The following is a 101,962-nucleotide window of genomic DNA, read 5'->3' as shown; positions in this document are numbered from 1 at the left end:
CAGATCCCTAAACTCTATTAAAATGTATTTCACACCTGAGTTCCTGACTTGGCCTGATGTTTATTTCTAGTTACCAGTGTTGGGGAAGTGGGGACGTTTTGCCACCAGTGCAGGAGATGCTCACAAGGAAAGGTAACAAAAAAAAAGGCAGAGAGGACTGGCAAGGGGAAGAAAAGGCCCAGCCACTCTCACCTGCTTTCACAGCTTTGTCCCACAGCCAGGCTGCTCTGTTGGCCACCAGCTGGGAAACACCAAAGGGAAGGCATGTGTGATGACTTGCCCCCGTCATCTTCACCAAACCGTGTTGCATGAAGATCTGCTGTGCAGGGACTTTAATCGTGCCTTCCACTGATGTACAGGCCTCAGGGTGGGCCCCCAGCCGTCTGTCTGCTGGACTCAGATGCTGGACAGAAATGGCAAGTCTTTGAGAGAGAAAACGCTGGTTGTCCTCCCCCAAAAGGGGTGTGTAGGGCAGTGACTGGAGGTGTAGGTGGGATGGGTAGTCTCAGCTCCATCTTTTTTCACAGGGGCAACTCAGCAGTACTTGGGGAAAGCTGCCTGTGCTCCAGCCAGTGCCCCAGCAGGCTGGGTGCCAGCAAATCCCAGCGCTTGCTCAACAAACAGCTTTGTTCTGGACTGACTCAAAGGAAGGCGGGGGGTTGGGGGTGCTACTGTGAGAAATACAACTGGAGAATAAATGGTAAAACCCATTATACGTGCCCACCATTATATTCACGTCAGTAACCCTACTACGTTCTTGGGCATACTCAGCTCCTGCCCCACCTCCCTACAGAAAGTTTCCAGACCCTTGCTTAACTCTTGTCTGAGTTTGTTTCTGAGGTTGCTCAGTAAGTCCCAATCCCCCTTGACAGTGTCCTGACACAGACTTAAAAATCCAAAGACAGAACTTTAAACCACTGGCATTTCACTGCTGATCCTTTACTAAACAGCACAGATTAAGCACTAAGTCCAAGAAGGGAAGACAAAGACTTTGGCACACATGCCCAGAACCGAGAAGAGGGTGGGAGGGGGAATGCGAGGGCAGAGACAGGACTGGTTTCCAGGGCATCAGCAGTGCCCATCTCCCGGCAGGGCATGCCTTGTGCCCCGGCCGCAGCCGGGTGCCGCGGGGGAAGGCTCCGCTCCATCTCCCCCCGCCCCGCGTCCCCCCGGACCCCGCGGGCTCCTGCGGCCCCCAGAGCCTCCCCGCGGTCACGGCTCCCGCAAAAGCGGCTGTGTGCGTGACAGCGCTGTTTGCCTGAAGGAACGCGCGTTTTGGGTACAGCCAGTGGGCTGTCTTTTCCCGTTGTACACCTCACTGCTCCTTTGTTTTAGATACTGGGATTTTGTGAACAGTATGGCTACTGCTTAGCAATCAGGGCAGTTTTCTTTTTGGGGAAAAAAAAACAAAACAAAACAACTTTGTTACGTTTCATATTCCCAAGAGCATCTCCCCTTCCACCCCACCCCTCCCATTCGTCCTTTTCTGTGCAAGGAAGGCAATGAAGTGCCCAAGGTAGCCGGCGTTGCCCATTTAAATGCAGCCAGGCTGCGACAGCAGGGAAGTGGTGTACGTGTCCCTACAGTGCGGGAAGAATTTGTTAGTCAAGAGTTTCTGCCAGGGAGGCATCACCACGTCCCTGTGTCAGGGAAGGTGTGTGAAAGCCAGAGGGGATGGGAACACATCCCTCTATAGCAGTACCTCACCTTGGTGCCTTTTCTAAATCAAAAGAGTTCGTCACTGCTGGCACAATGTACAGAAGGAATACGTGATGCTGGTATGTTTGTTTGGGTCACTGCAAATATTTCTCCTCGTCCCGTTCATCCGAAGATGCATATGCTCAGCGGCAGAGATTTGGTTACAGTTCCTTTGCGGTAGGAATGTCCAAGGCTGATCCCGCACGTGAGGACTCCTGTTGTATGAGCTGATGTCTCCATCAGATTGCTGTGTTGTAATGTGAATGCAGTCGGAGTAGAGTAACAGCACGGGGATGGGCTGGCAATGTGACGCTATCTGTGAATGGAAACATTTGTTGGATTTGCTGTCTTTTACCTCTCAAATCGTACTCTGTTTAAATTACATTTGCAGAGCAATGTACAGCTGTTAAAGGGATAATTTAACATTAGCTGCTGCCTCTTCCCCCCTGCCCCCCCAACGCCTGCAGAATTTTTCTTTTTTTTTTTCTAAACACGTGTGTGCACCCATAAATGAGCTGGAGGGGAGGTGTCACTGAACTAGGCTTGTTGTAGAGCGCAGAGAAAAGCCTTAATGATGAAGAGCTACCGAATTTCTCTAGTATGCTCTTGCCTGTCTCAAGAACAGCGGCACGTTGTCCAACCTTGAGAAACCAATACCTTTCATACAGGAGGCTGTCAGGGACACTGTCTTGATGAACATCTGACAAGAAGGCAAAAAATTTGGGTGCTGGGTAATTCCTATGGGGTGCTGGGCAGCTTAATCAAAAGGAGAGCATTTGTCTCTGCTGCTGGAAGACTAAATACAGGCAGCTTGGACAGGTTGGCAGGAGGACATTATGAGGCTCTCTAGGCAAAAATCAGCATACTAGAGCATTGTGTATCTCGGTGTGGAAGCAGCTATAACTTGCTTCCTTATTCCTTCTGTCAAGGAGACTACTATATGCTGTGTGTCAAAAGGGAAGTGGGGCTCCATGTGTTTTTAGAGTAAGAGTTTCACAGGAAGATCCAGATGAGACTTTGGAGGTCTAGACTTCAAACCCCTGCTAACAGCAGGGCCTGCTCCAGACCTAGATGAGGCTGCTTGGGGCCTTGGCCAGGCAGTTTCTAACCATCTGAAGGTGAGGAGATTCCCCAGCCCCTCCTGAAACCTCTGTCAGTGCTGAACTACCTTTAGGGACAAGGTTTTCCCTTTAGTCACAATTTCCCTTCTTGCAAATTTCATGGGCATTTCACTGTGTATCTGTCAGAAGAATCTGGCTCTCACTTCTCTGTAGCCCTCCATACCAAAGGGGAAAAAAAAGCCAAAGAGTAATTGGTTACCTCCTAACTTTTCTTTACTCCAGGCTGAAAGAAACAACCCTTTCTTTCAACCTCCCCTTGTACGCCATGAGCTCTGGCACCTACCTTATCTCATTCCCTCCCCCACAGGACTATCAGCACCTCTCTTGTGCTGTATTTCCTTAAGAAGGATACATCCCAGCCAGGGCCTCTCCTTTTGCAGGCTGTTGTTTGTCCCCTGGTAGAACTGGAAAGCAGTGGGATGGTGTGGCTGGAGAGGTGGCATGTCCTATCTCCCTAATCCGAGGGAGGACCAGCTACAACCCAGGAAGTTTGGCTCCTGGCTGGCTCACAAACTACCCATCCTGAAGAGACACAGCTATAATGCTCTTGGTTTGCCAGGGCCTTCAATCTGTTGATTTCAAAGGTGAGATAATTTTATTTCCCACGTTCTGCAGCCAGCCCACCTTGGTCTTGCTGCACGAGCACACACAAACACTCGTGGTTCTCTTGTCTATTTTCCACCTGTGCTTACCACCCTGAAACAGAGCAGAGTGTGGCTTGACCTAGCAGCAATTTGGCTGTGAGCATTTGTAAGTGGGGAAAAGGAATGGTTGCCCTGATCCTGCTTCTCTTTTGAATCACCTCTGATGTCTCTTCATAAACTAAGAGTGCAGGCCATCCTTGGCTGCCTTCTGGGAGTAAACCAAAGCCTAGTATGATTTTCACAAGGTGTTGGAGTCTCTGCCTCTTCACTTATTGAAATAACAAATGACACTAAAAATCTTGATAATAAATTTAATATTTAAGTCAAGCTTTTGAACTGAAGCAAGTGACCTGGTTATGGAAGATGATGACATGAAAACCATTTGGGGCTTGACACTGTGGTTATATAAACTTGGTGTCACACATTCCTCATCCAGAAGATCTCAGCAATACCAACCACTGCAGCTGCCACAGACAGAGGCTTCTCCTCAAACCACGAACCTTGGGGATCTGGGTATTTTGTTCAGCATCCAGAGAACAAGGATCTTGACAAGATCTTCCTCCTTCATGAATCATCACTTTGGCCTCTAAGGGTCACACACACTGTGAGCGCGGGACGCAAGGCTGTCAGCTCCTAAAGGCGACACTTTGAAGCAGCTGTGACAACTGCAAACGCCACCACCTCAACAGCAATAATAATATTCTGTCTTCTTGTCTGGGGCTCAGCTTGGTGAGGCACTTTGTGAAGCAGATAACGCTTACCCCTGTGCTTGGGATTCCACAGGGTGCTCTATTCCACAGAGCACCTCTCCAAATCGGTGTGGTGAAATGTTTTGGACTGACCACACAAAAGCCAGTAAGCATTTTTGCAAACGTTAGCCATGGCTTTTTCAATCTCCCATGCCAGGTGTGGGAACCAGAGAGTCCTAGGGAGCCACAGCACTTCAGGATTACTGCTGGCAGGGCAGAGGCTCCCTGTGAGGGGCAGGACAAAGAGGCAGGCTGGGGAGAAGGGTGGATGTGAGAATGAATGAGAGCTAGAGACACGAAGCACGCTGATGTTGTGCAACAGGGTGCTGCATGCCAGTGGGGCTGGCTTGGGATTGAGAGGCACTGAGAGCAACTCTGCATCCAGGATAAATAGCGAGGCCCCAAAATGGCATGGTACCCCTGGGAAGTGGGTGTGGAACACTTGCAATGGGAGCCATCAGCTTAGAAGGGACATTGCTCTTAATGATTTTTAAAGCCTTGGAGTGAATAGTGCTGCTGAAACCCCCACGAGGAGAGGACCACATCTGTATTCAGTGCCGAGTTTGGACGCCGTACAGTAAATAGTGCTCGGAGCCATGTAACGGACAATGAGAATTGCTGAATAAAAGCCCGTGGAGAGCACGCCATCCAGCCTGCTCACTGAGAGGTCCTGCTGAGGAAATATTTTGGGATTATGCTTGAAGGCCATCAGAGTGAAACTTGCCCATCTGCCCACTAAGGCTCCCTTATTTAAACATACAGCCGTGTTCATGTGTGTGAGACACAGCTCCAGGCCTGCCCCCATGATTGCCGTGCCTTCTGCAGCTAAAGGGGGCAGGAAGGGCAGCACTTGAGGCATCTCCTCGGGCCCCAGCCCCGCGCTCCGCCGGCCGTGCTCCCGCAGCAGGCAGCGGCTGGAGCTGGATCAGCCCCAGGGCGGGCTGGCCGGGTGACAGAGCCGGCGGGCTCCCCCTTCCCTCCCAAAGCCCTTCCTCCGACAGCAGCTTTTCCAAAATGGCCATCGACGCCATGAACTTGGCCAGCGAGGGGAGCCAGCCGCGTTTCTGAGCGGCCGTGGGGGGATGTTTCACGTTTCTGTGGCTGAGCCCCGCCGCTCCCCCGCACCGTGCGGCCGCGGGAGGCGGCGGGGGGGGCGATGTGGCGCCGCTCGGGCGAGGCCCGCGCCAGCCGGATCCCGCATCCCGCCGCTGCCGCGGCCGCGCCGTNGGGGGGCCCCGCACGCCGCCGCCGCCGCCGCGCGTGTGTGCGTGTGCCGGGGGGGCCGCAGCCCGGTGCGGGCAGCGCGGAGCGGCCCCCGCACGGGGCTCGCGCTCCCTTTGTGCCGTTGCCTGGCAACCGGGCGGGGGATGGGAAGTGGGATCGGGGGGGATGGATGCGCGCGCGGCCGCACGCCGATGAGCGCCCGTCGGGCGGCCGCCGCCCCCGCCCCCCGGGAGGCCCCGCTGCAGCCCCGGCCGGCCGCCACCCCCCCGCAGCCCTCGGCCGCCCCGGGCCCGTCCTGCCAAAAACGCCCCGCCGGGCTCTCCCCCGCTCTGCCCGGCCTTTGTGCCGGCGCCGGGGGCCCAGCGGTGCGAGGCGCGGCCGGGGCGGGGGCCGGGCCGGTTGCTCGCCCCGCGCCCGCGTCTCCTCCTCCCCCGTCCCACGCCGCCCACGGGTGGGTTGGGGGGGTGCGGGGTGTGTGGGGTGTTTCGCGGGGAGGGGCGGCGGCGAGCGCGGAGCAGAGGGGCGGGGGAGGGGGCTCGTTCTGGGCCCTTCGGAAATGGGAGGTGGCTAAGGCGGGCAGCGGTGGGAGCGATGGGAGGGCGGCGGGGCGCAGGCGGAGGCGCCTGAGCGCGGCGGGAGAGGGGGCGACACAGCCGCGGGGCGGGGGGGCCCCGCTCCCCGCCGCACCCCCCTCCCGGAGCCGCGGTCCCTGCCACCGACCGGTTATTCCGGAGCCGCGAGAGGAAAGGGAGCGCGGAAAAGGAGGAGGGAGGAAAGGGGAAAAAAAAAAAAAAAAAAAAAAAAAAAAGAAGGGGGGGCAGCGTTTAAATCCCTGCCCCCCGCTCCTCGCCGCCTCCATTCCTCCCTTCATTCGACCTCCCCTCAGGAGCCGCCGGTGAGTCCCTCGCCCGCTCCCAGCCGCTCCCGCCCCGCTTGTCATTGTCGCCCACTCGCTGCATTCTTTCGCGGCTGGATTTTAGCCCTCCGGTCCGTCTGTCGGGATGGGGAGCGGGGCGGCGCGGGGGGGGGAAACACCAAAGTTGGGGGGGGCAGGAGGGGCGAGAGTGCGATTAACCCCCGCGGCGCTGGGCGAGGGGCCCCGGCGGTCCCTGCCCCGGCGTGGATGCGGCGAGGGGCGGGGCAGGGGCGCGCGGGGCCCGGGGGGCGCGGGCGGGCGGGAGTTGCGAGTTCGCGGCCCGGGGCCGTGCGGGGAGGAGGGCGGCACAGCGCCGGAGGGCACCGACTCCCGCCCTGCCTGCGTTCGCGGTGGGGGCTCGTATTGTCCCCGCTTCCCCAGGTGCGGCCGGGGAGCGGGCAGGACGAGCTGGGAATAACGTTTCCATCGGGGGGCCGGGAAGAGTGTCGGCTCCCCTCGTCGTGGCTGCAGCGGGCACGGGTGGGATTCGCCCCTTGCCGCTGCCCCCTCCTCTGGCACGCCAGGGTGCCGCCTGGGGACCGGGGCGCTGGCGAGATCCCGCACGGCTGGGTGGCATCGGGGTGGCGGCTGCGCTCCTCTGGAACCGGCCGAGATCCCTCGGCGTGTCCGGCTGGTCGTCCATTTGTTATTCAGGATTCCTGAAGAAGCGGCATCTGGGTTGCCCACGTTGCCCTTTTGGCCGTGCCATGGAGCCGGTGGCTGTTCTGTCTTGCTGGCTTGTGCTGGCCTCTGGCCGGCTCGGCTGCTGTTGCCCAGCGAATTGCCGGCTGTATTTTGCCGAGTGGCCGCTGTGCTGTTGAAGTGGCAGCCATTTGGTCACCGTGGCATTACTTTGCACGCCGCCTTTGCTGGCCGTGGAGTTGTGCCTTGATAGCTATTGTACGTTCCCGAAGTTGCTTTCCAGATGGGCAGTGCCTTTCCCTGCGTTTGCCTCAGTGCCGTGGCTGCCTTGAGCTCCGCAGACGATTCCTCATTTGCCAGGATGGCTACTGTAAGAATTTGTAGGGCTTTTGTCTGCAGGGTCTGTTTTTTGCTGGGCTGTGCCTTGAGAAGCAGCATGTCCTTACCGAGCTCGGCACGCAAATCTGTTACCATTATTTCTGGTTGTACTGGGTGGATTGCACAGGAACCGCTATGCTTTCCAGCCTTGAAAAAGTGAGGAGAAAGTAGTGGGCCATTACCCTAAGATGTGTAGCAGGAGAGCGAAGGAGGAGTTGGAAATGCCATTCATTTTGTGTCCACCTGAGTGCTGGAGCATGGTTACACACCCTTCAGGTGTGTGCTGCCTAAAGCTGCCGAGTTCAGCCTTGACCTCCCACTAGAGAATCCCACAGCTGACTGAGTTGGGAGCTGGACTCTCTTTTCTTCTGAGCCCGAGGGTGTTGTGAATCACTGCTGTGCTGCACACACATTCCCAAGGGGCTGGAGCTCCACGGTCATTACCCATGGATGGGACACTTGTAAATGTGAATGATCAATTTGTTAATTTCGAATTATTCTCTTTTGTCCTGTTTCTTGGCCAAGTTGTTAATGTTATTTTGTGTCTGTCATTAGTGATGGCACAACCAATCATTTGTGTATTTCCCCAACTTCTTAGGAATGACCTGATCTTTCAAACCAGGCTTTTCCAGTTATGATTCATGATGGAGCTTTTCAAGCATGGACAAAAAGTGAACTTATGGTACCATGGTTCTTGCTGGAAATTATTAGAAACCTCCAAACATTTGAAAATTAAGTGTGCAGTGAATCTTAATGAACAAGATGAACAGGTTTAACCTGCTGCAGTGACCTGCCTTTACCTCTCTTCATATGCATTTGCCTCCTCCCCTGGGTTTTGTACCCCTTGGATACCTTTGAAAGGTTCTTGCATTCTCACCTTTAGGTTTGCCCGAACAAGGAATTACGGTGACGTTTCTTGTGGGTGTACTTGTATTCCAAAATGGTAATGGTCATGCAAGGAACTATGATTCTATAGCATGGTGTACGAAAAGCAGCCTGATCTGTATTGTTCTTCAAGAGGAGGAGGAGCATCTAGGCCAGTCAGACTAGGTGATCATTGTAGGTCCCTTCCAACTGAAATACTCCATCCCGATTTTATTTGTGGGTGAAATGCATCAGGCAGGTTTTTCTCTTCCCAAAATTCAGCCCCTGCCACTCCTTCTACACCTTCCCGGTTTGTCCTGGAGCTCTCTCACGTTCATCAGTGGTTTTCTTGGGGATGGAGGTGGAGTTGAGAGGAGCAGTCCATGTGGAATACAGAGCTGTGTAGGGAAGGTTTATTTATTTACCAGGTCTGGGGTGTAATACGTTTGCAAATGCAATTTCTGGAATTGGTCTGTGCATATGTTCAGCTGTGCCCCTTCTTAAATACCTACCCGAATGTTTGTCCATCCTCTATTATTCCTCCTCATGTAATGCCTTTTCTTCTGAGAACCTGGTTTTCTCTTCTGTTCGACTTTACCTTCCCCAATTAATTTCTTTCTCCCAATCTCTTTTGGACAAATAAACTGTTTTCTTGCCTTCATTGGATTTTCTGGTCTCATTCTTCCTCCATTAGGAGATGCTTTGGAAGTATGACATATATTTCTAAAAGTTAATCACTTTATCTCTTCCATCTGTACTTCTTGAAGACTGTGTCTGGTGAAGTACAAAATAGCAGTGCTTTACAAACTTCTTAGAGGCTGAAGGAGAAGGCAGCACAAGTTCTGACTGTTCAAAAGTGAAGGCATCTCTGGAAAAGTCGTGTCCTTAACCAAGTGAGCATGCCTAGGGTAGGTATTCTCCGCAGAACTAATTCCTGCGATCCCTGCTGGAGTCTGGTCACAGTGGATGGTTTAACACGAGCATGAGATGCTCCCTCTCAGTGCCTTCCCTGACCTGCTGAGGCTCAGCAGTGCCCAAGGCATGTGTTGCCAGGCTGGCCAGGTGCATGTCCCACTGCTCTTTGTCATGTTGAGATGAGCACTGGAGAATCTTTCTGTCCTTCCAGTCCTGTTGGGCACTCGTGGGCCCACAGCCCATGTTGTCAGTGAGGTGTGTATGGAGAATGGTGAAACAGAAGGAGATGTTTCCAGTTCGAGTGGCTTGAGCTTCACCTCCCTACCAGTCTGGTTGGCTGTTTGGCCTTCGAATATTTGGGGATAAGGATTTGGCCATGTTTTAAGTTTAGCAGAAGCCAGCTTTGTGAGGAAGCGATCCCTTCAGAAGCAGTGCCAAGCTTCCAGCTCTGATAATCCTCCTGCAGAAGTTTCTGACCGTCTGTTTTCTCTGTGTGTTGTGGCAGCAAACACTGATTTGTTGTTGTCTCCTCCTGTAAAAATATCAATGTTTGATTGATCGTTGTGGCAGTATTTTCACCTACAAACCAAAGGCTAACTGCAATATCTTCTCCAGGCAATTTCAGCCAATGATGGTCTGTCTGGGCTTTGCTGAAGAAGAGGAGCTGGTTGCTCTCAATCTTACTTCATGTCTCTTGCCCTGGTAACATTCTTCATCACAGAGAGTTTAGCTGGGAAATTTTAGTCTTGTACTTCCCTGCTGCACAATGCACTTGGTGATAGCCTGTTTCTTCCACAAGGTCTCTCTGCACTATAGATCACTTAAGTGAAGGTTGCATTTGAGCAACCTTCTTCTGTTTGGGCAGTGAATTGGATTTACTATATGTGTGTATATATATATATTTATGTGTGTGTGTAAATCACAATATATATGGTAGTTTGTATAATATAATATATCTCGTATAAAATATAATGTTATATAGTTATTAAATTTTATATTGATATATATAGCAGAGTGTATTGGATATAAAGTGTATCTATAGCACAGTATTTTGGATATACTGCTGTTTTTTTGTTTTAACAGTGCAACAGATGAAGTGATTTACTTCCGAATTATTCAGAGTTTGCCAGACACATAAAGAGGGCCCACCCTCCATGAAGAATGGTTTATCCAGGCATGGTTATCCATCAGGCTTTCCTCATACATTGCTAGACCATCGCTTTCAAAGTCCATTTTCACCCAGAGCTAGCTAGACCCTATCACCTTTTGGCCAAATTCTATGACTACTAATGAGTTTAGCATTGAAAAACCCGTTCTCATCAACTGGCTGGTCTGCACAAAGTATTAAGAGCAAAATTTTTCAATAAAATAAAAGAAAACCCTTAAAAATTTCAGATACACACTAGATTCCTATGCAAATTTTTCAAGTGATTGTTTTTTCCTGCTTTTCAAATTTTGCACTAATTCTGTGTTGGATTTGTCTGGCTTTAGCTAGATCCATTGGATTTGGGGGTCTTTGTTGTGTAGGTTAAAGAGCTGTCAGAAATCTTCCTTTGTAGTGCTCATAGGCCATCTTCAAGTCTTCTTTTAACATTTTCTCAGGTAAGCTATTTTATTCAGCTTAAGGTCATAAGGGGGAGGAGTTAATCACATTTCTCAATTTGTCAGCATCCTTTTTGGAGTACACAGGTAAAAATGTGTGCACTACTCCCATGATTGCCTTACCAATCCTGTGTATAGTCAGGTGAAAATCACCTCTTTTCCTGCTCCTGAAGGATATTCCTTTCTCTGTGCACTGGTGGATTTCACTTATTCAAGAAAAGCCTTTTTAGAAGTCTTTCAGACTTCTGGGATGAGAGATGAGGGATGAGGGCAGGATCATCCCACTTGGCCAGTCCTTGGCCAGTAGACCAAGGAGGAGCTGTGGGATCCCAAGCCTAGGAGTGGCTCAAAGTTTACCAGTGACTCATATCTGCTGTACTATTGTTCCTCTGCCCATTTCCCTGGCCCTAGTTCACTTCTTTCGTTCTGGATGTGTCTGTCCATCTTTATCCTGTTCACGTGCTCACCCTTGGCACACATGGCTCTCGTGTTGTCTTTGCTGTCAGTCATGAATCCCTGGAAACAGAGAATCTGAAGGGTGTCCTTTGGGTCATTGGCTGCAAAGTCATAGAATCATTTAGTTTGGAAGAGGCCTCCAGGATCACGGAGTCCAACCATTAATCTAATAATATAATTTTCTAATCTTATCTAATATGATGAAATCCAGTCCAATCCAATCCAATCCTATGCCATTTTCCTCTGATAGTCCTACAGCTTCCAGGTGTTTTCAGTGGAGGACCTCCATAGCCAGATATGGTTTCTAGCTATCCAGAAAGTGCCAGTGATTCTCTCTTGAATTAAATTCTCCAGTCTCCCGTCAAACACATAGAACCTTCTGGCACCCATGGTGTCCTTTAATTGGAAATTCTGCAGCCACCTGTTTCAAGAACTACTTTTTAGTTGTTTTTGAACGTGTTTCTTCATCTTCTTGATGGTCATCAAATTTGTACTGGAAAAGACAGTAAAAAATTTATTTCCTACCTAACCTCTAATTTTTGTATATGGCTTTATGGTCCCCAGTCACATCCTCACTTCAATAACCTTTTCTCTGGACAGAGATGTCTAACCTACTCAGTCGTGCCTCTCCATTGCCCCTCCTGGTTCCTATGGAAGAAGCAGAATTGCACACACATTTCGAGATGTAGGAAAGCCATAGGTTTGTGTGGGGGCATAATGATGTTCTCCTCAAGAAATTCTAGCATACTTTCTCGATGGCTGCTGGATGCCAAGGTGCCATTTTCATGGATCTGCCTCTTATATCCAAAGGGTATCACTTGTGAGTTGCACCAGTCAGCCCAGAGTCCAGATGTCCCTTCCAGCTCTAACATCGTCCTTGGAGTCTCTGGGCAGCCATCCTGTGATGTCTCTTGAGTAATTTGCTTTGCATGCTTAGCAAAGGGACATCTGTGTGTCAAAAGAGGGCTGTGAGGTGTTACAGTAGACCCTTGGCCCCTAACAGCTCCACAGGTAAGGTGTGCTCAGGTGTTCCAAATATAGAAGATGCTGCACTTCATAAAATTGAGTGTGGGGAATGTGATGTGTCCTTCCTCTGGATCATGCATCTGTAGGCTCCATCCCACTTGCAGAAGGTAGAGCCCAGTGTGGCTTTTTTTCCCAATCCACCACTGGGCTCTGCCAGCCTGTATCTCCAAGAGATCTGGAAGCCCTCCTCTGGGGAGACAGAATGATTCTTCTGGGATTTTTAAGTAAATCTGTTACATACTTAACAGTCATTTTACTGTGCCCTCAGGAATTGTTTTACGATTAACATAACCTTCTTTAGTACATCTAACCTTCATTTAGTGAATCAAACTTTATTTTCAGTTGCTTTTGCAAAAATTAATATCTTCTTCTACGCTGTAAATTAAGCTATTGTTAAATGCCTGAATATTTTTATTATTTATTACCTTGCTTTAGCTCTGTTATTTCACTCTGTTAATCATAATTTTTTTTTTAACAGATACATTTTTATTTGAATGGAGGTTCCAGAATTAGAGTTTTCATTCTCAAAACAACATTCTTGTTCCTCATGGTTGTGCAAAATTAAGAAAACAAAACATTAATATAGGCTTAATAAAATGTAAACTAGCTTTATCTCCTAAGACTGCCAGTGCTCTGCAGTTATTTTTAGTATTCTTATTTGGCACCCTTTCCTGAAGCATGAGCATTTTAATTTTTATTTATTATTTTACTGAAGGAGCACATAGCTAGCCTGACAAGTGAATTTGTCAACAAGTACATATAAGAAGGATTGAAGCTGTTGCCTCAAGATGAGTCTCTTTTTCACATGGGAGGTGTTATTTTAGAATAATTTTAGGATATTTTATACTGGTGTGGATTGAAAGGGGCCTTAAACATCAGCCAGTTCCATCCCCCCTGCCATGGGCAAGGACACCTTCCACTAGACCACGTTGTTCCTGGTCCCTTGCATCTTGGCCTTAAACACTTCCAGGGTTGGGGCATCCACAACTTCTCTAGGAAACCTGTTCCTGTGTCTCACTACTCTCACGGAAAATAATTTCTTCCTTATATTAAATTTAAACCTGCCCTCTTTCAGTTCAAAACCACTGCCCCTTGTCCTGTCACTGCAGGCCCTGGTAAAATATGTCTCTCTACCTTTCTTATAAGCCATTTTTACATGCTTAGAATGTCAGAATCACAGAATCATTAAGGTTGGAAAAGACTTCCAAGATCATCGAGTCCAGCTGTTGACCAAACATCACCTTGTGAGCTCAGCCCTAGCGCTGAGTGCCATGTCCGGTCATTTCTCAAACACTTCCCGGGATGGCGATTCCACTGTCGCCCTGGGCAGCCCATTACAAGGCTCAACCACCCTTTCAGTGAAGAAATTTTTCCTGATGTCCAGCCTGAATCTCCCCTGGCACAACTTGAGGCCATTTCCTCTCGTCCCATTACTTTTTGCCTGGGAGAAGAGGCCGACCCCCCCCTGGCTACACCCTCCTTTTGGGGAATTGTAACAGGTCCCTGTCCTTGCTCTGCTGGGGATCCCAGAGCTGGATGCAGCACTCCAGGTGGGGTCTTGCCAGAGCAGAGCAAAGGGGCAGAATTCCCTCCCTCACCCTGCTGCCAGTGCTGTTTTTGATGCAGCTCAGGACATGTTTGGCCTTTGGGCTGCAAGTGCGCATTGTTAGCTCATGCTCAATTTTTTGTCCGTGTGTATCCCAAGATTTTTGCCACGGGGCTGCTCCCAGACTCTTCATTCCCCAGCCTATACTGATCCTGGTGATTGCTTTGACCCGTGTGCAGGACCCGCACTTCACCTTGTTGAATTTCACCAGTGTCACGTGGTTCCACTCCTCAATCCTCTCAAGGTCCCTCTGGATGGCATCTCTTCCCTTTAGCCTATCAACCACTTGACTTGGTGTCGTCTGCAAGCCTGCAGAGAGTGCACTCAATCCCACCATCTGTGTCATTGATGAAGATATTAAATAGTATTGGTCCCAGATCCTTGGGAGACGCCACTGGTTCAGTGTTTCCAGTTTGACTTTGAACTGTGAATTGTAACTCTTTGGATAGAGCCATCCATCCACTTATCAAATATCATGGAGACTGGCTTGGCCACTATGTCAGCTGACTCCCTTAAGGTCCTGGGATGCATCTCATCAGGAGTTGTTCATGTTCAGTTCAGGTTTGAGACCTCAGGTGGTCTCAAACCTGTCTTCTTATGGTGGGATTGTGATTCAGTTCTTACATACATAGATAGATCTAAATTGAGAGTCTACATAGATAGATCTAAATTGTGTATTAAAAGTGTGTGTGATTCACCCTCTGGCACAGAGTGGACTTTCTGAAAGCATAATAAATTAATATTAAATAATATTTAGTAAATAATAGTAAGTTTCCATTTATTGTTAAAATTTATTTTAACACATCACATAGTGACCCATTCTATGCCATTATATTTTGAAGACAGAAGAATACAGTGAAATTCCACTACACTGCCAGTATGAAATCGGTGTCTTTATGGAAAATAACAACAATTGACAGCTGTCACTATGTTCATACTGGATTTATATTGTGACCTCTTGAGCAGCAGTCACAGTTTGCACTTGTGTTGTAGGTGTTTCTGTCTGAGTTTGCCACATAACACTGTGCTGCCAAGACTCCCTGGCAGGGCAGGTCTCAGCCTTTCCTGCCCGTGTCCGATGGCTGCTGGTGGTTGGATGTGCCTGTCCCAGCCCTTGTGGAGGGGTCTGCAGAGGCCTGGGAGGTGTGTGCTCTGGTCCTGCAGTGACCTGCATGAGAGTGACCTGCAGGAGTCTTGTTCCTTGATTAATTCACTTCCCAACCTGAGTTCACAGCCCCTGCATCCACCCAGTGTTGTAGTTACTTGTAGGAGACAGAAAAATGCCTTTGTTTGAAAACTGCCTTTCATTTGTATACCTTCATGTATTTGTTCTTAACAAGATTTACTGAATATAGTCATGGCAATATTCACACCCAGGATAATATCAGCCACAAATGTTTGCCATCTTGGTATTCAACCATTTTGGCATCCTAATCCCTCTGCTCGCAGAGTTGTTTTCCCTTTTACAGTAATGTCACGCTCCAGGTATGTATCAAAGGACCGGGACGTGCGACCTGAACCCTGACCTGTTTTCTCATTGCTGTCCAACACTGAGCACGGTGCCCTTCCCCTTCCTTCCCTCTCTTTCTCTGTCATGCCCTGTAGTGAAATGCCAGGGTTCAAGCATGAAATCAGGTAATTAGCCATTGGGAAATACTGTACTTCAGGTTGTCTGATTGCAGTGTTTGGGACAAAGCTTAATATTTTCAAGGTCCTACACAGTCGTTAAAACCAATTACATTTTTGGAAATTTCCCCTTCATTTTACAAAATGAGGGATATTGAGACAGGAGTTAAAAATATTTGGGACCATCAGTCATGGGCAGTCATATATATATACACATACTGCTCTTCTTCTTAGTGATCTTTACCCATCAAGAGGGATCCATCAGTTAACATTCCAACTTATGTTCAGGACACTTTTCAGCATCTGCAATGTGTTAAAAAGCAGCTGTGTTCATTTTGCCACCCTAGTTCCTCCCTCCAGTGCTAGTCCATCTCTTTGTAGAAGTGGGAGGAGAAAAAACAGAATGGGAACAGAGAGCTATTGAATTGCAGAGAAGTAAACTCAGTTTAATTCTCACATCTGACTTCTGAATCCCTGCCTTTGCATGCCAGTTCTTTGGATTTCATGTAGGATTTTGGATGTGATTCCTACATTTCAGAAAAGGACTTAAAGAGTAGTCACTGTGTATTTAAACAGTTCCCAAATGAAGAAGACAAGAGGTTTGCACTTCAGAACATCTGTACTTAGGCTAAAGCAGTCATTCCAGTGACTCCTTACTCCAGACTTCCATGGACTAGCATTTATTTGCTTGGACTAGCATCTAGCAGAAGCTGGCTTTGTCTATAATAAATAAACAAAAAAGGGGATAATGTTAGCTCTTCTTCTTAAATGACACCGATGGTGGGAGCCTTCATCTCTCCCTTCTGCTGGCACTGGCCCAGAGGGGGCTAGCTGGACCTTAGCTGGACCATCTGACCTTCTCAAGCAGGCTGAAGCCCTGGACTTGGGCTGCCCATCCTGGGGCTTGCTCTGCCATGGAGCGCCTGCTGAAGTGTCAAAACCCTCCATGGCTCTGGCAGCATCTCCCTGTCTTCCTGGTCTCAGTGGAAACGGGCTCCTGGCTGCTGGACCCGTGCTGGGTGTAGCCCTGCCCGCAGCCCCAGCGCGTGCAGTGCTTTGGTTCGTCATTTACACTTCTGGCCAGCCCTCAAACACCACCCCAGAAACTCGGTTCCCATTTCCTCTGCTTCTGTCGCCATCCAGGAAAGTTTATTTCCTCAAAGCCGCAGCCTAATGTGTAAACGCTCTCCTGAGCCAAGGACAAACATTCAGCCTGCTTTCAAAGAGGTAAAACCTGAGTGCTTCTCATTTGAGATGGACTTGTTTCCAGTTTGGTTACCTGGGAGAATTGCTCCACACGACAGCCTGGGAAGGAGAGAACCCATCTGTGTCCTTCAACAAAAGAGGAGCTGGACCTTGTAAGCTTCTGGCTGTGGCAGGACAGTCCAGGCTTTGGGAAGGAGAATTACTTGGAGCTGAGGAGGAGGAGGAGGAGTGGGATCCATTTTGAATGCCACGTGGGGGATGCCTGTTGAGTGTGTGCTGCTCGCAGGAGACTTCACCAGGGCTTACGGGAGAATATGGAGGGGTTTGGGCAATAAGCCAAGCCAAGCTGGGTTGTGTGAAACGCAAACAGAAAATTGCAATTTGCAATGCCTCATAACTCAGTTGGGCCTGTAAAGGGCTTCACAGGGCCAGGGAAAGGTTAACCCTTCCACAGCAGGCCTGTCACGTCTCACCTCCTAACCAAAACCATGGAGCCCTAAGAACCCTTCAGAGACATTTGCAGGGATCTTCAGCGATGGGAAGGGTTAGGTATAACTTGCTAATTGTAAAGGCTCACTTAAATTGCAAGCTTTTATTTCATAGATGTTAAAATTATAAGATGGATTTGTGATCCTCTCATCTGGCCATAACAGTTGCTATACTGCTATACTAAATAATGTGTGTGTCTATTCTCGTACATATTTTAGTAAAGCCTTCAGTCTAAGTGACAGAAACTTCTGCCTCAGTCAGTGGTTGATTATGTCTCTTGAAATACCACTGTTTTTTCTGGGCTTTCTTTGTTACTGCATAGTCAGTGGTTGGGATAAGTACGGAGTGGATATCCCTTTGAAAAAGGGAAGTTTCAGTTTGTGGCTGGCTGCATGTTATTTCCCTGATGACTGACTTCTCTGGGAAGAGGATGGTAATTGTCATTCCAGGGTTGCTGGAAAGCTGAATGGAGACCTGTGTGCTGCGTTATCACTCTGGCTTCTTTGGTGTGGGAGGCGTGGGTGGCATCCCTGTGGAATGCAGGGAGCAGTGACATGGGTAGCCTGCTGCTGCTGCTGCTGCTGCTGCTGTGCCTTCAGAGCTGAGCTAATACGTGCAGGTTGCCACCATGGCGTGAGTCAAAGCTGAGTTAAATTAGGATCACCTTAGGGATTACAATCTTTTGTTTCACCTAAGAAATGTTGATTCTGGATGCTTATCTAGAATAGCATCAGTGTAACTGGCTGAATTAGCAACCAAAGGCCAAAGCATGACAGAAATATGAGCCTGTAAAACAAGTCAGCGGGTGGGGATTGGGAGTGGGCTGTGCCTCCATTAGGTCAGTTATAAACCATCATCAGCTATTTTCCTATTAAAGAAGAGGTCTCAGTTAATTAATTGATGTGTGTGGGAATTAATGCTGGATGAGTCCCCTTGGGGCTTTCGTGATGAAGGTCAAATAAAATATTAATGGAATTAAAACAAACAGTCCCCTGATTTTCCTAAGTACCTTCCGGATGGGTTTCTGTAAGCATTGGTCAGGGAAGATGTGGAGCCCCAGGAGAGACAGGCCAGTGTCATTTCATGATCAGGCAGAAGAAGACAGTGGGAAGCAGTGACCCTGGGGCCACACAGTCCAGCAACAGGAGGTCTGAGAGTTCTCCTGTCGGATGCATTTGCTCTGATCCCTGTTTTCAGCTCCCTTCTCAGAAAAATGGAAGTCATCCAGATTGCTTCTGCACTGCTTGGCTGGAAGCTGATTTTTCCAGGTGTAGGATGGTCTTCAGGAGCCCCAAATCCATAGGCTTCTTATTCACAAAATTCCTCTGTGCTTCCAGATGAAAGAATAAAAACCCATTAGTTGTGGCTTTTTTTCTGCTGGTGCCTCTTCCATGGGACACATTCCCTTGTCTTTCAGATTGTCCATTCCAGAAACTGAGTATAGCAACTCAGATGACAGGCTTGGGAAGGATAAAGTCTTTTTGGTTATGTGTGTGCAGCGCAGAGCAGTGGTCTAAAGTGGTCTAAAAGGTCTTTAGCTTGCTGGATTCAAGCAAGCTAACTTCAGGGGCAGTATCCCTGAATAATTTCCTCCAGTTCCCAGGCTAACACAAACACGGTACTTTCATACTCCAGAGTAGGAACTGTGTGATACAACAGTGTGTTAAATATCCACAGTAAAATGCTTTTGGACATGGCACAAAGCTGTAAATTGTTCCGGAGGGATCTCAGAAATCTTCCCGCTGCTGCAGAGTGTAAGGATGTGCTCTGCATCCCTGGGTATGACTTGCTCTGGAACACTGAGGAACATCCTGCATGTTGAGGAGGAGGAGACCCCAGCAGGCACGCCAGGCTAAACAGAGCTGGTGATGGGGTCGTGCAAAAGCAGAGCTAAATGTGTTTTTTTGCACCTATTTGTGCACCTTGGGCATGGAACAGCCCAAGCAAGACTTGTCACATTTTCTGCATAGCGTGGTGGTGCGTGAGTGCACGTGGATGTGCTCTGGGGAGGGCAGGGCTGTACAGAGCCCTTCAGCAAAGGCCACTTTGCTGAATGACCAGTGACACAGGGCTAGCAAATGGCAGCACGTGGCCAGGTAAGGCTGGTGTAACTTTCTGCACTGACAGCAAGTGCGAAGATGAACTAACAAAGCCAGAAAAATTGTAATTGGGAATATCTTAAAACACTTTCCTGTTATTTTTTTTCCCAAGAAAATAAAAATACTAAAATTATTCCAGAGGACAGATAACATTCTGATAACCATTCCTTCTTGCATCCTCCAAAGCAGCGCTATTGGGCCCCAAATAATAGAATTACATAATCACAGAATGGCTTGGATTAAAAGAAGCCTTAAAGATCATCTACTCCTAATACTCCTGCCATGGACAGGGACATCTTCCACAAGACTAGGTTATTCAAAACCCCATCCAGCCTGGCCTTGAACATTGACAGGGTTGGGGGATCTATGAGGCAACCTGATCCAGTGCTTCATCACCCTCAGAGTAAAAGAGTTTCTTCCTAATATCTAATTTAAATCTGCCCTCTTTCAGTTTGAAGCCATTAAAAATGTATACCTCACCTCATGCACATATCACTCCTAGAAATTGGAAATTAGATATGGCAGTGGGCAAATCTTTTCCCACACTGATGGGAGAGTTTATTGCATTCTTGGTAAACAGACTCAAGTCTCTAAATAAGGAAGGAATAATAATTTTGTCATATTTCTATAGCAAACCACGAATGGGTGTTCTATGGTTCACTCAGTCTTTCTCCCCCCTCACCTGCTTGTCTGCCTTTCAGGATTCAGCGGGATCTCACTGCGTGGCTGGTGTAATCCCCACTTCCAGAAGAGCTGCCCATCTCCATCTCCTCGGAAACAGCCGAAGGGGGTTGCGGAGTCATAAAAATTTATGTTTTCATCAAACCGGGCCAAGGAGAATGGGGGTCCCACACCCAAAAGAATGAAGACACGACAGAACAAGGATTCAGTACGTGGGGTGGGAGAGGGGGGTGGGACACGAGAGCCAGGCTGGAGGTGTGGGTTGGAACTGAGGCTCCCTGCAAAGGTAGCGGGCATGAGTTGGGCACAGTGGAGTGCAGGGGGTTCAGGGGCCTAGGGAGGCTGGGCACAGAGCAGGAGAGGTGGGAGATGCAAAGCAGGACTGACACAGTGATCCCTCTCTTAGATGTCAATGCGGAGTGGACGGAAGAAAGAGACTCCGGGGCCCCGAGAGGAGCTCAGGTCACGGGGTCGAGCTTCCCCTGGTGGTGTCAGCACCTCCAGCAGTGATGGCAAAGCTGAGAAATCCCGACAAGCGACAAAGGTAATTTCAGCTGGAACACAGGTGTGGGGTGGCCAAGGACTGCCCAGATTGGGTGGGACCCATTTGAGGATCCAGGGACACAGACCAGAAGAGATCCACTAAGTAGCCCCTGCTGGGTTAGCTTTCTGAAATGGGCAGAATCCCTCTTTGCTCTCATCCTCACTGTCTTGCACTTTCCCAATAACTGGTGTCCAGTCTCACCAGACCCTTGTAGTGCTCATTTTTGCCACATGCTGTGTCCGTGTTGGTCTGCTAGTGTCATCGACACACGTGCCATGGTGGCTGTGTCTCACCTGCTGCAGCCTGTGAAGACCCGTCGGGTTGGAGGATTTCCCGTGACTCTCCACCTCTGTGTTCTCCTTGTCTCCTTGCAGAAAGGCCGGTTGGAGGAATCCTGCACCCCCAAGAGCAGCAAGCAGGGCCGTACAGAAGAGATCTCAGAGAGTGAAGGGGAGGACACCAATGCTCCCAAAAAAACCAAAACTGAGGTGAGCTCTTCCTGCTGTGATTGCTGGCATGTGCCAGTCCAGAGCAAAGGAGTCTCCAGTTCCCTGTCTATGCTGCTCAATCCTGCCCAGCTTGAGGTTCCGGCTGCTTGGGAGCCCTGACACCTTGGGTTTTGCACTGCATCTCTTCCAACCTAAATGGCATCTACAAAGATGGCACCAGGAGTGATGACTGAGCAGATGGAGGCTCTCTGTCTCATTTGCCTTGTGTTCAGGGGGCTGCTGTGCTGTCGGAGCTGGGGATGTGCCCTGCCTTTTCCACCTGAGTGGCAAGAGCCTGGCTCCATGTGCAGCTGCAAGTTGGGCTGGAGTCAGTCCCTTCTGATCCCCAGCACAGTGTGACATGGAGGGGCTTAAGCCATGGTGGGTTCCAGGTGACTGTCATGCAAAACCTGCTCATGCACACACAGAGGCGTGGCAGGGCTTTTCCAAAACACTGACAGCACCAGGCTGGATTGGTGGTTGGGTGGTTGGAAGACTCAGCTCTTGTGCTTCTCCATTCCCTGTTAGCCTGTTCAGGGAACTGGCCTTAAAGGCCTGTGAACATGGGGATGCTTGCTCATGTTAAGAGGTCCTTATAACTCAGCCACCTTGGTTCCACTTCTGTAATTTCTCCACATGGACAGTCTGTTCAGTGCAACAGTGGTGTTTTTTCAGCTTAGCCTCCCTTGCTTAGAGTGGCACTTGTTAGTTACCCTTACCCATGATGGCTGCTAATCACCAATGCACATTGTCTGAGGCAGCAGGTGGTGGGGAGGAGCAGGGGTTGGGAAGCACAGGAGGAGCTCCTGGAAGTCAGGAGCGGAACAGTGAGAGGGGTCTGGGTGGGAGCTGGTCTCCTTGACCAGGGAGAACTCTGCAGGGACAAGAAGAGCAATTCTGGGCCTGGGGCCGGTGGCCTGTGCTGGGACCACTGCTGTGTGTGCTGCTCCATGCCGCCTGTGATACCATGTCCTGGCCAAGAGCCCACCACCGGTGTAGTGTCTGTTCCTTCTCAGCCTTGTGTGTGACAGTTCCCTGCCCTCTCTCACTGCCTCTTTGCACAAGGTAACCCTTGTTACCTTCCTGAACACAATGCTCATGAAGGACCTGAGAGCCCTGGAAAGGAGGCAGGAGGACTGGTGTTATGTATACCTTGCCAGACAATGTCTCCTTCCCTCTGTGAGGTTTTCCAGTGCTGGGGCTGGCAGAGAAAGGTCAGAAAACAAGTTCTCTGGGAGCTTGAAGTGTGTCACATGTGGTCTGGGAGGCCTCATAATGCCCCTTTCCTCCTCCTTCCTACTTCAGGAGTTGCCCTGTCCTCCATCCCCATCCGATGTTGACAGCCTCGACGGCCACAGCTTCAATGATGAGATGAGCAGCGACCCACGGGACATTGACCAGGATAACAGGAGCACCTCGCCCAGCGTCTACAGCCCTGGGAGTGTGGAGAACGACTCCGACTCCTCTTCTGTGCTGTCCCAGGGGCCGTCTCACTCCTACCACCACCCCCCGCTCTTCCCCGAGAGCCCGCCGGTAGCTCCCCCTCCCGACAGCCTGGCCCGTCCCCCAGAGCCCAGCTTTGGGCTCCCGGGCGAGGTGCACCCCCAGGGACCCCCTGCAGGAAGTTACCATTCCCAGCTGGAGGGCCAGGCCTCACGAATTTTCCAGGCTCAAGCCCCACAGACACCTGCCTCCTCCTCCTCCTCTTCCTCCTCCTCTGCTGTTGCTGCCCCTTCCGCTCCCCCTTCTTCCTCCTCATCGTCTTCCTCTTCCTCCTCCTCTTCCTCCCACACTCCCCTTTATCCTACGGCCAATGTGGTCCAGGTGGGGGCCAAAATTGCCAGTGGAGTGGGGGGGCTCCCAGCACCAGGGGCTCGTGAGCAGACGCTCAGCGCCAAGCACAATCCACCCCCTACCACCCCAATCTCTCTGGCGTCGGTAGGAGGAGGGCTCCCCCCTCAAAAGACACCCCCAGCCAACCCCCCGGCTGCCCCCCCGGCCTCGGCCCCTTCCTTCCCCCACGTCTCCTCCAACCTGCCTCCTCCGCCGGCCCTGCGCCCCCTCAACAACGCGGTGGCCGCCTCCAGCTCCCCAGGGATGGTGGGGCAGGCCCTGAGCGCCCACCTGCCCTCGCCCCACAGCATGGGGCAGGACAAGGCGCCGGCCCTGGCTCCCTCCCGCTACCCCTACGCCCCGCCACCGCTGCCGCCGTCCAGCTCGTCTGCCCAGTACCCGCAGCCGTCCCCGGGCCAGCCCCTGCCCAGCTACAGTGCTTCCTACGGGCACTCCTTCCCCCCGCCCAGCGGCCTCTCTGTCTCCAGCCAGCCCCCCAAGTACACCCAGCCCTCCCTGCCCTCGCAGCCCGTCTGGAGCCAGGGCCCACCCCCTTACAGCCGCCCGCTGGGCAATGCTGGCTCCCACCCCGCTGCCCCTTTCCCTGGCCAGTCCCCCCATCACCAGCAGCCTCCCCAGCAGCACCACCACGGTCACGGGAGCAGCGGGGGCGTCTCCCCAGCAGCCACAGCTCCGCCCCAGCCCCCCGGGGGCTATCCCCACGGCCTGGAGTCCAGCAGCCATCACCCTTCCCATCCCACCTACGGGCTGCGCCTCTACCCTCCGCACAGCCAGGCCGCCTACAGCCAGGCTCCCTCCGCCACTGCGGCCGCTGCGCCCTCTTCCTCCTCCTCGTCCTCGTCCTCATCCTCTTCCTCGTCCTCCTCTGCTGCCTCTTCCCAGGGAAGCTACCCCAGCATGTGCACGCACCCACCGGGGCAGAGTCCTGCCACCTACACCTTCCCCCCGCCGCCACCCCCGTCCCCTGCTCACGGGGCTGGCCCTCCAGTCACCTCTGCTGCCACCACCCTCTCCACCGTCATTGCCACCATGGCCTCCCCCTCTGCAGCCCCCTACAAGACGGTGTCACCCCCGGTACCCCCGTCAGCTGTGGCCCCCTATGGGAAGCGGGCGGCCTCCCCTGTCCCCACCTTCCAGCCCCCGGCCCCCTACAAGCCGGGCTCGCCCCCCACTTCCTCGGCTGCCCCTTTCCGTGCAGCCACCCCTCCTGGCTACCGGGTGGCCTCTTCCCCTGTGGCGGGGAGCTACAAAGCCCCCTCACCAGCCCCCTCTGCCCCACCACCCTTGCCAGGGAGCATGGCTGCCCCGGCGCCGCCGCCACCCCCGCTGCCCCTCAGCGCTGCTCAGATCAAGCAGGAGCCGTCGGAGGAGTACGAGCCCCCGGAGAGCCCCGTGCCACCTGCTCGCAGCCCCTCGCCACCCCCCAAGGTGGTGGATGTGCCGAGCCATGCCAGCCAGTCAGCCAGGTGAGGGGAGACTGGTTTCTCCAAAGGATGGGGAGGGGCAGGGAGGAGGAAATCACCCCAAGGCTGAGGTGCAGCTACGCCCTTTTCCCTTTTTCATGATGCTCTTTACATTCCCACAGTGCCTCTCCCACAGTAGCTGTCCCTGTCCCCATCCCTGCTCACCAGCCCTGTCAGCACTGACAGGCTACCCCTCTCATCCCCAGATTCAACAAACACCTGGACCGTGGCTTCAACTCCTGCTCCCGCACAGACCTGTACTTTGTGCCCCTTGATGGCTCCAAGCTGGCCAAGAAAAGAGCAGACTTGGTGGAGAAAGTGCGTCGAGAGGCTGAGCAGAAGGCCCGTGAAGAGAAGGAGCGCGAACGGGAACGGGAGCGGGAGAAGGAGCGGGAGCGGGAGAAGGAGCGGGAGCTGGAGCGGAGTGTGGTAGGTCTGGGAGTCCCACTGCCGCAGCGCAGCCGGGGCGGATGCTCAAGGGCCCCTTCGGCCGCTCCCCGCTGGGACCCTGAAGCCGGTCTCTCTGCTCTTTTGCAGAAGATGGCCCAGGAGGGCCGTCCGGTCGAGTGCTCGTCCCTCGGGCCGGTTCCCCACCGCCCCTCCTTCGAGCAGGGCAGTGCTGTAGCGACTGTTCCCCCATACCTGGGCCCTGACACACCGGCTCTGCGCACCCTTAGCGAGTACGCCCGGCCCCACGTCATGTCCCCCAGCAACCGCAACCACCCTTTCTACGTGCCCCTGGGCGCCGTCGACCCGGGCCTGCTGGGCTACAACGTGCCAGCCATCTACAGCAGCGATCCAGCCACGCGGGAGCGGGAGCTGCGGGAGCGGGAGGCCCGCGAACGAGACCTGAGGGACCGGGACCTGCGCGAGCGTCTCAAGCCTGGCTTTGAAGTCAAACCGGCCGAGCTGGAGCAGCTCCATGCCGTGCCCGCTGCTGCCATGGATCCGTTCCCACGCCACGGCGGGCTCAGTCTGCAGACGGCCCCCGGCCTTCATCCCGCTTTTCCCTTCCACCCAGGGCTGGGCCACTTGGAGCGGGAGAGGCTGGCGCTGGCAGCTGGCCCGACCCTTCGTCCCGACATGTCCTACGCCGAGCGCTTGGCGGCTGAACGCCAGCACGCCGAGCGGGTGGCCGCTCTCAGCAATGACCCTCTGGCCCGGCTGCAGATGCTCAATGTGACACCTCATCATCATCAGCATTCCCACATCCACTCCCACCTCCATCTCCACCAGCAGGATGCCATACACGCAGGTAAGGGCCGCATGGTGGTGGTGCCCTGCACAAAGCCCTGATTTCTGTCCTACTGTGTCTTCCTTGAACTCCCTCCCTCCGGCCCTGCGGGACCCTAAAAGCTGACAGGATTAAACTTGGAGGCTATACATCTTCAGCCAGAAGAGCCCAACATCATGGTCATTCTTCCTTTTCCCCACTCCCATCCCACCAAAGGCACTGACGCTGCTGATCAGTGGCCAGCAAAACTGTTTGCACTGTGTCCTTTTGTTCTGGATCTGTGGGGCCACAGTACAAGTGCTGGAGTCCCACTGACTGCCTGGGTGGTGCTGCTGTGAACTGCGTTCCTTAGACTGGAGTCTGCAGAGGGAGCGGGAGCCCTGCTAGAACAGTTTTGGCAGTGTCCTTAGGACTAATAAAATGCTGGTTCTCAGTGGCTGCAGACAGTGAGATGGGATAGGATAGGAGGTGGGGTGATCATAAGGAACCGGAGGCTGCTGTTCTTCAGAATTGAATGGTGGTCCCTTCCATTTCCTCATCCTGCAGGAAAGCAAAGTAAAATCTTTGGGGATGAAAATCTTAGGGAAGCAAAGCCCAAGCTACAGTGCAATAGGAAAAAAGCCTTGTGCCTGCTCAGATGCTGTGAGCGGTCAGTGGGGTCTGGTGTCAGTCACAGATGCTGGCTCTGAGCAGCTGCAACTGCTCAGAGATGGCATGAGGTACAAGTGAATGTTCATTTTCCCTGCCATCCATGGCTGGGCACCTTATTCTGGCTGGGAGTCCAAACCACTAGAAAGAGAATCTGTCGTGGATAGGACCTGGAAAAGAAAGCATCCAGCACAAATATGCACGTGAATGGCTGTCGGGGTGACATATGGGCATGATAAGGGGTGCAGACCTGATTGCAGAGCAGGTCCTTGCAGAACCCTGCTGAACTTTTAAGGAGCTGTATTTCTAAGGAGCAGTATTTCTTCCTGAGGAGCGTAAGGACAGAGCTCTGCCAGACTGGTTCACATGAAGTTCGATGCAGGCACAAAGAGTTAACACTTGGAAGGAGATGACACTCTGTTATTTAGCTGTGAAATCATCCCATCCCTAACACACTCTGACCCTCTCTCCGTATCTGTTTTGTGAGACCTTGTGCCTGTCTCTGTGTTACCTGCTGCAAAGCCCAGGACAATTATCTTGTGGCATCTTTTCTTCCCAGCCTCAGCCTCCGTTCACCCTCTAATCGACCCCCTCGCCTCGGGATCACACCTCACCCGGATACCATACCCGGCTGGAACCATCCCCAACCCTCTCCTGCCTCACCCTCTCCATGAGAATGAAGTGCTGCGCCACCAGCTCTTTGGTAAGGAACTTCACAGGGACTGCTGTTCTCCTCCAAAGAGCATCAGCAGAGTTCCAGGGGGGCAGGGGCGTCCTGGGGTGTCACAGGACCAGATGAGTTCCGTTAAGCAGAGCGTAGGACAGGCCCACGCTGTCGGGATGAGCAGGTCCAGCACGTGGGCAGGGATGGGAATGGGGGTGCAGCAGGGTCTTGGCTGAGCTCTGGGGCCGTGGATGGAGCGTTAACTGGGCTCTTCTCTGTGTCACCTTTGGCTGCAGCCGCACCCTACAGGGACCTGCCGGGCTCCCTGTCGGCGCCCATGTCGGCGGCGCACCAGCTGCAGGCCATGCACGCGCAGTCGGCTGAGCTGCAGCGCCTGGCTCTGGAGCAGCAGCAGTGGCTGCACGCCCACCACCCTCTGCACGGCGTGCCGCTGCCCACGCAGGAGGACTACTACAGGTGCGTGCAGCTGCTCTCTCCTCACCAGAACGCCTCCAGGCCCAGCCCTGGCGTGGGGCTGGCACAGGCAGTGGGAGCAGGGAAGCGTTGCCCCTGGAGGGGGTGCCTGTGGCCAAGCCCACGTGGGGCACAGCTGTGGCTGGCCACCAGGAAGGTCGTACTTGGCAAGTGGCTACCGAGTGGCTGATCCCTTGTGAGATCTCAGCTCCTCCCCTCTCAGGGGGGAGGTAACTTTTATGTGTTTCATACATGTTAATGCAGTTATGACTAACTGTTAGCCCTGCCAAAGTACAATACATTTTTAAGGGTTTGATGGTTTTGCCAAGATAAGGAATTCACAAGTGAATGGGGAGGTACACTGGGAAAGAGAGAAGTGGAATGTTGTACCTTTCCAATAGTATCTCCTACTTCAAGGATCTACAAAACCTCCTAAGCCAGCAGTGTTGTGTGGGTCCAGATGAACAAAGGCAGGGGAATGGTGTAAATTGCCTTTTTCCCTTTCACTATTGAGTTGTTCCTCTTTTTTATCCTAGCCACCTGAAGAAGGAAAGTGACAAACCCCTTTAAATGGACTTCTGCTGTCAGTGTGACATCATCATGTCTTTCTCTCAAGAGGAGCAATCAGTCAACCAAATCCTGGGGGAGGGGAAGCTGCAAAGTGACACATCCCGATCCCACCATGCAGTAGAGTACCAGAGAAGATGACAAAAAGTATGGGATGGCATCCTGGGAAAAGTGGAGGAGAGAAAATGGGGAGGGACTGAGACACCACTAATGGACCTGAAGCGATTGGTACGTGATTTCAGCCGAGCTCTGAAGAGAAGAGAATCAGCATTGCACAGAGCTCAGAAGGACAAAGACTGACATGAATTCAGGGTGGCAGGAGCTCCATCCTTTCTTTTGGGGGAACAGTTGCATTAAATAAAAAGCGCAGAGCATTGCAGGACTTCGTGTACAGGATGCTCCTGCCTTTTCTGCTTCTGCAAGGAGGAGGTGCAGCCAAGGAATACCTGCAAACACAAAAGAGCCTTTTTTCCAGATGCCTCCTCGACACCCCGCCCCCCTTTAATTGTAAGATACTGCTTAGCGATACAGAAAAGCAACGTGGAACTTTTTCAGATTAGCCAGAGCAGCTTCCCGTTCTCCCAACATCCCTTCAGATGCAAACAAAGCGTTCCAGGTCCCTTCCTGAGCGGCCTCTCCTGCCGGCGGAGGGTCCGGTCCCAGCCATCGGGGTGCAAAGCACCGCAGGACTGTTTGCAGGACGGTGGCTGTGCTTTCCCCAGCTGAGGGAACGGGCACGGCCACGAGGTGCGAAGCACCAGCAGACTGTTTTGGAGACTGCCATCAGCACCGTGAGCCCCGTGGGGAGAGCTGGCGTGGCCCAGCGGTACCACTGCGTCCTGGGACTGTCTGTAAGATGGTGGCTGCCCCTTTCCCCTCACCCACCCTAATTGATGTACTTTAACTCATGCACATCCTATTAGACGTGGCAGTTTTATGTAGCAACTTGTGACTCCCTTGCCCCCGCGTGCGTGTTCTGATTTCACAGTTGTATCTCTCGATTGGTCCCCCATATATATATATATTTACTTAACCATTAAAGGAAAAAACAACCAACAACCCAGCTATGGAAAAGAAAAAAAAAAAACCAACCACCTAAATGATGTTCCCCACGCACTCCCAAGCCCTGACACACATTCTAATAATTTATATATATAAATATATATATGAAGCTCTTAAAAAAGGAAAAAAAAAAGACAAAAAAACCCTTTCAGAAATGGGACTCTGGTGTGTTTATTTCTTTTCAGTGGGGCCCGGAGGGGAAGGGCAGAAACACTCCCGGTGAAAAGTGGGAGAGGCTGGAAGTGGGCACCGCCTCGGGAAAGGCGCGGGGGAGCCGCTGGGCAGGAGCCCTGCCACTGCGGGAGGGGCGGGGCGTGCGCGCCGCGGACCAATGAGAAGCGAGAAATTTGCATAGGGCCCGGGTGGCTCGGCCGGGCCGGTTCGGCGGCGGCGGAGCCGCCGGTATCGGCCTGGAGAGGGGCGGGTGGACGGCACCGGGCCGGGAGCCCACGGAGGAGGCCGCACGAGTGAAAAGCGGCTCTCACCCTCACCTAGGGTGGATCGGCCCGGAGGGGCTCCCCGCCGCGGCGCGCTTCCCGGCAGTGATTTCAGCTCTTTTAGAATTTGTCCAGCAGGTTTCCCGCGCTCGCGGGAAGCCGCTCCCACAGCCGGTGCAATGGCAGAACGGGGCGGGGAGGCGCAGGCGCGTTCGGGGCGGGCCGGGCTGCAGCCGCTGCCGCTCGGTCCGGGACCGGAGCCGCGGTGCCGCCGCGCCCCATGGCGGCCTCCGCGCAGCCCTCGGTGCCGCCGGCGCTGAGCGCGGAGCAGGCGAAGGGTGAGTGCGGGCGGTCCCGTGTCCCGGGCGGGCCGGCGGCGGAGTGCCCGTGTCGCGCAGCTGGATGCGGGAGGCCGGCGGGCGGCTGAGTGCCCGTGTCCCGCAGCGGTGCTGGCGGAGGTGATCAAGGCGTTCGGGGCGCCCGAGAACGCGCAGCGCATGGAGGAGGCTCGGGACAACGCCTGCAACGACATGGGCAAGATGCTGCAGTTCCTGCTGCCCGTGGCCACCCAGATCCAGCAGGACGTGATCAAGGCCTACGGGTTCAGCAGCGACGGCGAAGGTGGGTTGTTCCCCCGCCGGGCGGGATGCTCCGGGGCAGCGGGGCGTCCCGCCCACCCCCTTTCCTTGCAGGCGTCCTGAAGTTCGCCCGGCTGATCAAGTCCTACGAGTCGCAGGACCCGGAGATCGCCAGCATGTCCGGCAAGCTCAAGGCCATGTTCCTGCCGCCCATGACGCTGCCGCCGCACGGGGCCGGCACCGGCGGAGTTGCTGCCTCCTGAGCCCGCGGAGTTCTCCCGGTGCCCTCCTTCCAAGGTGCAGGTCCTGTCAGCCCTGGGAATGGGGCACTTGAACAAGGGAGACGCGGTCCTGGAAGGAATGGGGTGCTTTGTGTCTGCTCGTGAATAAAACGTGTGTTGAAAACGCCCGTGTTTATGAATGGCCGTGAGCTCAGCAGTGCTGTCCCTGGTGCAGAGGCAGGCACAGCAGTGCTCTCTGCATGACACTTGCGACGCTGTTTTGGGAGGCCCACTGTGCACCGTGTTCTGCAGAAGGTTTGTGCAGAGCCTCGGTGGGAAGCCCTAGGATCTGGTATCACAGAGACAGGTATTAAGCACTTCACGAGGGCAAGCATTTTCCGACGTGCTGTTTGAAGCATACCAGGAAGCGTGTCCCTCCACACGGTCCAGTGCTGTTCACCAGGTGTTGTAAATGCCATTGAGACCCCTGTCCCAGCAGGGTCGGTGCTAACTTACTCCAGCCCCCAGTGCCTGTGGCTGCCTTGTTTTGTGGCTGAATGTGCAATCCGGCACATTTTCCTTAGTGAAAAAAGCAGCAGGGAGCGGCCGAGCGTGGGAGGGCTGGGCTCGCCCCGTTTGGCTGCAGCCTGGATTAGAACAACATAAACAACATAAAATTTTTATCTCGCCTCTTTTTTTTTGGACTGCATAGGGATCATCCTAGTGGTGCAGCCTTGCTCCTTTGCAATGTTTTCTTTCCAGTGTCATTCAGAGGGACATCAGGTATGTCTGTCTGTAGCCTGCTGCCCTTTGTCCCTGTTGCCGTTGGAAGAATTGAGAGGTCTTTGGCGACAGAAGGGAGGGGAAAAGGGCTGAGAGTGGAGGAGCCAGGCCTGGGAGAGCAGGGAGCTGCAAGCCAGGTGTGAGGGAGCTGCGGCGGGCGTTCTGCGCTCTGAGTTACAAAGCGGGCAGGAATGCAGCCAGCCAGGGCGTGAGCTCCGTGGATGGGAGGCAGGAAGAGCCGTCGGTCCCTTCCGTCTCCATCCACCTCTCCGAGCCTGGCCTTGGCCTTCCCCACCCCTTTGATTATTCATTAACTGCAGTCCAGGAAGTGCTTTGCAAATGGTGAAAATTAAGCCCGCGGCTTGAGGCCTGAGGTTTGTCTGACCTGGAGCTATCTCCTCCTCAGTCCGCCTGGGAGCAGGCGGAGTTCGGGGTTCGCCTGTGCGGATCGGGCTCAGGTGAGTCACGGGAGGTGCTGCACCCGCAAGCACTGCCAGCTGCTGCTCCAGCGCCCGGCACTCACCGCCATCAGCATCCACCCCTCCTCTATCAAGGTCTTTCATCTCTCTCTCAAATCCGTTTCAAGATCCTTTCTTGGTAATTCCAATATTGCTTTATTTTCTTTAGTAGGACCCCCTTGGTTGAGGGCTGTGGTACTTCCTCCACCAGCTCCTGTCAGTCCTCCATCAGTGGGGATCTGAGAGACAAGACCCTGATGCCATCCCGTGGGTGAGTGCTGTGAATGCTAGTTAGGGCAAGAAAACAAGAGCTGTTGGTGAGAAAAATAAAAATATCAGCAGTAGGAATCAGGCACAGAAGGGAAAAAACCCCCACTTTTTAATAGGAGCTGCCTATTAGAGGATTGGAGCTGGCTGTGCTTTACATTGTTGCTGTTGCTCCTTCTCACTTTGATAACGAGCAAGCAGGGTTTGTGATGCCCAGTCTGCTGCAGTTCCTCTGCCACCCTGAAGCTGCAGCATCTCTGAACGGTTTTGCAGAGAGAGATGTCAGCTCCCTGGCCTTTTAAATTCTGGTTGTTCCTTTATTTGCTGCAGTCTTTCTAGCCCTTTATGGAACAAAAAGCAGGACATACAATCCTCACAGTCAGTCCAAACAGGTACCCTGCTCTGGAAGGGTGTCAGGAAATGGGATTTGCACTGGATTACTCTCTGGTAAGAATTTGGGCAGCCACAGTGGCCCAGCACTGTGCTGGAGCCCCAAGGCCTGATGGAGAGCATGTGGCTTTGGCAAGTCACAGGAAGATGGTCCATCTGCCCGTCCCCAGGCAGCGTTTGCTCTGCACTGGTGACTGAACTACAACAGACTTCTGTACAGAACAGCAAAACCTCCCGTCCGAAATCACCTCCATGCTGAGATTTAGAAGAAGAAGATTAAAAAATGCGATGCTTATTCTCAAAAAGGGCTCCAAATTAACTCCCCCCAAATGTGAGGGAAGCATGGAACAATGAAGTTATCTGAGCAAGAGGGTGCACAGTATAATGGGAAAAGCTATGAATGTGATACTAAGGAAAGTGCCAGCATCTGCTTTTGTAAAGGCAAATATGGTCCTGTAAAACTGGAGGGTTTGAGGGACTTAGCAAGCTTGTGGATAAGGCAGGTCTGGCCAGTGCAGTTTGCTTGGATTTAAAGAATTTGACAAGATTTTCTCATCCAAATCTTTAAATCACAGCATTAAAAAAAAAGAAGATGAAGGTTTTCTTGAGTAAAGAATTACTAGATAATAGTAAATGGAAGGTGGGAATTAACATCCCATTTTTACAGCAAAGGGAAGCCATCAGTGGTCAGATCACAGGGGCCTTTTCTGAAAGACACACTGTTCAGTATATTCCCAAGTGACCTGGGAATACAGCTTGGTGAGGTGAGAAAACTGGATGATGGTAGAAAGTTATTCAGGATAATAGGGTGGGAGTCGACTTGTGAATAATTTTGGAAAGACCTAATGGCAGTGAATGAGTGGGCAGTACAACAGCAGGTGAAAAGGCTTATGTAAAACAATCTTCATACAGAAAAATAATACAAAAATTGCATATAAAACAATGGCTGTGAATGAATGGTAACCTCTCCTTGGTTGTAGAAGTCCATGCAGTTGTTAGCTTAATGCTTGGTTGTAGTGAACATCAGGAAGCACTGCTGTCCATGACTCACCAACATTTTGAACACCACAGTTCTGTGCCCACCTTCACTCTTATCTCCAAATCAAGATGCCAGAATTGGAAATATCTCTGAGAGGGACAGCAAAGGTGGCCAGAGGTACAGAATAGTTCTGTACAAAAAGAACCCCTTAGCAGGGCTGGAGTCTTCAGCCTGGCAAAGAGTTGAGGATGGATACGGATGTTTTAGGTCTGTTACCACGAGCACCTTGGAGCAGGGGGAGAGAAACAGGAATCACCCACAGGTTGTTGTTTTCCTTTCTTCACAACAACCAGGTGTTTAAAAAGAGGCAGGGAGCAGGTTATAAGTGAGTCAAAGGAGGGGGTGTCGCTGTAACTGAGCAATGGAGCTCTTTGCCAAAGGGCCCAAAATTTGTTATGCATGTGACAGTTGACTACAAGTGGCTGCTGATACAGTCCTAGGAAGAACAAGGGCAAAAGAAACTCTATACACAATCTTTCTCTCTGCTCTTGCTTTGACAACCATTTTGACCTCTGGATTGCCTAGTCCTACCCCTGCTGCCCCAAAACTAGCTCAGGTGGCTCAGGGCCTTATTTGGGTGAGTCCTGACATCTGCCAGGGTGGAGGTTCCTCAGCTGCTCTGGGAACCTGTGGCAAGTGCTGAACCCCCTTGGGGGGGAGCACATGTGCAGTTTTTCCTGATACCTAATCAGAATTTCCCTTGCTGCAAGTGATGCCAGTTGCCTCTTGTCTTTTTCTTGTGTCCCACAAGAAAGAACCTGACTTATCAGCTCTAAACCCCCACGGCCCCTTTTAGGTAGTCTCAGACAAGTGTTAAATCCCTCCTTAAGCATCTTTTCTTCAAGCTGAATAAACCCAGCTTGCTCTCTGCTATGCTCGAGGCTCTTCACTTGAATTAGTGGCATTATGCTGGATTCTTTCCAATTTCTCAGGGCCTTTTTTTTTCTTGCAGCAATCCAGATGTGTGTCTTTTAATTAGCTATTTCATTTATCTTCTGCTGTAAATTTGTTACTGTGCTAGCTGTGGCCTGGTTCCGCAAGGGATTTACAAGATGAGGTTCTAACACCTGTGTTGTACTGAAAGCCAAACAGTGTAAGAGTTTGCTGAAATCTCTTGACCTCCTAATTACACTAAAAAAGTGTTTTAGTGGCTCAATTATAGCCTTATTATATTTAGTGGCTCAGCTGTTCCATGCTGCAGCCATTTGGGAGAGCAGTCTCGAAGATACCGACTGATGGCTTCTCTGTGGTGACATTTCCGTCCCTTACTGGTAGATTTTAATTGGACGGCCCAGATCAAAGACACCAGAGCGGCTGCATGCATCCACTCCTTTCCTAAAATGAAAGAAAGCAGAAGCATAAACTCATCCTGTAAATTAGGTGAGATGGGATTTTTGTCCACAAAAATACCATCAAGAGATTACACTGCACCCTGTGGCTTGTCCTTCTGGAGGATACTGAGTTCCATGGAATAAATGCTCACTCACCCTTTCTTATTCTGGTCTGGGCTCTTTGCTACCTTGTTCTTCCCCTGTTCCCCTCTGCCCAGCTAATGTTCAGTTCCTCAGACAGATTTTCTCCTTCAGTGTAGGGTGCAGGGATGCCTAAGTTTCGGTTTTCATCTGCCTTGGCTTCATATTGACTCAGCATACTCTAACATGCTTTTGATATCTGGAATTATTTTTTGGGACTTCTGGAAGTTCCTGCCTTTTCTCCCTTGGCAATAAACATTACTTGTTTCCTGTTCCTGCTAGACTGATTTAAGTGCTGCCTTTCTGGTGCAACTTCTGCAACTTTGTGCAGTTGTTCCCTTGAGTTGGTCCTGTGCATTTAAAATCTCCTTGGTTTTTAATATCAGTTCTAAGTCAGTACCTCTGGCTGCCTGCAGCTCACTGCACCCCAGCTCACCATGTGCATGAAACCAGAAGCATTTCTAAGGAAGCTGTTGTAGGTGCCTGGGTTGCCTTTCTAGCAATGAAGTTTAGCTTCCCACTCCTCTCTCCTGTACTTCCCTTTGTTGCTGGTTTCTGTCTTGGCCACGAGTTTTTGTCTAGGTCTTAGCTAGCAGCCTGTTCATCTTTTTGCAGGATTTCCCAGTCTGGTGGTATGTGGGGAAGTCTGCAGCTGCTGCTGCTTGAAATGAGCAAGGCTCTTGCTGTTGCTGCTGCCCACAGCACACAGGGTAGCTGAGATGGCCCCAGGGAAAAGCCAGGCTCCTTTGCCAGCTGGATTGCACTCTTATGCCACTGCTTAGCTTCCATTCTTTCACCAGCCCTGCAGACCTTGAAGCCAGTGTTGTGGGCCACAACTGGAAGCAGCTAGGTGACTGGAATGGTTTTCCTTCTTTTTATACCTGGTTGTCCAGGTTGTCAGCTTTGGCCTCAGCATGGGATGCTGGGATTTTGAAGGTCCTTGGCTCAGCTCCCTCAGTGCTGTGTGGGCTCCCTGTAGGTAGTACCTATTTGTCCTGGTCTCTGCCTGCCTTCCTGGGCAGCATCACCACCCTCTCCCAACCTCCCCTTCCCTTTTGAGCTGCCTGTGCCAGTCCCATCCCATGGCAGGCTGGTTTCAGGCAGGCACGGCTGTGCTTAGAGCACTAGCCTGGACCTTGAAGTCTGCAGCTCTGGATTCACATGGATTCCCCCCTGTGCCTGTACAGAGCACGTGGGACATTTAGGACCATTTGTGTTGCTCGTTGGCCTTTTGGAGGAAAAGGGGAACAGAGGACGAGCAGAACTGAATTTTGTGAACACGGCCAGAACCCAAGATGCATGTGAAGAGTCAGCCCTTGTGTGCTAAAGACAGGGACCCAAAAATAATAGGGGCTATGGGGAGGAAAGACACAAAAGGAGAAGCAGAAGTGTATGCAAAGCAGCTTGGGGCTGCGGAGTGGATGGCTCAGAGCGCTTCCTGTTCCCGGAGCTGCGCGTGCCCCGCTGTGTACGGGCTCGCGCCTGCCCGTGCCCAGCAGCACTGCACAGCGGGCCAGAGATCGAGGCACCTGCCCAGGAAAATGTGGATGGAGAGGGTCTGAATGGACTGACAGTCGACTCCAGGAGAGATACATGGCCAGCTCCCAAGAGGCACAGGAACAGTTTGGCGTTGGGTGCCTCAGCACAGACCTCCGACTTCCCTTTCCAGCGCAAACTGATTTTTCCTCTGTGTTTTTTGGGTTGCTTCAGTGGCAGCCACTTGGCCACCTCTTCTTTCTCCCTCCACAATGGTGAGGTAAGAGGGTCTGAGAGGTCTGTGTGTGTAAGGAATGGGAGCAGGGAAGTAGGATGGATGAGGGCAGGGATGGCCCTGGAAGCCGTATCTCTAATGGGAACCGTCCATAAGCTGGGGGAGGCATTAGGCAGGAAGGGATGCTGCTGCTGGTTTTCACCTAGGGATGCTGACCGGGGACCATTCTTCACCCTACAAATCTCCACAATAGTGCCTGGCCTTTGTTATTCACTTGGTCTTGCTTTTATTTTCTCTGCTAGGTGGTTTCACCGTGACCTGAGTGGGCTGGAAGCTGAAGCCTTACTGAAGGGACGAGGTGTCCATGGGAGCTTCCTGGCCAGACCCAGTCGGAGGAATCAGGGGGATTTTTCCCTTTCAGTCCGGTAAGTAACTTGGACCCCAGCTTCTGTCTTTGCAGTGTTACATACACTGCCTGGATCCTCACATGTCCTGTGGCATCTTCTTCATCCTGTCTCTATTCCTTTGAGTTCTTCCCAACTGTAAAATGACCTCAGCTTCCCAGTGTCTTCTAGAGCCTCCCTCAAGTTGCCCAAGGAGCTTCTCTTTCCAGTCATCTCCATTCACGGAGAGGGTTTGCTCTGGTTCCGTGGGTGGGAGGTAGTGCAGGACACTTTCCTGCCCTTTTTCCAACCACCTCATTGGACTGCCTTGTGCTTTATTTCACAGGGTTGGTGATCAGGTAACCCACATCCGCATCCAGAATACTGGGGATTTCTATGACCTGTATGGAGGGGAGAAGTTTGCCACCTTGTCAGAACTGGTGGAGTACTACACACAGCAACAGGGCTCGCTGCAGGACAAAGATGGAACCATCATCGACTTGCGATACCCGCTCAACTGTTCTGACCCCACGACAGAGAGGTACAGGCACAGCAAGGACCTGCTGTGTCTGTGATTAATGTTTCATGGCCTCCTTTCTGTCCTGCCTGCATCCCCAGAGCAAATCCTGCAAAAAATCCCTCCTGCCTTTCTTAACCTCCTCTGTGTCCAAGGGGGAAGCATCCCCAGGAATAGCTGTGTGTACCTTGATCCATCACAGCAGACCTTGTAGGGATCTATTTTTACTTCTGGTTTCCGGTTGCCTTTGCTATTTATACACTGTTTCTGAAAGAAAAGGTTGCGGTGTCTGGTGTGGGTCTGCAGTGGTCTGCGGAGGGGCACGTTGTGTGGAAGCCCTCAGTTGTGCCCCAAACCTCCTTGGTTATTCTAGGCCTGGGTGACTCACGTAGCTGCGAGCAGGACCATGTTCCCCTGCTATTCCTGGCCTGCTTAGTCTCCTTCCTGTCCCCGCTTTGCATGTGTCTCTGACACCAAGTTCCTAAATCAAATCAGGTGGTTTTGCCCTTGCTTTTTGCTTTCAGACCCTTTGATGCAGCTCGGGGGAGCTGTCATGCCCTGCTCTGGGGTGACAAGTCCTTCTTGCACAGGTCCTCCTCGGGCACCTGGAGGCAGGGAGCAGAGATGCCCTGGGCCAAAACATCAGGGTACACCCCAGCTTGCTCTGGGGTCAGGCTGCAGAGGGGCAGGTCTGCTGCTGGCTGTCGTCTCCAGTCAAGGCCATTGCTTGGTGGCCCTGCAGTTTCCTCCCTTCCTCCTGCGGTTGGAAACTTACCCCCTCCCCCCCTCGGGCTCTTACGAAAGCTCCTCTCACTCTCTCCCCAAGTGATTTTCCATCACGTGGCTTTGAAGAGCTGGGCTTTGCTGGGGGAGGAGGAATGGGACCCATTAACCCCCTCCTACCTGTGGGGAGGGGAGACTTGGAGACCTCTTTGATGGGCAGGAGGGGCCAGCCGATCCCAAGGTGGCATCTGAGCACCTGGTGGCTGAACAATTCTCTGAGAGGAGGTTCAGAAATTAATGACAACCGTGCAGTGAGAGTCATCAGCTGCTTCTTGCATGAGGTGAGGGTCAACAAGTTACTTGCTGAGCCTGATAACTGTGTGAACCTCTTGCTGTACGTAGAGCAACCCCTTGCTCTGACCAGATGCAGGGGAGAATGAATAAATGCCCCAGCTGCCTCTGTGACGGGGCTGTGAACTCCATCTCAGTTCATGGGAACAAATAGCCCCCTAACAATGTGAACTTCACCAGTACCATGCCAGGCCTTCCCTGTTAGCTGCTCCATGGGAAGTAAATCCATTCCCACATCCCCATGGCAAGGCAGGGAACACTTGGTCAAATGGGGATGCTCCTGACCTTATGCTGGGAAGAGAGAAGGAGCTGCTGAGTGTTTGTACTGAGGACAAGAATGTGCACATGGATCAGCTCCTTGTGCTCACTCCCATGGCCAGGGTGATTGCTGCAGTGTGGTGTGCTCAGAGAATGGGAATTATCTTTTGAGTGAAGAGGTGACTGAGTTTCAGAAAGAGGAGTTGCTGGAATGGTTCTTTAATGGATCTGATCTCAACACAACCATCTGGGTGCTGCTAAAGCTGATGGGAGATTTTCTGACTCAGTGGGGGCTTATTTCTGTTTCCCTGGTGTTTGAGTTTCCAGAGACCCTTGCAGTAAGGCAACAGTCCTAATAATACTGTGAGGTGCTGAAACACACAGACTACCCTCTCCCAACTGGTGTTCCAGGCAGAAACTATCACTAAGCTGTGCCTATGTGTGTCACACAATGGATCACACTTGGTGCTTTCCCGCTGTGTCCTCTGGTACCAGCCTTCTGCTCCCTAGGTCCCTTCTGTCTCTGCCTCATCCCTTGCACTTTCCTCTTCTGCCCAGCTCTCCACCTTCTATCTCATATGCTTTTCCCAAGATCCTGCTCCTCCTTCCCTCTCTCATTCCTTCCTCTCTGTCTCCCCCTTCCTTTCCTCCTCCCTCACCATTCCCCAGTGTTGCTGTTCTTCACTCATCAGCTCAAGGGCATCCACTTCCTGCATCTCCACCTCTTTTCTGACCCTCTCGTGTTTTTTCTTAGGTGGTACCATGGGCATCTGTCAGGCCCTGCAGCCGAGTCACTGCTCCAGGCCAAAGCTACCCCTTGGACCTTCTTGGTGCGGGAGAGCCTCAGCAAACCTGGGGACTTTGTCTTGTCTGTCCTCACCGACCAACCTAAACCTGGGTCTGATGCTCCAGCTGGGGCAACCGGTGCCTCTGGGACCCGGCTCAAAGTCACACACATCAAGATCATGTGTGAGGTGAGCAGTGGGAGGGCAGGAGGAGAGGCAGTGGTCTGATGGATGTTACCAAAATGGCTGTGACAATTTCTCCTATGTCTTTCATGTGGGATAATGAGATTCCAAGGAGAGAATGCAACTGGCCTTAAATGGGATTGGAGGGCAATTACCTTCTCTGGGCTTTGATCTACTGAGAGCACTACAGCAAGAGCACGGAGCCATGAACTCTGTGTGCTCAGGGCAAACTCCTCTGACCTCCCTGCCAGAGCAAATGCTTTCCTAGATGGTGCAGGGTGGTGCCTATGGATCTGCACCCCAGCATTGCCTTTTTCCTGAGTGTTATAAGCTTTGTCTGTGGGACAGCTGGAAAGAGTGGGGGCTGTGCAGCCTGGAGAGTCTGGGGAGATCTTACAGCACCTTCCAGTACCTAAAGGAGGCTCATGAGAAAGCTGGAGGGGGACTTTTTACAAGGGCATGGAGTGATAGAGCAAGGGGAAATGCCTTCAAACTGAAGGAGGGCAGGTTTAGATGGTTTAATAGGAAAAAAATACTGTGAGGTTGGTGAGGCACTGGCTCAGATTTCTCAGAGAAACTGTGCATGCCTCATTCTTGGAAATGTTTGAGGTGAGGCTGAAGGGGGCTCTGGGCAACCCAGTCTAGTGGAAGGTGTCTCTGCTCATGGCAGGGGGTTTGGAATTAGCTGCCTTTTATGATGCCTTCCAACCCAAACTATTCCAGGATTCTGCTATGAATGTTATGAGTGAGACATTACACATTCTTCCTCTGTTTAGAATGGACGCTACACAATTGGAGGGGCTGAGATGTTTGACAGCTTGACAGATCTGGTGGAGCACTTCAAGAAGATTGGAATTGAAGAGATATCTGGTTCCTTTGTGTACCTGAAGCAGGTAAGTTCAGTTTCCTGGTTTTTAGGTACCCTTTGGAGGACTGATTTGTAGGTTTTTTCTGCTTTGTGTCCCTTTCCTTCTTTTTTCCATGGTGCACAGAGGACACTTTGCTTTCCAGCAGCATCTCTCTCTCTCTCTCTCTCTCTCTCACCTATTGTGTTTTCCCATCCCCAGCCCTACTATGCTACGAGGGTGAATGCTGCTGACATTGAGAACAGAGTGCAGGAACTGAACAAGAAGACAAGTCTGTCTGAGGAGACGTCCAAGGCTGGATTCTGGGAGGAATTTGATGTAAGAAACTGCTGGGGGACATTATTTGACTTTTTGGCAATTCTGCATGCACCACCTCATTCTCCGTCCTCCATTTCTTCCTGTACAAAAATTTCTTGTGTCTTGTCAATTTATTTCTGAAAGAAATGTCTGTTTGGAACCAGTTCCCCTGGGGAATGAGTCTCATCTTTAAGTGAACCCAGTGATGTAGAAATGTGCTTTTTTATGGCTGGGAGAGTGAGTCACCAAGACAGTAAGGGCTCAAGCCTCAGACTTCTCAAGTCTAGGTTTGGTTTTCACTTCTCTGCTCCCCCACAGCATGCCCTTGTGTCATCAGAGCCACCACTGTGCCTCCTAGTGCCCACCTCCCCTGCCATACATTGTGACCTTGCCGTGACTATTCTTTCTTCTGCTCTCAGAGCCTGCAAAAACAGGAAGCCAAGCACCTGTTTGACCGTCATGAGGGCCAGAGACCTGAAAATAAGAGCAAGAACCGATACAAGAACATATTGCCCTGTGAGTCTTGCTTCTCCACTATAAAATAAACCCAAACAGACAGACAGGCAATGAAGAATTGTCCAAGCCATCCCTGCCTCAGCCCACTCTGTCCTCCAGAGCAGGGTACAAGGTGTATGGCACTGAGGAATTAAGAGCTGATGAGGGAGGTCACAGCCTTTTCCTGTCCTTGAAGGAAGAAGGGAGGGTTGCATCAGACTCATTAGCTTCTGTGGTACATCACAGAGGCAGAGAGATGGGAGGACAGAGTGAGATGGACACAGAGAGGGAGAGCTGAGGATATATGGGGCATTACTGGGAATCATGACAGAGGTGGCACAGGGTAGTGAGGGAGCTCTGTGTGGCTGTACATGGAGTATCTCATTGCACTGTTCGTTCCTTCACTGCACCCCCAGTTGATCACTCCAGAGTCATCCTCCAGGGAAGAGACCCAAATATACCTGGATCTGACTACATCAATGCCAACTATGTCAAGGTGAGATTCTTGAAAGACAGCTGTGTGCTTGTCCACAACAGTGCCAAAGCAGGGGAAGGTCTGCTGCTCCTGCAGCCCTCCTGACCCTCCCCTGTCTGCACTCAGAACACCTTGATCAGCCCAGATGAGTGCACCAAGACCTACATCGCCAGCCAGGGGTGCCTGGATGCCACAGTCAATGACTTGTGGCAAATGGTGTGGCAGGAGAACACACGCATTATTGTGATGACAACACGGGAGGTGGAAAAAGGCCGGGTAAGTAGCAGTCTTCCTTTTCAACCATTGCTCTGCTTTCTCTCTCTCCTTTCTGCCCATCCTCACCCTGCCCTCTCTGCCCACACAGAACAAATGTGTGCCTTACTGGCCAGAGCTGGGCAGCACGAAGGAATATGGTCCCTACCTTGTGCAGAACGCTGGGGAGCACGATGCACTGGAGTACAAACTCCGGCACCTCTGTGTGTGCCCCAAGGATAACGTGAGTGTGCCTGACCAAGGGCTGCCACCCAAGCCCCCATACACCTACACCTGGGAACTGCTGGGTGCTGTGACCATGCTGCTGTTTTAGCATTCCTGGGGCTGCTGTTCCCACCTGGTCTGAGCTGGAATCACACTGGTGGAATCACTAAGAAGTGAGACAGATTGTCTCTGGCTCCAGACTCACCTCTCCCTGGGACAGAGGCCAGGGACAGGACTGGGTTGCAGTTTTACCAGTGGGGTGCTTTGCTCTTCTCAGGGCAAGGCTGTGCGTGAGATCTGGCAATACCAGTACCTGAGCTGGCCTGACCATGGTGTACCCAGTGAGCCGGGAGGAGTCCTCAGCTTCCTTGACCAGATAAACCAGAAGCAAGAGAGCATCCCCAACGCAGGGCCTATTCTGGTACACTGCAGGTTGGTACAGAGGCTGGAGGTTGAAGCATCCTCCATCCCTTATTTAGGGTGAGATACAGAAAGTCTTCCAGCTCTACCCCAGGACTTGTGAGTGAAGCATATGCCAGTCCCAGTATTTGCTTTTTTCTTCTTCAGTGCCCCCACACCAAACTCTCTACCTGTTGAACCCGTGACTCTTTTGTGGCATTGCTGAACAGCTGCTACAAGAGGCACATGTTTCCCCAGAAGCAGCTGCATTTTGTTTCAGGAGCTGTCTTGCTCTGACCTCTGCTTGTCCTCTCCTTGCAGTGCTGGGATTGGCCGCACTGGGACTATCATCGTCATTGATATGATAGTGGAAACAATCTCCACCAAGGGTAAGAGGATCCTAAAGGATCTCAACGTGAACTGGACTATCCCGTAGGACTTTGCCTTTAAGTTCAGCTGCAGAGGGATGAAAACTATCAGCTGTCAGTGGGAGAAGATCCTGCCATAGCCCTAAGTTGTTCTGCTGTATCTCTGTTCCATATCCACTTATGGCTTTAGCCTTCCCTGAGCTTTGGCTTTTCCTCAAGGCCAGACTTCAAAGATACTGAGCAGGGGGAGAGCTGGGAGGTCCATACAGGAATAAAGAGTATGGAAGGAGATGGAAACTTCATGCCTGTTGTCCACTGTGGCTGCTTTTGGTAGAGAGTTGGGCGAGGGGGCAGTGAATATGTCCGTAAACTTTTCTGGTGCTCCTTGCTAGGGCTGGACTGTGACATTGACATCCAGAAGACCATCCAGATGGTGAGGGCCCAGCGATCTGGGATGGTGCAGACAGAGGCCCAGTACAAGTTCATCTACATGGCCATCTGCCAGTTCATAGAGGCAACCAAGAAAAAGCTGGAAGTTATTCAGGTGAGAGAAAAGGGGCTCTACTTCCCTGTGAGCCTAAGCCCTTCATGCTGCTGGCTCTGAGCCCAACTGCTCTTTCAGAAGTTTTAAGCTAACACTGAGACCTACACAGACTACAATAGTGCAGTAAGATCTGTGTCCTTGTTCCTCTCTTCTAAGACTTTTAAATTCAGGGGACAAGTTCATTAGCAGTTCAAGTACCAATCCCTTCTGAACTGCTAGACAGCAGTTAAATTTTAATGCAGTTACTTTAACTATGTTCTGAATAATATCACCAAGTGCTGTTTTGTTACAAACTTAGTTTAGGACAAGCAAAGACTTTCCTTGCCTCTTCTTTCCTCTTTGTCTTTCACATCCTAGTTTTGCAGCTGCAAAATCTTTTCCTGCTGTTTGATAAGTGGTGTCTTTTCTCTTTCCTTGTAGCTTCTGGCTGCATACTATAGCTCTGGCTGTTTTTATATTCTTTAGCAGAAATTTGGGACTTCTGGGCATTCTAGTGCCTCCAGAGATTTGTTTCCCCACTGCTGCCTCCTGCACAAGGCTGCTCACCTCTGGCCAGTGGCAGTGTGCTGAGCCCAGGCACTTCAGCAATCCACCAACTTCCACTGAGATCCTAGCACAAAGTGGGGTTTAACAGCCCATGGTGCCTCAAGTGCACCTCCCAGACCACACTCTTCTAAGCCTGTTTTTCCCCTCCTGCAGTCTCAGAAAGGCAAGCCAAACGAGTGCGAGTATGGGAACATCGCCTACCCCCCAGCAGTGAGGAATGCGCACCCCAAGGTTTCGCGAAAACCCTCCAAGTAAGAGCTCACCTACAGCACAGGCCCAGCTCTGCCTGCCCCTGGCAAGTCTGCCTGCTGCCTTGGCTGGCTTTTTCCTCTTCCTCACTTTTTCCCTGGTCTTACAGGCAGAAAGAGGAATCAACAGTGTATGAAAACTTGGGGAAAAAGGAGGAGAAGGTGCGGAAACAACGCTCCTCAGAGAAGAAGATGAAAGGCTCACTAAAGAAAAAATAATCATATGTTGCAGGTACCCCCATGGGGGTTTGAACCTGGGCTGCAGGACTGGAGCTCACATCCCAGCTGGCCTGTCTCGCATTCCTTGCTCTTGCACTGGAACGAAGCCTTCCCCTTCTGTTCCGTGCCAGCTTTCAGCGCCGTGAACCAGAGCGCTCTCCAGCTCAGCTGACCGACTCCAAGGTCCCTTGCCCGTGCAGGCGAGCTAAGTCTCTCGCTGCCCCCTCCTCATCCATTAGCAGGAAAAGGTCACGCCCCACCTTCCCTTGCTCCCTGAGCACTGGGGCCCAAACTCACCTTTGCTCTGTCAGCTTGAGTGGAATTCTCAGGGAAGAGCTAAGGAAGGTCAATCCAGGAGCTACATCTCTGCCCACTGCCGTGAGTTGAGTTTATCCTGTTTGTGTTCCCTGAAGCTTCAGCTTTTCAAGTATGGAGGTTTTGGCCTGTTTCAGATCAGCTCCTCTGCAATTCAACAGGAGACCTCCTCTTTCTTTAATACCAACCTTCTGCCCCTCTTATCCTTTTGCTATCTCATCCTTCACCTGGACGCTGTAAATATACCAGAATTTGATGTGATGGCCATGTTTTCTTCTTTGTAAATAAACTTGTTTTTGTTTGACTACCAGGTCCCAAAAGGTTTTCTTCTTTAAGTGTGCAGGTGAAACCTTCCTGATTTCACCTGCAGATCTGCAGAGACTTAGAAGGATGGCTCCAGCTTAGTTTACCTGATTTCCTGTTAGCTACATGCAAGCTGTGACCAATTATGGTGGCTCCTTGCTATGAAGCTCAAGTGTTGGTAGTCAGCAGCGAAGTCTGAGCATGGAAAGTCAGGTATGACAAACTCTGACACAGCTTCTATATCTAAATTTTACTTGTGGGTTTTCAATATGTGAACAGACAAAGCCACAGCTGCTCTGACCTCGTGCTGGTAACAGTGCCGCTTCCAGCAGCAGCCTGCTCCAAAGGCCTCCAGAGCCCCCTTCCCACCACGATTTATACAAAATGCATTGGGAGGAAGGTCACTGCTTGCTGTCATTTGATATGGCAAGAAAGCTGATTGGAAGCATTTGGAAGGCAGAAGACACTTTGTGAGCAGATGCTCTTTCCGTGTGCTGGACTTCAGCTTCCCTCAGCCTGTGATCCCATAGGCCTGTGTGTGCATTTCCCAACTGGCTTTGCTATTCCATTGCCACTAGAGGAAGAAACAGGAAAGAGGCAGTGGGGGAAATAAGGGGCAGAAGTAAAAATGGGTGGAGGGACATGTACTGTGTTTCATGATGCCACATACCCTCTTTTAAACAATGGGAAGGGGCTAAAGTCCTAGCCTAAAGAAACACATACCTTTGCCTGAAACCTCTGGGTAGCTTCAAAGGACAGGCCCCAATTGTCTTCCTTCTTAAAAAGCTGCCACAGCCTAAAGCAAGGTATACCAAGGGTTAGCTTAAACTTTACCTGAAGCTTGAAAATGAAGACATCTTGTGGAACAAGCTCAGATTACTGAGAACCTTATTTGTGTTCAAATCCCTGAGCTTAAAGTGTCCATAATGTCTGGTCTACAAAAAATTAGACTGAACAAAAACTTTCCTGACTGCACATCAAGAAATACAGCACCGTCATAAGCAGTCTACTCTTCCTTGACACAGGATCTGTTACACACAAATACTTTGGGGTGACTATTTGAGAATGCATTTTCAAAGCTGCTTCAAAGAGTTTGTGCTTCCTTGATGCTGCAAGTCAAAACATATGGGTTATAGTTATAGCTCTGACTGCCAGGAAGCTTTAAACCAGGAATCCATAGATTTTATCTGTTCCTTTAAACATCTTGTGCTCTGCTTCACCAAGGAAGAAGTCCCTAAAGGCCTCTTTTCTTCCCTGGAGCGCTCAAGTTGGAGTTGTTTGTAAAAAGAGATGGTTGGTTGTAAATAGACATGGTCATGGGCGTGGCTGTCTTGACCATCATGATCATGAGTAGCTGAGTTTGAAATCCTGGTACTAGGAGAAAAACTGTAAGTAAAGCTACTGCCCTGGACCTGGGGAGAGCAGACTTTAGGCTGCAGGGAAGCAGTTAGTCAGGTCCCCTGGGAATATGCTTTAGAGGATAGTGGGGCACATAAAAGCCACTCACTTTTTAAGGGGCCTGTTGTGATACGGCACGAAATGATGACACAGACACTGCTGCTCTCAAGGGGAACAAAAAGGAAGAAGAAGAACTTTATTTTTTGACTCTAACATTTATAGTTTTTCAAAGGTGACAGTGGATTGGAGGGTGACAGTGCCACCTCTCCAATGCCACTGGACAGACCAAGGGTCTATCAATTCTCCCTACTTCTATGAAAGAATGTAAAACATAGGTTATTTACAGAACTGTGTGTGAGAAAGTTTGTTGAAAGAATGCAAACATCAAAAGGTTTAACAAAGTCTTACAAAATCAGGGTGACAGGGGCCTCTTTTCAAGAGCACAGGAGCAGACATCTCAGACGTGTAGCCAGTGAGGCTGAGGGCTGGCTTGGCTGAGCAAGGATCTCCTTCTGCTACTTAGCAGAAAGTGTATGGACTTGGGAAAGGACAGATTATGCAGAGGGAAGACATGCTCCTTGCCACTCTAGTGGAAAAAAAGCCCAAGCCCGAGTTGAAGCTGGCTGGTACTATGGTGGGTAATAACAGGCATTTTTAAGTGTGTTAAGAGCAGAAGGAACACTAAAGGTATGTCACTTGATGAGGTGGGTCACCTCATCCCCGAACAGTGACAAAGCAGACACATTTAATGCTGCATTTGCTTCTTCCTCTGACACTGGTGATGGGGGTGTCTGGAGGCCTGGGCTGGATGGCCATGGCTGGGGGAATGATGAACTCCAGCTGACTTTGAACTTGTGTGGGATTTGCTGCTGCAAGTGAATGCACCTAAGTCTATGGGGCCCAGTGGGATTCCTCCAGGGTACTGAAGAGTTGGCCAATATAACTGTGAGACCTCTCTCAGTTATTAATCAACAGCCTTGGGAATCTGTATCAGTTGACACGGAGGCTGGCAAATGTTGTTCCAATTTTCAAGAAGGGCAAGAAAGAAGATCTTGGTAATTACAGGTCAATCAGTGTCACTCTGGTGCCTGGTAAAACTGTGGAGAAAATTAGTCTGGAAGCTTCAAGAAAAAGACTTGAAAGACAACGCAGTCATTGGTCAAAATGCGCACGAGTTCTTGAAGGGAAAGTCATGCCTTACAAATTTAATAACCTTTCACAACAAGGCTACCCACCTAGTAGTCAAAGGGAAGGCAGATGTGGGGTGTTTTCTTAGTTTTGGCAAAGTTTTTAGTAGTGTTACCATATCCCTCTGGACAGCCAGACGTGTACACAATTTCATCCACACAAAACTGAACAAGAACAAATGCCAGATTCCGCATACGGAATGCTGCAATCCCGACAATTTCATCCACACAAAACTGAACAAGAACAAATGCCAGATTCTGCACATGGAATGCTGCAATCCCACATGTGAATACAGACTGAAGGATGAGACTGGGGTGCAGCCCTGCAGAAAAGGCTCTGGGCATTTTGAGTGATGGCAGGGCCTGCCAGGTGTGTTATGCTGGGGTGTGCTAGGCACAGAATAGTTAACTGGCCAGAGAAGTGAGGGTCCCACTGCACTCAGATCCAGCCTCACCATCACTGTGTGCAGCTTCACGCTCCACAATACAAGGAGGATATAAAAATATTATAATGTGTCCAAAGGAGGGCAACAAAGACAACAAGGAAATGTGTGACTTACAAGGAGCAGCTGAGGATACAAAGTTAGTTCAGCCTGGAGAAGACCAAGGGCTGACCTAATACCTCCTCATCAGGGGCAGCAGGAGGGTGCTGATCTCTTTTCTTTGGTGTCCAGCAACAGGACACAGGGAATGGCTTAAAGCTGCACAGGGAGAAGTTCAGGTTGGATATCAGAAAAAAGGGTAATTTACAGGGTGGCCAAGCTCCCAGGGAAGCAGTCATGACCCTAGTCTGTCTCTGCTGAAGATGTGTTTAGACAATGAGTTCCTTCCAACTCCAGAAATTCTACAATTCTATGATGCTGTGATAACCTCAAAGCCTTAAATCTTAGGGCAGCCCAGAGAAACAGCAAAGAAGCTCTCCCTAAAGAACACAAGATCTTGCTGCTGAAACACAAGCAAAGTAGAGTTTAGTCAGTGGAGGAAGATTTCGCCTCCACTTTTCAGCCAGGAAAGCAGAGGGGAAAAAGCCCAGGGAGCCAGGACACAGCATAGAGATGCTTCTGTGACCTGGAAAAGCAGGTAAACCTACCCTCATCTGCAGCCCTTACAGGCACCTAAGGAATCAGTCCTGGTCACCCCACAGCTCTAGGAGCACCCAAACATCTCTCCTCTGTCCCCACACTGTGATGATCTGTCAGTGACCACAAGTGTATTTCTTTCTTTTGTTCCTTTCCCTTCATCGTCCTCATTCTAATTTCAACCAATAAAATCTCTGTTCCACCTCCCACTACATAAAATAACCACTTTTTTTCCCCATGCACTAAGCACACTTAGACACAATAAAAATTTGGTTGGGTTGTTTTTTTTTTTCTTTTTTAATTTTTACAAATATCTGAAAGCATCACTGAGCAGACAGTGACACAAGTAAGATATTCCAGCAGTGACAGGCACCCAATGAATGGCATTGTCCTGAATTCAGTCCCAGGTTCTCTTGGGATCAAGAGTGAAAGAGAAACAAAATTTACTAGAAAAAAAGCCTGGTGCTGATGGCAGAAGAACTCCCTCACTTGGCCAAAAAATAATTTGATATCCTACACAAATCTAAATATTAAGGAAGATTAGAGGCAAATATCCAGGTGGGTTAATAATACCAGTAAGCCCCTTTGCCCCCTCTCCAAATTTAACTGGTGGGATGAGGAAAGAATTACAGCTGCCTAGAGGCAGAGCCCATTCCTGTAACTGAATCACCACAGATGGAAGCAGAGGCATGGGGACAAAATCTGGCAACAGTATTAAAAACTTCATAGTGAGGACAAACAATACTAGTGGAGGGAGTTCAAAGATCCTCACTCTTATCTTCTGCTGGTCAGCGACGCTGGTTCTAGGAATCTTCAGCTTCTTTCATTTCTTCCCTTTGAGTAGGAGACTGTCACTGAAAGGGAGACAGAAGGGAGTCATCAGTACAAGTCACCAGAAAGTACAAGCAAAGCTGTACCAGCTCCTCAATATGGACTCTGAGGTATGGGGCACACCCAAAGGATCTGGACTTCCAAGTCCTTCCTATTAGGCAGGTGTTTTTTTTTTTCCAAAGGCCCTTAAATCTTCCGGAACAAATATAACAGAATCTGGTCAGAGGTGAGGAAGAATGACGTTATAATCAAAGATCCCAGAGGAAAGAAACCAACTCTGGTTTCTCTTCTCAGTTCTGAGAAATCTAAGCTTTTAGCTGCATCCTGTTAGCTCCTTTGGCACTGCCTTTTTCAGTAAACACTGGACAAATTAGGCAAAGCCACCAAACTCCTGACAGCTCTGAAAGCAGGAAATGGGGTGTTCTCGCATAACTGGAAAGCTTTTGGAGAATAACAAAAGCATCTTCCCTAGAGATCATCAGCCCAAACCACCACAAATTCCCAAGATCATCTGCCTGCCTCCTTACAGCCTTGTTTGCCATAACCACAGGATGCCCTGTACATTTGATAGCTCAGAGAAGGCTCCACAGTTACTGCTGCCTTTCCCAGGCAAGGCTCCTTACGAGGCACACATGGAGCTCCAATTACTGCACATTCCATGCATATGTTTGTGTGGTTCTCTGCAAGGAAAGCTTCGAGTTTCACATCACAAATGGGAATTGAGGTAGAGACTGGAATAAACTTGCTGGGCCCAAACAGTCCTGGCCAGAAACATCCCAGGCACCAGAAAACAGCAACACCCTGGTTCCAGTACTAACAAAAGGATCAAAATGTACAGTGCCTTACCTTCCTCTGTGTCAGCAGATGCAGTTAAGGAGTGGAGGGTGGGAAAGAAAAAAAAAAACCAAGAGTAAATTGATGAGATTTAAGAAAAATCCCCATTCCCAGAGTAGGAGAGGCTGCTCGCTACTTGGCTATACCCTCTGGCATCAGGCTCCCCTCAGAAAAAGATGCTGAGAGAGTTCCAGAAAGGGGAGCAGCTTCCCAGGTAGGGTGCAGACAAACCCAGGCACCCAGCCCCTTTACCTGGTGAAGGCCTCATCCTGCAGGTTCAGTACCAAGTTATCTGCTGTGAGATACACACGGTTTTGTGAGGCAGCAATCTGAAAAGGAAATGCATTACAGACATGGCATCAAGGACTAAAAATCCATATGGAGGAACAGCTCTAGGAACCCATCTCCCTCCTCAGATACAGCATTCTTGTTAATTACTTAAGACCTCATTTAAATCAATGCAATTCCCCAAAACAACTCCCTACTTCCTGAGTTCCCATCCCAGAGCCATCAGACTTTCTAAAGTAAGTGTTCATTCTGTCTCTCTGTCACAAAGAACTTTGATCCCACATTTATCTGTCCCCCTTTCTCAGCTGCAGACAACCAGAAGCTTTTGGTGGCCGCAGCTGAGGGTGGGTGATGGAATCTGATGTGGATCTGGGCCTTGTCATATGAAGGGCATGAACTCTGAGCCTCACATCTAATTGCAGATCCTTGCTAAGTCTTAAGCTCAACTTGAGCAAAGAAGGGCTGGGCAGGAACAAAGATCAGGACAGGGCAGATCACATTCGCCTTAAATTCATCATGTGGCCACTGGGTGGGGGGACACAAGGACTGCAAAAGGACAAAGGGAATTGTGTGCCCAAACGCTCACCGTTTTTGAGATGTTTTGAGCAGCTCGGATCTTACGTAGCTTGATGTAGCCTGGATTCCTGCTGAGAGCTTCCCCGAGGTACAAACGAACGGAAGTTAAGGAAAATCACGCCAACAGAAGCCGCTTACCCTCAAGGAATTCTTCCTAAGCCATATTAAAGAACTTCTTAGTGGGTAAAAAGCAATCTCTATCCCAGTAACGTGGGCCTTTGGGTAGGCATATTTTCACCTGCCCAGATGAAGAACATTATGGATTACGGTCACACACAACCAATAAAAGTTAAACTTTACAACAGAGAGCGCAGGCCCACGGCCTCTGCTCTGACCTGCAGCCTCAGACGAACCTCGCTCCAGCTGACTGCAGCAGGGGGAAAAAAACAGTGACCTACTTGAAGCTATCATCCGATCACAGTCCCCTGAGCATGAGCCCAGTGTGACAGATTCTCAGGACTGCCAAGCTCCCAAGCCACATCCCACAACATCTCCCGAAGCAGGATATCATCTTGGCAGCTGTCGCTTCTCCCTCGGCCTGAACTATCTTCTGCTTCTGCTCCTGCTTGGCCTTCTCCACCAGGAACTGGGCACGCTGTGCCTCCTGCTGGGCTGGGGGGAGAAGGGACAGAGGCATTGGAACCACATTGTGTCTTCCATCAGAACCTGACAGCTGAGATCAGGGGCTCTGCTTCCCAAAGAACCGGTAACATTCTGGGACCACATCCAAGTACAAAACATACCTGAGCGCACTCTACCTTTTCTTGAGTAAAACCCACAGCACCCAGACCCTCCACACATAACCCCCACAGTGAGTGACAGAGCCTCAGTCTGAAGAGGAATCTTAGTTTTGGGAACTCAGTCCTTCTGGTGGTCTATCCCATTAGCTACTGCTTTCTGGTAACACTTGCAAAATAAACCTGTTCAGCTCTGTTACTAAGGAGGCTTAGAGACTTGTAACCCTGTACCTGAACGTATACAGTGACACAGCAGTGACACACTAGCCCGAATTCCACCTCCTTGTTTAATAACTCAGTGAAAAGACAAAGGCAATCCACCCTTTTCAGGCACCAATGGAACTCACCCACTTGCTTAGCCTCCACAGCAGCTGTGTATTCACGACTGAAACTGAGCTCTGTGATAGCCACATCATCCAGGATGAGGCTGAAATCCTTGGCTCTCTCTGTCAGCTCTCGCCTAATGAGCAGAGACACCTGAAACACAAACACAGCAACAAGAGTAGCACCAAGCACAGGGTGCTCCTCGCTTCCTGAGCACTCCAAAGGCAAAGCACGACTGCTCTTCACAGTGTTGGGAGAGACATTCCCCAGCCCGAGCTCCAAACCAAGGACATCAACACCACCTCTGAGTAACATATCCACAGCCACAGAAAGCATTTTCAAAACTCTATCACAGCTCATTTATAGTTACTACACCATCTCAAAGCATTTTCAAAACTCTATCACAGCTCATTTACTAAACTGTTCTATGCAAGTAACACTGTGAAAGCAAAAAACCTTGAAAGTGTCTTTTGCTTTCACATCCTGACACATCCAGTTCTATAGTTCCCACAGTATTGGCAATAAGCATTTCTTTATCCACCCTGGATTTGGCACTGTTTGGAGGCTGTGCTTTCATAACTCTACTCCAACGCAAAAAAAGAAATGACCACATAATTTTTTAACCTGTATCACATCTCTTAGTTACAGTAGCTACTTGTCTAGTGTAGCTGCTCCACTTTTTTGGCTGCTTTGGGTGGGTGTTGCTGTTAGATACTTTGATTTATTCCACACTTACTTCCCAGCACCTTTTTCAGGCAGCCTGACAAGTCCTGCACCAAATATTGACTTAAACAGAAACTATTGCTACAGTATCGCATGCTTGGCCAGTCGAGCATTTGCTTTTACTTTTACTGCAGCTGTTTCTGAGCAGAACTCTAAACAGAGACAGAAACCTTTCCTGTGTGAACTGGGAGTGCACAACTACATGAAGTCACAGATTTTTTTTCTATCAATCCCTTCACATCACTTTATAACAACAAGCACTGGATGGATACATGACAAGAAAACAAATGCAATTCAGTTTGTTCCAAAATTTCAGAGATCAAAGAATCATTCTTATCTGAGATCACAGATGCTTAACAGCCTTTGCTTCCAGCACAGTTGAAACCCTCACAGATATTCTTTGCTGTCCCATCCTCTCCACACATTCTCTTTCTACATGAAAACCAACAAATCCCTCCAGAACACTCCATGTGGAGGAGCACAAAACCCTGAAGCCCCTTACCGGGGGGATGCAGATAATGTCTTATAACAAAACATGAGAACACTCAGTTCTACTCTTTGGTTCTTTTGACATGGATCAGAGATGTGGTCTCCAACAGCTGAGAGATGCTTTGTATTTCACCTAACAAGTTTTCCTCTTCAGCACCCTCCTGGTCCTGCAGGAGGTCCTCTAAAACCTTTTACAACAAGACCAGCACCCCCTCCCTGCACCAGCTGCTACAGAGGATAAGAACTCTCAGAATCCCTGGCAATCAAACTGTTACAACACAAACTTTCACAAACAGGCATTTTTAAGCCAGATATTTCTAATATTTTGCAACACTCCCCAGAGGACACTCTAAGCTTTTTCTAATCAGTGCCTGTAGAGAGGGTGCCAAGACAACTGAGCCAGGCCCTTCCCAGTGATGTCAAACAATAAAACAAGAGGCAATGGGCAGAAGCCAGAACACAGGAAGCTCCACCTGAATATGAGGAATAACTTCTTTACTGTGCAGGTGACAGAGCACTGTAACAGGCTGCCCAAGGAGCTTGTGGAGTCTCCCTCACTAGAGACATTCCAGAACCATCTGGACGCAATCCTGTGCCATGTGCTCTGGGATGACCTTGCTTGAGCAGGGAAGCTGGACCAGATGACCCACTGTGGTCCTTTCCAACCTGACCCATTCTGTGACTGTAAACAGAAGCTTACTGCTACCTTTCTGAAGCACCCATCACTGACAGGTTAGTGCACTGTTAACTGCTCCTTCCCATTGTTTTCCAGATCTTTCAAAACTGCTTAATTTGCTCCCAAAGTCGGAGGATACCGAACGGTTCCAAGACTTAAAAGTATGATTAACGAAAGCCCCAGTTTTGAGTCTGCCTAATTTAAGAAAACCATTTGATCTGTTTGTTAATGCTAATGAAGGGACAGCATATGTAGTAATAACCCAAGACTGGGGGGAAGCAGGAAGCTGGTGGCTTATCTATTAAAATTATTGGATCTGGTTGCAAGAGGGTGGCCAGCCTGTATTCAAGCTGTGGCAGTCACAGCTACCTTGTTGACAGCGTTCTGAGATCTGTATTCTTAAAGCCAGTTCCACAGACACACAAAGCAAACCAGCTCTCCCTCCCCTAGTGTTACATTCTGGTGCAGTTTTGCACTCTGTGAACCAACAGACCCAGTTTCCTCCTCAGAAGCTGCCAACACAGTATTTGCACCTGTACTGGAATCAAACTGTACGTGGGACACGCTTCCCACGTGGATGCACTGCCCCCCAGCTGACGGCAGTCACCCTTCCTTCCCCTGCCAGGAGGCTCCCCCCACCCAGCAGCTCCTCTGTGAGCGGAGCTAAGGCTCACCTGGGCCCTCTGTGTGATGAGCTGCGAGGCGTTGAACTTGGCCACGACGCTCTTGAGCACCTCGTTGACGATGGAGGGCAGCACTCGCTCCTCGTAGTCCAGCCCCAGCCGCTGGTACATGCTGGGCAGCTCGGCCGCGTTGGGCCGCGTCAGCACCCGCAGCGAGATGTTCACCATCTGCAGGTCTGCGGGGACAGCGGGGCTCAGGGGACAGCCAGGGCTCAGGGATGAGACAGGGAGCAGGCAGCACCAACGGGGAGAGGGACATTTTGGTTGGGAATTAGGAAGAAATCCTTTCCGGTGAGGGCGGTGAGGCACTGGCACGGGTTGCCCAGGGAAGCTGCGGATGGCCCTGCCCTGGAGGTGCTCACGACCGGGTCGGATGGGGCTTTGAGAAACCTGGTCTGGTGTAAGGTGTCACTATCCGCGGCAGGAGACTGTGACTGAACGATTTTTAAGGTCTGTTCCAAGCCCTTAACATTCCATAAGTGTCTGAGGAGCGCCAGAACTACGGCCGAATTCCTGTCCCGTGCCTCCCACCTCGCGGCCCCTCTGTCTCACCTTTGGAACCAGTGGGGGAGGAGATTTTCCGCGGCCGCGCTCGGATGTCGTAGATGATGGGATACTGGAACCAGGGGATCCTGCGGGAGCGGAGGCGCGTTAGGGGCGAGGGCCCCGCCGGGGCCGGGAGGGGACCGGGGGGGGCCGGGCCCTACCTGAAGTGCAGCCCCTCGGCCAGGATGGTGTCCTGCTGCACGCCGCCGATGCGGTTGAAGAAGATGGCGCGCTGGCCGCCCTCCACTGCGGGGGGACAGCGGAGGTTTGGTTAGCACGGGCGGCGGGCGCGAAGGATCCGAGCGGTTGGGGGGGACTCCACTCACCGATGAAGACGGACTCTCGCACGCCGTAGGCCAGGGCACCGGCGCCCAGCAGCAGCTTAAGCGCGGTGCCGACGCCGCGGGGCCCGGTCGGCAGCCGCCCCGCCAGGTCCTTCAGGTTCTGCGCCATGGCCGCGCCGCCGCCGCCGCCGCCCCCGCCGGGAAGGACACCGGAAGGAGCGACAGCCGTGCCGCTCCGGCGGGAAACCGCGGCGCCGGGAGCGCCCCCGCTGCCCCTTCCCGCCCCCAGCACTCGCCTTCCGGCGCGGCGGCCGTAGCGCTCCGGAAGCGGGTCCGGCCGGAGCCAGATAGAGAGCGCGCCCCGGCGCCATCTTGGGTGGCCGCGGCGGGAAGGGCGGGGCCGGGGCGGGGCCGGCGGGGCCGCGTGACAAAATGGCGGCGCCCAGGCGGGCACGTGGGGAAGCGCCGGAGGAGGAGGAAGATGAAGGGCGCTCGCTGGGGGCCAAGCGGCCCCGCGGGCAGCGCCGGCTCCTGGTCGTGCTGGAGGGAGCGAGCCTGGAGACCGTGAAGGTGCGCGCGGCGGGAGATCGGGGCGGGTCCGGCCGTGCCCGCGGTGCTCTCGCTCCCCGCTGACCCGTCCGTGCTTTGGCTCTAGGTGGGGAAGACGTTCGAGCTGCTCAACTGCGACAAGCACAAGGCGCTGCTGCTGCGGAACGGCCGGGACCCCGGGGAGGTGCGGCCTGACATCACCCACCAGGTACCCGCTGGCTCCGGGGCTGCTCGGGGTAGCCCGGCAGGGCGGCTCGGGGCCATCGTGCCTCGGCACCGGGGCTCCGCCTGTGGCCCTGGAGCCCGGGGCCATCGTGCCTCGGCACCGGGGCTCCGCCTGTGGCCCTGGAGCCCGGGGCCGAGTTCGGCCTCCCCCGCTGCGCTGGTGGGTTTTGGATTGAGTCGCTGTTTGGGTCTGGGCTTGATTTCTTAGCATTATAGCGATGCATCCCATAGTGGGATGAGCTTTCAGCCTCAGCATTGGCCCCTTCTGCATTTGTGGGGGCTAACCCTCAATTTTCCCTAGAGTTCTCTCTCCTGTGCATTTCTATTCCTGCTACCGTGTGCTTTTTGCTTTCAGAGTCTCCTGATGCTGATGGACAGCCCCCTGAATCGGGCTGGGCTCCTGCAGGTTTATATCCATACCAAGAAAAATGTTCTCATTGAAGTCAATCCCCAAACCAGAATCCCAAGAACTTTTGATCGATTCTGTGGGCTTATGGGTGAGTCATTTAAACTCTACACCAGCTATCAAATAATGCAGGAAGGTGGTCAGAACTGGGGGAGCTTCGGGAAAAGTTGAAAACTGGTACTGACCTTAAAATGTGAAAGAGAGGAAAGAATAGAGAAGTGAAAGCACCTTTCTGGAACATTCCAGGATGCATACCCCAGCTGTGTGCCCCTTAGCACAGGGGGGAGTGCCTGCAGGAGGCTGTGCTGTCAGAAAAATATGTTTTTTCAGGTTCTGATAGGAACTTTAAAGGTGGACTTTTTGTGTACCTCAGCTCAGGCAAAACATGGGATTCATCCAGGAAATCACCGCACAGCTCAAGTGATTTTTTTCTTGTTTTCTCTTTGCCAGTTCAGCTGCTGCATAAGCTCAGTGTCAGAGCAGCTGATGGGCCTCAGAAACTGCTGAAGGTAAATATTCTGTAACTGTTCACTAAGCTAAGGCTGCAACATCCTAATGGCAATGTAGGAGGGACTTTTTCTTGAGGGGGGAGGTGTTTTTTGGCTGGGGGTCCTGGTTGTGGGTGTGGTTGCTGTTCTATCCCAGCCCATCCTTGCTGGGGGTCCTGGTTTCAGGGGGGCTCTCCCACATGCTACCTGGCTAGGAGCTGCTGCTGCAGGAAGGAAACCCCAAACACACCTGTCCTTGGAGCTGAGGGATCTGTTTCCTGAAGTGAGCCTGACTGCCACGCCTGGACACTGACACTTTTTGGGTACAGCTTTCAAAAAGGCAGAGAGAGGTGGAAATCAAGATACAACTAACTTGAATGGCTTCTGCAGTCACAGAGGGGAAGACTGGATAAACCACAGGGACAAAGGATTTATCATGATAGTGAATTCCTTGGCACTACGGCTACCCTTGTTGCTGGAAATGCCAGAAAAGCAGCAGCCTGAGGAAGGTGATGGTGATGTAATCTTGGCAGAGAAGGCTTGGCCCTAGCCAGTGCACCTCCCTGAGAACACAGGTCAGCAGGCAGGCCAGCGACACTCCCAGAAGCAAAGAAGAACTAACCATGACTTTAATGTGTGTTGTAACTTTCTTCTGGAAAATCTGGATTCCCCAAAGAAGGAGAGTGTTTTTAAATCCCAGCAGCAGCCTGCTTGCCAGCCAGGATGAGACAGAATTGCCTAAAGGGGACTATATAGGTCCTCCATGCCTGCTGTGCTTGCTTCAGGAGCGTTTTCCAGGTACACACTGAGGCTGGCAACATCTGGGCACACCTGCTGGGGTTTGTTCTGTCCCTGTGCTGGGCATCCTGACCCTGCTGCCCAATGAGTACTTCATGGATTCTTTGCAGGAGAAGGTGGTGTTTGGGATGCTCTTCTGGGAGCAGTGCTGTGCCTCAGCTTCTCCTGGCTATTCTGTATTGCCTGCTGTCACTTGGAGAAGATCTTGTGGACTTTTTTGATTCTGGATTACTCAGGAATTGCACTGCTGCTCATGGGGAGCTCTGCTACTCATTCTACTGCTCCCCACAGCCAAGACTCATGTACCTCTACATCACCTGTGTCCTGGGCTTATCTCAACCCATCTGGGATTGTTTTTGCTCAAGGACCTGGGTGCACTTGGTGGTAATCAGGAGGACAGGGAAACAGGATGTGTACCTCAAGGAGTTTTGATTTTTGGGCGAGGGCAGTCTTGATGTTGAATTGTGTACGTGGTGTTGGTTGTGGAATGACAGCACCACTGTATTTTGTAAATACCATGGACAGTGAGGATGGACTGCTCCAGATGCACTGGTCATGAGCTCCTGATGCAGCCTGCAGCCAGCTGATGCATTTTTTGCTTGTCTGCTGCTTTTAGCAAACAATGCGTCTAGCTACGTGTCAGGGTCCGTTACCTCTACACCCCTATTAATTTTCTGCTTTCTGTAGGTGATTAAAAATCCAGTCACTGACCACCTGCCCGTGGGCTGTATGAAGATTGGCACCTCTTTTGCAGTGTCACAGGTGTCAGATCTGCGTGAGCTGGTTCCTGCAGCAGAGCCAGTTGTCATTGTGGTCGGAGCTTTTGCCCACGGCTCAGTAAGTGTGTGCATCTCTTATCTGGGGGTTGTGAAAAGGTTTCAGTCTTGTTCTGAGAATGGAGGTTTTATCTGCCCTTTCTTGGCTTGATTTCCCCTCCATCCAGCCCCCCATTTCCCCCTGTATGCTTGTCAAAAAAAGGCCCAAAACTGCAACACTTGGGACTGTTGTCCCTCCCAAGGGATGGCATTAGTGAAAGCTGGCAGTTTCCCTGCTGAGGAAATCCTGTGCCTCTGCAGTTCTTAGGGTTGGAAGGGATCTCTGGAGATCATCCACTCCAACCCCCTGCCAAGGCAGGCTCACCTGGAGCAGGTGACACAGGAACGTGTCCAGGCGGATTTTGAATGTCTCCAGAGAGGGAGACTCCACAACCTCCCTGGGCAGCATGTTGAGTGCTCTGCCACCCTCATCATAAAGAAGTTCTTCCTCATGTTGTGGTGAAACTTCTTGTGTTTTAGTTTATGGCCACTGCTCCTTGCCCTGTTGCTGGGCACCAGAGGAAAGAGTCTGGCACCATCCTCTTGGCACCCACCCTGGAGATATTTATGTGCATTAATGAGACCGCCTGTCAGTCTTCCCTTCCCTAGACAAAAGAGGCCCTGCAGTCTCTCCTCATAAGAGATGGTTCCATGTCCTAATAATCTTTCTTGCCTCTGCTACACCCTCTCCAGTGGCTCCTTGTCTTTCTTGTACTAATGGAGATGGGGCTCAGTGAAAACTTTTTGCAACTTGGTAATTTTTTTTTTTTTCTATTTCCCCCCCCTCTTCTCCCAGGTCAATGTTGACTATACAGAAAAGATGGTCTCCATCAGCAACTATCCCCTTTCTGCTGCCCTGACGTGTGCTAAAATTACTACTGCCTTTGAGGAAGTGTGGGGAGTAGTATGAGCTTCTGCTGCTACTGCTGTCAGGATGGACTTGCATACAGTGACTTCACATTCTGGAAGGGCTCTTTGACTTGGGTGTGGAGCTGGTGCAGCTTTGGGCTCCTGGAAAACACTTCAACTTCGTCCTTGGAGCTTCTGAAACAATGAGACTTTAAACGGACTGCCCCACTGACCCTTTTTCCTCCTATTAAAGGTACCTTTTTTGAGTAAAAAGCACTCGTGAATTTTACTTTCTCATTTTTCATATGTGGGCAGGCCGGATCCCCTTATAGCAGGGACTTGGCCCAAATTTGTCACAGAACTGGAATTCTTAGCTGTGCCCTGCTCACCCTGGTGTCACTCGGTCCCGTAGAATCGCCGTGCTCGGCGGCATGTGACAGTTCACACTCCCGCACCGAGGCACCCGAGAGGAAAGGAGCTGAAGCCGATGTTAAAAAGACCAGGAGCAATTTTTTATCTTAGATGACAAACGTAGAAAAGTCAGGAGGTGGCTCCAATCCAACGCAGCACCTGCCGTGAGTGTGGTACAATCATCTGGTATCAGCGGAGAGACGAGTGCCGGCCGCGGGGCGGCAGAGATAAGGCAACAGACAGAAGGTGGAGGGTCTCAAGGAGGCTCGCTCGGATCCCCTCCTTTCGGGTCTCTGACCCTGTGCTTTCTCCTTCCCCCTCCTTGCGTTGAAAAATAGTCATACTTCAACACAGCAAACTTGGCAGGTGATGCTTTGCTTCCGGAGTGTTAAATCAACTCCTACGAATGCACAGGTGGTACAATCTGAAAAACAGAGGCGCCCTGTATTTGCTTCGGTTGATTCCAGGTTTGCCTTTCACCCTGGGCTGCAGCTCGCTGCCCCACTTTACCTTCTGGTCTCTACCTCATACAGCCTTACCTTTTGGCTGTTATTCTGCTCTTTTTAGCTTTTCTTTTCGTGGCACGATTAATCTGCGAATGTAAGGCAACACCAGCAGTAAGGTGAAGAACAACACGTGGCCGAAGAAATAAATAGACCTGTACACCTGTAAAGAGAAAAGCAGGGTTGGGGATCAGCAACCAGCTTTAAGCCAAGAACACAGGGGAGGGAATGGAGGGAACAGGGTGGACCATGTGGGGTCGTCTGTTTGTGCCTTCTAAATACCTTCATCCATTTGTCCCAGGTGAAGAGGCAAAATGGCACCAGGGAGTAGCCCATGAACATCCAGTGGTTAGTCTGCTGCAGCACGTAGAAGATGGGCCGCAAGACAGTGATGGAGGCCAAAGTGCTTAGGGCAGGACTGTCCCGAACAAGGTTCATGGCCTAATTGAAAGAAAAAAAAGCAGAATTCTCAACAGTTAGATGTCCTGTGGCTGTATATGCAGGCTCTGGGGCCAAAGTTCTCTATCCAGCTGTGTAAAATGTGTTTTACTAAGCAGCTAGTCTAAAAAAGTAGGTAAATCCCCTGTCCTGGCCAAAGTTTTAATTAAGAAAATACATCTTAATAAGGAATATTGTTCCTGCAGTACTGGGAGATTTAACAGAAGTATTCAGCTCATGTGTTTGTCCTCCAGTTCTTCCAGCTGCCAAGCACTTCAGCCACCCTCTGCTCATATGCCAAGTTTTCCAGTTCTCTCCCTGTCACCTTCTGCAATATATTTATGGTTTGCACACACAGATGGCAGCAACCTACTGAACTCTTGAGAACAAAACCCTGCCATGCTTGAAAACCAATTCCAAAGCAAGCAGCTATTTTTCATATTTAATGCAAGCAAAGCCTTTGGAGTGGCGCTTTCCAGGCTCCGGGGCAGAGGCTAACACAGGCCCCCCCGTTCTGATAAGTCAGACAAAGCGCACCTGTCTTTCCACGATGACTATCAGCAGCTCCATCTGAAAGCACACCAGGTAGCCAGAGTGCAGCCCGTGCCAGATGGCCAGGAAGAACAGGGCCAGTGCCTGTGACAGCAGTTTGTTGCCCAGGAACTTCAAGCGCTTGAAGATGTAGCTAGAGCAGAAAAGAAACCAAGTGCTTCCAGGTTATTCCCTGCCCTCCCCTGGCTGTGTCAGGGATGAAGGGCCCAGGGGACCCGATGCCTTTTCACACTTTGTGGTGGCAGGAACAGCATGACCAGGACAAAACCTACATCAAAACAGTCTTAAAGGAATCCCAGCTATAAGGGGGAGAGGGGGGTCATTACAATTTGGCTGTGGGTCCCAGCAAGTGCTGAACCAAAACCCATCTGAGTTTGGAGTGGGGAGCACCAAGAGCCATGATGCAGGAAGCAGCTGTCAGAGCAGCTCTGTGGCTGGCTGAGCAGGCAGGCAGCCTCAAGGGCTCACTGTAGATTCCCATTCTAGTCTCTGCTGCCATCAGCTGCTTGCCTTTATTAATGAACTGCCCTTCCAGGTGAATTAATAGATCTCTCTAACCCAGTACCCCAATAGCCTGTTTCTAAGAGCACAGCAGCAAAACATGGGAAAAAGTGCACAAACTGAAAACCGGCACTCTTCCTCTAGTGCTCCTGCTTAGCCTAAGGTCTTGGTTCTGCTGACAGAACAGAACTGACACATTCTAGAAGGAGAATTTTGTCCTGCTCACCGGGCCACCCAAGCATTGGTGTTGATGTTGAAAGAAGCAATGGTCCCTGTGAACAAAGGTGTTGTCTCATACAGCCAGACCTTCATGTTGGCACAGGCATTCCACAAAGGCTTTCCATTCTGGTCTTTCCCATTGTACCCCAGACCAACAAGGATGCAGACACCTTCCTATCAAAAAATGCACAAGAAAGATAAGATGAAAATATTGCCCTACTTTTTCTGGAGAAGCAGAGCTGAGGAAGTGCTGACTCTCACTGTGTTGAGAGCATCACTACAGATGGATGGATTAAAAACTGCCTTTTTGTTAGCTAGCCGTTGCTAACGTAAAGCAAGCTGAACTGACCTGCACTGATCTCCAGATATTTGGATTTCTTCCATTTAGTGCTAAGTCCAAGAGGCTTGGACCTTTATTCATTTGTCTTTGGCTCCTGGAACAACATCTAGACTCACCGTAACAAGCCAGCAAGTTACGTATTTGTAGAGTATCATTTTGCCCCAGATCAATATGTAACCACAACGAAACCAGAAAGGCTTCTCCTGCAGAGATAAGAGTGAAACAGAGTAAAAATAAAACCTGGAGTTGAGTGGCCATAATGACACAAGGTATTTCATCACGGTCTTTTGTTTTTTTCTGTGTTAAGACGCACAGACTGGGTTGTCAGGCTTATGCAAACTTACACATCATTCTCTTTCCTTTGGTAATATTTGGCTGTATTGAAATAGGTAGAGTTTGGGAAGACTCTAGGATTAGCATAATCAAAATGCTTGCTGATAATCTGACAGTAGGAGTTATTTGTTAGGAGCTTTCCAAGAATGTCAAAGATTATGGTAAGCCTTACAAGTTACTCTAGTGAAATTCTCTGCACATAATGGTTAAATGGAAAGTCATTACAAGGTCATAAAATACATACGTTAGGTATGAAAACCAACAGTAGCATTTAAGATCAATTCTGTTTGTGAAAGTTTTCATTTGTTTCAGTTCTGCTTAACAGATTGCTGTTCTGCATCAGGTGGAATCGTCAGGACAGGCAGTAAAGCCAAATTAGCTGTGGAAAATCTTATCATATAAGATGCTGCTTATCATAATAGTTGCTGACTTATTTTTAAATTGAGGCCAAAAAAAAAAAATTCCACTCCTGTAGATCCAGTGCCCACCAGAGAAGTGGAATTCTTCCACACACCACAAAGCCAAGTGAATACATACCATATAGTCATCTGAGGTGAGGTACTCATCAGAGATATACAGGCTCGACAAGGTGTAGGTTACTAGAAACAAGAGACCCAGGCTCAGACGCTTGAGAGCAGGCACAAAACTGAGAAAGAAAAATACCAAGGTCAAAGAAATGCCTTGGAAAGAGACCATAGTTTTAAAACTCATAGTTTTAAAAACAGAGGTGGAGAGGAGGAGGTAGGGGAGACAGCGATAGGGAGTTACCACATTCCACTGCAGCAGCTGCCTCCATTTGGAAGCTGGGATGCAAACATCACCAGGTTGGAACTGAGTCTGTACTAAAGATGTCAAATGGTTGTTGATGTTCATGCCCTGGAACAATGCCGGGACATTAAGCAGAGTTACGAGCGACTTTTGAAAGACTGCCTTGTCTCATAAATCACTCCTGGTCACAGTAGTTCTGTGTCCAGGTAAGAAGGCAGTCTGCTGCAGGGAACGTGGAGGAGCCGGCTTTCTAGGATCTTAGGAAGGGGAGAAGCCAAGCAGCTTTGTATTACCTATTGGGTCTCTGGCCTGGAACGTCAGTCATCTCACCCCTTGCCAGTTTCTGATAGTCTGTCATGGAGAACTGAGGCCCAACCATGAAGGCACCATAGAAATAGGAGAATCCTGAGACCTCCAGCAAGGTAGGAACCCCCCGAACAGCAAATTGCTGCTGCTCAGGGGTCAGGAACTCCTGCACCAAAGGGAGTGGCATTAACATCATCCCAGGAATTTCATCCAGCTCTGGATGTTATGTCCTCACCCTGCCTCCTTTCTGGTTTCAGTTCTTGCTCCCCATGGACATGGAACTTTACACTTTGTACTTCATGTCCATTCCTCTCCCCAGCCCTCTCTGTGCCCACCCCCTCCAAACAGCAACAAGATCCAACGGTTGAGACCAGTTGCACAGGTCTCTATTCCCAAATAAGCTCCAAACATGGAAGGGATCCACTAACATGCATCCCTGGCAGCAGAGTAGGCATAGTAGGAGCACTGTATCTGATCTATTCCAGTACCTGACTGCAAGTTCATGTACTCTCCCAGGACCTTATCGTGCTACAATTCCTATTTCTTGATGCAAAAATTATTTTTAAATACTTGAAGCTTCAGGTCAGGAAGTTTCATTTTGACCTCATTTTCCTGCAGTCAGCAGTGATTCCATGGATGCTACGGACTTGGTCAGGCCTCAATCAGGAGATGGGGAACGCAGGTACTTGAAGCAGGACTGAGGGACTGTAGCATGTGTAGTGCCCTCTCCCACACACTGTGCTGTGCAACTTCTCTGTTTCTCTGAGCTAAACACAGGGTCCTAACAAATGGTAAAGGGCAACCATTGACAAGCACATGATGAGACTAATCGAAGGAAAGGAAAATGGGAACAGAGATCCAGTACTGATCGTCTGCAAGTTAAAGGTACACTACCCACAACACACAGAGCATCAGTGATTGGGAATCTAAAGCAATAGATTTGGGGGAAGGAGATGGTGGGGAATTTGGAAGGGTGCAGAGTAATATTTTGACATAAATGAACACCTTCTGTCCATCTCTAATCACTACTGTCTCTGTTCCAAATTATTTTGTTCCAGTCTAGAATTCAGTGCCCTCAAACACTCCCAGAGGCTCCCCTCTCAGGTGTGGCTTTTACCTAACAATGCAGCTTGCTAACTCACATCCTTTGAACTTGATTTTCTGATCTCTAGCTCACTGGGACAGCATGGAATGACGGAGAAATGGTGTCTAACTCACCGGATCTTTTCCTCCATCATAGTAATCAATGGCCAGACCTAGAGGTGAGAAAGAGTGACTTGAAGCCCTGGGATGGGCTCAGCTTGCAAAGTGCAAGAGAGAGAAGAGAGGTGTCACTCACCAATCAACTTAAGTGTCAAGACACAATGTGGCATTGTCCACTTGATGTCATAATGCTCTGTGGCTGTGAAGTAATATCCAGCCATAAGGTAAGTCTGAAAGAAACCATTGTTTGGGTTATTCAAACTAATTCCTCCAGCTGGTTTTGATCTGCCTCCACTTCTCCACCCACAGTTGCTACTGAAGTGCTGAACTGAACAGAGGCCTCCCTTCTACAAACCCAGGGAGTAAGAAAGAGGGTTTACCATCTGAAAGAGAAATGTGGTGATGACGGCAGTGATTGTGCGACCCATTAGTCTCAGTATCAGGAACTGGATTAGGACACATATCAGGGAATGAAAAAACTGCGTCCCTGTGGGCAGGAAAAAGAAAGAGAGAGATGAGAAATAGAAATTACATGCATAGGTCCTCCCAAATCGCAGCATGCCCTGGGCCAGGCAGCTCTCTCTTCCCAAACTCATCTTACCAAAATTGAAGTAAGCAATTGAGAGTCCCGTGAACACATTGTAGAGGTGAATGAGGTAGGTCTCCTTCTGGAAGAGGAAATAGCGCTGGAACAAGGCAAAAGGATATCCTGAGAGAAAAAAAAAAAAAAAGGAAGAGTTGTAAATAAGTTTAGACAAGTATTTGTCATGAACCAAACTATAGCCTTTCTGAATGTGTCATTAGGAACATGTACTTTACATCACACACTATCCACACAGGGCATGGTGTTAATTCCTGATGCTGCTTTTGCGTCTTGGGAGACAGACTCCAGATTAATTACTCTGTAAAGAAGAAAATACTTTAACAGGAACGTAATTGTAGCAAAACTGACACTGAAGTGCAAAAAATTACAGGATTACATTTTCTGGCCTCATTCAATATATGAGATGGATAATGCTGAAATACATGAATCACACTTTAGCCTGTGATTCATTTCCAAATTATGTGACAAATCCAATGAATGTGGCAAGAAGCTAGATAAAACAAAAAAAGGGCGGGGGGAAGGGAAAAACTTTATGGTTAATACCATTTCAACGTCCAAAAAACCTCAGTCCCACTCCCACCTCAATGAGTTCTTTCAGCTTTAATTTCAGAGCTCCTCAGGTGACCTCCAGTAAGATACTCTCGCTTTTCTACCCCTGCAACTTCGGATTTGCATCTGATTTGTGAACTACTGGGTACACAAAGCTGTAACTAAAATCCACTGGTACTATGCATGTGGTATTTTTGGATTAAAAAAACGCAGTCAGAAGCATTTCATATGGAACAGCTAAGAAAAATGGAAGGGGTTTTTCCTTTGCATTTTCTGTGAGGTAACTCCTAGTCTAAGTTAGGAATGCCTCCACATTATTCATCTGTGGCTCAAGTGAGAAGCAAACATTTGTGAAGCACTCTGGTAGTACAGTGAGAAGCGTCACACAGAACACCACAATTCAATTAAATTCTGTTGTCTAGGTGAGTTTCACGAAGCATGCAATAAACACTGCCACACAGTAGACAGTAAATATCATAAGTCTTAATACACAGTGGCACAGGAAGCGTTGCAATTAGCTTTTCTAAAGCCACGTGCACAAGGCGCTGAACTGGGATACAACAAGCCCCCTTAATTCTGGCATCTTGTAACTTTATTGCTCTAAGTTGCAAGCCTGTGCCTTCCCTTACCCTGCTCAAAAAAAGGGGAAATTCATCACATACCACAATACCGGCATCCACACTACTTATCATCCTGGCTGAAATCGGGAGCAGTGGATGGAGCTCTGCTACCTGCACTAATGGAGTAGCAGTAGCAGGAGGTGGTCATGTTTTATATGGAGCAGTAATAAAAGGTGATGAAATGCACATTCTGCCGAGAAGTGTATGATGGATGGAAGGCTTCCAATAAGCAAGGCCAAGTCTAGTCACTACTGTGAGAGGAAATGAGAAATTCTGTCACGTTATTTAAATACATGTCTGGCAGTCTGGCAGTGCTCGCAGGCTGGAGCCATTTTAAGGCCCTCTCCAACCCCACAAATCCCTTGGGAGGGAGCCCTGGAGTTGGGGACTTTGGGGCTCTTTTCTAGATCCTTTTGGGCTCATGTTCTGCTGCGTCCAGATGTGTACCTGCCGCCTCCTGACGCCGAGCTGCTGCTCCCCATTTCCTCAGCCTCCTGCCACCCCTCTTTCGGTTTTCCCTGCCTCCTTGTTGCTGTTCCTTCCTCCTTTTGTGTCCCACGCCGGTTTCCACGCCACAGGCTGCTTTCTGGCCAGCCCCACATACCACGGCTCTCCGCTCCCAGAGCCTGGCAACCTCCCTCCTGCACATCCAGCCTGCTCTCCCTTCCAAAACTGCGGCTCCAAACTCCCCTGCAAAATGCCTCACCCAAGCCATCCCTCTCCCTTCCCGCTCTTCCATGCTTTTTACGCGGCCAACTTCTGTCCCGTCCCACCCCCACTGCTGGCCTGAGCACCAGCTGAGGGGGAAAGAGGGAATTGGCAAAGAGAGATCATCACACGGGCTCTCTGGGGATACAGGAGTAACTCAAAGAATTAGAGCAATTCACATGATTAAAAAAAGAAAAAGAAGAAAAAAAAGTAGTATTTTCTACTGGCCTTTTACTCAGAAACATACAAATGGGGATTCTTTGTTCATGAGCCAATCTTCCTGCTGAAGTTTAAAAACCATAGGAAGAACTGCTTTGAGAAACGGAAAGTGGTAAAAAATATGAAGTTTTACTATCAGAGTAGATCAAAAATTAAAAAGCTGAGGTTTACTGTGGAAAAATGTTTTCCCCTTCTGAGCAAAGGGGAGAAAAATCAGAAATACAGGCAAAGCACAACTGACTGCTGTTCATCAATATGCATGGTTTTAAACCTTCATTTTCAAGGGTCTCCCACTCTCTTGAAAACCACTATTATTTTGCAAACCAGTCAATTTCTACCAAAATTTTTTACCCTCTAGCCATTTCTACAGACATAATTAAAGCATGACTGAATACTATAATGTAACTAATGTTCCCGCTTTTTCTGAGACCTGTCTCATTTGTCAGCCGTGCTCCTTTTTAGCTCTACACAGGAGATCATGTCATGGTTTGGGTAATGCTGCTCTGAAGGAAAAAGAATTATGAACCCTTGCAAATAGAGAGTTACTAATAATACACATTGCATCCGTGTTTTTAGAAACTATAAACTTAAAGCTTGGTCTTGCACTATGTGGCTGCTGTCCCAGTCCAAAAGTCACAACATCAGCCTAAATTCTTCTGATATCTAGAGTAACTTGTTAGTACTCTGGACTGCACTTTACCTACAGTTTTGCTGCATGGGATAATTTTCTCAGTTTTACAACTGGGCCAGTTGCATGCTGCTGATACAAACTTTAACCCCCAAACGGCAGCAGATACGGGGTAGCAATGGTCATTCTGATGTGGCCTGTGCCCTTCTGAACGCTGATAAACTCTCCATTAAACAACAAACAATTTCTGCTGATAACAGCATCAGTACTCCTGCCCTACGACCACGTCCCTGAATTAGCACAGCAGCTTTTGGAGTTATGGTTGCCTTCTGGCAAGCTGGATGGCACCTTTGGATATGCCAGCAGCAGGAAACGCTGCGCTGCTTTGCTTCTGCCATTCAGAGCAACAGGACAAGAGTCCCTGCTCCTTGCTGCCAAGAGGCTCTGCCCAGCAGCTCCCACTCTGCCAAACTCCCCTTTCACGGCTCCCTAAGCAGAACGGACCGAGGAGGGAAAGCGGCTGCAAGACTCCTGGAGAAAACAGCAGGGAACCTCTGAGCCAAACTCATTCTTCCCTATGCACCACGGAGCTGGAAAAACAGCCTGCGCACAGAGCTGGGTTTTCCCTCTAGGCACACTTTCTATAGAATGGAATTAGCAACTGAGAGAATTTTATTTGTTTTTTACTTGACAGGAACAAGGGGATGATCTCTGGTTAAGAGAACCATGGAGATGGAAGGAAAGGACAAGCTCAGCTTCTTGGCCATGGCCATTTGGGAGAGCAATGGGCCACTGCACAAAGCACAGCTTGTCCACTCTGACAACACTCTAAATGAGCAAAAGAAGTTAAATCATCAAGAAGGTGGATTAGGCAGGAGAAAAGTTCTAGAAATCCCAAACAAAAATAGTGCTATCAAGTTTGCCATCTTCTGGACTGGGTGATTAAGATGCCTCTCTTTTTCCAGAGATAAAGCTACATATAAGAACAGCAGAAAGATTCTTCTCATCTCTGCTCCCTTTATTTCCCCTTTGATATCACTAGCTCTATCTCATCTTCAAGCCAGCACCTCTACTTTTCCTCTTCTCCCTTTTGCTGAACATTTAACTCTTCCTTTGTTAACATCCAACAGGGCAATTGTCTCCATTTTTTATAAGAATGCTAAAACTGAAAGGAATGGGACAACAGAGAAAAAAAAAAAGTGTTAAAATATCAGCCTTACCTAATGTTTTAACTCCAAAGTTATTCCTTTCTGTTTCTAACACTGCAAAAGTACCACACCTTGTTTAACACTGGGTGCATAAACATGAGTATTTTAATTCAGCTCAGGAGTTTACCTTGAAAGTCCACTTATGGTGCTTTAGTTTGCATAACAAAACTGTCTCAAAGCGGGTGAACAGGGCACTCTTCACAAGAAACTGAACTGAAAACACACTCCAATCAATGGGTGATAAGTGTGTATGAGCTGACAGAGGCAAATGCTCAAAATCCACACACAAGTCTGCTCTATAGGTCTGCTCCTACTGCAGCAATTTTCTTGCTAATGTAGACACAGGTAGTGTGTAGCATTACTCAATTCCGTCCACTTTTTTATTATATAAGGAATAAGATGTATTTGAAGTTAGGAGTTTAAACAAGGCAGCACATGAGTGTCCTGTGAGAGGGCTGGTTTTATGACACTGCTGCCTCTTAGAACTTCTCCCATCTCTTACCCATCAGAATCAGTTGCTCATGGGCCATTGCAGTAAGGTTCCTGCTTGGCTGACCAGCTGGGAACTTGATTTGGAATAAGCCAGAAGCTTTGGGTGGCCACAAAAAGAATTTCACTGAGCCTAAATTTCATCAGCATGCAGGGAGCATGAAGCAGAGTATGTAAAAAAATTGATGAGAGGTAGAAGAGGAGGAGATAAGACAACTTGCAAGTGAAGCAGTAGGTTTCTGGCACCCATTGGGTAAGAATGTGTTACTTTCTGCAGTTGCCTGCTATGTCCATGGAATGAAAGAACACTTTCCGAATGCTTTTCCTGGCAGGCCTGGGCAAACCAGCAGGGTCATTTCTGGTTCAGGGCTGTAAACAGCATGTTGGCTCCCCTCCACATTATGCAGGTAGCTCGCAAGGCACTGTGTAATATTATGGTAAGATAAATAGCTTTAATTCTTTGGGACCGTACAGCCACGCACAAAACACGAGCAACATAAAGTATTAAATACACAGTGCCATAAGGCCTCCTGTGCCCTGGCTTGTGCTCTGAGCAGTGACAGCAGGAAAGCAATCTGTCCCCTCTCATGTGAGGACAGGAGCAGCAGCACAGAAACCCTGTTATCTCCTTCACACCACTGGAGCAGCTCCAGTGGGAACACTGGGCCCTACTGAAGAGTGCCAGCTAGAGTTCATCTCTCAAAGACATTCTCATAAGATTGATGGACATCACTGTACTGACAAATGGCAATTTTTAGTGTGGCAGGGTCCAGAACGGTGCTTCAGGTATTCCTGCTGTTGGTACTGCTGCCAAATTGCAGACTACTTTCTTCTAAGGTTGTCTATGCAAATTTTTTACGTGGGGGAAGTCAGCAGTAAGGTTTTCATCTTGTACAATCCAGGTAAGGGACTCTATTCTAGCTGTAGTCTCTACTTCAAAATTGCAGCATGTGTAAACCTGTCTCTGATTTAAATACAAAACTGTGACTAAAATCCCCACAATTTGCTCAGCAATGTGCTGTTACTTGTTCACTGAAACAACATGGTGCTCTTTAGGACTACTCTAGTTTTAGTTCTTAAATGTTCTTTCTCCTTCTCTTGTTCTCTCCTGCATTTAATGGTTTTTTTCAGTCAAGTCAGAATGCCAACATTTTTAAATGACCTCTTTTGGTTATTTCAGATCATTACTAAGCAAACACTTATCCTGAATCAAGAGAGTAAATTCAGACTATTTTTTCCACAATAATTCAGCTTTCTTCAGAAATGAATGTAAGAAGTTGAAAAGTCCTTTGTGATTCTTCCTCTTTTTCAGAAGACTATTTTTACCGGTTTGTGGTGATCCTCTGAAAGTGAAACCCTAGAAACTGTTGTCACAGTAAAACTGCAGAGTGTAGATGGGAAACTGCATCACAGAGGAAGAAATAAGCAACGATGTTTTAGCCCATCTTTGGAACTATGCTTCACCCTCATGGCCTTGTCCTGAAATAATTCAGCAGTATTAGCAGCAGCCAACAAAAACAGTTTTCTTCCTGAATCTATGTAAACACCTGAAATGGAGGAAGTGAAGGAAAAGCCATACTTAATGTCCTAATGCCACTTCCAGCTTTTAGAAATGCCTTTCATTTATACCCCATGCCATCCTATGAAGTGGTCATCAGCACTAGCTGCATCACCAATGAGATTAAAAGGATTGTAAAGTAAGCTGCAATTAAATGAACATTTCTTTGTGCAGGGCTAAGGAACTCCTCTCACTCTCCTCTCACGTTGCTCTGGAGTAGTGTTTGGCCCTTCCTTTTAAAGTCATGGTACAGGTATAAGGCTTTACCACCCAGGGCATACCCATCCATTAAGCAGGAGAGCTGGAGTCAGCCCCCTCTGCCTGAGTGCTTCAACCTACATGACCTGCAAGAGTGCCAAACTGCAGCAAGGCTGTTTTGCATGCCCTGGAGCCTTCTGTCTGAAGTTATGCCTGCCACTGCATCTAATTAAAAGATACTGAGCTAGGGAGAAAGGACAGGGAAAAGTGCAGCTCCAGCCTCCTGGTTTGCTTTATCCATTTGAAGCATGCAGGGGAGAGGTGTGAGCGGTTTTCTGGACCCTGCTCTCCAGAATTTTAATACAAATTCTAAACATCCATTGAGACTATGTAAAACAGACAGTGGCCTACCTCGGGAAGGGACACTGTGGCATCCCAGTGGCTCACTGTCGACAGTGCACACGGAACATTTGTAACAGCACACAGGAGTCTCACGCTTCCTTAATCTGCTGACTGCAGCAGGCAGCGCTTATCATCATTAGGACAATAATTATCTGCTGTTCACTTCAAAGAACTGCTGCTGTTCACCCATAAGACGCTGAGCAGGAAACACCCTCCCAAATGTCGTGTCCCCAACTTACTGCTAGCAAGAAGCAGCTCGGAGAGTACGATCGTGGTGCATTCTGCAGAGCCATCTCTGCTGCGGCTGCCTCCACACACACTTTCTAGGACCTTTTCTGCATCAGCACTCGTTAGACTGGTCCCTTGCTTGATCCGGGTGACTAACCTCGTAGTGAACTATCTGCTTTTTCTGGTTTAGGTTTCTGCCAAACAAGTAAATTCAATCAGATCGCAATTAAAGGACCAGAGAGAGACGTGGGAGAAAGGAAAGCAGGACTTTTCTCGTTTGGAGGTGGGGAGCTGCTGGACTAATTAACGCTGCCTTGTGTGCATGTCCTGTGTGTTTCCTATTACTTCATTTTTTTCTTTACAGAAGTTTGGTTTAACAAACTTCTACGTTGAGCTCAAAACGACAGCCAGTGCAGTTTCCTGTATCGACCCCTTCACGGGAAGAATGTTTTGCTCAGTTTGATCTCACACATCATAAACTAAATCAGGCAGAAATAAGTCTGGTGCAGACCATGGTTATGAAGTGACACAGTTTTTCTTGCTTGCATTTCCTTTAAAAATATTATACTTCTAGTTAGCCAAAGCAACTTTATTGTGACAGATGACACAGTAGTGGCTGTATCACTTCAAATATACTTTCAGGTTCAGAGGAAAACTTGTATTTTTTTTCTGCTAGGTGACTACACCGCCAAATGCTTTCACAACCCAAAGTTTCCCTGAGCATCTGCAGAGATTTACACAGATAGCATGTATACATACATTTGAATTAATGTTTTGGGAGCTACAACCTCCCCCTCAATCGCCAGCCCACATCACAACTCCAGCCCTGCCTTAACCATTTCCCATGGAACTCAAGTATCTCATGTTTACATAAGCGCAGGCACCCTGTGTTTTGCAACACGCTTCGCGCCGCAGGTGGAGCGCAGGACATCACCCCAGTTCTCCTGGCACTGAGCTGCAAGGTTTTGCTCACCCTGCCTGGCAGTGACCCTGATGACACGCCTCTCCTTCACGGTGCCACCACTGCCGCGGACACGGGGGATGTCCCCGGACAGCGATGTCCCCGGACAGCGATGTCCCTGCACTCGGACGGGGCAACACCTGAAGGGCTGCGGAGATTCCCGAGCGGACACCCCTGCGGACACGCGCTCACTGGATGCACACGCATCACCGGGCACTCGCGGGACAATCCCAAACAAACTTCCCGTGCCCGGGACACGGACCCAAACAGGGGTCTTTCGCAGGCACCCCCGGCTCCTCCTTGCCCCCCTTCCACAGGCGGCCTGCCAGGACCGCACCCCGACCTCCCGCGGGGAAACCGAGCGTGCTCCCCGTCCGCACCGGGGGCTGGCCCCGGGCAGCGGCGGCGGGCGCTTCGCGGGCTGCCGCGCGGGACGGGCGGTGCCGGTGCCCTCCGCGCGGGCGAAGCGATGCCCGGCCCCGGCCCCCAGCGCTGCGCGGCACGGCGGCGGGGTCGCCCGTTCTCACGGCGCGGAGCCCCGCCCGGGGCGCCAGCCCCGTCTCCCCCCGCCCTGCTTTACCCATGAGGATGGACAGGATGAGGCGCAGCGCCTGCTCCGACGAGCCCAGGGCCTCGGCCAGCCGCGCCAGGCTCCAGCCGGACCCCGCCACCGCCATGCGGCCCCCTGCGCGCCCATTGGCTGCGGCGCGGCCGGCCCCGCCCCGCCGCGCCTGCGATTGGGCAGCGGTGGCAGCGGGGCAGGGCCCTGCGCGCCTGGCTCTGGCTCTGGCTCTGGCTCTGGCTCTGGCTCTGGGTCTGAGCCTGAACCTGGCTTTGGCTCTGGCTCTGGGTCTGGGTCTGAGCCTGACTCTGGCTCTGGCTCTGGGTCTGGGTGTGAGCCTGGCTCTGGGTCTGGGTGTCAGCCTGGCTCTGGGTCTGGGTCTGGGTGTGAGCCTGGCTCTGGGTCTGGGTGTCAGCCTGGCTCTGGCTCTGGGTGTGAGCCTGGCTCTGGGTCTGGGTGTCAGCCTGGCTCTGGGTCTGGGTGTCAGCCTGGCTCTGGGTCTCGGTCTGGCTCTGGGTGTGAGCCTGAGCCTGGCTCTGGGTCTAGCTCTGCTTCTTGGCTCCGGTCCTGGCTACTGGCTGCGGCTTTGGCCATGACCTCAGTGGTGGCCTCGGCCACAGCCCCGTCCCTCCTCAGCTGCAGCCTCAGCGTGCTGCTGGAGCTTCCCCAGCACTGCCAGGTCCCACTGCCCCCGGGGCTCCCAGAGGACGCATCCCCACTTCTTGGCTCCCAAAGGGACCTGATTCCCACGCGGGCGTTACGGCGGCACCTGTGCTTGGCCCTGCGCCTGTGGCGCCCGGCTCAGTGTGCCACAGCAGCAGGCACCGTGTCAGTGCTGCTCAGTGGCCATAAACTAAACCACAAAAAGTTCCACCTCCGTGAGGAAGAACTTCTTTACACTGAGGGTGGCAGAGCGCTGAACAGGCTGCCCAGGGAGGTTGTGGGGTCTCCCTCTCTGGAGATGTTCAAAACCTGCGTGAATGCATTCCTGTGTCACCTGCTCTAAGTGACCCTGTCTGGGCAGGGAGGTTGGACTGGATAAGGTTCCTCCCAGCCCTAGCAATTCTGGGATTCTGTGACTCTCTGGTCACTCAGCAGCTGGGCCCGCACAGACTCCCCGTAACTCAGCTGCTGGATGGCCTCTTAGGTGTGTCCCTTCATGCACCCCGAGTTCTCCCCAGCTGAGGTTTCAGGTGCAATGGATGTGATCCTCTTCCCTTGTTTGTGTTACTGTTTTCCTGCTGGGTCACTTGGGTGCACAAATTCAGCTGAGGGGCAAGTACAGTCTCGTACAAAGGTTCACATGAGAAGAGACCTCTGGAGCTCTCTGATCCAAACTGCAGCTCACAAGCAGGACTCAAAGCTGGAGCCATTTGCTCAGGGCAGTGCCTGGGTAATTGCTGTACATTTTCATGGTTGGAAAGCTCCCAGCCTTTCTGGGCTCCTCAACCAGTGCTGAATCATACTCTTTATCCTGGGCCATCCTCCTTTATCGCCACCCTTTAGGTAGCAGCACCAGCACCCGCTAGATGCCATTTCTTATCAAATCTGACTGGGAAAGGGACTGACTGGCCGCATGGCCACATAGACCTCATTTACTTAGGAGACCAGGCTAAGGACCTGCCTCTTCTTGCCCTTCTCTTTTCCAGGCTAAACATTTCAGATTTCTCAATAACAAAGCTCTAGTCACCTATCCACTGGGCTCTTTCCATTTGGTTCACGCCTCTCTTGCAGAGAGAGGGAGTGAGGAAGTGCATGAAGAAGGAGAGAGCCTGGCCTTCTCCTCCAGAAGTCCCCTGAAGTCAGTGTAAGGTGCAGAGTGGCAGGCTAAGATGTATAGCCAGGGTTTAAAAACCCTCCTGGCTAGCTGACTCCATCAGGTTAGGCTCTACAAACAGTTTGCTGTATTTGTCCACCCTAACACAAATTTGCCGCATTTTTTGCAAAGTCTGAGAACTGCCTTTTCAAGGCATGTCTAGCTCTCGTTTCCACGTTCAGTTGTGTGTTTATGGTGTTTAGGCCACTTTCCTGAGTAGATCAGTTCTCGGTGAGCATGGCGGCTGTCTGAGCCTGCTCAAGGCACGTTTGACCAGAAATTATCTGCCCAGTTCTGTAATTTACTGTTGTCAGAGAAGAGCTTCAGAAGCAGCATCTGTTCCTGAGATTGCCCAACAATTTCCATTGCAAGATTGTTTCCAGTTGCTTGAAATGTTGCTATATTTGACCTGTTTAGATTAAACGCTTGATAGTCGCTTACAGTCAGAGCACAGTAGCTCTGAGAGTCGGTTTTAAGTGTCAGAACACAACGAGTGCATCACTACTTGTCAGCAGTATTATTATTATTTTAATAATCAGGGCAGTGTTATTCTTGGGAGGAGGGGCTGTAGCCAAACTCTTGATTTACTGTCCTTTAGGTATACCATAATTTCATAACATTACACGGGCATTAATGTGAAGCTCGAGGTTCCCACGAGCTCGATGTGGCACAATGGGAAGGCAGCTGCTGGAGCTTCTGCAAATCCAGTCCCATTGACTGTGTTCCAGTGCCTCCATGCAGCTTTCCCAGAGCCACACCAGAGCCACTTCTGCAAATCCAGTCCCATTGACTGTGTTCCAGTGCCTCCCAGAGCCACACCAGAGCCATAAGACCCCAGATGCTTCTTCAAGAGCTCCTGCAAGACTTTCCTTCCAGGACCATTTCCTGTATGCTGAGGAGCTGGAACAGGAATGTTGTGCCCTGCCTTGACGGTGCCTTTCCTCCCAGGCAGGCAGGGGAGCCTGTCCTGAGTAAAATGGCCATGGGAGAGGAGCTTGCTATTTGGAGCAAGGTGTCTGTGTGGGCAGTGGGATTAGGGCTGAACAGTGATGGGGAGGAAGAAGATACTGGAAAAGCCAGAGGCAGAATAAATTTAAATAAGATGTCTGCTGCTGTCAACAACCATGTCAAGGGAAAAGCACAGAGAGGGTGGGTAGAGAAATAACCATTAGCAAGAGATGAAGTATAGAGGGAGAAGAGAGACTGCTTGGAATAACAAGCAGGGAAAGACATGAAAGTAAATTTTCATTAGAAGGATGAAATTGGAATTGGTGGCTGTGGAGCCAGTTTGGGTACAGGGGGGGGGGGGGGGGGGGGGGGGGGGGGGGGGGGGGGAAACCACCAGGAATGGGTGAATGACAAAACACAGAGATGGAGAAACTGGAATCTAGTGGATGTTGGATGCAGGAAAGGAATAGTATGCTTGAAATCATGTCACCTTTTCAGAGTGAAGATTACTGAACAAATAAATGATAGAATCATTAGGGCTGGGAAAAGCCTCTAAGAACATTGAGCCCAGCCACGCACCCAGCACTGGCAGGTGCACTGCTAAACCGTGTCCCTAAGCACCACATCTACACAATCTCTGAACACTTCCAGGGATGTGTTTTCCTGCCCATTTCCCTGGGCAGCCTGTCCCAACGCTCGATCGCTCTTTCAGAGAAGAAATTTCTCCTGATATCCAGCCTGAACCTTGGCAAGCTCGAGGCCGCCTTCTCCCGTCCCGTGCGGCGCCAGACGCGCTCCGCAGGCACGGCCGCTCCGCCGCCCCAGCCCCGCTCCCTCCGGCGAAGCGGGGGAGCCGCAGCTCGTGGTTCCCGGTCGGGCGGATGGGCTCGGACGCTCCGTGCCGGGACCAGGAGGTGTCACCCCGGCCGGGTCCGGGAAGTCACCCCCCGACTCCCATTCTGCGGCCGGCGCCGGGACTCGCCGGGGCCCGCCGGTCTCTGCTGCCGCCTCTCGGTGCCGCCGAGAGTCTCCGGGGCTTCAGAACCGGCGGGTTCTCCTGCCGCGGGAATGTCGCCACGGCAGTTTACTCAAGTGGTTTGGAGGCTGAGAGAAGTGAGGTTGCCCAGCCTGAAGAAGAGGAGGGTCCTTCCTCGCCATAGCATTTCCAGCGCCTACAGGAGAGCTGGAGAGGGACTTCTCTCAAGGGCAAATACTGATAGGACAAGGTGGAATGGCCTTAACCTGAGAAAAGTAGGTGTAGAATGAATACTAGGAGAAAATTTTTTACTGTGATGGTGGTGAGGCACTGGCACAGGTTGCCTGGAGAAGCTGTGGATGCCCCCATCCCTGGGAGTGTTCAAGGCCAGGTTGGATGGAGCTCTGAGCCTCTCCATGGTCCAGTGGAAGATGTCCCTGCCTATAGCAGGGGAGTTGGAACTAGATGACCTTTAAGGTCCCCTCCAACCAAACCATTCTATCATTCAGTGAAAGAAAGCACAAGTATTTAGGAATATTTTGCTGTAATGGGTGAAACACCAGGGGAGTAGGGGAAGGAAGTCAGAAGGCAGCAGGCATCTCAATGTGGTACAGTGCACTGAGCAGAGTGTTCCCAAGCCCCAGGTTTTACTGGGAGATGGTGGAAGTTTTGCAATGAGACTCAGCAATGGAGGGAATAAAAGAGGTGAACAGACTGATGAAAATCCCCCTGGTACTATTTGCAGCGTTGGAAATCAGGGAATTGTACTGAACAGTTCTGAGCCAGAACACATCTGCACTGCCAGGTTTTCCTGGAGTTTATCAAAAGCTCCCAGTTTAATGACTGGCAAAAAAACTGGTCTAGGTCACAAGAGGGAGGTGGGAAGTGCAGCGTGCAAGAAACCCACAGAACCCTCTTATTGCCAGGATGGGAAACAGGCAAATTACTGCCAAGGTCTTGGTAAAATGAGGATATTTTATTTCTTACTTCTATATCCTTGATTCCATGCCACTTATATTCCCTCTGTTCACTTAGTTGATGTTGTTTTCTCTTTTGATGTTTATGCCCTTTTTTTAAATGCTCTGACTCAGTGTTTCCAGATGGAGATGTGTGTGGCTTTTCTTAAGAAATTGGGAAAAACTTTTTTTCCCCAACTTCCTGGGGGAAGACAAGCCAGTCAAGCCTGTTTTAAATGGTAATTTTATGAAACCTGGAACACTGCTGTGCTTCATAACATCTGGCAAAAAGGTTACAGCTACACAACTCTGAGTCATTTTAAGAAAAGGGTTGCCTTATGCAATTTGGGAAAAGTACTACGTGGTCACGTAATTTAGGAATTTAAGAGAATGTGTGTGCCTCTGGGCAGAATTGTATTGCATTGGCGAATTTAATGTTATCACTTGTTAACCTTAATGTCATGATTTTGCCTCTTTTAAACTGTTACCTGACATAGTTGTAGCAAATTGCGAAATATATTACCTAACTGTTTCATCTTAAGAGTTGAGAAAACAATACAGATTTAAGAAAATGCAATCAAATGTTGTATATATGTTCAGTGTAAATATTTATCAGTATTACCAGTCTTCTGCATAAATAGTTAGCATTATACAGATATGTGACCAGATAATGTGTAGCTACTTCTTTATTTAACTATCTTCAGCAGTATTTACCTTAATTAATAGAAATTAATTGATTAATAATACATATTTCTAAATTAATTTCTAAAGAATTATTAATATTCATACACATATTCATCTACCACTGCTACAGACGAGTCAGATTTATATGAAAATGCAGAATTCCCTTGTGATAAAATGACATGCCTAATACATCAGTTCACACTCATTTTATTTCCACCATGCCCATTTTCAAATATGATTGTGGCTTGAAGAGTCACTGACAGGGCTTTTACATTGCACAGCTCAGAGGAGAAAACATCACCCTGTGATTTATTGTGTATCTTTCATCACTGTTTTCCTGTTCTCAAAATTCCAGTTCAAAACATGGAGCTGTGCTCCCAAGAGATATCAGAAGGGAGATGACACTCTGTTTTCTTTCTATTTCCATTCTCATTTTGACAGAAAAAAAACAGACTAGGCATGTTCTTCCAGCAGAGCCTTTATCCTGACTACAATGAAGTCAGTTATGATTCATCTGGAGGTGTTTCTCTCCCTTGACAATATGAAGGACTATTTCAGATGGGCTGTGCTAATGCACTTTGCCTATGGCCTGTTGAAACTTGAAGCACTTTTTTTTCCCTGTCTAAAACAAGCTCTGGAGCGTGCTGTGCTGGCTGGAAAGGGTAGAGGCTGTAATGGAATTTTAGATTTTCATTTATAGTCCATCCCTGTGCAGCTGGTTTGTGAGGAGGAGGGGGTTTCTGGAGTATTAGTGACAGATATTTTAGCTTGTATTTTGGCCTTGGCTTGTGGGCACTGGCTGGGCTAAGGGTCCTACCTGGTGTAAGTCTTTGAACTCCTTTCTGCAAGGGCCTTAGATCTAACTTGCTGCAGGGCTAAGTCTGGTGAACATGAACGTGATCAACATGCTCTTTCTTACACGAAGGTCGCTTGGAAAATTAAAATGTAGTTATGTGCTCCAAACCCTAAATGTGTCCCCATACTGAACCCAGCAAAGCCCATGTTTCCTCCTGCTGGTAGCCTCAGAGAGGCACAACATTGAATAGGCCGCTGTTTTTTCTTTTATTTTTTTCCCTAAAAAGGGGTCTCTGAAGCATCCCATGAGGAGCAGCAGCAGCAGCCCTGTGGCCATCAGGTTGCAGTAAGACTGAACTCCACCACGGTGATCTCTGGACATGATGATCAAACAGGGTTTTCTGTGCAGAAACATTGGACTCTCCCTTTTCTACACCCTTTGGATGTTGTGCCCAACTTTAAAAAGGGAGGGGAACAAAGAGGAGAGGGAAGGCAGTCGAAAACTCTATTCCCCTCCCTTTTCCCCAAAGTCATCTGATTTCCCGAAAATACAACCAGACTGGTGCGCTCCCCACTGCAACTTCAGCCAACACGATTGTGCAACTCTTTCTGGGAATTCCCCTTCCTGCCGAGAGCTTTCAAAGCCAGCATCTCACGCTAGAGGCAAGGCTGGGAAGCCGCATCCCACAGATAGAGGGTGCTGCGATATTGCGAATTAGAGCTCCCTTCCCAAAACTCAGCTTTGGGTGCGTTTGGAGGAGGGTGTGCACAGGAAGAAAAAAGAGAGAAAGGAAAGAGAAGAGACAAGAAAACCAGACGTGAATTATGGAGAAAAGGTAAATTTTGCAGGCATTAGAAGTGAGAAAGGAGGACATTCCCTGGGGTTGTTTGATAGCTAGAAGAGTCAGGACAAGGTTCTTCCCAGCCCCAGGATCTTAGCATGATTTTTGAGGTGCTGGGAAGAATGGATTGGGTACTCCTGGGGGATGTGTTCTACGTCTTAATTTGCTGTGCACGAGTGTGGTGTTTGGATTCACTGGTGGTCATAAGGGGAGGGTGTGAGCACTGGTGAGTACCAAGACAGAGATTTTGTCCTTATGGATCCTCCCTTCTTGATGCTTGGATTTGCTCTGTGAAGGAAGTGCCAGAGATATAAAACCTTGACCTAGGCAAAACCTTGACCTAGTCTGTCCAGAGTGGCGTTTTAGGGTCTTCAATCTGCTTAGCAGACAGGCAGACATATAGGCAACATTAACCAATCACAGTTTTTTGTCCCAGAGCATAATTCCAAAGTCCAATTCCTGAAGGTTTTCAGAAAGGAAGAACTGCTTTTTCCAGATGTGGTGAGTCATTAAATCTCAAGATTTATTAGTAGTTGTATTCTATAAATCATGTGTTTGCCCTGTAAGACTCTACTGATTTTCAAATCTGAATGTATCTATGGCCCAAATAGCCTCCAGGACAGGACAAAGAGTAAGGAAGAGCACTTATGATCCCTGTGTTGAGCTCCTGCAGCTTTACTAGCTCCTACAGAGACTGAGACAAGCAGAGAGCATGACTGAGGTTGTACTCCTGTGTGAAAAGCTACAGGAGAAGGACAAGCCTCACACAGCCAGAGCATTGGCCTTTGAAACTCGGGAGCCAGGAGCTCTGCTGCATGCCATGTGCAGCCAAAGTCCAGCTTGTGCACTTGTCCAGCCAGTGCACATACAAAAATGGAGAACACTGCTGCCATTTCACCTTCCCTTCTCTTTCCTCAGGTCCCTGATCTTCTTCTGTCTCCCTGTCTGGGCTGATGCAGCCTCTATGTATGGAGAGATCTTGTCACCCAATTATCCTCAGGGGTATCCCAATTATGCGAACGAAACTTGGCAAATCCAGGTCCCTTTGGGATATGGTATTCACCTTTATTTCACACATCTGGATCTTGAACCATCACAGGACTGCGAATATGACTTTGTGAAGGTACTGTCTGTGTCCTTGAGTGAGAAAAAGACAAGAAGGCAGGTTAGAGCACAGAACAGCAAAGCTGTGCACAAAGCTCAGAGCTGGGAGAGGAGTTATGCACAGCCTTCCTGTTCTGAGCTCCAAGAAGTCCAAATGACTGGATGTGTCTCCACTAACAGTCATGAAATCAGCTCAAGTTTGCATTATAACCAAGTCAGTGTTGTCTGCCAACTGAGTGTCCCATTTGTGCCCCCCATCCCATGTTTCTCCATATTCTTAGGAAAAGTCTTCTTAGCCATCACTGACACATCTCTGTTGCAAGGCATATTCCTAGCCATTGAAGTGTAGGTGTAAAAAAACCATTTTATTAGGGCAATATTTGTCTGTGCCTGAAATTATTTGGAATTAATCAATGAGTGGACATAGATGATGCATTGCAAGCAGAAATCGATGAGTGGACATAGATGATGTATTGCAAACAGAAACTGACTGGAAAGGATGGAGGTTAAAAACAATCCATCTGTATAGGGATAGTGGCCACTCAGATAAAGTGCTGTGGTCCCTTCACCACAGTTTTTTTTTAATGATCCATGCACTACGGATTTCCTAGAGCCAGCTCAGCTCTCTGTTGTCCCACTAGGCACAAATGATCAAGCACTTCCACACAAACAGACAGAAACAAGACCATCCTGTCCTGCCATAGCTCTGTGTGAGCCGGGGCAGTAAGGTCAAGGGCAGCACCAGGACACCTTTGAGGAGGACCAAGGTGGGACAGAAGGATGAGTGTGCTCTGTAGTAACCTGTGTCCTTTTGCACAAACTGATGAGCCTGTTAGGCTGCACTGTGGACTGTCATGGTTGGTTTTGCTGCTTTGAAATACAGTCTTTTCCTGATTTTTTTTTGGACAAGTGGACCTGAAGAAAGGATGTTAACAGCAAACAGTGTGGATTAATTTATGTCTGAGAAATTAAGACAAGTATTTCACTGGGAAGATAGTAGGAGGGACACTCTTCAAGTGTCTTATGAGTATCATGAAACTTGCTGTCCAGAGGCTCCACGTGGCTGCACCTGAGCACCTAAAAGCAGAAAGACTCAAGCGCTGGTAATTCCACAGTTGCAGTGGTGAGGTGAGGTGTCTCTGAATTCTTCTGCAGGTCCTGTCTGGTGGCTATGTCGAAGGTGTGCTTTGTGGGCGGAAGAAACCTCGTGCCCCTGGCTCCAGGATTGTGGAGGAATTTCGTGTCCCTTACAACACCCTCACTATGGCATTCCAATCAGACTTTTCCAACGAGGAACGTTTCACTGGTTTTGCTGCTTACTACGTTGCTGTGGGTAAGGTTAAAACAGCCTCCTCTGAATCTCTGTAGTGTTCAGGCTGGGAGGAAAGATGACAAGAAGGGCTTTTCTTACAGAAATGCCTTATTTAAAGAGATCCCAGCAGACAGAGCTGGATTCCAGTATGGCCAGTATAAATCCTTTTCCTTGTTGTCCACTAGTGTTTGCTTCAATTTCTCCTTCCCTCAGGGCCCTCTCCTAATTTGGCTGATTCATCTTTTCACACTTGCAGACTTGGATGAGTGCACGGATTTTGTGGATGAACCCTGCAGTCATTATTGTAATAATTATATTGGAGGTTACTTCTGCAGCTGTCCACCAGATTATTTCCTCTATGAAGACAACAAAACCTGTGGAGGTAAGAGATGTGCATGACCTGTGGTCAACAGCAAGAATTCATTTAGGCCAAGTGAGATATTGCACGTGGAAGACTTTATTAACCTTCTCAGCCATTTGTGACAGGTATATTTTGGGAGAAAAAAACCCATCCCAGTGCAAATCTGAACTGCGGTAGACAGTGGTTTGGGGAATTTCTATTAACATATTCTTAGCAATTTTATTTTTATTTCTGTGTCAAGAGAATTAAAAAACTACTGAATGACATTCTTTAAAGACTGTGATGGAAACCCTTCTTAGCATACTGCTATCTGTGAATCTTCAAATCTCTGACAAAACAGGGAAGTTTCATAAGGAAACAAAAATCTCCAAGGGCCTTCTTGGCTTGAACCAAAAAGTTGCAAGATCACAAATGGTGCATATTGAAAGGAGTATAATATGAGGACCTGAGAATGAGGAAAGGAAGCCTAAATCTCAGGTGGAGGGTAAAAAGGAGTTAAAGTCCCTGGCTAACTGGATAGAGAGTGGCCCTGGCTTCAGTTTCTTGGGAAGATGCAGTGTTGTGACATGGTTATGGCAGGTAGCTGGGCAGTCTGGCAGTGTGGTGGAAAAGGGAGAGCTTGCCAGGTGCACACATGGACCATTTCCTTTCTGAGCCCTACTCATGTTCCTTCCTCAATCCTAGTGAACTGCAGTGGAAATGTCTTCACTGAGTCAACAGGGGAGATTGCCAGCCCCAACTATCCCAGCCAGTACCCGGAGAACTCCCGGTGTGACTACCGAGTGGCTCTGAGCCCGGGCTACTTCGTGGTGCTGACCATCCGCAGAGGCGACTTCGACGTGGAACCAGCCGACTCCTACGGGATCTGCCACGACAGCTTAACTGTAGGTGTGCAGATTAGGGAGCTCAGGAGTCAGGGTGCTCTGAATCTCCCATCAATCTCCTCATATTTAGAAGACTTTGGTACTGCTTAACTTTATTTTCAATTATGTTGTCTTTTGGAGTTTGTGGGAGTACATTTGAATGCATTGAGTATGTATTTTCATAGCTCTCTCAATACATTTGGCATTTCTCATTTATTCTTGTTTGGTATTTTCCCAGATTGTCTCTGGAAAACAGCATTTTGGTCCCTATTGTGGCAGCAAATTCCCAGGTCCTTCTGAAATCAAAACCAGGAGCAACGTTCTTGACATAATCTTCCAGACAGACCAGGGCATCCAACACAAAGGCTGGAAAATACGCTACTATGGGGACCGTGAGTAAACGCTTGGGAATGTGTTCCCTCTGCTGCTGAGTTAGGGACAGGGCTTGTCCCAGGTCACATTCGTGGCACAACAGCATGTTAACATGTTCACAGCTGCTGGTACTGAGTAAGGGTATGCCTGGGGAAAAACATCACTGGGGAGAAAGAGGTTGGGAGCTGGAAGGAGAGTGACTCTTGAACCGGTTCACCACTGATTTCCACCTGTCTTTTCAAAGCTGTAACCTGTCCCATGAGTGTCATCTCCAACTCTGTTATTGACCCAAAGAAGGACAGATATATCTTAAAGGATGTTGTGAAGGTGACCTGTGTGGAAGGCTATGAAATTGTGAGGGTAAGCGAAATAAAAAACGTATGTCCCTCTGGCCTGCTCAGCAACATCTGGAGGCCATTCCCACCAGGGGTCCTGAGCACTTTTGGGAACCCAAAGTTTTCAACATAACAGTAGTAAGAGGAATACTCTTCCAGCCACTGCAGCATTTTGAGGCCCCTCCACTGGAGCACCTCTGTTGGATGTATTTCATGTCCAGAGACTTACATGGATCAAATGTTTTATTTCCTAGCAACGAGATAGCATCACAAGTTTTCTCTCCAGCTGTCAGGAAAATGGTGGATGGAGCAACTCCCACTTGAGCTGTGTTCGTAAGTGACCTGTGCCTGTATTGTGGGAAGGGAATTGGAATGAGTGTTTAGGCTCTAGATCCACTGTATCTCCAGATTAGGAGGATGCTGAAGTACTGGGATGTGAGCATGCTGAAGGGACAGAGAAATTGAGCTCCCATGGCTGTACAGGGATTAGAGAAGCTGAGTGGTTCCCTGTCATACAAAATAACCACATTGTTGAGTGAGGGTGCTCCTTTGATTGTATTTGATCCTTTCTGTTTCTTCTCTGCAGCTGTGAACTGCGGTGATCCCCCTCCTGTTGACAATGCCCAAGTCTCTTACGTCTCCGAACTCCATGAGCCTCTGTACACAGCTGCTGTCCGCTATGAGTGTGAGGCACCCTACTACTCCCTGGAGAACAAAGGGCATGGTGAGCATTGCTTCTGCTGCACAGACATATTCTGTGGGTTAAAGGCCCAAGAAGTGATTCTGGCATGTCATGGGGCTGGGATTTTTTGTCATCAGGTCAAGACTGGTGGGGGGTTGCAGGCAGTAGTTTAGTGTTGCCCCTGTGTTTAATACACTCTAACAATGCCTGGGCTGTTGACCTTAAATGCATTAGCAAGTCCTCTCTCTGTTTGCCTTGTGAGTGGACCATGCAGGCTTTGTCACATGTAAAACAGAGTTCTGGTGGAAAAGTAAAGGACTCAAGAAATCTCTCAGATGAGGTTTCTCTCAAAAAGGGTTAGAAACACCATGGCAGGGAGATAACAGCAATGTGTACCAAGCTGTGCTTGCTTTGGAAATAAGAAGGTTGATACATCCTATACAGTAGTGTTATTTACCCTGTGTTTACCTTATGGAACTCTTTTTCCTCTCATGTTTTCCAAGAGATATATCGGTGCTCAGCCAGTGGAGAATGGGTCAATGAAGAGTTGGGAACAAAGCTACCAAAATGTGTCCCAGGTACTACCAAACACTGTTATGTGCATGCAGCGTATGAAGAACACGGCTTCTTTCATCTCTGTATTTTTCTTTTCTTAACTTCCAGCTGATAGAGAGAATTTTAAAGCCTGTGTGCTGCTCAGTTTACCTTCGTAGAGGAGGCAGTGTGACTTGGCCTAGTTGTACATGATGATTCCTGTTCACTCCTACAAAGCCCCAGATCCTCACTGGCAAAGTACAAGATCCAGGTGGAGGAGATTCAACTCTCTTAAAAGTCCAGTCACAGCTTAGACAGTGGTTTGGATTATACAGGTACACAGTGAGAAAGGCAAACTGGAAGATAAAGCTCAGGGAATTTACTACCCAAGAGAAGGCTTCAAAGAATATGAAGCCAAATTCTTCTCAGTGGGACACAGCAATAAAAGGCAATGACAGGCTCAAGTTGCAACAAAGGAAATTCTGATTGTATCTAAGGAAAAATGCTCCCCCAGAGCACTGGAGCTGCTGTCCAGAGAGGCTGGTTAATCACTACCCTGGGAGATGAGCAGAAGTTATCTGCCAAAGCCCCTGAGTAACCTGGCTTTAGAGTTAGGAGGGCAGGGGGGAGGGCAGTTAGGGAGGAATAGGTTGAGATAAAGGCACTGAGAAGTACCTTCCAGCATAAATTTTCCTATGATTATGTGAAATTCTTTAAGAAATTCTGCTTCATGCAAATTAGAAGCTATCTGCTGGCTATAGTCCCTTAATCTCTGATTTTCTAACTAAGGATTCAATGCAAACAAGACAATGTGATAAGGAATCAGTTTCCTAGCAATGTCAGAATGACATTGCTCTTATTTATGTCCTTATTATTAACATTCTGCAAAATCTTACTGAGCATTTTGCTCAAAAAAGCATGGAGCATCTCTGCACCCAGAAGACCCACAGATAAGATCCCCTACTGCTTATGATTTTGCATACTTATAGAATGGAGAGGCAAAATGGTAAAACATCAGTGACAAACCTGAACTCTTAACCTGAGAGCATCTGGAGTTCACAAAAACAACAACAACAAACAAACAAACAAACAAGCAAACAACAAAAAACCCTAACCAAACCAAACCAAAAATATATATATTTAAAGAGCAGTGTCATATTTCTAAGAAATCAAAAAAGTATTTTTCAAAGACTTCATCTAAAGAGCATAATTCTGCAAAGGAAAAATACCAGCTAGAAGGCAATTAAATTGCAGACTTTGACATACTGTCAGGGTGACAACTGCTTTCCAGAAAACTGAATTTGAGAATGAGCATTTTAAATCTAAATTGAGTGTTGATAGTATTTTTTCTAAAATTTTCTTTGATTTCTCTGTAAATACTAATTGTAAGCTCTCTGGCATAAAATATAAACATGGTTACTCAGATTCAAAAGTTATTTAGAGGACACAGGAAGGAGGGGACCGTGGGCTTTTTAGCAGTACCAAAGAACCCCCAGTTTGTAACTGCTAATTTTCCCATCTTGTCTTTCTCCTATCTTTCTTTTCTTTCTAGTCTGTGGGGTGCCTAGCAATCCCATCCGAGACACAGGGAGGATTTTTGGAGGCACCCGTGCAGAAAAAGGGAACTTTCCCTGGCAGGTGTATTTCAGTAACCCCAGAGCAAGTGGAGTGCTCATCTCTGACAGATGGGTGATGACTGCAGCTCACGTGCTGGAGGGGTACGACAAGCCCCCCATGTACGCTGGGGTAATCAATGTTCGTAGAGAATTCCTGACGCAGGATGCTGAAAAGCTTATCCCAGAAGCTTCATTCATCCATCCTGGTTGGAAGGAGGAGCCTGCAGAAACCAGGATCGATTTTGATAATGATATTGCGCTACTGAAGCTGAGGGATCCTGTGAAGCTGGGTCCAGACATCTCACCCATCTGTCTTCCTGGTAAATCACCTGCATATGAGCTGGAAGAAGGGACTCTGGGCTACATTGCTGGATGGGGCCGGAGAGAGAAAGGAAAGCTCCCTGCTGATCTTTGGAAGGCCCAGATTCCCGTGGTGAACATGGACAAGTGCCGATCTGTGAAACCAGACGGCTCCGATGATTCTGTCTTTTACATATTCACCGACAACATGATCTGCGCTGGCGGTGGCAAGGACAGCTGCCAGGGGGACAGTGGTGGAGCCTATGCCATCCAGGATCCTCTGAATGCCACCCGGTACTACGTGGCGGGGCTCATCTCCTGGGGGCCAAAATGCGGCACCTTTGGCCTTTACACCAAGGTGGTGCGTTACTTGGACTGGATCAGAGAGACCATGCTCAAGCACGAGGGCAAGGAAGCTGGGCAGGAATAGCTGTTTGTCCTTCCAGCACCATCACCCTGTCTAAGTGGTTGGAGTGGCTGTGACCCTGTGCACCCTGTGTATCCAATGGGCAATATATAACATATATAACACTGTAACTCGTCCTGTCTGTGCTGAGTGGAGAGTCAGGAGTATGGGCCTGTTTCTCCCACTGTCATCATGTCTGGGAAGGGAAATTCTCCTTCTTCCACGCAGAGTAGTGTAAAAGGAAGACATTATTCTGAATAAAAGAGACTCCTTCTGCTTCCTTTCGTTTTTTTCTATCCTATTTTTTCCCACTTGGAAAAGACCTAGCTGTGCCCCACTGAAACATGACAGGGGGGTTTCAATGAGGACAAGAGAGAATAATGGTTGGTTCCCATGGAAGGTTCAGAGCCTGGTTTCTGATTTATGTATTTCCTGACCTGTTCAGAATATCTAACAGCATTAAAGAACGTACAAACTGCCTCTTGTGCAATGTGCTATTGTGTCTGTAATGCCTTTCTTCTTCTCAGTCTAGACCTAGTTCTCCTTGAAGCTCCCTAAATCAAGTGTCTAATCATATTCTGACCCTGCCAGCTTTCATCAAGCTGGAACTTGTAGACCTCACCTCTCTACCAGTCTTTATAAAATTTTTCTGAGATGGTTTCATCTCACTCATCAACCATTACCAGCAATGAGGACTTCAGACTTCTGAATTAAGCTGAAGAGAACAGACGTTCAAAAGAATTTCATTCACATGCCCTCAGGCTTTTTTTTTTTTTTTTGAGTTAGAAAATAAAGTTGATTTTTCTCCCAAAACACTACTTTCTCCTGATTTAGGGAAGGAATATTACCTGGCGTGTGTTAGAGGTATTTTCTGCTCTGAAAAGTCCTGTATCGCTCACAGACTCCTTCCACTGAGATGATCAGGGAACTGATCAGGGAACTGGTACAGATGGCATCTACTGAAAGACTGGGTGTGCTCAGCCTGAGGAGGAGGAAGCTAAGAGGGGGTATCTAACTGCTGTATTCGGATCCTTCAATTTCCACTTGGGCTTTGTCCTAGCATGTGGGTCAGCACTAGAAAGGTGCCACAACAGAATGTCCCCAGATTTCAAAAACTTTCCCTAAAGCTCTGAAGTTAGTCCCACCGTCAGCAGTGGATTGGACAGAGACATCTTCTTCCTGCCTAAGTTTTTATAGGAGTTTAAGAAATGGTGAGAAGGATGTGTACAGCTCTTGGGAGATTTCACATGGAAACCTGCACTCAGCTGAAGCACCTTCAGTTTTGTGTAACAAGCAAAACATTATTGGATTGTTGGACTAGTAACCAAGTATCTTATATCTTGTTTCTCTCAGTGACTCATAAGAACACATAAGTAGGTTATTTTGCAGTAGAAAAACTAGTTAAGAAGACAGCTCCAGAGAATACCCACAACACAAGAGAGGTCGGCTTTTCTCTGAGTCAGCATCATTTTAGAGCTGCTGTCCTGCAGTTAAAGCTTTATTTCATATAGTATAAAAAAATCCATCCTCAACTTCTGATCAGTAAAGTTTCCTGAGCTCCCTTCTCCACAAGATTGGTTGTTGCCTTCCCTGTTTTTGGAATGTGGCATCACAGAGACAAGTTATTTTTGTCTCCCTTGAAGCCACCTGGGGTTTTAGACTGGGTAATATAATGATAGTTTTGGGACAGATAAGCAGCTGCCATATGCCACTGCAGAACTGGAAACACTTCAGTGGTAGGTAAAGCAATCCCTATATAAAGTCCATAAGTTGCTTTCAGTGGTGAGAAGTATTCAGTTGTTGTTAAAAACATAGACAAAAAAACGTAAAACACCTGGTTTATCCAGCAAGTATTTTAATATTCGTAGACTCTCACTGATGCCAATGGGCTTATGCACACTGTAGTCAGCAGAAACCACCACATCCTTCAAGGAAATCTTCCCTGCAACCTTCCCACAAAAGAGAGTACAAAAGTGGATTGCAGTAGTCTCATGATGTCATCAGCAATTCAAACCCTAACATGTTTGCTGTCATGAGATTTCCTGAGAGGATTAAGGCTTCATCCGGTTATAAGACTTGTATGAACCAGCACATCCACAAAGGCGTCTCCCAAGCTGCCAATGGTACAATCAAAGAGCATGGTAGCTTTCAGAAGTGCTCATGATGAAGGTTACATGCTTGGCGTGTTCAAAAAGCCTTTGGGACATCATGGAAAGCTTTGGCTATGATTTGGTGTTCGAAAAGCCTTTGGGACATCATGGAAAGCTTTGGCTATGATTCGCTGTGTCTGGAAATCGATATGCTAATGGTGCTTCAGGCAGTAGGACTGCCATACCTAGGGCCTGTCCTCCTTTACTATCCCATTGATCCAGTCCACATAGTTGAGGATCTTGGTATAGAAGCCGTAGCCCGTGCCACAGCCGATTCCCCAGGAAACTATGCCGGTAGCCACCCAGCGACCACTTTCCCTGTCTAACACCGTGAAGACGCTCCCACTATCACCCTGGCAGGTATCCTTCTTGCCTTCGAGGAAGCCAGCACAGAACATGTTCTCAGAGAAAACCATAGGGATACCCTTCTTATTACTGTCTAGCCAACTCTGACACCTCTCCTGAGCAACTGCTGGTAGGCTCACGTACTTCAAATCGCTTGAGATGCGGTTTTTATCCACACCAAAGCCGCTCACGTAGCCCATGTGCCCGTGCACGTAGAATGAGGTGTTGGTGGCATCTGGGAGACAGATGGGCAGCAGTGCAGGGCCCAGAGTTACTGGGTTTTTCAGCTCCAGCAGGGCTATGTCCCCGTTGAAGTTGTGCTCATCTTCAGGGTTGAAATCTGGGTGGATAAAGATCCTGCGCACAGGGTGGTTACCCATCTTGTGGAGCTCGTCTACGTTGGTGTGGCCGAGGAAAATGTCAGCCTCCCCTGCCAGCTGCTCCAGGCTCACATTGTTCCGCACTCCTCCTTTGGGGAAGATGGTGTGGGCAGCTGTCAGGATCCAGCGATCGCCCAGGAGGGCACCACCCCCTCGTCCATTGATGCCAGTCAGAGCTTGCCAAGGAAAATTGCCTCTCCTTGCTGATTTGCCACCCAAGATCCGCTGGACTTCAATAACGGGATGGACTGGCTTCCCACACACTGTGGAGAAACACAAGAACATGACACCTGCCCTCTGTTGTCCTGGCTTTTCTCTCTCTTTCCTCACCATCATTGTTTGATTTCACTTTATTTTGGCTTTCTGGACAGTTTTACATTTTCCCTCACAGATACCACTATCCTCACCCCTCTCCCTGCATGTTGTCCCGGTTTTGTACTGATTGTAAGCATGAGACAGAAAATACCAGACAAAGTCAGAGCTTTTACTGACCTGGCAAGCAGGATGGAATTCTCTTCTGGCCATCTTGATCCAGCCAGGTTCCCTCAGGAGAACAGGTGAATCTTTCTGCAGGATAAGTGGGAAGGGAATGAGACCCAGGGCTGCAGGCACGGGGTGGAAAAATGGAATAGAATAGAATGGAATAGAATGGAATATTTTCAAGAGGTTCCGCAGCCCTTCTATCCCAAAACACTTTTCCCTGGGAAAAGCTGCCTGTGATAGGGTGTGGAATGTTTCAATCTGTACATCTTGAAGCACCTCGGTTCCAGGGGAGCAGTAAAGCTCAGGCATTGTACAAGAAAAGTTTGAAGGGCCAGCTGTGTGAAGTCTTAGCTTCACTGAGTCCACAGGTGTACAGAGCACTGTTTGACCTTATTTAGCCCAAAGAAGGGAGACAAAGTTGTAAAAGCATGGATTTTTGATTCAAACTTCTGGTGTCAGTAGTTTGCAGAGAGTAGGACAAAGTGGTTTGTCCCAGAAATGGGAACCAGATGAGTCAGTTACTGTACATGATAAGTATCTATTTCTGAGCCTAAGTTGGAGGTCAGCTAAACTTCACATGTCACCTCTCAACACAAACTCCACTACCTCCAACACTCCTGCTTTTCTCAGAATGGTTGTGCTGCTGACTAAAACTATTTTTTATTCAATTTATCTTAACACTGAAGTAAATGCTTCTAAGGAAGTGTTTGCTGCTGTCTTTCAAAATTGACTAAATTATGATGACTCCCCACCAGAATTTGGCTGCAGCTGATATTTGCTTGCTCCTGATTTTTCTTCTGATGAGACTGATCTCTAAATCTATATGAAGGAGTTAAACTCAGATGCAGGAATAATCAAATTGAACATTAGTATCAACTTAAAGAGCTCTTGAGTAGCATGTCACCTCTCTCCAGCATACAGCACAACCATGTACAGTTACCATGCTGGTAACTGTATCCAGGAACTGATTCATATTTTTTTTCTCCTTGTGGAGGCTAAATGAGCAGCCAAGGCGAGGAAATAATGAACTCTTCAGGCTGCTCTAGGAATCAAAGGTCCTGCGTCATCAAGTAATGTCTCAGGTGTAAAAAGAAGGCATGTGAATGGTTTTGAATGATGCCTTAATTTTTCTGAGGTGCTGCATTAAAATAGATTTTTCTGCAAGTATGTTATTTAGCTCTTAGATATGTCTGCAGCTGAACAATATTCCAAAGAGCTAAACAGCATTGCACTGGGGTGGAGTGTGGGTTTAATTATTTACTTGCCTCTGTAGCAACTCAGACAGATGCAGTGAGCTTTGTGAATTTTGGTGATTCCCAGACACCATGCCTCAAATTTCAGTGAAAGAATGAAATCCACCAGAAAAGAATGAAATCCACTCCACAACTACAGCTGAGAGAATAAGACCTTCTTATTGGAGATGTGATGGAAGTGGGGATGTGATGAGCTCTGGGAATGAAGCAGGTTGGGAATAGGTTGAGAGAAGATCCAGAGACATGCTGCAGGGTCAAGAAAAGACTGGAGAGTTTTCACAGGAGGAAAGCATGAGCCCTAAAGCTGGAGAGAAGAGCCAATTGTAATTGGAAACATGAGAGGGCTTTCCAGGCACAGGTTTTGGTGTCTGTGCGGGATTGGGACTCACCGCCGCCGGTTCCGGTGACGATGTGGTAATAGGGCTCATTGCACCGGTATGAGATCACCGACTGGTACTCATTGTTTGCAGGCTCCTTAACGTAGCTGAATACACCATTGGTCAGGTTTTTGGGGCTGCCACAGTTCACAACTACAGCAAAGGGAAAAAAAGAAGACATGAATCGACGGCAGACTGACTGCAGGTCTGGGCATTGGGGCCAGAATGTGAAGGACCAGTTAGGACAGTGGGCAAAGACAGGTTGTTCCAAAATAGATCCCAGATTAGGATCTTTTGCTTTTGGATCTTGCAACATCATAGTAATTTTTGAGTGATATTTTAGGCATTTTTGTAAGGGAGGAAAAACATTTGAATTTTTGCAAGCATAAAAATGTGAATCAATGGTGGACATGCACATGTTCTTCCAGACAGCACATCCATGAGGCTATGGACAAAGTGAGTCAGAGAGGCTGAATTTCCCACATTCCTGGAGAAGGAAAGCCACAGCAGGGGATGTTATTCCCATTCTCAGATCACTCACTTTCACAGCGGGGCATGGGTTTATGCCATGTGCCATCAGCCTGGCAGACAGCCGTGAAGGACACCAGCTTTTGGTCACCCTGCATGGGAGAGAAAAACATCTATTGGCTGTACAGAGTCTTTAATTCCTTCCCCACATTAAAATACTATTCTGTGTGCCCATATTTTCACTGCTGTCCAATATTTGCCCCTCTACAGTCTTTTCCAGTTGCTGTCTCCTCCTGCCTTCCTTCTCTCCTGTATTTGCCAGAAGCTACACATACTTCATAGCAGGCCAAGACACCAGCAGCCAGCACTTATAAAACCATGGTGAGTCAGAGGTGCAACCCAGCCCTGGCAATAGGATGGCAAGAGAGGCAGGTAGCATCTTCTGCTTTCATCTTCTGATTTCATATCCTTCCAAAAAGGTGTTCTTGCTTACCAACTTTTCCTGGGATCTTTGTCTTCAGTCTTCTACCAGGGCTTCATGAAAGAGTAACTGCATAAGGAAGAGAGCTAGGAAAAGAGAAAGCACTGGAAGAAAGCTGAGAGAAGCAAAGAAGATACAGAAATTACAAGAGGTTGCCATGAGTGAAAACTCCAAAGGAAGTTTAACCGGAAGGTGAAAGACACAAACTGAAGACAAAAGAGAATATGGCTGAAGGGAATGGACAAGGGATCTCACCTCCATCAGGTTGTACCCAGTCTTGCAGCTGACAACAAAATAGTCCTGAAATTGATACACAGGCTGCAGGTCTCTGATGATGGTAAACTGATCCCGTGGGACAGGCTGTGGGCACCGTATTTCTGTGAGACAGTGGGACAGGTTAGGCTGGGATTAGCAAACAGCGTCAGTAGGCTGTAGTAGCCTCTGCGGGAGAAACCTCTTACTCTCTGAGGTGTAGTGGATCTTCCAGCCACGGCTGAACCCTGAGTCATCAGTGAGGAAGAGTATGTCCACCTCATTGCTGTTGGTTTCAATGATGCCAGGTGCTTCCCTGCCACAGAATTCTCCAATCTCTCTCCCTCGTGCTCGGATCTGATGAGGAGAACATGTATCACAGTGATAGAGACAGAAACACACATGCCTCTCTGGCTCAGTATGCCTGTTCCAACCCAGACCAAGTTTACCAGAGTGCCTGTGAATAGGGCTGGTTGACAGACCCATTTTGCTGATGCCTTCACTGACAGATCAGAACTACAGACTGACCTAGCACAAGCTCTGCTTCTCCCTTATCTGAGAATCAGAGCTACCAGCCCCTGAGATTAAATCAAAGGGAAATTAAATAGGAAGAAGTGCTGCTCGTCCCGGCTGGATGGTGACAGGGAAGGCAGCAAATCCCCCCATTGAGCCCCGTTGAATCCCAGCTACCAGTGACGGCGCAGCATAAACACAGAGCAGCACCACGGGTGCTGGAGTGACTTTACTTGATGGTAAAACTTCCCCTCTTCAGTGTCCCAGGACCCCGAACTGGGGGCAGACAGTAACTTATACACGGGGGCAGGTTCCAAGGGGAGGATACAATCTTTAACAAATCAGGAGAACTGGGAGTAAAAAACAAGGCGGGGAATACAATGCATAACACAATAAAGAATTTCAAGGGAGGAGAACATTTTCAGTGAGCTAATAAAGTTTGGAGGAATACAAAACTGACAGGAAAATTTCTCGAAAAAGGCAGGTTGGGGAAAAGACTGGCATTTAATGAAAGGAGGAGTAAAAAGATTCTGGGAAAAGGGTAGGGACAAAAGGAACAGCATAAAGAAACTACAAAATTACAAATCAAACAGTAAACATACTAATAAAACAAAAAAAAACACACTACAAAAAAGAACGATGGGTTTTTTTTTCCTTCACTCACGGGGGCCTATGGCCCAGAGCCTCTGACCTCAGGACAGTGGTAATTAAATGCACTGAGGGAGAGACGGGAGCTCAGTCATTTGTGCTGGGGAATTCTGCCTGTGCTGATCCCGTATTTCTCATCTGAATAGTAGTGTCCCCACGACTCCTGTCCAGGTCTGACAGCAGGGCTGGGAGAAGAATTTGCTAAACTCAGTACCTTGAGCTGGTCATAAGGACAGTGGACTTGCTGGTGATCATCAATCTCAAAGGGTTCCAAGAACTCGAGGGAGATAGACAGGCCCTTCTGCAGACGGATGCTGTAGTTGCACCGGAGGTACTCGGGATAGGGCTGGGGGTACTCGGGGCTGCTCAGGTACCCAGAGGCCTCCGTGAACAACTCACTGCTGCACTCCACTGGCGAAGAGGAAAAAAGGACAGGTCACATCGTGGGGCTGTGCCTTCTGCTGCCCCATCATCGGCTTCCTAAGTCACTTCTCCCAACCTTCCTGCATGAAGGGATCCTTCTCTGGAACCCTCTTATCTTTTAAAATTTCTCTTTACCTTTGCAGGAGTGGTGGTCACTCTGAAGCTGGTAGCCAGCCTGGCAGGAACAGAAGTAGCCACCCACATAGTTGTGACAGAAGTGCTGGCACTGAGGCCCATCACTGTTCTCGGCAGCATTGTTAGGATCACATTCATCCAGATCTGAAGACACAGGAAGTCAAGGGGCAAGAGGAAGAAAGTGTTAAATCTCCCTGCTCTAGACTGACAGTACTTAGAGATCCATATCTTTGCCTGAAGCTTCTCTGTATGCCTGGCAAGGAGGGAAATTGGTTGGAGCCACACAGGCTTTTCCTTCTGCATGCCGAGGGTATTTCCTACTCACCCACAGCTTTGTAGTACGCCAGGAAGCCCCTGTACGGAATCACTGTGCCGTTGTCTTCATTGGAGAAATCAGAGTGAAATTCCAGGTGCATCTTTCTCCCCTTAGACACAAACTCCTTTCTTCCCGGGTGATTGCCTGTGGTTGACCCAAGCCGGCCACAAAATCTGCCCAAGTCCTTCTTGTCTGCTTTGATCTGTCAAAGTTAAGGTGACAGATCAAAGTAGCCTCATAAGATTGAGGCTGCTCCAGGCACTGACATTACCCAACCATGAGTTGTCAGTGCTTGCTCCTCCCATTTCTATCTTTAACTCCTTCCCTTTCCTTCGTGGGAAGCATCAGAGGAGGCCGGGGGACGGAGAGCCACTGCACGTGGTGGCCACAGGGCTGCCATCTCCCTTGGCCCAGGTGTCTGTGCACGTACCTTAACATAGTCATAGAAGCAGGACTCAGATGGCTCCAGGTCAAAGTATTTGAAGGTCAGCTTCACCACATAGCCCTTTGGGACCTGGATATCCCAGCTGCTGATGTTATCGTTGGGATACGGCTTGGGATAATTGGGAGATCTGATCTCCCCAAAAAGGGGAGAACCTCTTGGGACTGGACTGGAACCAATCACTCCAAAAAAGAGGAAGGCCCATGGTAGACAAGGAACATGCCTGTGAACACGACAAATAAACTATGACATTGCACAAAATTAGGTCATTCAAAATCAGGGGAAACTTCACAACTGACTTGTGCACTGTCCAGAGGAATGCAAACACAGGAGGCCCAGTTGCAGGACCAGGTCCTGGCTTGGATCACTCAGGAACAAGAAGGGCAGCTGAAATGAAGACACCAGCACTAACAAGGTTCCAGCAAGCCACTGCAGTAGCCTCTACAGCGAAATTCATTAACCCAGGAAGCAGTGTGGGGCAGCATGGGTGAATTCCCTGGGTAAGGTCTGCATGTTCCCAGAAGCTGTAGGGCTGATTCTTATAGAACCAGGAGAACTTTGCTCCCCCTTGACCCTGGGTTGTTTCAGGTGATCGCTAGTTTAGGATCCTTGGCAAGGATCTGAAGACCATTTGCTGTGGAACAATCCTGACAGTGTCTCGTGGGCAGCCCTCTACCCACTCATGCCTCCCTCTCTGTCCTCCAAAAGTTGATACACATTTTTTTTTCTCTCATTCTGTGCATCTCCCCTCTTGCCCTCTGCGTCCCTCCGAAACAAGCTCTCTGCCCAGCGCAGCAGCTTAGCCCCGTTGTGCGATTCTCCCCCCTGGAAAGGTCTAAGCCCCACGACCCCCGCCCTGCCCCGAGCTGTGCCGGCGCGTCCCCCTCCCCGGAGCCCGACTCACATCTCCGTGCGCTCGCCCCTGCCCGTGCAGCCGGCGGAGCTCGGAGCGGCGGCCGCCGGGGAGCGGGGCGGGCGGGACCGGGGGAGGAGGAGGAGGAGGAGGGAGCGAGGCAGCAGCAGCGGGGAATAGAAAGCCGGACTGCGGACAGCCTGGCACCGGACCAGGTCGCAGCGCCGCCTCTGCTGCCCTCTGCTGCCGAGCGCCCCGGCCCCGGCCGCGAACACGGACCCGGGTGAGCCGGGGGTGCCCCGGCCCGGCCACGCAGAGCCGAGCGACCTCTTCTGGCCCGAGGGGCAGGAAAACCATTGCCCGACACCCCTCCGAGGGCTTGGTCTGCAATCCAGAAGCTGTTCCGAGTTTGTTCCCACCGAAAATGTCCTCCTAGGAAATTCCCCCAATCCTCCTGGGCTGTTTTCTGGTGTAGAAAGATGAAAAAATGTATAGTCTTCACAACTTAATTCAGACTTTAAAAAAATCAAGCTGAAATGAAGCTGTCAAAAAAAGATAAGTTTTCTCAATTCTGACCTGCTGAAGAGCACTTCTGAGATTTTTTTTTTTTTTTGGGGGGGGGGGGAGTGGGAATTGGGATCGTCTTCAAGAAAAGCAAGAAGCCTCAGGCACTTGAGTTAAAAAGATATTAAGAAAAATGGAAAAGCCTACAGAATTAAAGGCATTTTGAGAACAAATCCTTTTTCAAGGACCCCTCTTGATGTTTCTTCTGCAAGCATTTTTAGGAGAACCAAGATAGATAGATAAGGCCCTCTATTTAATGGGGAAATGAGAAAATACAGCAACTCAAAAACCCCTTTCAGGCTTTTAACAACACAGTGCCCAAGACATATATTTGTGTCCCCAATTTTATGAAGTTTAAAATTTCTTGGCTTTCAGGCTTTGGTGTAAGAGATAAAACACCATTTTAGTGTTTTTCCTTAGAATTATGAGTGGCTTCAGAGAGGTTAGGAAGTGTCTTGCATTGAAATCAGAGGAAGTAATTCACAGCCACAAAAAACATGTTGAATGAAGATGAAAATAGTGTTAAAAAGAATGAAGAAAGCAGCTTTGGGATATTTATGGAAGTGTACTAGAGAACCTGTTCATCAAACATCTTTGAATTATTATCCCCAAAAGATGACATAAACATATAATTAATGCCACTGTAATAATAGCATATGGCCCCACATATCAGATTTAAGATTAAACAGGGAACATTATCCCAGTACTTCCTGATGTCCTCTGCATGATGAACACACTTGGGCAGGCTCACTGCCGTGCTGTGCCATGCTGGAGTGGTTTCTTACTCAGAAACCACACCTGGAAAGTAGCTGGGAAGTACTGGAAGCTGCTCTTGGAGAGATCTGTTATGAGCAGGTCACTGGTGGGACGAGTGTTCAAAGCATGGACAGACAGAGTCCCCTGGGGATCCTTTGTAAGGAAATGGATAATTTCACTGTGTCCTTGCCAAGCAATCTTCTATCCAGGGGGACTTACTGGGAATGTCCCGCGACACCTTCAAAGCACATCTCCCGTGTCTTCACTTCCTTCTCCCGTCCCGATAGCACCATCTGGGATAACAGGAGACTGCTTCACCTGGTGAGCAGAGGTGGTTAGCCGGGGACACATCCAGCCCCAGCAGCTCACCTGTAACACAAATCCCAGAGACGTGCCTGGTTTGGGCAGCACAGCTGCGCCCTCAGTCCTGCTCCAGTGCTCCCACTGCCGGCCTTCCCCTTCAGGTGCTCTGCACAATCCTCATCTTCGTCTTAGGCTGGAGCCAAGAAATACCATGGTACCAGTTTTTCCTTGGAAAGACATATGTGCCCATCTTTGCTTAGGGGCAGAATTCCTGTAGGAGCACGGAACCTATGTAAGACCACAGAATGCCAAAGCTAGCCCCTGTTTGCTGCCTGCTGGCCTCAGCTGCGCTACAAATGGTCTGGACAATAAATAAGACAATAACAGAGCAAAGTAAAAAAACCTGTAGGTCTTCAGCATGGTCAAAGATGCCAACATTCTCTTATGCAGCAAGAACCCTGCTTTGAATACAGTGCCTCGCAGGAGGTCATTGGAAAGAAATCTGCTCTACAGATTCAGAAATTGTGAAAATATCCTCCGGCATGCGGACTAGATCCTCTCATCCACAGTGAAGAAGGAGCTGGATACTTTATCCTCAAGCCTGACTCAAAGAGGACAGAGAATTACATCTGTTTGGCCTCCTACAGCTACACCTATAGCACAGCAGGGCTGCAGACCCAGGCTCACTTCGCTGAGCTGCTTCCCCAGGGCACTCTACCTTCAACCCCATTGGTCTGACTACCCAAATTACCCAAAGGCTTGGTTGGAGCCTTCTGGGGACACTGCCATTGGGCTGGGCCTTCACACAGTCAGGCCTGTGCTGTCCAGTGGCTCAGCACTCTTTCAGACAAATCATGCTGCTCCTTCAGCTCTGGCTGGAAGGGAGATGATGATCAAGACCAAAAGAAGGTTCAGGACTCAAAGGGTGGGTCTTGCTCCTCATATGAGATGGTGAGCCTGTTTCTGTGTCTTCTAAATCAAGGAGCAAAACCAAGTGTAATACCCTCAGGGGTACACAGTTCTGCAGCACCAGCCACTCACCAGTATCACACCTCCTCCCACCCATGTCCTCCCAATATCACAACTTTCTCCTGCTTCACAGTGGCATCCTCACTTCCCATAGCCTCATGTCTCAGCAATGTTGGGTAAAGTCACCAACTGACTTAGGCATCACACCTATAGCATGATTACGAAAGAAAAAACTGGATTTTTAACCCTGGCAATTACTACCTGAAGGCCTAGAATATGTTGCAGTACTATCCCCTATGATTATCATTAGCATGGACCACATCAAGTGAGTATGATTCTTACCTGTGGTGCTGGCCCAATCAGAAGCTTCCTGAAGAAGAGAAGCTGTCATGAATATATCATGGCTGGCAATCAGTCAGAAGCAATCTACTTGGCCGATCACCTCCCAGGCTTACAGGAAAATTACATGGATGGCAGAAGAATCTGGCTAATCACCTGAAGGCAATAGTGTCTGCCATCCAACCAGAACGGCTCAGAAGAGGAGAATTTGTACCAGCTTGTGGTGCAGGGCCTGGAATGAGCTGATTAGCTGTTGATCACACAGTCTG

General features: G+C 49.4%; 8 protein-coding genes and 1 non-coding gene across 15 annotated transcripts; 6 read left to right on the top strand and 3 right to left on the bottom strand.

Moving 5' to 3' along the window:
• Positions 1-6,237: 6,237 nt before the first annotated feature.
• On the top strand, positions 6,238-29,092 carry ATN1 (atrophin 1). The gene is made up of 10 exons (XM_041411081.1): positions 6,238-6,331; positions 19,963-20,150; positions 20,349-20,486; positions 20,861-20,974; positions 22,280-24,294; positions 24,498-24,720; positions 24,829-25,546; positions 26,733-26,876; positions 27,134-27,314; positions 27,848-29,092. Exons 2-10 carry the CDS (start codon positions 20,073-20,075, stop codon positions 27,879-27,881), a joined length of 3,645 nt encoding a protein of 1,214 aa, XP_041267015.1. The 5' UTR covers positions 6,238-6,331; positions 19,963-20,072; the 3' UTR covers positions 27,882-29,092.
• Positions 29,093-29,480: 388 nt separating this feature from the next.
• LOC121339373 lies at positions 29,481-29,541 on the top strand. The gene has a single exon (XR_005953171.1). It is a non-coding gene; the product is annotated as a U7 small nuclear RNA (small nuclear RNA).
• A 14-nt stretch (positions 29,542-29,555) lies between these two features.
• CUNH12orf57 (chromosome unknown C12orf57 homolog) lies at positions 29,556-30,360 on the top strand. The gene is made up of 3 exons (XM_041410998.1): positions 29,556-29,715; positions 29,822-29,998; positions 30,070-30,360. Exons 1-3 carry the CDS (start codon positions 29,658-29,660, stop codon positions 30,216-30,218), a joined length of 384 nt encoding a protein of 127 aa, XP_041266932.1. The 5' UTR covers positions 29,556-29,657; the 3' UTR covers positions 30,219-30,360.
• Positions 30,361-30,490: 130 nt separating this feature from the next.
• On the top strand, positions 30,491-44,996 carry PTPN6 (protein tyrosine phosphatase non-receptor type 6). Of its 3 annotated transcripts, none has more exons than XM_041410995.1 (15): positions 30,491-31,688; positions 36,599-36,721; positions 37,026-37,220; positions 39,283-39,502; positions 40,273-40,389; positions 40,564-40,680; positions 41,079-41,175; positions 41,571-41,650; positions 41,756-41,905; positions 41,994-42,125; positions 42,384-42,538; positions 42,827-42,894; positions 43,266-43,417; positions 44,117-44,214; positions 44,322-44,996. In XM_041410995.1, the coding sequence occupies exons 1-15, from the start codon at positions 31,675-31,677 to the stop codon at positions 44,428-44,430; spliced, it is 1,827 nt and encodes a 608-aa protein (XP_041266929.1). In that variant the 5' UTR covers positions 30,491-31,674; the 3' UTR covers positions 44,431-44,996. The 3 variants fall into 3 exon arrangements, with proteins under 3 accessions (XP_041266929.1, XP_041266930.1, XP_041266931.1); XM_041410996.1 differs by lacking the exon at positions 30,491-31,688 and adding an exon at positions 36,023-36,341; XM_041410997.1 differs by lacking the exons at positions 30,491-31,688; positions 36,599-36,721; positions 37,026-37,220 and adding an exon at positions 38,046-38,260.
• Positions 44,997-48,980: 3,984 nt separating this feature from the next.
• On the bottom strand, positions 48,981-55,985 carry PHB2 (prohibitin 2). Its single transcript, XM_041410791.1, has 10 exons — positions 55,746-55,985; positions 55,581-55,665; positions 55,426-55,505; positions 54,865-55,049; positions 52,326-52,455; positions 51,750-51,853; positions 51,252-51,329; positions 50,630-50,706; positions 50,390-50,395; positions 48,981-49,566 (listed from the first exon to the last, which is right to left on the bottom strand). The coding sequence occupies exons 1-10, from the start codon at positions 55,870-55,872 to the stop codon at positions 49,536-49,538; spliced, it is 903 nt and encodes a 300-aa protein (XP_041266725.1). The 5' UTR covers positions 55,873-55,985; the 3' UTR covers positions 48,981-49,535.
• A 25-nt stretch (positions 55,986-56,010) lies between these two features.
• EMG1 (EMG1 N1-specific pseudouridine methyltransferase) lies at positions 56,011-60,100 on the top strand. The gene is made up of 6 exons (XM_041410793.1): positions 56,011-56,273; positions 56,359-56,460; positions 56,833-56,974; positions 57,334-57,392; positions 58,857-59,006; positions 59,781-60,100. Exons 1-6 carry the CDS (start codon positions 56,136-56,138, stop codon positions 59,892-59,894), a joined length of 705 nt encoding a protein of 234 aa, XP_041266727.1. The 5' UTR covers positions 56,011-56,135; the 3' UTR covers positions 59,895-60,100.
• A 91-nt stretch (positions 60,101-60,191) lies between these two features.
• On the bottom strand, positions 60,192-74,495 carry LPCAT3 (lysophosphatidylcholine acyltransferase 3). 3 transcript variants are annotated; one of them, XM_041410788.1, is made up of 13 exons: positions 74,360-74,495; positions 66,009-66,116; positions 65,788-65,894; positions 65,544-65,637; positions 65,423-65,460; positions 64,192-64,370; positions 63,668-63,776; positions 62,914-63,000; positions 62,465-62,631; positions 61,723-61,870; positions 61,030-61,188; positions 60,784-60,910; positions 60,192-60,668 (listed from the first exon to the last, which is right to left on the bottom strand). In XM_041410788.1, exons 1-12 carry the CDS (start codon positions 74,454-74,456, stop codon positions 60,794-60,796), a joined length of 1,410 nt encoding a protein of 469 aa, XP_041266722.1. In that variant the 5' UTR covers positions 74,457-74,495; the 3' UTR covers positions 60,192-60,668; positions 60,784-60,793. The 3 variants fall into 3 exon arrangements, with proteins under 3 accessions (XP_041266722.1, XP_041266724.1, XP_041266723.1); XM_041410790.1 differs by lacking the exon at positions 74,360-74,495 and adding an exon at positions 72,830-72,974; XM_041410789.1 differs by lacking the exon at positions 74,360-74,495 and adding an exon at positions 66,227-69,405.
• Positions 74,496-81,226: 6,731 nt separating this feature from the next.
• On the top strand, positions 81,227-89,716 carry C1S (complement C1s). Of its 3 annotated transcripts, none has more exons than XM_041411104.1 (12): positions 81,227-81,352; positions 81,782-81,859; positions 82,277-82,481; positions 83,618-83,795; positions 84,031-84,156; positions 84,820-85,019; positions 85,237-85,390; positions 85,615-85,730; positions 85,960-86,038; positions 86,292-86,429; positions 86,891-86,965; positions 88,474-89,716. In XM_041411104.1, the coding sequence occupies exons 2-12, from the start codon at positions 81,855-81,857 to the stop codon at positions 89,265-89,267; spliced, it is 2,070 nt and encodes a 689-aa protein (XP_041267038.1). In that variant the 5' UTR covers positions 81,227-81,352; positions 81,782-81,854; the 3' UTR covers positions 89,268-89,716. The 3 variants fall into 3 exon arrangements, with proteins under 3 accessions (XP_041267038.1, XP_041267036.1, XP_041267037.1); XM_041411103.1 differs by having other exon boundaries at positions 81,258-81,352; positions 81,795-81,859; XM_041411102.1 differs by lacking the exon at positions 81,782-81,859 and having other exon boundaries at positions 81,233-81,352.
• Positions 89,717-91,081: 1,365 nt separating this feature from the next.
• C1R (complement C1r) lies at positions 91,082-98,909 on the bottom strand. The gene is made up of 11 exons (XM_041411098.1): positions 98,814-98,909; positions 97,898-98,132; positions 97,477-97,669; positions 97,152-97,295; positions 96,808-97,004; positions 95,642-95,789; positions 95,436-95,557; positions 94,773-94,851; positions 94,244-94,384; positions 92,611-92,685; positions 91,082-92,381 (listed from the first exon to the last, which is right to left on the bottom strand). Coding segments are annotated over exons 1-11 (2,139 nt in total). The 5' UTR covers positions 98,816-98,909; the 3' UTR covers positions 91,082-91,578.
• Positions 98,910-101,962: the final 3,053 nt, after the last annotated feature.

Source organism: Onychostruthus taczanowskii, unplaced genomic scaffold (genome assembly GCF_017590055.1).
Source record: "Onychostruthus taczanowskii isolate IOZ18803 unplaced genomic scaffold, ASM1759005v1 scaffold34, whole genome shotgun sequence".
In the NCBI taxonomy this organism is placed as follows: domain Eukaryota; kingdom Metazoa; phylum Chordata; class Aves; order Passeriformes; family Passeridae; genus Onychostruthus; species Onychostruthus taczanowskii.
Note: the sequence above shows the minus strand (reverse complement) of the source record. Positions and strands in the feature narration are given on the sequence as shown.

Bases quoted from the DNA above. Each gene is read 5' to 3' on its own strand.
- C1R (XM_041411098.1), bottom strand. The intron at 95,558-95,641 runs GTAAGAGGTTTC...ACTGTCTCACAG, and splicing joins GATCCACTACACCTCAGAGA to AAATACGGTGCCCACAGCCT. The intron at 92,382-92,610 runs GTCAGTAAAAGC...GTTTCTCCACAG, and splicing joins AATTCCATCCTGCTTGCCAG to TGTGTGGGAAGCCAGTCCAT.
- PTPN6 (XM_041410995.1), top strand. The intron at 39,503-40,272 runs GTGAGCAGTGGG...TCCTCTGTTTAG, and splicing joins ACATCAAGATCATGTGTGAG to AATGGACGCTACACAATTGG. The intron at 41,651-41,755 runs GTGAGATTCTTG...GTCTGCACTCAG, and splicing joins TCAATGCCAACTATGTCAAG to AACACCTTGATCAGCCCAGA.
- LPCAT3 (XM_041410788.1), bottom strand. From the start codon at position 74,456: ATGGCGGTGGCGGGGTCCGGCTGGAGCCTGGCGCGGCTGGCCGAGGCC. The intron at 66,117-74,359 runs GTAAAGCAGGGC...TTTTTCTCTCAG, and splicing joins CATCCTGTCCATCCTCATGG to GATATCCTTTTGCCTTGTTC. The intron at 61,871-62,464 runs GTGAGCAGGACA...TTTCTGCTCTAG, and splicing joins ACCAATGCTTGGGTGGCCCG to CTACATCTTCAAGCGCTTGA.
- PHB2 (XM_041410791.1), bottom strand. From the start codon at position 55,872: ATGGCGCAGAACCTGAAGGACCTGGCGGGGCGGCTGCCGACCGGGCCC. The intron at 51,854-52,325 runs GTGAGTTCCATT...TTCTCCCCCCAG, and splicing joins TGTGGAGGCTAAGCAAGTGG to CCCAGCAGGAGGCACAGCGT. The intron at 51,330-51,749 runs ATATCCTGCTTC...GTTCGTTTGTAC, and splicing joins AAGCGACAGCTGCCAAGATG to CTCGGGGAAGCTCTCAGCAG.
- C1S (XM_041411102.1), top strand. The intron at 82,482-83,617 runs GTACTGTCTGTG...ATTCTTCTGCAG, and splicing joins GCGAATATGACTTTGTGAAG to GTCCTGTCTGGTGGCTATGT. The intron at 85,020-85,236 runs GTAGGTGTGCAG...GTATTTTCCCAG, and splicing joins TCTGCCACGACAGCTTAACT to ATTGTCTCTGGAAAACAGCA.
- CUNH12orf57 (XM_041410998.1), top strand. From the start codon at position 29,658: ATGGCGGCCTCCGCGCAGCCCTCGGTGCCGCCGGCGCTGAGCGCGGAG. The intron at 29,716-29,821 runs GTGAGTGCGGGC...CGTGTCCCGCAG, and splicing joins GAGCGCGGAGCAGGCGAAGG to CGGTGCTGGCGGAGGTGATC. The intron at 29,999-30,069 runs GTGGGTTGTTCC...CTTTCCTTGCAG, and splicing joins GTTCAGCAGCGACGGCGAAG to GCGTCCTGAAGTTCGCCCGG.
- EMG1 (XM_041410793.1), top strand. From the start codon at position 56,136: ATGGCGGCGCCCAGGCGGGCACGTGGGGAAGCGCCGGAGGAGGAGGAA. The intron at 56,274-56,358 runs GTGCGCGCGGCG...CTTTGGCTCTAG, and splicing joins CGAGCCTGGAGACCGTGAAG to GTGGGGAAGACGTTCGAGCT. The intron at 56,975-57,333 runs GTGAGTCATTTA...TCTCTTTGCCAG, and splicing joins TCGATTCTGTGGGCTTATGG to TTCAGCTGCTGCATAAGCTC.
- ATN1 (XM_041411081.1), top strand. From the start codon at position 20,073: ATGTTTTCATCAAACCGGGCCAAGGAGAATGGGGGTCCCACACCCAAA. The intron at 20,487-20,860 runs GTAATTTCAGCT...GTCTCCTTGCAG, and splicing joins AATCCCGACAAGCGACAAAG to AAAGGCCGGTTGGAGGAATC. The intron at 20,975-22,279 runs GTGAGCTCTTCC...TTCCTACTTCAG, and splicing joins CCAAAAAAACCAAAACTGAG to GAGTTGCCCTGTCCTCCATC.